Source organism: Lottia gigantea (genome assembly GCF_000327385.1).
Source record: "Lottia gigantea unplaced genomic scaffold LOTGIsca_209, whole genome shotgun sequence".
Lineage (NCBI taxonomy): Eukaryota > Metazoa > Mollusca > Gastropoda > Lottiidae > Lottia > Lottia gigantea.
In genome coordinates this window covers 105,632-234,062 of record NW_008708456.1, presented here as the reverse complement: position 1 = coordinate 234,062, position 128,431 = coordinate 105,632, and the positions used below count along the sequence as shown (strand labels likewise).

The window sequence follows — 128,431 nt, the reverse complement described above, 5'->3', positions numbered from 1 at the left end:
CTGTATGGTTTTTCCTTTGGTTTGGTGTCTTGTACCGAGTGCTGGCGGTCTACCGAGCAGGAAAAGGCCCAACACTTGGGCAAAATAAACCCATTTGGCAAAGCTAGGTCTTGGCATTTTCGCTCTATGTGGCCTGTGGGAAACTTCCAATTCTTTCTGTAATGGTTTTTCCTTTGGTTTGGTGTCTTGTACCGAGTGCTGGCGGTCTACCGAGCAGGAAAAGGCCCAACACTTGGGCAAAATAAACCCATTTGGCAAAGCTAGGTCTTGGCATTTTCGCTCTATGTGGCCTGTGGGAAACTTCCAATTCTTTCTGTAATGGTTTTTCCTTTGGTTTGGTGTCTTGTACCGAGTGCTGGCGGTCTACCGAGCAGGAAAAGGCCCAACACTTGGGCAAAATAAACCCATTTGGCAAAGCTAGGTCTTGGCATTTTCGCTCTATGTGGCCTGTGGGAAACTTCCAATTCTTTCTGTAATGGTTTTTCCTTTGGTTTGGTGTCTTGTACCGAGTGCTGGCGGTCTACCGAGCAGGAAAAGGCCCAACACTTGGGCAAAATAAACCCATTTGGCAAAGCTAGGTCTTGGCATTTTCGCTCTATGTGGCCTGTGGGAAACTTCCAATTCTTTCTGTAATGGTTTTTCCTTTGGTTTGGTGTCTTGTACCGAGTGCTGGCGGTCTACCGAGCAGGAAAAGGCCCAACACTTGGGCAAAATATGCAAATGATTGTATACGAATGTAGTCTGTGCTATTTTAAGAAATCCTGTTTCTCTTTACTTTTGGGGTTTCGAAATGCCTATTTTGACTGATTTTTTGTCTAGATTTGGGAATTTGATCCTTTAAATTGTCTTTTCTATCAGATTTTGTGAGCTGATGAGAGATTTACATGCGGAAGGATACTTCTAAAAATAGTCGTTATGTGTGCTGTGGCATACAGATGATGATAAAATGTGGTGGTCTATAGTTTGAGTTTGACGTAATAAAGATTTTTACGGTCATGATTTACTGATATTTTTGCAGACACTAAGTATTGGCCAGCCTCGCATGGGAAATATTGGAAAGATTGCAACGAGATTTCTGGGAAAAGTTTTAGAAGGTTAGATTTCGCGATTTAAGATCGAAACAGATGTCAGTTGAATTAGCGGGTTGAGTTTATAGCAGACTTTATCGAAACACCATCATCATCATCATAAAAAAAAATTGTTTTAAAAAAACGGGTGGCATGTAAAGAGGTTTTCTAAATTATGCTTATTGGGGACGCTGATAGCATCAATTTGCACCATTTTCAATCAGACGTCTGTGGTTCCTGTAATTCCCCTAAAACTAAGTGTTTATGACGTCATGTTACTTGATCACGTTAGCATAAACTTATCCATCTCATAGTCATAGGCTACACGTAGGCCTAGTTGTGTCATGAATATGAAATAGGTAGGTGGACTGTTATGGTCAATGGAATTGCTCTTTTCCGTGATTTTTGTGGCGTTTCGGTTAACATGCATGAGTCTTTGTCGGGGTGGTAGTGTGGAAGAGCAACGAGTGAATATGTGGTGGAAGCTGGCGTCTATAGCTCACTGAGATGTGGATGATTGGGCACTGCAGTGGGTGGTATCGGTAGGAGGAGCATGGTGCGATATGTATTAATATGTTCCTTGTCGTGCTTCCTTGTCCTCGCTGATGTGGCTGTTTTGTCTTTTGTCTTTTGTTGATGTTTGTTGTCGCTGGTCTTGGCGAGTTGTGGATATATGTCTGCTTTTGCTTTATGTATGCATGTTTTTCTGTTTTCTTACGCTGGCGTTTTGTGCTGGATGAGATTCTTGTGTGTGGTTTGGGGCGTTGCGGGCGTTGTTATGGTGTTCCTTTTTTAATTGATGTTCATTCAGAGTTTTGTGTAGGCCTAGGCTATGCATTATTTAAGTCTACTTTTATTTTTCCACGTGGAGTTGTTTACATTAGAGCCAGTCACGTCACATGATATTATTACTTCCGAGTCAAGGTCGACTACCATTGATTATTTTCAACCGATTTTCACCGTTTTATCAACGAATAGTGATCTACCTTGCTGCATAAAATTATCATTCAATTTGTTTTGTCAAAGTTGATCAAGGGCACTTGAGGAATCAGAATTGTTGAGTGTTTTTCTGGGGATCGACTAGGGTCAGAGGTCATTCAGTGATCAGCCGATGTGACACGCATAGAAATTGTGTGTTTTCACGTTGTGGCGTGAGTGAGCCGAAACTCCTTACTTCATTTAGTTCGAGATCGCAGTGTGAGTGTTTGTCTACTATTTCAACATTTTATCAAGTTTGTCATTTAATGTAAGTATTTTATTTAGATATACCGTATGTGACCTAAGTAGTCTATCAAGGTACCATAATGTCTTTTGATCATTGACTTTCCCTCCCTCTCAGTCTCAGGCTCCTGTCTGCCTTTGTCGCCAAATAAATTATCATTGAATAGATTTCATTTATTTAAAGTAGCACCTTCTATATCAGTTCGACCAATCATACCTTAGTTTTTTGTAATAGTGTTCACACTCGCAGCTCAATGTCGAAATCTGAGCCTTCAAATCGATATGTATCCATAATTATTTACGTTTGAAAGTTAAAAATTCAAGTCAAATTTTAGTGAAGGTATGCCATATTTAGAAACACATAGGCCTATATATAGGAATACACAACGTGAAAATTCAAGTGTGAGGTAAGCTTATATTTGAAGAGATCATAGGATTTTCGTGTGTTTTAGTACTTCTTAAGACTATTAAAGCACAATAAAGAACAAGTCCAAAATCAATCCCCGCAAATGCTGACTGTTCTCCTTAACTTTAAGACATTGTTGTTCAATTTTTTTCTACATCAATGATCTATGAAGATCAATCAATTTGTTTTACAATAAATTAAATCACAGAGATCTATATAGGAGGATTTGAGCTGACATCGCATCTAGGAGTTTCCCCCCTCTAAAAATAGGCTGGCCGTCAAGCGTCAATGACTAGTGTAGGCTAAGTTGCTGTAACCGTGACAGAAAAAAAAATAATCTGATGTTGCATCAAATTACAGGATGATATGATTTATTAAAATTAAAAGCTTATATATGGTGTGAGATCTATTTATTAAGATTTTTTCCTCAAACCTGGAGTGTGCCTTTTTGGAAAGAGCATTCTCGTCGATTTCGACATAAGTAAGTAGGCCTAGGCTAGGCTAGGCTTAGATTTTGCAGAAGATTAATTAGATAACAAAAATTGTTAATATTAAGCTTATATTTCATCTGGTACCAATCCCCAAATTTGAATCCTGAAAGTAACCTAAACACAGATCTAGATCATTTTCAGCATATTTTTGTCCAATTTTTCACGTAAGGAAAACAAATTATTCTTAAGCTTGACTGCAATTTCAAAGGGAGTCGACTGGAATATCCAGACATCTATTGTCATTGATGTGCTATGGTCACTTACGTCATGTTGATCGATCATCATCTAGTATATCATGCAGATTGAGTAAACATGCCAGATTTTAGTAAAATCATGGCCTATATATCTGAGAATTGGCAGAACGGCGTTAAAAGAAATAGACTAATAATATCGTTGAATTGTGATTTTGTGTGCCTCAAATGTTGTGAAAAAATTGAATATGTCACAGTCACAGTCATAATATTTGACACTAACCTAAATTTAAGAAAAATTGATACAAAGAAAAAATCATAATTTGACCAGATTCATAGAACTCATCCTTTCCACATCTTCCTACTTCCTATTTAAAGCCAAATCACAAGCCAATGGCCGTTTGATGAAAATGGAATAGCCGAATGAGAATGTTGAAAATGTTGACTTCAAACTGACAATTCTAGGAAACACACGACCATAAAAAGTATTTAAAAATATATCAATAAAAAGCTGGTTCAAGTCTGCATTTAACTATGTACAATATGTATTTGGGAGTAAATTTTATACATTTGGAAGGGACAAATAAAGAAGTGGAGATGGCGGGTTAGCGAGTTTAGACAAGGTCGCATTTCAATTGATTCCATTGCTTTCAAGTGATTTTATTCCGATTAAAAATCTTTGTCAGACTGCAACCAACTTGTTTCATTACCCCTTAAAGACCACTATGCTTTTCACATAAGCTAATACATTTTCAGACATGATTTAAGCTTATAGCCGATAGCAAAATATGTATGGCCAGCAAGGGCGCTTGTGCGAAAATGGGTCAAAAAGGGAATTCCCAAATCCTTAATGCCAAGCTTAATGCCACACTCACTGACAGTTGATTAGTTATTAGCTTAAGAATGTTGAGTACCGGTATTGAATTTTAAGATCAATCACTTTTTGTCTTACAATAAATTGTAGAGATTTAACAAGTAACAAGTTACTATTAAATAAAAGGCATTGGCACAAGGGTCAAGTTTAAAGTTTTGTGTACAACTATTGTGATGTTCATATTTAGTAAACTAAGTAAAAGAAAGTAATTTTTAATGGTAGACCTATAAAAATTAATGATTCAAGTATACAGTATATTGTTTCACGCTCCGAAAATTCAAAACACAAAGATAAGTAAACACTTTATAAGCATAAGCATAGCATAAGTAACAATAATATATATGCAGAAATAACATAAAATGTTGACAGGATAACCAAGAATATTTCGGACATTGGTGGAATCGGAACGATTTTTGGTCGTCTCTTACAATATGAATGATATACAAGATACTTACAATAAAACGTACCCTCCAAACAAACCATTAATCAATTAATGAACTCCCAAATTCGAAATGTTAATGATATTCAGTATCTCTACATTGAAAAATATAAAGTTAATGATCTTGAATTGTACCATGAGTTCGAGACAAAGCATGCCAACATAAAAATATTATAAAAGTGACTTTAGCGAAAAAAATAAGTATGGCCGCCATTACTAAATAAGAACTAAAAGTACTTAAACATTTATGACAATAACTTTAGGCACAATGCTCCGATTTTAAAAATAAAAGTAGCCACATACACAGAATTACAAAGGCTATCATGTGCACATAGAAAATAATCATAAAATAAATTCTGCCTGTTTATGTTAATGACTTGAAATACTTTTTATTCTTCTTATCTATCCAAACAATTTTACAGTATAAAGGTACGGTAAAATGACTTTTATCAAATATCTTTTTTGAAATAATCAGGAAAAAAGTGTTAAGTCACAACCCATAAAATAATTCTTAAGAATTTCAAATCTCGCAGCCTCCATTATTACCGTTCTGGAAAATAGCAACTAGCAAATTTTGAGCTTGTTGATATTAGATATCTATGATTATGAACTCAATTTTGATTGGACCAATTGAACCAATCAGTGTAAACTACACATATTTCCGACCAGAAGACCCAGTAAAAAATAAAAGTAGTGATCAAATTTGTTATTTTCATTTCTCATTATTGAGATTTTGTGAATTTTGCTATAATGATAATGATCCATAACGTACGTAGGTAATTTTATATTTCTGATCGAAATTTGGCGCTATTTGTGAACAAAACCTTCTGCGCATGTCCGTGGTCTCGGAAATCCTTTCCCAGCTTTCCCAGACGCTAAGAAACCATTCACATGAAAAAACTGGCCTTGTATCAATTACAATAGGAAACTTCAAATTTGATGATAAAGGGTTTAGATATAGTTTCACACATAATAAGAGTTATTCTCCACGTTGTAAAATAAACTGGTCTAGCCCTTTAACATTCTGTAGTGGAAAGACGCATTCATTTGATAACATTCAGTAGTAAAAAGTCAATTTTTCTAATTGCTGTAAAACTGATATTAAACACTACACAATACAAATGAAGAACAAGCACAATAACTTTTGTTTAAAAGGTCAACAAAGAAATAAAAGAAATATGATCCTTAAAAGTTTGTAAAAGCAGTATATATCAGAAATAAAAAATATAAGTATGAATGGGCATCCTAGGTCAATGACCTTTGACCTTGCAAAGTCATTTATAACCTGTGTTCAAAAATGAAAATTTTGAAAATAATAAAAGCGATCCTTTTATGGCGTATGGGTAAATGTAACCCACAACATCACAAAGTTCTAAAATATCGGTATGTGAGACCTTTGTCTTCATAGAATTAATGTAGAATTTTTAAAATCTAGAACTCTAATTCACTACCTTTTAATCCTGTTTCAGTCCACCCCCCACCTGTAGTTTTAATGGGCCAACCAGTTTAAAAGTATATATCTAAGCTGTCATCTCTGTCCAGTGGATGTTGTCATTTTGGCTTTAATGGATCAGCAATTTATTGGGGGCTAAATGGAAGCTAGCTTTAAGCCGGCTATCACTTTACTCAGTGGAAACGCAAAATGTCAGCTTTATAACGTTCGGCAATACTGGTCTTTCCGATCTATTGTATTTCTTACTTGTCTAAACGGTAGTCTTGTGCACCACCATCTGTACTTTGAAAAACTAAGGAATCCATTAGAGGCTTATGTTGCTACAATTGAAATTTAGATTTTCAATCAAACATACATGTTTTCCATTTATTTTAGTAAGCTTATGTAAGTATTTGTCTATTGTAAGTAGGAAAAAATGAAGGGATTAAACTCCTCATTAACATTGGATCATTAATTTTTATGAGATGGTAACATTTTGTAGGGATGTTGAAATGAATAGACAGCTGGTACCAGCTGGTAGGAATCTAGGATTATTTTCAGTCAATCAACCATGTTATTGGGTGATATATTTAAATCATGGATCATCTAGATAGTTAGGTTAGTTAGCGATTGATTCTCTTAGTTGACAGTTAGAAACCGTGGCAATATCAGCCTGATATATTTTGAGTATTTTGACCCAACGCTGTTGGTAAGTTGCTTACTTATATCAGAGAACAATGGAAGTATTGGACACTCTTTAGTTGTAGAATGATCTTAAATTGCAAAATAAATTATCACTTAAAATCACAATGTATTTTATTGGTAATGGTACATCGAAGTCTTTCAAATCTCTTTAAGTCTTATAAAACTTTATATAACAAAATAAGCATTAAAGTGTTAATTCAGAATTTTTTTTAAATATAATTATGTGTTTAAGAGGAATTCTAAGATACATATTTAGAGGAAAGTAATTGTGGATAGTGATCTGTATTGAACCTGTTTGTATTAGTCTGTCAAACTGTATGATTTAAAGGGATTGTAAAGTGATTTTCTTCATTTTCATGTATATCATGGATATCACTGATATCATTGATTTGCATCATTCCAATTTTCAATCAGATGTTTGTGATTCTAGCTATTAGCTGCTAGCTAGTTATTAAACTTGTGCCAGTGCCTTCTTTTGAATAGTGACTTGTGGGTTGTCAATAGTAACTGTTTTCTTTTCATCATAAAACAAAAAAGACCTTATTTGCTATAACATATTTTTCTGATTAAAAATTGGAATGGTGCGAATTGATGCTATCAGTGTCCTTGATACACATGAAATATTAAGAAAAACTCTTTACAATCCGTTTATGGTTATTTAATTTTAATATGCAATCTTATCAATTTCAAAAGGCAATATTATAGGTTTGAACTATGACATGTTTTATTTGATAAATATTTGTTTTAAACTGTGCAGTAAATAGTAAACCTATACATGACTAGTGTCAAATAATATATTATGTACCGGTACTAGAGATTAGGATGGTTGAATGATTACATGTTACTATTCATGATGCACTCGCCCATGGTTAAAGAAGTGTCTGCAAGTCAACATTTCATTTGATTAGCTAAAAATTAGATTTACCTCGAAGATCTGCAAATTGAATCAAAATGTATGTTTTTCATGATAATTTTATGCCAAGGCTTTAATACACAGCTCAACTCTCTGTAACCTTAACAAACTTACGTCATTGGACTCTACAAACTGGAATATATATACATTTATAAAATTGCTACCGAATTTTTATGAAATGTGATGAATCAAAATTTTATCTTGATTCTAAATCCAAAACTGAAATTTGGTGTGATAAATTGCTAAACAAATTTTTCAATCCAGATTGAACCCTGATGTTTAAGGTTGGTGTTTTAAAATGAAGCTCATTTCTTCCTGCCATTCGATGGGTTATCTTAACTTAGAGATGTCATGTATTGTACACTCTGTCATCTATTCTGATTTACTGATGAGATTTGATATTTTATATAAGACAATAGATATATTATACAACTAGTTACCTTATATAACATATTACACATGTTGTGAACCTCATATCAGGTACTGATCAACCAAATAGGTTGCTTATATATTCATTTAGTGCTACTTAAACATTTGTCCTCTAGTTTAAATCTAAACTTCACAGGTGACACTGGCTAGATGCAGAAAGTAATTTTGATCATGGGACTGGATTTTTTTTACCTTTATTTTCTTCAGCTAATTTTTTAATGTGAGTGAATAGGATTAGGCTCAAACCAGGTCACATATTCTGGAAACGCTCTTAGCACTAGGATGTTCTAGGTTGTTACCTTCTAAAACTGATTCCAGGACATCCTAGCTCTAAGATCGTTTCGAGAATATGTTGCCAGTATTAAGCTTATAATACATTATCTTAATATCTTGAAACTAGTATCTATGTGAAGAAAGTCTTATTTAGTTTGATATATATATATATATATATATATAAGATATAATCTCTATATAAAAGAGTTTATGTTATAGATGATAAAGTTATATAAGATATAGTTTGTGAAATTAAGCATGAAATAAAACCTGGTATGATTTATATTCTGTGTAAAATAAGATGAATATTCAACACTTCCTTGTCTATGTACAGTACACCTCATATTTCATTACACATTATATAATTTTTACATATTTATTGCTTGCATATTATTTTACTGAAAGTTTAAAGGGACAGTTGCGCTATTTTGAAAGGTTGATTTTAGTCTTGAATATATGTAAATAGCCTTTAGTAGCACCAGAAATGTATGAAAATCGCATAACTATGGAATGTTAAAAGGGAAAAAAATCCAACATAATAGAATCACATACCAAGAAGTTGAAATTTTATACCAAGAAACTCAAATTATATACCAAAATCTTTAATCATATACGGTACCAAGAAATTGGCATTCCAAATATAATCCCTTTAAAATTACTTTAAACTAGGAATTTCACTTAATATTTCTAGTCGTCAAGTCGTCATTTTAACATTCAAACTCAGATAATTCTGGACACACATGGATTCGAAGGCTCAAATTTCGATGGTGAGCTGTGAACACTATTACTTATTGGCTTAGTTATAAAATTCCCGTTTGAGAATAAAATTTGATTGGTCAAAACAAATGGCGCATCTGTCAGGTAGAGTACTGGTACAAGGTTTTCTAAATATCAGGTCGCAAAGAGTATGTTTTTTAAAGTACACATAACTTAGAACTAGCTATTCAGAAAAAGTATCAGTCAGTGAAATTTTGATAAATTTCTCAGGGTTTTCGAAAGGGATAAAATCTTTTGATGCTTGTACAACAATTTTACTCATGATTTGTCCTCTGATTTGCAATTCAAAAAGTGATAAATACAACAAATGTTTTAATCAAAAAGAAAGCAACTTTGAAACTTTCAATTAGCTTTTACGAATTTTTGAAAAAATGATGAATTTCTTTTGTAAATTTCAGCTTTAGATTGATCATCCATATACCACACACTTGCTAAAACAAGATGTCTGCCAAGGCTATATCAGAAGCTAAAGGAAAGGAGTTATTAAATAAATTCCTTGAAGATACAGCCATTAAGAACAGATTTGCTGAAGTTCGAGAAACCACCAACTTTAATCAGCTAAGTGAAGATCATGCATGGCTCAATGCTGAGGTATTATAAGTCAAATTTCTTTTTGTTTAACAGAAGTCACAAAAACTACAGAGACCCAAAATTACAAATGGAAATTGAATTAGGGCAGGAGGAAAGGAAGAAATACATGCTATAAATGTCATTGAAACATGTTTGTGAAAGCAAGGAATCCCTCTGATGAAGTGGTATTGTTTCGATGTGCCATATATTTATCCTCAAAATAGAATACTTTTGTTTACATGTTGAATTTTGCTGGAAATGTGCATGATGGGTAATATGTGAGGTTCTATAGCACAGTCAGTTAGAGCGTTGCTTCTGAACTGTTTCTGATGACCTTAAATAAGTCATCTTCACTCATAGTCGACCCATGGGTCGATAAGTAAATGGGTATGGATAATCCTGGAAAGATCAATGCCAAGAGGTTTGGCCAAGGACTAGCTGGTAGAAAGGATATTTCTATTGATAACTTGATGTTTTATTATAGAAACTGGTCGTTAAGCCTGATCAGCTAATTAAAAGAAGAGGTAAACTAGGATTAATTAAGGCTGGAGCAGATTTAAATGGTGTGAAAGAATGGTTGGATAATAAACTAGGAAAAGAATTTATGGTAAGACTTGCAAAACTAGTTTCTAAGTTTGTCCTCAGCCTGTTGGTTTGTAAACTTCATATGGATAAAATTATTTTAACTTGTAAATCTACTAATAAAGAATAATGTTTCTTTTGACTATCAACTCCTGTTCAGTGATTTTGCTTAATTTGCTCTTTTATAATCTAACCTTCAAAAGTTATCACTGTCCCCAGTTTGATTGTTGATCTAAAACATGGATGGATGTAACTAAGACAGGATTATGTTGCTCAAGTTTCAATATTTCATTCTATTTTAAGCTCATTCATTCATTTGATCTAACAATTGTTCTTTTATTCAATGCATCATTCATTCATTTGTCTTTCAAGTTCATTCATTTGTCTTTCAAGTTCATTCATTTGTCTTTCAAGTTCATTCATTTGTTTGCTTTCATCATGATTTTTAATTATTTATTCTTTCTTTATCGATTCCGAATTAATGTCTTCAGTGGGAAATTGAAAAACAGTAGGCTAATGCTGCTCTATGGACAGAGTTTCCCTCATTGTATGTCATTGCTCGTTTTGATTAGTGTAATGAAGACTAAGCCTACTCATTCATTAAATTTTTCTTAAAATTTCAGATTGGAAGTTCAAGAGGCAAACTGAAGAATTTTATAATTGAACCATTCATTGCTCATGAACAAAATGAAGAATTTTATGTTTGTATTCACTCTCACCGCCATGCTGATACTATCTTATTTCATCATGAGGGTGGTATAGATATTGGTGATGTAGATGCCAAGGTATACAAATTTTATTTGTAGTCACAAGTCTATTCTCCTGAAGATCAACAAATTTTTTTTTATATGAAGGTTTTTTTAACTAAAAATAGACTACTCTCTTGCTTTATTTTGACATTTTTTAGTTACATTTCTATACAAGTTTAGTTTGGAAAGGCTGACCTGTGGATCTCTATGGGATCTTGCAACTCCTTGGAGTCAAAAAGGATACTAAGTCTAGTTTTGTTGTTTCAAATTGTGTTATTTTTGCTTTACATAGTGTTTCTAGACCTTATTATACTGTGTAAAATACTAGGATGTAAAACTCCATTTCCTTTGTAGTTCACTGTATTATGTTTGTAGGCTGTTAATTTGGAGGTACCAGTAGGTAGTGAAATCAATGCCAATGATGTAACAAGTAAATTATTATCTAAAGTACCAACAGCCAAACAAACGTAAGATTCTTTGGCTTTTAATTTGATTTCCTGTAAACATATTGATGGATATATAGCATAAAGCTTTTCTAGAACTCAACCTTTATCTTGGCTGAAATTCTTTACTTGTCAGTGATACATGTATGAGAGAGACCAACATGCATAGGGCTGACTTTCTTTTTAATGTCCAATAAGGTGTAGAAGAGTAGAATGTAAGCTCAATTTCATTTCCAGTTTAATTCTGTATTATTTTCTAACTAACAGACAAGTCTGCCATGGTTTTATTAAGCTTATAACTTATAAATGAATAGCATGTTATTTGTAATTTTTATATTTATAGTAATTTGTAACGTAATTCGTATATTTTATATGTTTTATTTCAGAAATTTATGTCGATTTATATTAAAACTATACAGTGTTTATAAAGAAATACACTTTACTTATTTAGAGATTAATCCACTTGGTAAGTCAGAATATTGTATATCTGAGTTACTGCTCTTGTAGAACTTGTGTTGGACAGCAGTTCATACAAATACTCATAGCATAGTAAAATTAGGTTTATGGGTGAAACGTTATTGACCATTGCAGTTTGTTTAAAACAATATTTTTCGAAGATCCTACATTTTGTTAGTAAGTTTGTATTTAAAAAAAAAAGGCTTTGATATTAAACAAATGAAAGCTGGTTCTTTTAGTGATGGTGGGAGAGAAGATCTATGTATTGGATTTAGCAGCTAAGATTGATCAGACTGCAGAGTTTCTGTGTAAATCAAAATGGGGTGTCATGGAATTTCCTCCTCCTTTTGGACGTGATGCTCTACCAGAGGTTAGTTCTCTTGAAATGTGATTACAAACAGATATAGGATAAATAGATGATAAAGGGTTATCCCCTCCCTCCATTCATCTATTAACCTCCTTTATCTGTTTGTAATCATTGTTTTAATAATTGTTTTGTTCACTGTTATTGGATTAGTTTCATTGTTGTGCTGTTTTAACCTACTGAACTACTTTATGGCTTCCCCATCTTTACTAAAGGAAAAAATAGATCACACAATAACGTGCAAACAGTAGGTAAATATTTGATACATTTCGGGACTAATCCCTTTATCAAGCTATCTCTGCAAAAAACAACAACTTTACTATACATTCCCTTGTTCACGCCCTCCCTCTTTATTTCATCTGATGACGAGACATGTAAATTGTGTTGAAAGTGTGTTATACCATAATATATTCCCTTGTGTTTTCTGTTGCAGAATAGAATTGATAAAACTTTACTATATTTTACAGGAAGCCTACATTGCTGATCTGGATGCTAAAAGTGGAGCTTCGTTAAAACTAACAATATTAAATAAAGAAGGAAGAATCTGGACCATGGTGGCTGGAGGTGGTGCTTCTGTTATTTATGCGTAAGTTATTAGTAAGATTTGTATATATTGAGCTTATAACACAACATTTCTAACATTAGTAACCACAAGTGAGAACACACTAGCCTTCTGGGATAGGTGCCAATCTTCTTCAAATTTATAAAGTTCAACAAGTAAGTTTATCAAGAGAAATGATCTGAATGCATCCAACCATATTAATTTTTATTTCAGGGACACGATCTGTGATCTAGGTGGCGCTAAAGAACTCAGTAACTATGGAGAATATTCTGGAGCTCCTAGTGAACAACAAACCTACGAATACGCTAAAACTTTATTAAGTTTGATGACCCAGAAAAAGCACCCTGAAGGTAAGTAATGTGAAAATTAAAACAGAGCCCATGATGTATTCACATCTTATCTTTGCTCTACCTGTATAATATATGGATCTACTAAAACTGGACCAGATTATGAATTTAAAAACCATTCAAACCAGATGCTTTTTGATATAGTAATGCTATCAGCTGGTCATTCCAATAACCAGGTAAAAGAAAATCTTGTTCTAATAAAAGTCTATAAATGTTCTGTAATATCTAAAAGAAAGAATAAAATTGATAAATATTTGTAGAATTATTGAAAGAAAAGATATTATTTTCTTATTTTAGGGAAGATTTTGATAATTGGTGGTGGAATTGCCAACTTTACCAATGTGGCTACAACATTCAAGGTAATGTTCAAGAACATATTCAATTGAAAGTCACAACCTCTAATCAAACGCAACCAACTACAGACTGATCAACAATTCTATCTATAACCATTCTAATTTTGTGCAACTGATGTAACAACATTAAATTGTCTTCTTGAAGAAAACTATCAAAATATAAAAATTTAAAATATGACATTTTGTTCAGGAGTAAATATTTTTATTTAACAGGGTATTGTGCGAGCTTTAAGAGAATATCAACAGAAACTAATAGAGTTTAATGTCAAGATTTATGTCCGTCGAGCTGGACCTAACTACCAGGAAGGTCTTAGAATCATGAGAGATTTAGGTAGGTACTAGCACTATACTAATATATAGATTTAGGAGCATGCTCTTATTGTAACAATTCTGAAAATCTGTATTGAATAAGACCAGTTTGGTTGGAATTGTTTCCATCACTACATGTCTTCATCATTCTAATAAAATATGACCATTTTGCATGATGATCAATAAGATGAATATTTTCAAACCTTGTTTTTATTCTAGGTGATACTCTTGGTGTTGAAATTCATGTTTTTGGACCAGAAACTCACATGACATCTATTGTCAGCATGGCATTGGGAAAGAAAAATATCCCACATGATCCACGACCCAAGAAAACTACAGCTAACTTCCTGTTAGGGGGAGCTGTAAGTTTAATTTTTTTTGGTTTTTATTTTAGTCACTTTTCTTATGAGTCTAAAAAGTATGAATTTGTTCATGTCTAAAATTGACACTCTATGATAGCCGCAATTTGTAAAAACAAAGCAAAATGGCGTAATTAAGGTAGATCACGTCTATCATTCTATTGTCACATAATATACTGAAACCCAAAACAACTATGTTAATTTTATAAGCTAAGCAGTGACTCTCATATTTGTATAGATATTAAATGTGATTATTTCATGCTAGTCTCCTTTATTACCTTAAAGCTAGAAATTTATAAGTTATATTTCCATTTGCTTTCAGCTGATGCAGGTAGAGTCTGAAGTCTTTATCATAGCCTATTTCTTATCTTTTCATTTCCTTTACTTTCTAGTGTATTTAATTTAACCCTTTGCCCTCATGGTCACTAGTGGTAAAATGATTGAAATTTAGATACTGCTTTATGGCTTTCTTAGTATTATATTAGATTTTAAACTGTATGTCATTAGTATTTCCTGCTTTATGCATGTTTACATTGTTTCATTTCATGTTTCTTTCAAGATGTAATTCTTTCAAGCTCTTGTAAAGTGATAATCTTAACCATCAAAACTGTACAGGCTTCACAATAACAGATATATTAGTCTGATATAACAATATATTTTCACTGTTTAAATACTGATCAATACATCAAATTGAAGATTGATATAAGAATATAGAAATATAAAAACCTGAAAATAGTGGAGAGTTTCACACTGTGCATTCTTGACATACTATTTGTCTATTAGTAAACTTTATTTATTGCATTTGATATAGAAATCTCAAATAGACTTGAAATTCATTAAGCTCTGCACTCTCTTATAGCTTGGTGTTTACTCTGTGGTAGTTTCTCTTACTTTCTTATCTTTTTCTTATATTCTGCTCTAATTTCATAGTTTATTTACACAAATAAATTAATATTGCATTTTACTGAGCCTCTATACATGCCTTCAGTCATTGTCAAATCAAATTTCTAATATTCATAATATTCTGGTGTATATCTAGGGCTTTAACTACTATTATCTGCTTGTGTTAAAAGGCTTTGTATTTGCTGCTTACATGATATTGATTGTTTCGAATTTTGTTCTTATTTTGAGTTTCATTGCCCTTTCCTAAAGTTGTGTTTTTCTGTGTTTTCGAAATAATTTGTGTTAAGATACAGTTATTGGTAGAATTGATATGGTTTATGTATTTTTCCCGAAATTATAACATCATATTTCCATTTAGTTTGCTAATGCTATAAAATCTTTATGATAAATAATTTGAATTATCATTTGCCATTTTTAGCAAACACCCGATGCCAGACGAAGCTCCACAGATGTAAATGATAAACAAGATAGTGGGAAATCCCCTATATCTAATCTTGGTGTACAACAAACACAAGGATCTGGTAAAGATAAAACTGCACAGTTATTCTCGAAGAAAACTAAAGCTATTGTATGGGGTATGCAGGCTAGAGCTGTACAGAGTATGATGGATTTCGACTATGTCTGTTCTCGTAAAGAACCTTCAGTTGTAGCCATGATTTACCCTTTTACGTAAGTATACTTGGATCTTTATTTTCTGTAGTTTAGAAAATGCTCTTGTTAATCTATAGGTTGAAGGCAAAAAATGAAAATATGTAAACAGTAGCTAAGTCATCCCTATTATTATGGTATAATGAAACTTAAAAAATTAGAATTAGTTTGTATGAATGTATTATAGAGACCATCTTTCGAGACTGTAAATAGGTTTAGTTTACACTGCAGACATTAGTTTTAAAATATATGATCAACAATTTTAATAGTGCAAAAATATTGGCCTAGTTATTTAAAGAAATATTTGTGATTTTGATTTGATTTTTACAGTGGAGACCATAAACAGAAGTTTTACTGGGGACATAAAGAGGTTTTGATACCAGTATATAAGAATATGAGTGATGCTATGACTAAACATCCTGATGCTGATGTCTTAGTTAGTTTCGCCTCACTCAGATCAGCTTATGATAGTACTCTAGAAACCATGGCCTACCCTCAGGTAAGTCTGGTTAAAAACATCTTCAATTTAACTCCTAATCACATGATATATACCTGAATGGCCTGTGAAGCATTTGTTACCTTGTGAAGTCACATAAAGTTAACATCCTACGCTTCTTTCTATAATTTTACCTATAAAATATGTAAATACTTATTGAATATTTGTTATAGTATTTTTATTAATTGTTTATTTAGATAAGAACTATAGCTATTATTGCTGAAGGAATCCCAGAAAACCAGACACGACTCCTGATTAAAACAGCTGATGAAAAGGGTGTTTCTATTATTGGTCCTGCTACCGTATGTTTATATTTTACACCTACTCTTTTATTAGTCTCAAATTTATGCTTCATGGTTAAACTCCATTATATTGGTTAAAAATTAATTGCTGAGAATCAAAACTGGTATTATACAGATTAGTTGAGCTTAATAGATCAACTTTAAGTGGAAAGATTCAGTTCTTGTTTGAACTCTTGAGAAATTTTCTTGAAACCATGACAGTTTTTTTCAATGTTGATATTAGGGTTATGTATGTTTATAATTATGTGGTATATTTATATATGGTATATTTACGTACAGGTTGGTGGGGTAAAACCAGGATGTTTTAAGATTGGTAATACAGGTGGTATGTTAGATAATATACTAGCATCTAAACTCTACCGCCCTGGCAGGTATGTTCAATCATATTATACGTCTATCTTCTACGTTATGTAGAAAATCCTCTTTTGTTACAGCTTAGAATTATTAGCATTAAAGTTTTTTATTTTTTATATATTAGTATATGTGTTTTGACATGAAATAAATTCAGTTAATTGATGGATCTCATACTACACGATGTATCATTGGCTAATAATCCTTGATGATGTATCTGTGGTTGTTTTTTCAGTGTAGCCTATGTATCTAGATCAGGTGGTATGTCGAATGAATTAAATAACATTATTTCTCTCAATACCAATGGTGTCAATGAGGGTGTAGCTATTGGTGGTGATAGGTAAGACCAATATTCAATTTTGATACTAAATTATCAGTTTGATTAGGGGGCATAGTTGCTAGTTCTTACCAATTATTTTCAACAACTGAACATGACTATCAAATGTCTACTGTGAGTCGGTAACCATTGGGAATATAAACACTACCCGATCTAGAATAAAACAAGTCTTAATATGTTTTCTACGGAGCCCCTTAACATATTTGTTTATTATTTCGTTTAAACGAAATAATTAGTTTCGTTTAAATGAAATAATTAATTTCGTTTAAACAAAATAACATCATTTATTTCGTTTAAATGAAATAATATTTTGTTTAAACGAAATAAAAAGATGGGTTAATTATTTCGTTTAAACGAAATAGAGGAAAAAATTAATTCGTTTAAACGAAATAGAGGAAAAAATTAATTCGTTTAAACGAAATAGAGGAAAAAATTAATTCGTTTAAACGAAATAGAGGAAAAAATTAATTCGTTTAAACGAAATAGAGGAAAAAATTAATTCGTTTAAACTAAATAATAATAAAAAGTGTTGAAAATTGCGATTAAGGGGCTCCATAGTTTTCTGTAAGATTCTTTTTGCTTAGTTTCGATATTTATTATTTGGTTTCATTTCCAACCCAGTGATAATCATTTGAGAAAAACTTAACCTATAGTTTCTTATAATAAGTCTCTATATTTTAGATATCCTGGAACCACTTTTATGGACCATATTTTACGTTACCAAGATAACCCAGATGTTAAAATGATTATTTTGTTGGGAGAAGTAAGTTTTTGTACTACTATTTATGAATTATATATATTTCACTATCCATTGTAAATATACTTTAGGTCAACAGAAAGAAGAGAATGTGTGGCATTATCTTATGAACTTCGTGTTGATTTTATCCTACATACAAGTTTAACCTCATGGAATATATTTATGAGAGCTATTAATTACTTACTTGTGTTAGAAGTTATAGTAGTGAGTTATGTGTTAATTTTATTTCAAATGATTTCAGGTAGGAGGAACAGAAGAGTATCAGTTAGTATCAGCTTTAAAAGAAGGTCGTGTCACTAAACCAGTTATAGCTTGGTGTATTGGTACTTGTGCTAAAATGTTTACATCAGAGGTAGGCTTCTAGAATAATTATCTTCAGAGCTGTTTTATTAATTTTAGATTCAAGTGATGACTAGATCCTATTAGATTAGATTAGATCCTATGCTTTAACAAATGATTGGATAATTAGTTAGATGATTTTGATGTAGTTAATGCATGTTATAGACATGATGTACTATTGCCCTTATATTCTATTGCTCTATACCTTCTTTGTACAATTTGACATATGCTTTTGTTTTTCTTAAATACAGGTCCAATTTGGCCATGCTGGTGCCTGTGCTAATGCAGAGGCTGAAACTGCAACCTGTAAGAATGCAGCTCTGGCAGAGGCTGGTGCTCATGTTCCAAAGAGTTTTGATGAGTTGGGTACATTGATCAAGTAAGTGCTATGATTACAAGAAATTTAGAGCAAAAAGCTCCTGAATGAAGTGTTTTTTGATTATAGTCATCTGTGCAAGAATACATCTAGAAAGCATGGGGAAAGTGTTATAATAAGCTTGACATTATCATTGATATCGTCCTGACACTGACATCCTTCTGGTGTTATTTGTTCCTTAATGAAAGAGCTTTTGTTTAACATTTATAGTTCCAAAGAATAATATACTATTTGTTTGATGTATAGTCCTACTTGTTAATTTGTTTATGTTTTAATTGTAGAGAAGTATATGATAAACTAGTAGAAGAAGGAGTAATTGTAGTACAAAATGAAGTTCCACCACCAACTGTTCCCATGGATTATACCTGGGCTTGTGTAAGTAAATAATATTAATGGTGTATTAACAATAATTGCCCTCAGTGCCTATTTCATCTGTGTTTCTAGCATTTTCGAAGAAGAATCGATGTAATATGTTTTATAACCTCTCTTGAAATTGAATTTATTAAATTCAATTTCTTTGAATTTATTTTGACAATAAAAGACCATACCTTTTGTGTAATTTCTAGGAACTGGGATTGATTCGTAAACCAGCATCCTTTATGACGAGTATTTGTGATGAGAGAGGACAAGAATTACTGTATGCTGGTATCCCTATCACTGATATATTTAAAGAAGACATGGGAATTGGTGGAGTTCTCAGTTTGTTGTGGTTTCAAAGAAGGTAATATTGTCAATTGGTTTCTTAAGAACTAAGGAATATATTAGTTAATTGAAGATCATTATTGGTGTACCTGTATTGTGTTGGTCTTGGCTCTTAGCGGTCATTTTCAGAAAAATTTGTTTCAGGGCTGTAAATTACTTTAAGACAGAGGAAGCATTAGTCTCCTCCAACATTTTCTCAAATTTCTCAAAATTAAGGATTTTGCACTGTGTAATTTTTTTTGTATATTATAGATTACCTAGATATGCCACTAAGTTTATTGAGATGTGTCTAATGGTAACAGCTGATCATGGACCAGCTGTTTCAGGAGCTCACAATACTATTGTCTGTGCTCGAGCTGGAAAAGATCTGATTTCTAGTTTAACTTCTGGTCTCCTCACTATTGTAAGTATTCAGCATTTATTTCTAAAAAATTTAACACAGATTTTCCACCTTGTTTGTAAGAAATGTTGTAATATGTTTTTTTGAAAAATGAATGATAAACCTAAATAGTTAATGAGTTTTATATGTTATGCCAAATTTAAACTTATATGATTTGATGTTGCATTTTAAGCATCTTTGAAACATGCAGCTATGATAGCAACAAAAAAATAATTAGCTGCTATGAAACTTAACACGATTGGTTTTCATTTTAGGGAGATAGATTTGGTGGTGCTTTAGATGCAGCAGCCAAACAGTTCAGTGATGCATATGATAGAGGAATGATTCCCATGGATTTTGTCAATGATATGCGCAAGAAGGGACAGCTTATAATGGGTATTGGACACAGAGTTAAGTCGGTAAGTAAAGTTAGCTTGACTACTGAATATAATAGGTGTTCTACTATCTTAAACTATTGAGTAGTAGTCATACTACTGTTTCATTTATAATAGAAAATCATGGGACAGTCGGGATGAATTTGAAAGGAGTAGAGTCAATCACTGGAAAATTTTACAGTAAAAAGACTGGATGGATAGAAATCCTCATGTTTGCTTTTTGTCCAGTCAGACTGTAAAAAATAATAATTATAGCAAAGTTCCTGGAGTTAACCGTGCCAGAGTCTGCCAATATTTTTTGGTTTTCCTGATGATTGCAATAATTGATTTTAAAATGGAAGATCACCTACATATATTCCACAATATTTCTGCTATATTGTCACAGATTGTCACATCATAAACACTTACTGCCTCCTCTCTATACATTTACAGAGTAAAACTTTCCGTAAGTTTGATTTATCCTAGTTATACCACAGCTAAGAACTGCCTACTCATTTAAACGAGGGGAATTTTGATATGTTATAAATATTGTTAGTAACACTATTTATATTTTACAGTTAAATAATCCAGACATGAGAGTTGTCATATTAAAAGATTATGTGAAGAAACATTTCCCTGCTTCACCATTGTTAGATTATGCTCTAGAAGTTGAAAGAATTACAACATCTAAGGTAATTGTGAAACAAAGCATTTGGTTTTGTCAACTTCATGTACTTCAGAAATGAGGCATTCAGTTTCAGTTTATACATTATATGTGTATGTATTGCAATTGTAGGCATGTACAGATTAATAGTTTTGATATTAAAGTAAATTAAAATCCACACAATTCAAGTAATTTAATCTTTTTTTTCAGAAACCCAATCTTATCTTGAATGTTGATGGTTTTATAGGGGTGTCATTTGTTGATTTGTTAAGAAATTGTGGTTGTTTCACAAGGTATAGTCTGTTTTACACTAAAAGCATTGCTTGTTTTACCTGAGAACCAATAAAATTTCTTGTGATCTTCTGTCTAACAAGACTGACTAAATTTCTATTCATATATGTAAGCATGAAAGACACATTTTTTATAGAAATGGTAAGCAAGTCTCAATCAGATTTTATCATAATATTTGTATATTTTTGTAGGGAAGAAGCTGCGGAATATGTAGAAATTGGAGCTCTCAATGCTCTGTTTGTCCTAGGAAGAAGTATGGGATTTATTGGTAAGATATTTTATATTAACAAAACATTATTTGTAGCGGATGGTTGTGAAACTAGGACTTGCCATGAAGTCTGAAAATTATGATTGTCATTTCTGACACACTTTTAGAAATTATATTGCTTAATATTAATACAATATGCTATTTAAGCAGTATATATCTAAGCTGTAAAGATTTTCAGTCTGAGATGTCACATGCTTAAGTAAGAGCTTAATGGGGTTACAGTAACAAACCACTGAAAGCAACTTTGGTTCTCATGTATTTCTTCTTACATCAAAAATCTGTTATATGGTATCAAATTGACTATTACAATGTAGTTTTTTTGGGAAACCTGTATAAAAACTTGTATTAAATTCAATTTTACATCTATTTTCAGGTCACTATCTAGATCAGAAGAGATTAAAACAAGGACTGTATCGACATCCTTGGGACGACATTTCATACATCATGCCTGAAACACAAAATACACAATAAACTACAGTAATCTCATTCTAAATCGCAGCAAGATCAAAATAAATAGGCATTTCAATATTACTTATTGCTCAGTGTTAATTTCGATCTTATTCTTTATGTTGTAAAACATCAAAATAGAATTTTTAGCAATACCTTTACTATGTTCATTTATCATAAGCTAAAGAAGACATTTACAAGTTGCTTTCAGTCCGGTCTATAGTCAAAATGGTCTGTGGGTTATCATATTATTAATTCATAAATAATTGAAAAAAAAAGCAGAATAATACAAATTTGTTTTGTTACAGTATTTATTTAATATTTATTCCACATATTTTTTGCCTGTTAACTTACAAATTAATGACAATGTAAAGACAAGCGCATATAGAAAACTACTTTTGTTCATTTTAAAAAAATCCTCAAATTGAATCGATCATAAACAGTTATTAAATAAATTCTTGGGACATTGTCAGCTTGTTCCTTGATTAAACCAAGAAGAATTGTTCAGAAATAAGTCAGAGGAACAATTGTCAGAAAGTCTGAATAGTTTTTGAAAGGAGATTGTGTTGGCCTTATACTCAAACATATCATTAATGTTGTTCTTTTATCATTACTATTGCTGTTGTGTTGTATTGAGATTATACCTAAATTAAGCTATTTACATGTATATTTTACTAGTGCTAAGAAAAGTACAGTGAAATCCATTCTTACTTTGTGTAATGACATTAAAAGGTTGTAGGACAGCCAAATACATTTGAATCTAGAATTGTTAAGGAAAATGATCTGGATTAGGCAACTTGAGGTAAGAAAGAGTTTCAATGTACATGCTACTATTTCTCTATGGAGTGTATTGTAAATTTGTATTAGCTTATTGTAGGTCATGTTTTCAGATTTATTAAGAAAAACTTTACCAAATCTTGTAATTGATTAAATTAAATTATTAGTTATGAATTTCATTATCATCAGTTTCACTTTTTCTTACCATTTGACTTTTTGTATGGACTGTATTTTAAACTATAAACGACATTCCATTGATTTGACCCTGGTGAAATTAAGAACAAGCTTGAAACCGGTTTATACTATTAGTTATGTTATATTTTTCTTTATATTTTGTTAAGTTTATATCATTTATATTCATCTCTCAGTAACTTTATTGGATTATTTCAGTTGTGTTTCATTTTAAAATCCAAGCAAATTCTTAAACCTAAATCTTATTTTAAGGTGCAGTTCATCAAGCTTACTTTAATCTTTCAAAACGTTACAAACGTTCTATGTATTAAAACGTCCTCAGTTTGTGGGACAAGGTTTGGAGCTCAGCATTTCAAAATGACCATAAATTATTTATTTGTTATATTTATTTGTTTGTCTATTTTTTTCATTAATACCACCCCTTTTTCAGACAATAAGATTTGTTTTAAACCATGAATACTTTAAACAATAATAACAGTACTGATTCATTTCTCTACATCATTGGTAAAATCAAAATATTATAAAACTACTTATAAATCATTGATAGCTTGATTGGTGAGTTCTGGGTGTTCAGGATTTATGGAATCTACAGAACGTTCAATCAAACACCATGTGCGCCCAAAATATAGTAAGTGCAGAAAGAATTCAAAATGGCGGAAAGGGAAATAGATGAGAAAATTTTTAATGTGACATATCCTCTTTCATACCGGTCGATTGGAATAGACAGAACCTGTTCAAAACTCTCCAATTATGGGCGATTTTGGCTTGAACCAGCAATAATTTTCATGCTTGTAACTTTATTTATCAGTATTATTAACTTTGTTAGAAATTTATAGTCCGACTAGCATTGATGCATATCAGGATGGCCTCTAAACTTATCTAAACATTATGTGTTTATTTCCAAAACATTGGTGTCATGTGACAAATGCACATCTGACATGTATAAATATTATGTCTGACTCGAAGAGAAATTATATTTATTGTTAAATTTGCTTCCATGTTGTGTGGGCTTAGTAATATAGATTGCAGTGGTGCAATATTGTGTAATGTTAACCAAATAAATCTCACCATAGACCATATCTGTCTAGATTAAACAACCTACAGGACTGCAAATGAAATATGTCAACTGAAAGATTGGTCTACATACTAGAGTAAAGTAGGTCAAATGTTTTTATGTACATTCTGGAAGAAAATCACGCTTTACTACTAGCAAGACTTGAAATTGAACCTCAAAAATAGGAAAATAATTTGAGAAACAAACTTAAACCTATATTATGAAATTGACTTTTACATGGTCAGCTCTGATGTTAATTTCATAGATCTACATGTTTATCTTAGACTGATTAGCTGGTGTTCTATAAAGATAATTGTTTATAGTTTGTTAGGTTTATAATTTATTCTAGAATATATTGTACACTAAAACATTGGGAAATAAATCAATTATTCACATGGATTATTTCTGTGTATATATAGCCTAAATCAAAACCACTGACTGCTTAAAAGAGTCAATTTAGTGGACATTCCTGTAATTACAGTAGCAGTGTCAGTATTTAATCCACTTTTAAAACGTCCATTTATGGTTTATTCAAATCAAGGTGTATCACATAGACATCAAAATTTAAAGTACTGAAGAATGACTACTGAACAGCCACAGTTAGACATCTTAGAGGCATTATAAATTGTCTTCCTTTTTTAACCATTACACAAGAGATCAAATTCATATTTTAAGGTTTGAAATAAAAAATCACCAAACAAAAGTGTTGATCTCAATGTGTTCATAATCCAGAAACAGCAATGTCACCTGATAATGATCATCATTTCTTCTGTAATTCTTTCTTCTTTCCTTTGAAAGAAAAATATTAGGAAGTTCAAAATACCAACAACATAGTCAGAAATATTGTTCAGATAGTGTTCCATGATTAACTTTGAATATAGGACCTACATATAAATAACAAAAGAATAAAAGATCCAAAGGGTTAAAATAAAACGTTTCAAAGACCAAATCTTTACAATTCTTGTCTTAAGCTGGTAGGCCTAGGCTACTGTATAAGCTTACTCAAACCTTTATAATCTCATTACCTGCAACTTTGGGCAGTTCTGTATCTATATTTGACAGGAAAAATATACTGCTGTTAGGCTGTTGATAATAAACTTTCTAAAAAGTAAAAATTGAGTTTACCTGACAGATTGTTAATTTAATAATAATAATTTCTACTAAAATATCTTTACTGATTTATACTAATAGATCACACATTGAATACTGATCAAAACAAAAATTTAATTTACACTTACAGCTCCTTTCTTTAGGTTTTTTAATTCAGATTCTAAAATCTCCAATTCTTTCATCTGTTAATGAAGAGAAAATTGAAGTTTAGATATTAAAATAGAAACGTGAGTAGGGGTCCACTTAAACAATACAAGTTTGATGCCGATATTCACATTCTTGTAAAAAGAGTCGTAAGATTAGATTACAGTACAATTAATCCGAAAAATATTCCCTTATTAACGGCTATGATAGCTATTGTGACAAGTGAAAGTTGTCAGATGCTGGAATAGACTACTAATAACAATAGAGGCGGATGTTTCCGAGTAGGCTAACAGTTATAAAATAAACAACAAATGGCACGATTTCTTTCAAAGGGTAGAGTAATAAAGTGTTAAAATTATGATTGATTGTATAGAAACCTTCATGACAATGACATTGTGGTTTGTGTCCATTTTGTGTGATTTCACAGATAAAAACACAGAATCAGGGACTATTATTTCTTTGCTCGGCATTTACTCGCGACCAACCTTTCAAAGGGTTATCTGCCCATTATTTCCGAACTTCATTGTCAAAAGCGTATCCTCACCTCTGGAAAGAATAATAAACCTATTCACTCACTTAAAAGCTTACCTTTGTTTGAAATTTATCAATCTGTTTTCTTCTAAAAACAAATCATACAATTTAGACCTGAAAGTTCTCCACATTTTAACTGTTTTATTTCATCAATGACGACAACAAAGCAAGTACAACAGTGTAGGCGCCTAAACAAGTTTTGAAAATCAAAACAAAAACAGACAAATTTATGAATGTATGATTTTGTAAGTTTTTAGTATTTATTTCATCATTGTTTTTGCTTGAAATTATTCCACTCGTAAAAAAATAGACTTACTTTTTTGACCAGGTGAGCTTAGAATGAACTTTTCAATCATTTCACTACAAGATTTTAAAACAATCATACGATCAAATTTGAAACGCATTCTGCCGCCGTTGCCGAGTTAGTTATTCATGAAATATTGGTCAAATAAACACACTTTCCTGCCAGAAACATCCCCTGTGTGTATAACTATAAGTTTATTTCAGTTTCGTTTAAATGAGATAAAGAATGGAGGGGTGTGTGAGAACACTTCTCATGGCTGCAAACCAATATCTGACTACTGATAGTAACAGCAACTTAGTTCATTTACAGAGTCAGCTGGAGGTAAGCTTATTTACTCTGAATTTTTATTCTTCTTATTAAAATGTTCAGTGGAGCAACAAAGTGAATCAGATGCTTTAAGAAGAGAAATATAACATTCATTTTTAAAACTAAATGTTATGCTCACAAGAAATTTAATGGAATACCATTTTCAAAGCTCAAGTGGAGTCAGTCAGTATCGGTACAGAACATGTTAGTTTAGTAACTGTCATTGTATGGTGCGAGATAATCTTAGGTTTTATAGAATTTTAATAGGTTTGAATATTTCTTTTCAGACTTTACAGAACAACCTAACAAATCCAGCATCATTGAAGTTTTTTAATTCAAAAAATATTTTAGCTATAGAATGTTTAACATGTTTGGTACAGTTTATCTCTGATCCACAAGTTAAGATACCTGTAGCTCATCACTGTTTTATGGTCTTCAATAATTTAGGTTTGTAGTCACTATTTTTATACAGAATCATTGGAATAAATGGAAAATTATTATAATGCATATAATAGTTATAAGAACACATAATTTCAACTTCTTCTCAACCATGTATATCTAGGTTTGACAGGATAAGCTTATAAGAAAAGCACCAATTATGTTTATTAGAAAAAATTTTCAATACAGTATTTCTGATATAGTAGATTCTTCTCATGCCAATCATTCATTCACCTATTTAAGGTAGAGTACAGTAGTGGATCAATCTCATTTATTATTTAGTTCATGTGCACTTGTGTGAAACGTTTTTCTTGTAAATTTAAGTGAAAGACAGCGAAATACGTGAAGTTTTACAGAAGAATTTCCATCTTGGTGGAATATTGTCCAGTGTTTTACGTAATTTATTAGACAGACAATCTGATGATATTATTGTTGAGGTATGTAATATTGTTGAAATATTAATTTTTAGGTCCCCAGTTAAAGCAATATATTCATTTTATTGATCTGTAGCACTTCAAAATTAAAATCTGATCTTTGGAGGGTTTGCAATTTTCATGCTATTGAACATGTTAAAAATATTTTGGCAATGTATAGTAATTGTTAATCATAATGTTTACTATGTATTTCAGTGTTTAGAATTGTTATTAAGATTAACATATGGTCAAACAGTCAACTATCATGATAATAACACACAGTTATTATTGTCCTACCTCATTACTAACATGTAAGTTTCAATACCTTTTTCTGGTGTTTTCATTATGTAGTTGAAGGAGCTACCAGACTGTGTGCTGATCCCTTGACAGTTTAAAATCGATGAAGTGTAGAGTCTTGTGGCTGCCCTTAAAAGTCATTTCTCAATGCACACTATTTGGCAATTAGTCCAAAGAAGTGTAGAGAAGTAGAATATGTGCAATTCTCTATCATTTCTCTTTCATTTATTATAGTAACATAGCTCCGACAATTCCTGTCACATGGATAAAATATATAATGACAAACCCTGCCACAAGCAGAGTAAGTTTGCCTTGACTTGTTTAATACTAGAGACATCTGCTTCATAACTTTAGCAATAATACCATTTATGGCATATATTTATCGTGTTAATGTCATTTTGAAATGTTGATATTTTTATCTTTAATTTTCGTTCAACAGATGTGAAAATTCAAGTGAATTAACTCAGCCATGTTTAGGATTATTGGCTAATATCTGTAGAAATAATATAACAGTACAGAAACACATCAGAGATTCCGTAAGTTGAAATTCTGAACCAGAACCAATACTTTGAAGTAACATAATTAACAAATGACTATTTGCTTTATTATTTTTACATTTGGACATCATAACTGTTTAATTTTTTGACAATTCCATTTGTTTTTTTTTTTGCTAAAAAACTCAAAGTGACGCAGATAAAAATTTCTGGTAAATAAACTGTTAATGATATGTATTTCAGGCCCACAAGAAACTGTACAGAACATTAATCTCTTCACTGAGTGATAAAAATAAAACTATTATAATATTCTCTATATCTATTATTTTTAATGTGTTTCAACATGAAGATTTGGGGGAAAAGGTAAGCTATATTATATAAAGATAGCAGTCATTTCAGATGTCAGTAATGTTGAGGATCTATGCCTTAGTTTTAAAAATCTGATCTCATAAGTTGATCACAAACCTACTTTGACTGCATTTAGATTGTATTGCAACTGGTTGAAGTAGTTTTGATGTTTTGTATGAATTGAACTTTTTCAGATGCTCAGTGGTAAGAACCTGATCAATATTCTTCAGTTATTGTTTAATATATTATTAAATGGTGATTCTGGTTTAACTCAGAGATATACAGTAGATGTCTTCAGAGATATTATTAAAAATCAGAAAACACTACGCACTTTAATCAAGCAAGTATATATTCAATACAAGTAGTCATTACCTCTTAGTTTGATATATATACTATATGTTATAATGTCACATGTGTCTATTATATAATTCAAGTTAGCTGCATAATTTAGGTTGCTCACTACATACCCAAGTTTCTTACTTGGAAATACAACTTCCCAACATAATACTCTGAAGTTTCCTATATTGTTTCCAATTTTTCTGAGGTGTTGAATACAGCATGAGTTTTGAAGATTTGTGTTCTGAGGAAAGATGGTAAAAACCACCAGTCATTATATTCTTATCACCCAGTCTTTCTGACAGTACATCTCTTGCTGAATATGATTGAGTTTGAGCCTATATGTATATTGTTTTACTTCAGTTATCAAGATCTACCAACCTGCTTGGAGAAAACATTAAGTCGTATCAAAAGTAGTGTGCCAGAGTCTGTCTCTAAGGTGAATACACATTTGAATTTGATATATTTATATGTTATAAAGATGTGAAATAGGATGGAACACTTCTTTTCATTACATCATTATTTATTGTGTTTTGAAACACAAAACCTAATTCAATACTCTTTATTAGAAGTGAACTGGAATGGAGTCAATTTTGTGTGGAAAGCCTCACTACATCACTGAATTGTGTATGATAACAATCTAGAGGGTTGTACAGTGTTTTTTAAAGAAACACCAGACATTGGTTAAAATTGGTTAAAATCAAGATGGGAACCCTGTTGCTATCTGCTTACAGAAACACAGGACATCACCCAACTGTATGTTACAACCTGTTGTTCTTTTATCAGTCCAGTAATTTTGTTTTTAAAAGAGTATTTATATTGTAGATATTTGAACTGATAATTGATCTATGTACAGTGAGTCCAATCAGAAGTATTATCTGTAAGATAATGTTAAAATCACCACCAGTGACTGACTCAGGCCAGCTAGATCAATTATTACAACTTCCTATCAACCAGACCACATCCCCTTTACACGCTACTATTCACTGGGCAGCCCAGTCAGTTAACAATACTAGTAGTCACTTCACATCACTACTCGCTTTAGATTTCTTAAAGGAAATATTTGAGGTAAGTGCATGACTTGGATTTTAGTTTAGTCAGTATGTAGAATGGGATATTATTACTGTAATACTTATGTCAGTAACAATCATTTAAAACTCACCATTATACTACAAGAATCAAACTTTGGTAATATTTTTTTTTTGATCTAGATTATAAAACATATAATATTATGAATGGTATGGTATTTATTGTATATTTCCAGGAGGTTTTGTATACAGATGATAAAACAGGTCACAGTCAACATACTGAAATTACTGTATTTTTATTGTTAAACCTACTACAATATAATACAAAGTTTAACCCTACTGGAACTGAAATAAAAAAACACCTAGAAAAAACAGTTAAAGTGTTACAATTTCTCACAGGTTTGTAATATAGTTGTACAAATAATTCAGGTTTAAGGCCACAAATGCTTTAAAGACTGGCAGCAAAGAACTTTTCCAAATCTAATCATATGACCTGATAATGTTGTCACGACAGCGACAATAGCTCGTAGAATAAAATACTTTAGTCACTCTTCTTTTACTATTCACAAGATCTGTTAAGTTTAAATGTAATACTACATAAATATCTTAAAATAATTATATAGTGCACAGGATTGCTCTTTGTCAGTGAAAAAATGTATAGTTTTTCTTTGGCAAATGTGTTGTGTTCGTTTCAGTGTTAATGTGAGCCTCTGCCAATCCGATGAACTATTGTAGCATACTTTGGTTTTTTTTTAATTTGTTTTGTTTGTTACATTTCAGTTTTCAGTACTGAGGATGAAATAAAAAAATCTATAGCCAGTCAAATTGATATTCAGCTATTTCCAACCATCTTGGATTTTCAATTGAACCATAATAAAGATATTTATATGAATCAAATGGCAGATAAAACACAATATCATGATTGGAGGTTAGTTTATTTCATGATAAATATCATTAAAAATTTACCAAACAACCTCTAGAAATATCGATATATGATGTAAGCAGATAGTGGTTCATGAAAGATATTTGTGTAGTTTTGAGAATAAACCTAAGTAATATAGTGGATCTGCGTTCATCAGGTTGCCAATAATCCGGAAACCCAGATATCTTAAAGGTTTTGAATGGGAACGGAATATTTATTATGTTTAAGTACCCTGTTCAGCATGGCTGTGATTGGGAGCCAATCATCAAATTTTATAGTTATTTGTATTCACTATCACTGTGAGTTCTTCAAAACACGAACATGACCAATGCACTTTATCTTTAGGTAGTTTAAGTAATTATCAATGTAGTGCATATTTGGTGTTCACTGATTTTTTTCAACTTGTTGTTTTACCCAAATAACGTGGCCTTGCTTGTGTTTATGCTTTGAATCAAACCTGTAAGAGTCAAAATAACTTTGATTGAATGTATACTAATGATGCTTGATGTTTTAAAGGAGTAAGCATATGACAGTGTGACAGAATAATCATTATTATTACAGTGATGTGGGGAAGTTTACAGTATTATTGTGTTTAAATCTGATGTCTAAATTCAGGCGAGTTGTTCCTAACTTAGATCAGTGCTTCATCACATATTTACAGGTAGGAACCATATATTTTGTCTGTGTTCTCTATCTTTGTTTCTCTGAATTTCCACAGAAATCTTGTAGTATCTTTACTGGAAGGTCTTATTTCATTCATCAAATAGTAGCAGAAACACAAAGTAAAATTCCTGTTAATGCTAGAAGCACATTATGTATTGGATGTTTATTTTGTAAAGTTGAGCTCCTATTCATATTAATGACACAAACCTATCATGCTATTAGCATAATATTTGATTTTTATTAATGAGAGTTGTCTTATTGTATTTCAGGACAGTAAACTTGTACCAATATTGGCGTCATATTTAACATCTGGTAATAAAGATCATGTACAAATGGCGCTACAGCTGATATCAACGGCAGCTCAACTAGATATTTATTTAGATGTTGTGTAAGTCTAGGCTATATAGAGGAAATTCTTTTAAAAATTTAAAAACTCCCTAAGTATATAATTTGGGCTAAAGCCAACCCTGATATTGTAGTAAGTTGGTTCTTCTAAAGATATAAACTAAAAAATTTTGTTAATTTTCTTGAAAGTGCCTGAAATAGGAAAAAAATGTTTCTATATTTTCTAATAATTGAATAGTATTAAAAACCTGAAAGCTATGACATTTGATAATATGCAACAATTGTTTGACTTGTTTTACTGAATGACCATCAAGTTTCTCTTTCATTGCTATTCATTTATTTATACTTTCACTTTCAGTTTATGTGATTCAATAGCTTCTATAAATAATAATAAAACTGTGTTGGCATCACCAAGAGAATATTTTGTGGACCATCTTGCTGGTTCATCCCAGACAACATCAGTTTTATTACAAACCAGATCAGTAGATAAAGAGAACGTACATCCTATAAATAATGGTGTTAAACCAACTCCACAGGAAGAAACATCCATCCAGAAATTGGTCAGTAAAATGGAATCCAGTTTCGAGGTAAAAAGATAAAACTTAATGGATATCTAAAAATCTTGTATCTTATGGCTGTATATTGAAATCATTGTTTTTTTTTTCTCAAAGAATGAAGTAGACAAGTAATAGGTGATAAATACATATATGTAAATCTGATAACTGTCTGTATATTGCATACTGGATAAACTGTCTGTACTGGATAAACATGATCCAGTATATTTTCGGCAGAATGAATAGTAATTAACTTACTTTGTGTTAATAATACCACAGCTACCTAGAAATAAAGAGATGTTGGTATTGATGTTTTGAATCAAACCATGATAAGCACAAATGATTTTGCTTGACTATACTTCAAATGTTTGTTTTTAATTTTTTCAGATGAAAGACCACAAAGTGTCAAATATTATTCAACTTTATGAACATCAACTACAATCACTAAAGGTAAAATCAATGTTTTCTATGTTTTGAGGTCCACGGTCAATTGAATTTCATTTCTAAACAATATGTATAATATATTTGATGAAGCCTATATATCATCAACTTATACTGGGAATGAAACTTTTCTGTTTAAGGAGCTATAGTTTTTTATGGTTAATCATCACTTGAGAACATGTAATGAAATGTTGTGTTTAAATAATAAATTGAGAAGTTTATATCCATAAAAGTTTTTTTGAATTAATGCCCTGTTTAATATAGGCCCTGGTAAAATTATCCTCATTGCATACTGCATAGAGTTTGCCTGTCATCATTAGCTTTTTCATTTCATATAATAACAGGTTAATGAAGAACATCTGGAGAATCTGTTAAAAACTAAAAGTTTAGAGTTAGTTCAATCAGATAGATTAATATCACAGTACAGAATTAGTGGAGCTAGATTTGAGGCTGATGTAAGTTTACTTTAATTATTATATTCTAATTCACCTCCAAACTTTTAATATTTTAGTTGCGAAAACATTTTCATCAAGTTTTTAGATATATAGACACTTTACATTACTGGTATATATTGAATAGATGTGGCAATGCTTTAAAATGCCATTTTGAATAAGTAAATAAGTAATTAGGGTACAGATTATTGTAATTAATATTAGTTGCTTAATTACAATATTTCTCTTAGCCAGAATACTGTTACTAGAGTTTCACCTTTAATATAAATGATGGGGGAAATATTGGTTTAGACTAGTGTATATCATTGCTATCACGTGACTATATTTCAGTCTCAGAATCTACGCAGTGTGTTACACGAGTCTGAAAAAAAGAGTGAATCTTTGTTAGACAAACTCAATGAAATGAGAATAAAAAATAATCAACTGGAAGAACAAGTTGATCTAGAAAATCAAAAGTAAGATTTTATTTTGGCATCTTTCATGTATTTACTCATGCTGGAATACTTTATTCAATTTCTTTAAAATTAACCCTAAAATCATATGTTTGCTAATCAAGTAAATAAAAAATCAAACTATTCCTGTCATGGAAAATAATTGCCTCCCTTGTCCAAACTATTATAGCTTTTATTGTCACCTACAATGCTATAGTCAAATACGAAATGATTGTTTTCAAATACATAGAAGATAGGCTGGTATGTAAATATTTAGCGACAGCAATGAGAATCAGTGTTGTTACAGACAGTCACAGTACAGAACTCAAAAGGTTATTCATGGCTATAAATAGATGACTTAGCAAGACTTAATCCCCTTTATTTTAAAGGATACACTAGTGTCTAGATACATGTAGTTGTGAAACCATAAAGAGACTGGTAGAAAAATATTTTTGCTTAGATTTTTAATATATATATTTAATTGCGACTTTTCAGAGTAGCACATGTACTAGAGGAGTATGAAGATTTGAAAACAAATTATAGTGAACTAGTAGATAGGTAAGACATAAGTAGCATAAGCAATAAATGAAGACCTATTTCTACATACCACAACTCATGAATTACCTGTACAGTGTATGGCAGTCTCTAGGATCCATTTTGTATTTTGATTGTCATGATGTTTCAAGTGTATTATTTCTGTTAGGGCGATATCAGAATAACATTCCCATAAAAAGAACAGGCCAAGGCAAGAAGTTAGAGATATATTTCTAAGTGCTGTTAAATTCAATTGAGTTCTTTAAAATAAAGAAATAAGGAGTGAGTATCTGGCGGTACTGATTCATCACAGTCATCTGAAAGGAATTCTAGTATTCTGTGTTTAATCATTATAAAATATATATTTGTGTTATATATTGTGGTATGTATTACAGTGGAGAAAAGATGAGAAGAAATTTAAATACACTCAAACAAGAAATGGAATCTAAAGAAGAGATGTATGACATGTTGCAGAAATATCATGCTGATCTCAAACAACAAAATGACAAGTAAGGATTCTCTTTTACTTTTTATTATAAATGAATTTTTGATTTTTGATTTTGAATTAAATTAGAAATATTTCTATATCTAAAATGTAATTCATATAATGATATTGAATGCATCATCCAACAGTGTATTGATGTTTCTGTTCCTTAATAAAAACATGTTCAAGCAAGACAATTCTGTCAATCAAAAATCTTGTCCAAAGAATGGCAAAATGGGAAGTAAAGTTTTAAAGTAGTGGATTCCTCCAAAGAGTCTTTCTTTCTTTAATTGAGTATTAACTTGAATGTTTTCTGCCACTACTTTCAGAACTTGTGATCAGTTATATACTCTAGAAAAAGAATGGAAACTACAAGAAAAAATATTGAAAGAAAAAGAAGCTAAACTCCAAGGTAATCTAAACATTTCAATTCAGTATGAATGATTATCTTAACATTTTTTATGTGACAATGGTAGTCTGAAAGATTCCTTGAAAGTTTGAAAATTAAAAAAAAAGGTTAATGCTGCAGCTGACCTGGCAAAAGTTTGCTTCTAAAACAATGCTTGGTGATAATTTTTTTCATTAGCCTAAAAGTTGTACAAAATAAGCACCAAAACTACATATCTGGAATTTGTTATGATTTTATTTTACAGAAATGACTGAATTGTACAGTAAATTAGAAACGAGGTTTGACACAACATCTAAAGAAAAGGAAGAACAGGAGAAAGTCATTGACAAGTTGCAATGTGAACTCTGCAAATTATCTAATGCTAAAAAAGAAATACAATTGAAGGTGAGCATAACCAAAATTTGATGTATTAGTTAGATATCCCAAAACCTTCCATCCATTAAAATTTCCTTTTGATTTGAATATAGTGTTAGTTTACTTAACATTTGTAACCAAGACTGGAAATAGCATTGAACATTGGTCATTGTACGGCGACTTAAGCCTTTTTAGCTGAACTCAGTGTACTGCCTCCTAATTTGAGGTTTATACTATTTCCATTGAGTAGATAGATGACAATCTCTCATAAAACAATAAATTCAGTTTGTTCTCTTCTCCTAAATGTCATTTTAAGATGATTCTTCTGTATTTCAGGTGAGCTCCCTAGAAAAGGTGTGTCAGGACCATGAGGCCACTATTCAAGAAAAAGATCAAATTATAGAGGAACAAGACGAACAAATTTCTAAACATGCTCAAATAGCAGCCTTAATACAGAGTTCATGTGCTCCAACCACTCGTGGAAAGAAAAAATAACATTTGAACTATGCCAAATTATGAAAAGTGCTCTTTATATAAATGTGCTATGTGTTTAAATACAAAATTTCAATTAAAAGTCTCAGACTTGATCAACAAGTGTATAATATATTCATCAGTTGGACTTACCAGGTACCATGACTAAACAATAGAATCTCTAAGACGATTTATCCATTAAACTTAATAATTATTGAAACATGCTTCTAAGCATATACTTGTTTAATGGATTATTACTTAGTTTTATGTATTTATTGGATTATAGAGGTATTCTGTCATATATTTTTGACACCATGTAAGTCCGCTGATAAACAAAAGAATTTTGTTTATTTGGATGATATTTTTAGCATACCAATCCTTAAAATGTCTTTGAATTGTTTTCATGAATTGATTGATTTATTGTATTTTCTTTTTTCAATGAATGAATACATTTTTTTTTTATAATATTATAGTTGACTGCAGACATTCTAGTGACATAAACCAGTAAATGAGATGACTTCACAATGTCAACAAAATTCTGTAAATTTGTGTTTAATGGGAGAATAGATTACCTTGCAGCTTTATTTTGATTTTGACTTTCAATGACATTCTTCATAAGGTTGACTGAAAATAAAAGCCATGAATTCAGAATGTTATTATCAGAGAATTGCATTTACATGTAAATAAATATGTATGTATATTTTATTGTATAAAGTGATGTATTGAAAATTGTATTATACTGTTTGTATTAAATTGTCTATGATTATTATGAATGTGATTTTTTCATGCCCACTTTTCTGAACAACAGAGTCGCACTCTATGACTATGGTAGCCACCTTGGTATCCTGTTCATATATAGTCATGAGTGTTCAGTGATAAACTTAGCTTACTTTTATCTGATGCAGTTGATGCCTTGAATATGATTATTTGCAGATAAACAATTTGAGAAGGGCTCTGAGTACTCCCCCCTCTCTCCATTTCTATGGTAATGATTTGCTGTTTGTGATACACCCAAAAAGCAGGTTAAAGCACTGCAAAATCAGCAAAAATTAAAATGTTGTATTTTTATAGTGGACTGGCAAAGGGAGAGGGAAAATTATTGTATCAAATGCTTAAAAATATATTTGACATAATTATCTAAAAACCTGTTCAAGCAAAACAATTCCAGTAACTAAAAATCTAGTCCAAAGCAAGAAAAAATGGGGAGCAATAGTTGTATCGTAGTGGACTCAAACATTGAAATACCATCAGATCTTACTTAAAGGCTCAACTAATAAGTGTATTGAAACAAAACTTTTATTAGTTTTATTAGGTACCTCTTGATACATAATAATAAAGATTTTAATGAAACAAGATATTATCTATGCCTTAAAATTAGAAGGCATATACAGAAGACTACTAAGCCACTAGACTAGTAGTTTATATTTTGGTCAATAGCCTGCTAACTTGTAAATTGATTTTGATATACTAGTGATGAAATATGTTAAACTCAGCAATGACTATGAATTGGATCAAATAAAGAGTGTTTAAGATAAGTGTGTTAACGCAATACATTGTGACAGAGTCAGTTACTCAAGCGTTTGAAGTGATAAAGTAACAGTGTGACGCCAGTCTGCCATCTAGCGGTAGTTCATCCATTGGTAATGGCGGGTATACACGAAGGTCCCGAGTTTGGCATCGGGGACTTTGTCCTCCTCAGAGATGTGACATTGGATGGATTTATGGAAAATCTGAAGTTAAGGTAATTATATTTCAGTCCAATGAAAATCTGTGGTGTTTTCGTTTTGTAACTTTCCATATTGACGAGATGAAATATTGAAGCGAAGCCGGCTTCTATCTCACTGCAAGTGGTTATATCTATAAATAACCAACTGTCATTTTTCATTGAAAATAACTCGAGAATTAATCCAAGCCATCAATTACAGTCCACAGATGTCTACCTGATCGATTTAGCCATTACCAAGGTATTCGTTATCAGGTCAAACTTCATAGAAAATTGAAAACTTGATTTATAGATTGTAATAAAGTTTATATACGATACAAGGACCTTCTATAGTATAACAGTAAATTTAACTGATATACTCCATAAGTCCTATATAAAGTTAAACTCTGTATTAAGGCATTATGTTACACATTGTTCAAATATTTTACTATCAAAACATGTAATGTGAAGAAATTTTATGCAGAGGTAAAAAAATGATAGGTGGGGGCATGATAACTTCCTTTGAACACCAGACAAGTTAATAAGCCTTAAAGATCAAAATAAGTAATTTTAAATATATATTTCAAGTATAATATCATTGCTGATTACAATGTGCAAGGAATATTACGCGAATTTAATGTAGAAATCCCTCTGCCTCTTGGTTTGGAAATTTTTGTTTAATTCTCAGAAACCATAAGACAAAAAATTTTATGTTAAGCTCTCCTTCTAAGCCAAAAATTCCCCAGTTTTTTCCAATGTCACAGTTTGACTATTTTGTATAAGTACTATTAGGTTATGGAGATAAATTGAGGTCTTTGGGGAAACTGGGAAATCAAATCATCAAATTAACACTAGCCATTAATCTAATTGGTTCTATCAAGTACTTATTACATCACATATTGCTGAGTTTATCTCTCTCAGTTTGTTGATAGCTATAAAATCACAATTCCTATGAGAAATAGAAGTGGTATGTTTTTCTGATATAATGTATCTATTGAGATACGACCAATCTGTTGTATTTACCTATCTCCTGGGAATTTTAACTCTCTCTCTCTAAATACAGTAGATTAGGTTAAAAAATAATCTCATGTAACAGTTTTAGAGAGTTAACAATGTGGCTATTGATAACTTGTCTCTTAGTCTTGACCTCTGATAACTATATTGAACAGTTAGTAGGCCTAGTGAGCTAGTAAAAATGAATCATTTTTTATAAGTACGATAGTTTTATCTAGCGAAATATTTTGGTCATAGTTTTTTTTCATTTGATACACCAAGGTGGAAATGATTAAAAGCTTACACTGGGCTAACTTACTTGCTTCTTACTAAGCTCCTTTCATGAATTTTTTGAATGGATTTAGAACAAAAGATAGTATTTTTGAAGCTTTGGAAGAGCTTCAGAAGCAATGAAAGCGAAATATCTTGCGATAATCAGGACAATGCCAATATTTTTTTGGCTTTTGGTTTCCTTTAATATATATAATAAGGATAAAAGTATGTAGAGATGAATAAAAACATATTTGTTAATATGCAGCTAGGCCTTATTTAACCAGTTGCAATAACAATTTGGAAATCCTGATATCTCCAACGCCTTTCACTGTACTTTTACTCTATGTAAAATATTGTATATATATATAAAGATATAATATTTTACTTTTTGTTGAATGTAGATAAGAAAATTAAAGAAACATGTAAATAGTTATTATGATGTCATTTGAAAACAAGATATGGTATGATCATATACTAGCCACACCTAACATATGATCATCTATTAACTATAATTAAAATTGTATATTTCGTTTCATTTATCTCCCAATATAAATACTATGGGTTCATACCAATCATTAAATTTTGAAACGTAAAGCCATGGTTGAAATTAGACAGTCATAATATGAGGGCACTATTGAGAAAATTGTGCATCTTATTGGTTGATTAATAAAATCAATTTTGAATTTAGTTTTTTTAACCAATAAGATTGTTAGAATTTTTAATTTTGAATTGTACAAGTTTATTAAGTGTGTTTGAAATAAGCCAAAGGCAATTTTAAAGTTCAAGTGTGTAATTTGAAATATCAAAACAAGAACAATTTTTACTGCTTTTTTCTTAAATTGACTTAACTGAAATAAAGAATGACAGTTTTAAATTCCTTTCAAACATTACTGGCAAATGAAATAATGTTCTTGAACCTAAGTAATGTTTTTGTGTATCTCCTCTTCACATTGACTTTGCTTTTGCTGTCCTCAAGACATTTAAGTAAAATTTAGATAATGAGTAAAGGAGTTGAAGAATAGAGAAAGGGATTCTTATTCTTGTTGTTTTATTTACTGAACTCAAAAGATGTCTATTCTAAAGAATTAGATGAAATCTTTGGTTATATCCAACCATTGGCCTTCCCTGAGAAAGTTTTAACTGACATGATAGATAATTTTCCTGCCAACTCATCTCAATATCCTGTTTAACTCAAGTGTTGAGTGTTTCATTAGATCACTGTGAATCAGTCATTTCTTAAGTCTAAATATATTCGTTATGGTTAGCTCTCATCTTATAAGTTATTAGTACACAGATATTAGCTTCTCCACATTGCCAAGTTACTGTTATAATGAGAAATTAGTTTAAATTCTTCAAATATATTTTGTGTATTACAGACTTTCTGTGATGTTTGAAATTTTTCTTTTGGCTTTTTCAATATTTTAGAGTGCTATGAGTAGCAGGAAATAATTTCTTTAATTTGTACAGCAGTTATTAATTGGACCATAGCCATTAGTTGTTAGGTCCCTTCAATAGATAAGAAAACAACTAAACTTAACCCAGCAATACTGTTTGTTATTTATGTCACTCTGAGATGTGACCTAGTTATTTATATATTTAGGTCAAGTGATAGTGGATAGGTATGATTTATGGTCAGTTTGAGAAATATGGCTTTAAGGGGCTTTGGATGTAAGGGATTTACCCTAGAAAGATAACTCATATTTTTGGCCCCCTCCTCAGGCATTTTCTAGATATGCTCTTGACTATCATGTCGCAATAAGTAACAGTTCAATATAATATATACCTTCTTACACCCCAGCTATTCCCAGTTGAATTTTGTTTAGAGAAACAATGTGATAAAATTTGTGAAAGACTGGTAACCTTGTATTAAAGGTCATCATTCCTCATCCTTCTGCTTGACTAAATTTATAAAGAGTAAATTACAGATAATCCAATAAAGATCATTGCCAAAAAGAGACGAGGTGCTCAAAATCAAATAACAAAGGAACTTTTTGGTAAATTAGTGTAAAAGTAAAAGGCACTTATAGTGTAAGGAAGTATTATATATTGAAAGTGGTGGTAACTCATATCAGTATATATTTTTATGTATAAGAGCCATATGTAACCACAAGGAAAAACCAACAGGGAAGATTTGATGACATTCTGTAAATATTGAATTGTTATTGAAATAAAACTCATATTGAAATAATAATGTCTCTGTTCTCCAGACACCCTTTGTCAACAGTTTTCTGTTGTGGAAAGACCACTTCTGTGTCTATTGACTTTTGAATATTTTAATTATTTAAAAAACAAATCTTCCTTTTCCAATTGTTGGTTTGTTTGAAAGAAAAGATAGGAAATATCTTCAAATCTGACAGTATTGCTTCATCTTCCTCCTTCTGTTAAACATAATTTCCTAGTTTTCAACAATCAGAAAGTAAAAGGATACAGTATTCAATAATTCTGTCATGGAAAAATTCACTCATTGCACACTATTTGTGTATTGTGGTTACCTGTCAGCGAACTCTGTTTCATTTCATTTCAAGCCTTTTATGCTGAAATTTAAACAAAGCACTAAAATGCAGAGAATTCAAAGAGATAAATCTAATTTCCTTGTTGCATTTTTTCATAAAAGATAAGTCTTGATATACAGATATAGAAATGGTAAATAAATCATGTCTGCTGAGTGAAAAATTAGTAGAAAACTACATTTGATGCACCAAAAATAGGTGTGCTGAGTTGATGAAGCCAAGCAGTGAATGTTTAGTGAGGATGTGTGCAAGAGTTCTAAAAAACCAGTTCAAATTGGTTGAAAGAAACTTCAAGATAATACATGTAGATTTAAGATAAATCTTGTTGTTTACATTGTGTGTTGAGATGAGGGCCAATTTAGGATTAAAATTGTCTTTGCCAAATCAAATTAAAACCAGATATATTTTAATTTCTTCAGACCTGACATTTAAAATATTACCCAAAAACTACCAAAAACACAGGACCTGGATTAGACCCAGTTTAAAACAACTACAATACAGATATAAATATAAGATGGTAGTCTTTAAAGTCAACATAGACAATAAAAAGCTAATCTCTTGTAACTTGGTGTTCACACTGTCTATCTAATCCTAGTTAAATACTATTGGTCATGTCCTTCTTGTCTTGACCATTTTAATAATTTTCAATCATCTTGACCACTCTAATAGTCAATGTCGGGGCTTAAAATCTTGAGGTATTATATAGTGATGTCCTTTAGCAATTTGGGTATTGTAAATTTGCCAATTCTTTGCAGCTCTTTCACAGTCAATTCCCAACAGTCTAAGAATCTTTACCAAATATAGACTGTATCACAGTGACATCTGTATGTGTTTTGTGATAGTGGCGTCATAAAACACTTAGTTTTCAAGGAATTGCAAGAACTACAGACGTCTGACTGATAATTGAAATTGTGGAAAATGTCCCCAATACAAATAAACAGTTTAGAAAACCTTTAAAATACCTTTAAAGTAAGTTTTATGATACTATAAGAGTTAGAGTTAATATACTTTGAGAGAATTATTGATTATCTGATATGGAAATAAAATAACTATTTACTGGAATATGTTACCTGGATTAACTATGGTATATCAGTTCATTGTGTTTCAACTCATTGTTGTGTTTAACTTGTCAGATTTACTGGAATTATTATTGTGTATGAGACTGTTACCTCAAACCTTGACTTTATTGACATTTTTTACTTTATGTATGATGTTAGTGGGGAAATTAATTACAGGACTTAATTTGTCATGCTTTTGTTTGTTATTTGCAAAATGACCCCTTTTGCTATTCAACATTTCCTTCGATTAGCCAAAATGAAATTTATCACAATCATCTACAAAATTTATATATGATACACATTCTTGCATTGCTTGTGCACCAACCAAAGTTTTCCAATAGATTGGAGCAAAATCAATGTATATGTATTATTTACTGCCAGGTTAACAATTATAAACATATTTCATTAATAATCTCAATGTTACATGATTATTATTATGAAAGTGTAAACATATCGTTTTAAAACCGTTTTTCTTATACAGGATATGTAATGGCTCAGTGAGTTGAGTCTCTTACACACAAACTTGAAGATTGATCTTGGCATAGAGGCAAACAGTACCTACAGGTTTTAAGGGTGCAAATTGAAAGTGCTAGCTTTGGGAAGGAGGTTAAAGATACCATGATGGTCTGAAAGCAATGCAGACTAGGGTGATCTATAATCCAGTCGCCCCAAAAAGTCCTACTAGTTGCTCAAACCTCTGGAAAATTAGCTCAAGTATAAAACGATCTGCTGACTACAGGTTGGTTTATCCAAAGCATGACATTAGTACATGTACTTATATTACTAGTGGAATGGTTACAATTGTCAAGATTGTTGACTTTACTGACTTGACACCATTGTTTTTATTTACCTTGTTTTACAGGTCATGAGTAGACAGATAGCTTTCTGTCCTCTCTTACAACATTTTAACCTTTTACTGTCTGCAGTAGTTTTCCTCAACAACAAATTATTTCCATCTGTTCAGACATCTCTTCGTGTCTGCACAAGACTCTGATAGCTAATTTTAACAGGTTTTGGCTGGCCAATCTGAGACAATTTTTATACGCCCACATGAAATGGGGGGCATATATTGCCGTCACCCATATCCGTCCGTCCGTCCACAATTGCTCGTAAACACTCTACAAGGCACAATTCTTGACGGATTTTGATGAAACTTGGTGAGAGTGATTGTAGTCACCCAAGGATAAACCCTATCGAAAATCAGAAAAATTTAAACATATTTAGTATGAGTTATTGCCCTTGTTCTTGAAAACGCGTTCAATTTTAGCTTGTAAACACTCTAGAAGGCGCAATTCTTGATGGATTTTGACAAAACTTGGCATGAGTGTTGGTTATCACCCATGGATAAACCGTAGTGAAAAACAGAAAAATTGAAAAATATTTAGTATGAGTTATTTCCCTTGTTCTTGAAAACTCGTTTAATTTGTAGTTCGTAAAAACTCTAGAAGGTATGATTCTTGCCAGATTTTGACAAAACTTGGTTTTATTATTCAGTTCCGCGCAGAAGATTGAATATTTGTCTTCTAGAGTTTTCACGAGCTAAAAATTGAACACGTTTTCAAGAACAAGGGCAATAACTCATACTCAATATTATTCAGTATCACCCTAAAGAGTTCAAAAGAAGTGTATGAATATTTCATACTGGTGATTGTTACTGTACTGCTAAATATTTTTATTCAAAATCAAAGCTGCCATTGGGCGTATATTACCTTGCCTGGCAAGCTATCTTATAAAAGAGGTTTTTTGAAAGCATATTTACTTGGTTTGAAATTCAAAAATTCTTAAATCGAAGAGTAAGTGTACTCAAAAAGAATTATTCCATTGTATTTTGCAGATTTCAGAAAGGAAAGATATATACATACATTGGTGAAGTTGTAGTATCAGTTAATCCCTATAGACCAATAGATATATATAATACCAGCTATGTGGAACAGTACAGGGGGCGCGAGATTTATGAACGCCCACCCCATATATTTGCCCTGGCAGACAGTGCCTATAAAAACATGAAAAGGAATTCCAAGGACACCTGTATAGTGATATCAGGTTAGTATTGTTTGTTTAATAGATATCCAGTATGTTTCTGGTACATTCAATTTTTGTCCAATTAGAAAGCAGATAAGATTTCTATTTGGGCACTATTTCAATCATATTCCCAAATTGTTTGTACAAACTATGTTTTTCAAGCTGGTCAAGCTGGTCTCCATCTATAATCTTTAGAAATTCTTCAATATACCGTTTTAAAGTTAAAGACAATGTGTTGTAATTTATGGCAGCCAATTATAAACAATATTTAAAGTTAGCTGATGTTACAAGTCATTGTTTTACCATGAAAATGAAAAAATTCTGATCATGTGAAATATCTGCAATTTCAGTCATCTTCAGCCAAATATCTTGATCACAAAGAGAAATCATAATTCAGTAGATAATGTTCAAAAGTTAAATAATACCCTGAGAATCTCCTTATGAAAGCCCTTATTTGTCATAAAAGCAAAAATATAATCCCTAAACACATTGATATAACCAACATGAGAGTTGGACTAGACCAAGATATCACCAAGACAACATTACTTGAGTTTCAGATCTCTATTTAGAGAGGTTTCTTATACCTTGTTTGAAACCATTAAATAAAGAAAAAAACTATACTACAATTGGTGCTATATGGATTTATTGATGAACTTAATTTGGTCAAATTTTCATTTTTCCAGCCGACAGTTTACACTACTTGTTTAGTTTTATCAGATCCTAATCCGCCTTAGGTCTTGTTCAAATCACTGATGTTATGTGCAACAAACAAATGTTACCAATACTTGACACAGTGGTCGTGTACCATTTTATTTGTAGCCATATTGTAGATTCTATCTTCTTGAATAATAAGTTATTTAGTATGATGAAAAAAGGTTCTGAAAAATTGACCAGATTATTTTGTTATTTTTGTAAGCATTATTGCAGCATAATGGTTTTCAGTTTAAAAAATGAAATGGAGCTTATATCAGAAATGTAAATGTTCAGAATGATTTTAATCATTACAAAAAATAATCGCTATGAGCACTTTATCGTGACAAACCTTGCAATCAAGGCTTCACCAGGTTTTGTTACTTGTCACGTGATCAGTAGCTTTCATTTCCACTCAATGATAACAAGATCCACATTCATTCCTTCTATGGATGTGCAGTATGCCCAAACCTGTATGATAATATTTTGGGTGGTTATGCTCTATATGATCTGTTGTATCTAAGACTACATAATGATAGGTAAAAAAACCCATGATAAAGAATTTGTTAACAAGGAAGATAAAATGTATGTTTATAATTTACAATAGGGTTTATTTATCTGGTTATAACAACATAACATATGTTCATTGAAATATATCATGTATATATTTTACACTTCAAAGCCCCGTCTTTATTTTCTTCATTTGTGTTACACAACAGATTTCCAAATAATTTTCCATCTAAATGCCATTTCTGATGTCTTCTGAGGATCTTGACTCTATGAATGCTTCTAAAGATTTTCTGATGATAAATCCAATTGCTTTGAAGGTGAAATGCACTGGGAGATTTTTCCTTTTGACTGTCATGTCCAATTTAATACACTAATTCCTGAAATGCCAATCAAGATCCATTCTTTACATTTATACTACAATACTCTCTAGGTATAATCTAAATATTCCATAATATGTTTTATTTTAAAATTTGAAATATGTGCTTAGCCATACAAGATGTGATTAACTTGAAAGGACACAGTTCACTTTGATGGTGTGTATAATATTAATTAGTTAATTTAAGACAGATAGAGTTAGACATTTAAAGGTAATATAGAAAGGATTTAAAATTCTTAAAAATTTGACATTTTACCAGCAGATAACACTGTAAAGAAAAGTTAGCTAAAAAAGATGTACAAATAAAGAAAAAATTAGTATGGTGCATTCTATCCGCTGTAAGAATAAGGTTAAAGATTTGTGAGAAAACGTTCACTTTCCCTTTATCATTCTGTTTCAAAATCAAGGTGGAGAGTTTACCCAACAAAGTAATTTTCATCTTGATGCCATTTTTCTTACCTACATGTTGTAGAAATAAATAAGACCTCCTCTGTCAAATGCCTAGGAATATATAGTTGCTGTATCTGTGACACTGATAAATAACATTAACAAGAGTTGGAAAGATTCAGGTCAAGAATTAACAATAGAGGAAAACAACAAGTAGATATATATACTGAAAGACAAGAGAAATATTCCTTTGAAAAACAGATAAGACACTGGTAGTTAAGTTCTGTAACTAGATAGTAAATATATGTCCAAATTATCTAAAAAGATGCATTTTTATTCCAAGAGTATAACAACCCTGTGTTCAGATGTCAGCTTTCAAAAATACATTTCTTATTGCAATTTTGATTATTGATATGACTAGAATCTTTCAGTAGAAAACTATAAAGAGCTACACGATTGTTTTTTTACTGAATGGTAAGCTTAATTGGATTCTTAAGATTCTGGTCTTCTTTATCAAGCATTGACCTTAGGAAAGAAATGCTGAGTGTCAAATGGTATGTCATAAATCTTAAAGCATTTAATGTTATGTAAAGAAAGCTATGTATGGTCTATTTGTTAGTTGTTAAGCAGCTGCCAATGTTGAATGGTTAAACATATTCCAAAGTCATTGTATTAAATTGCCATTTCTGGTTAATATTGTATATTGTAACCAGTATGATTCAAGTTTCCTTGTTTGACTTATGTTTCCGCTCAAACTTAATTCATTGAATGACTAGTTGTGATTTGTCATCTATTTATTGATGTATTATCATTTCCTCAAGAATAGGGTGTTTTTGATAATCTATAAATCTTTGAAAATAGTGTTAACCTTTTCACACTTTTATTAGGCTCATTACCAAGCTAAACCTCATTTCTCATGTAGAATATATGATCTTAAAAATAGCCTTAAAGGGTCGTCATTTTAACATTCAAACGCGGAGAATCCTTGACACACATGGATTTGAAGGCTCGAATTTCAACAGTGAGTAGTAAACACTATTACTAATTGGCTTAGCTCAGAAAGGATCATTTCTGAGACTAAAGTATGATTGGTAAAAAAGTAAGATTAAGTACCAGTAGTGTTTAAAATATTAAAATTGAATCTCATGTTTAATCATCCTATCATTGGCTATATAAGTTATTGTGAAAGAAATTTGTCTTGGTGTTAAAGTTATTATTCTGTTCATGAAATATGACCAACAAGGTTTTAAGGGGTTAATTTTTATAATGCAGCGAGCTCATTGGCTCGTATTAGATCTGAAATGATGATATAAAGTCTTGATTTTCCAGAAGTAAAGAATGTGTTTATGACTTATGACCTAGTCTACCTGGAGGTATTAATGTTACCTGATACATAGTTAACCTTTGCGCACCATTAAACTCTTGTTATTATGCTGTTTGTCAAGTATTTTGGAGATGTCTTCAAAAAACTTGTTCAGAATCTACCTATATATTACCTATAGCCAGTGTGAAAAATTAGAGAATCATATTAATTTAAAAAGATATATATATTTCTTTTCATAATGTAAATAATTAGAAAATGAAAACTTTACATAGAATCTGTATACTAATATTAAGTAACTTGTAATTTTGTGCTGATAATAATATAATATATTGCCTTAATTGATGGTAAAATTGTATTTTCAGTGAAAGTTGTAAGTTTGTATGTTATGACTAACTCTACAAATATTTCAATTATCTTCAGTCTGTGTTGAAGTATTTATACAATAAATCTTAGGCTAAAACAAAATATTTCATAGCTTGGCATATATATCTTGTTTATCTAGGTTTATAAGGACGCCAGAACGTAGCCAGTAGAATGTAGCCAGAGTTGACTAGCCTAAGGTATTATGTTAATACTGTAAACTTGTTACAAATATTTACTTTACCAGTTGATAGAGCTCAATATCAGAGTCATTTTATTATTAAAATCTGGTTTCTGATTGCAGGCTTAAAAATTCATGCGAGTCGCGTCAAGACTCTCATAAAGTCCATTTTGATTCGCACAAAAACGAAGTTACTTTTTTTCATTATCCGCTAACCATTTTCACTTGGCGAAGGACAGAGGTTTTGTCCGGATCGTCAAGCTCTAATGGTCCGGCCTTCATTAAGAGTCAATACTATTTATAGTCTGGATGACCAAGCCACTGATCTGTGGTAGTAACAGTTTCAATGTTATTGTTAACTTATAAACGAGGTTCCAAGGGTAATAGTAATTGATCCTACAGCGAGCCGATGATATATTTCTTCATAGTTTTCATAATCTATTATATTATTAATATATAATGGCATAGATTTATATTCATATACTGTAAAATAGATAAAAAAAACACTGATAAATAGCGTAATTATTTTTGATGACCACACGCCATAAAATCCATTCGAACACCGCGCACGAAGTTCCATCATGGCTTCGCGGCAACCATCAAGCAGCGTTAAAAAAAATACGTTTCGAAACAAACGGTGCTAAATGTGTGGCAGCAAGAATTAAGGGACACCTTTGATTTCACCTTTGATGGTCATGTACAGTCATTTGCAGGGATTTGCTAACAGAACATGGCATTTTATCTATATTTTGTGTAAAGCATTCGGAGGAAACTCGCAGATTGCATTTGCGAGAGTCCATCTGGATTCTTCTGGATTTGGACGAATTTTTAGGCCTGGATTCTCTTGCAATTCAGCGAAAATTTTTTTTGATGTTCAGATTGAAGTCCCTTTGAGGCCTTTCTCATATACAGCTCTGACCAATGACATACCTGTCACTTAATATGTTGATAATTGCCTTGAAGTGACAAAAGTCTAAAATTCCCAATGCATTTTGTTCTAGCATGGAACATGTCTTTAATGTTGCACAGAAATGATACAGAAATTGAGCCTTATAAGCTGATTAAAGAAAAATTTAAACAACTTTATCTCTAAGAAGTGATAGGGAAAGAAACAGTGTTGTTGAAATAAGAAAATACATAGAAACAATTGTATTTATAAACCTGTCCTCAGTTGAAAGTAAACTGAAAGTGAAATATTGATTATGTTTTCTTATTTTACATACACCTTGATAACATGTATTTCACAATGAATAAATACATACTTATCTTTTTCCATTTTCACTGACTTATTACAATATATCTTATATCATTTAAATATATACAGTAATGATATGATTTGTGCAATGCAATTTTTTACATTGAATTGACTTTGGAGACTTTTCTTTTTTCCAAGAACTTTGACAAATTTGGTTTAGTTGGCAAATATTCTGATCACAAAATAATAATAGAATTTTGATTTTTTTCTGACAATGAGAAACCCTTGTATCTGAGTAATGAAATGAATAACTCCTCTTTTTTTATGATCATATTAAGATATCCGAAAGATATGAAGGTGTTTCTATTTGAATAAATTTCTTCTTCAAAAAAAATAAAGGGTATACTATGAATATCTTATTTTGAAATCTTCATGTTAAAGCTTGATGTTATTTTGAATTGATACTATACTAGTCACTTTCAAATTGATATATATATATTCCTAGGCTATTTCAGTCCCTGTTAATAAACAGTAAATGAGAATTTTTAGATTTTCCAAGCTTTGTGCTACTTGTCATTCTCCCTTCTACATTAGTCTACCAATATAAATTCAGGGAAAGAAGGCAATGACCTACCTACCACTTACAATGATAGATACAAACAACCAGTAAACTATGAACCATCAAGTGTGCCTTCTCCATTAACCTCCACACACCAAATCAAATGTGAAGTGAATTTGACATGAGTTCTATATTATGTTTAGGATAAAAAGGTTTATTTTTTTGTTCAAATGTATTTGACATCTGTCTAATATAATATGTTTCACTAGTAAAATGTATTATAAGTTGACTCAGTGTAATATCTTCCTGTATGATAACATTTAATGAATGCTCTTTTCAAGCAATCAAACTTATCTGTACAATTTGAAGATGAGGATGAGGATTTTGAGACCCCATTTCAAATTAGAATGAGGATTTTTAGACCCCATTTCAAATAAGAATGGGGATTTTGAGACCCCATTTCAAATAAGAATGAGGATTTTGAGACCCCACTTCAAATAAGAATGGGGATTTTGAGACCCCATTTCAACTAAGAATGAGGATTTTGAGACCTCATTTCAAATAAGAATGAGGATTTTGAGACCCCATTTCAAATAGGAATGGGGATTTTGAGACCCCATTTCGAATAAGAATGAGGATTTTTAGACCTCATTTCAAATAAGAATGAAGATTTTGAGACCTCATTTCAAATAAGAATGAGGATTTTGAGACCCCATTTCAAATTAGAATGAGGATTTTGAGACCCCATTTCAAATAAGAATGAGGATTTTGTGACCTCATTTCAAATAAGAATGAGGATTTTGAGACCCCATTTCAAATAAGAATGAGGATTTTGAGACCCCATTTCAAATAAGAATAAGGATTTTGAGACCTCATTTCAAATAAGAATGGGGATTTTGAGACCCCATTTCAAATAAGAATGAGGATTTTGAGACCCATTTCAAATAAGAAAGAGGATTTTGAGACCTCATTTCAAATAAGAATGGGGATTTTGAGACCTCATTTCCAATAAGAATGAGGATTTTGAGACCCCATTTCAAATAAGAATGAGGATTTTGAGACCCCATTTCAAATAAGAATGAGGATTTTGAGACACCATTTCGAATTAGAAAGAGCATTTTTTGAGACCTCATTTCAAAATGATAGGAATTTGAGACCCCATTTCGAATTAGAATGAAGATTTTGAGACCTCATTTTGAAATGAGGGTGAGGATTTTGAGACCCCATTTCGAAATGAGATTAGAATGAGGATTTTGAGCTACCATATGACTTTGGATCTTAAATACATTTTGGGGTGTTAATTTTGGCCTTGAATACATGTTAATGGTCTTTGGATGTTCAGAAAAACTAAATCACATAATCTATTTAACTTATGATAATCAGTGCAGGTTATTTGGTAACAACTGCCTTTTAATTAAACTAATTATAAATCTCATGTCCATTGCAGGTGAGAGCGGGGCTGGTAAAACAGAAGCATCTAAGATTATTATGAGATATATAGCTGCTGTTACTAATATTAGTGGACAGAAAGAGGTGGAAAGGTTTGTCAAACATCTTCTATAAACTTTTCATATCTTCTCAGTGCTAAATATAACTATTGTAGGATGTATCACCAGCAATGCCAGGTATGCACCCCTGATGCAAATATTAGACTGACTAAAGATATAATCTCAACTCGGCAACTCTTTTACAGCATCATCTTTGAAAAAAAACAGTTATAATCATTAACTAACTCACTGTTAAAGATGACAGAACAGGCAACAAGTGGATGAAAGTGGTTTATTATGATTGTTATAAATAAAAAAAAAAGGAAAAGTGGATTTGGTCACTAATATTATGAAAGAAACCAATACACTTTTCATATATTTGTGTTTGAGTTACTTGATTATATAATTTTCTATTGCAGAGTGAAAGACATTCTGATCAAATCCAACGTTATATTGGAAACATTTGGTAATGCTAAAACTAACAGGAATGATAACTCCAGTAGGTTTGGAAAGTATATGGATATTAATTTTGATTTTAAAGGAGATCCGATTGGTGGCCACATCAATAACTATTTATTAGAAAAGGTAAAGGTTGTTCATTTGTTTTATGCCTTGTTGATTTTTTATAAATATGTTTTGATGAAATATTAAATCAAGCTATGCTTTGTCCTAATTTGTAAGGATTATTGATACCATTTTGGGTAATGGAAGCCATGTCCAGGATGTCACTCACAAAAACTTGGTGGATCAAAACTTGATGATAAAATTGATTTTGAATTTGATATGTTATAGAGTCGAGTTGTTTACCAACAAGAAGGAGAAAGAACATTCCATTCCTTTTATCAGGTACTGGATTTATTTTTTAATTTCTTTATCACCACACCAGACTTCATATGACCCATTAAGAATATCATTGTTTACTTTACCATTCTCCTTCAAATATTCAATACAGAGTAATAGAGTGTGAAGATCTTTTTCAAGAATTAATTTTAATGGGATTCAAAAGTGATTTTCTGGAATTTTTATGTGTTCAAGGAAGACTTATAGCTTAGACTTCCATCATTCCATTTGTCAGTGGTAATTCAAGAAAAACTTGATCTGATTATGACAAATCCAGCACAACTTCTACTAGACTTGCCAGATGTCATTATCAGATTTTTCTGGAATTACAGGAACAATAGGAATGCAATAGTGAAATAAAAGCTATAAGTTTCCTAATATTCCTTGGATTTATTTTTTTTATGCAGATCTTTAAGTCTTCTGAATGTCTCTATGATATTAGTTTGTTATGTAGTATATTGTTATATTTTATAGTTATTGAGTGGAGGATCTGAGAAGCAGTTGTCAGACTTAAAATTATCTCGAGATTGTAGTAAATATTATTTCATATCACAAGGTGGTAGCTCACAGGTAAAATCTCCCTTTAATGGCGTCTTGATATTTTTTGCTCAGATATGATTGTAGATGCAAATAGGAAGAATATGACTAACTGGGTATGGTTTATGGCTTGGTTATGCATTCCATATCATTTTGAAGTAGTATAAGTAGTTATGAACATGATAATTGATCTATTTGTATCTGTGACCAACCGTTGTCCACCTATTTTCCTAGATAGCATAGTCTGTAAACTGTCCATAATTTGTATTGCTGGCATGATATATATATCCGTGAATTGATACATTGCTTTAGGACATGCAAGATGTAGTAGAAATTTCACACTAATTTTGTCATGACATTTTATGGATGTTATATTTCAGGTGCCTACGATAAATGATAAACGTGAATTTAAAGCAGTTAATGATGCTATGAAGGGTGCTGGATTTTCAGCAGAACATATCAGCTCTTTATGGAAAATAGTGGCAGCTGTCATTCACTTAGTATGTTTTGAAATCCCAAATAGAAATATCAAAATATTTCGGTTCCTTTCGAAACATCTGTAGTCTTTATTTTCCATTTGAAAAAATTTCCTGAAAATTTCTTAACAATCATCTGAATGCGAAATGTTGCTCTGAACTAAAGAATTGTACAAATAGAATCAATGTCAGAACATTAATGGCCAGAAAATGAAGCAACAATTTTAATCCTGCATGAAATGAACTATTTTATATGCTTTATTCCAGGGTGATATAAAGTTTGAAGCTGATCCTGACCAACATGAACAAGTATTGATATCTAACCAGAATAACCTGAATGATATAGCCAGATTGTTCTCGGTGGATGTTGACGCCTTACAGAAAGCCTTATGTTTCCGAACAATCGCTGCTGGTGGTCAGGTGGTGGAGAAAGGGTTAAAACAAACAGAAGCACATTACGCCAGAGATGCTTTTGCCAAAGTAAGAATTTGAACAGACCAAAAGACACTATTGTTATCCATGGAAGTCAGAATTATACAGCTCAATTACAGCTTCAGATTGGAATCATATCTTATGGTTCTGCAATAAAAAAGATTTACCATGGAATTCTATAATGTTATCACTGAACTGTTTAAAATTTGCTTACAATAGTCGGGAAATTGCTCAGATATACAGAAATCACTGACATACTCTCAAGTTTGATGTTGTGTATGCATTGAAAGAATCTGTATCAGATTGTATGTGTCTCTATTCATAAGCTCTATCCCAACCCTACTTAATGTAAAGTATTTGACTTGTATACTCTTTTTTGCAGGCTACATATGATAGAATGTTTTCATGGATTGTGGGTAGAATAAATGAGTTAATAGATCCGAAGATAAGTGGATTGAAATATGTGGGTAAAAATACTGTGATAGGGGTTTTAGATATTTATGGGTTTGAAATTTTTGATAATAATAGGTAAGTCTTCATCACTTAGTTTCTCTTTGCATTAAATGATTTTCAAGTGTTGCAAGATCATTGTATAAATTTTTAAATTTGAAGATACATGCATTTGTCATAATTGAATGGTTTAGGAGAGCTGTACTGTAAAACTCAGTTAATGCCTACTTGATTGATTTGTCGGCCTTTTTACTTATAATACTAATATTACTGGTGTTCATATTGATGTAAGCCCCCATTCTTATTGTTTTAACACAATAGATAAAAAGAATGATTTTAGAAAAAAGAATATTATTATTCTCTTCCTTTCAGTTTTGAGCAGTTTTGTATCAATTATTGTAATGAGAAGCTACAGCAGCTATTTATAGAATTGGTATTAAAGCAGGAACAGGAAGAATATATGAAGGAAGGAATAGAATGGCAGCATGTAAGTTTTCTTCTCTTATTATATTTTCAAGCAATATATCATATGAAATAGATAAAGAATGGTTGAAGATAATTGTGTGTTAAGGACCTGTTTCACAATATTTAACTAGGATTCATTCAACATTTTAAGAAATAAGGTAATGCAATGTGCTAATAACATATAAAGCTATATTTAAAATTGATTTGAATGATTGACCAATCAAATGACTGGAGCAGGTCCAAGGAGAATGATACTAACAGATTGAATATTTGAACTGTCAAACATATTGTAAACAATGTTACTGTAGTGTGGTTTGTCAAGGCCCTCTGTAGTAGAAACTTTCTACTGGAAAATGATTTGATGATTTATTTCAAGGTTGATTATTTTAATAATAAAGTGATCTGGTTGAGTTACAACATACGGGAATATTAGCTATATTAGATGTTGATGTTTATTTTAAGGTTGATTATTTTAATAATAAAGTAATCTGTGATCTGGTTGATGGAATATTAGCTATATTAGATGTTGATGTTTATTTTTAGGTTGATTATTTTAATAATAAAGTAATCTGTGATCTGGTTGATGGAATATTAGCTATATTAGATGTTGATGTTTATTTTAGGTTGATTATTTTAATAATAAAGTAATCTGTGATCTGGTTGATGGAATATTAGCTATATTAGATGTTGATGTTTATTTTAGGTTGATTATTTTAATAATAAAGTAATCTGTGATCTGGTTGATGGAATATTAGCTATATTAGATGTTGATGTTTATTTTAAGGTTGATTATCTTAATAATAAAGTGATCTGTGATCTGGTTGAGTTACAACATAAGGGAATATTAGCTATATTAGATGTTGATGTTTATTTTAGGTTGATTATTTTAATAATAAAGTGATCTGTGATCTGGTTGAGTTACAACATAAGGGAATATTAGCTATATTAGATGTTGATGTTTATTTTTAGGTTGATTATTTTAATAATAAAGTAATCTGTGATCTGGTTGATGGAATATTAGCTATATTAGATGTTGATGTTTATTTTAGGTTGATTATTTTAATAATAAAGTGATCTGTGATCTGGTTGAGTTACAACATAAGGGAATATTAGCTATATTAGATGTTGATGTTTATTTTTAGGTTGATTATTTTAATAATAAAGTAATCTGTGATCTGGTTGATGGAATATTAGCTATATTAGATGTTGATGTTTATTTTAGGTTGATTATTTTAATAATAAAGTAATCTGTGATCTGGTTGATGGAATATTAGCTATATTAGATGTTGATGTTTATTTTAGGTTGATTATTTTAATAATAAAGTGATCTGTGATCTGGTTGATGGAATATTAGCTATATTAGATGTTGATGTTTATTTTAGGTTGATTATTTTAATAATAAAGTAATCTGTGATATGGTTGATGGAATATTAGCTATATTAGATGTTGATGTTTATTTTAAGGTTGATTATTTTAATAATAAAGTGATCTGTGATCTGGTTGAGTTACAACATAAGGGAATATTAGCTATATTAGATGTTGATGTTTATTTTAGGTTGATTATTTTAATAATAAAGTAATCTGTGATCTGGTTGATGGAATATTAGCTATATTAGATGTTGATGTTTATTTTTAGGTTGATTATTTTAATAATAAAGTGATCTGTGATCTGGTTGAGTTACAACATAAGGGAATATTAGCTATATTAGATGTTGATGTTTATTTTTAGGTTGATTATTTTAATAATAAAGTGATCTGTGATCTGGTTGAGTTACAACATAAGGGAATATTAGCTATATTAGATGAAGCTTGTTTAAATGTTGGTAAAGTTACAGATGTGGTATGTATAACTTTTGTGAATATTTTTTTATTTCAAAGAGGAATAATAGTGGCTAAAACTTTTGTTTCCATCCTTTTCATAATGTTAGAGTGTTTTTTTTAACATCATGAGCTCAGAAATATCGTTGCAAAGCCTTTTGGCCAATAAAATATTACATTTTTTTCAGATGTTTTTACAGGCCATGGCAACCAAATTAAATAAACATGATAGATTTACCTGTAGATCGGTAAGAATTGAATCTAGGTTGCCCTTTTATACGCTCACATGAATATGTCCGTTGGTCCGTCTGTCAACATTTCTTGTGAGCGCTATAGTGACTACAGTTTTTATCTGATTTTGATCAAACTTGGTGTGATGCTTTAGATTGATAAGATCTCGATCAAGTGCGAATTTGACATATTTTCGATGAATGGTTTTTGAGATATTGCCCTTGACTTAGAACGCCCTGAAATTTGTTAAAATTTGTTTGTGAGCAGGATTGAAGCTACAGTTTTCATCCGATTCTGATGAAACTTGGTGTGATCATTGGAATTGATAAGATCTCGGACAAGTTCTAACTTGACGCATTTTCGATGAACGGTTTTTGAGTTATTGCCCTTGACTTTGTTAAAACGCGTCGAAATTTGTTAAAAATAGTTCGTGAGCAGGATTGAAGCTACAGTTTTCAACCGATTCTGATGAAACTTGGTGTGATCATTGGAATTGATAAGATCTCGGACAAGTTCTAACTTGACGCATTTTCGATGAACGGTTTTTGAGTTATTGCCCTTGCCTTTGTTAAAATGCGTCGAAATGTGTTAAAAATAGTTTGTGAGCAGGATTGATGCTACAGTTTTCAACCGATTCTGATGAAACTTGTTGTGATCATTGGAATTGATAAGATCTCGGACAAGTTCTAACTTGATGCAATTTTGATGAACAGTTTTCGAGTTAATGCTATTAACTTACGAAAAACGCGTAAAAATTTGTTTGTGAGCACAATAGAAGCTACAGTTTTCAACCGATTTTGATGAAAATTGGTGTGATCTTTGGAATTGATAAGATCTCAGACAAGTTCTAACAAGAGATATTTTTGATGAACATTTTTTGAGTTATTGCCCTTGACTTTGTAAACACGCATCAAAAGTTGTTTTTTGCCCTTGATTAGAGCTGTGTGATTTAATTGTTTGTTGTATTTGGGTTATTGATATTGATTTTTCAAAAATTTTGTGGAAATATTCAGCATAAATAATTTCTTCAATTTGAGAAAATTCATACTTTAGTCACTAAAGACTGTTTTATCATTTCTGACAGCTGCCAGTGGGTGTATGTTACCTTGCATTGCAAGCTATCTTTGTATTCAAATAGCACATAAGATTTGACTTATCTTGGTAAAGTTAGATGGAGAAAGAGCTGAAGGTCAGCAAGATTCACAGGTTTTATTCTATTGTCAGATGGGTTGGTCTTCTCTTGCTGTGCATACTTCTTATATATTTTATATTTAACTTTGTAGTTGAATGCTGCTGATAAAACATTACAACATGATCGAGATTTCCGTATTCGTCACTATGCTGGTGATGTATCATACAGTGTGATTGGCTTTATAGATAAAAATAAAGATACACTCTTTCAAGATTTTAAACGACTTCTATACAACAGGTTAGATAAAGATTGTTGTCTTCTTGATCAACAAGTAGTCAAAGATTTTGTCTTCCAGCTGGTCCTAGACCAAGCTTTTTAGAATGATCTTTCCCAGATAGCCAAGTTGTGTTCACCAGAATAATGCATATTACTCAGAGAATAGAATCAAAACCAAGCAAATAATGTCAAGCTACAATGTTGTAACCATCAGAGAAACATGCAGAGATTACATGGTGCAGATCTCTTGCTCTTACTTAAAGATTGTGAGGCTTTATTATTTAGTCATTATACTTTTCAGTAAAGATGAATTAATAAAATCAATGTGGCCAGAAGGTAAACAGTCTGTCACAGAGGTAAATATCTTCAGAATGATATCTTGTATTAATAATTTGTTGAAAAGGTTTTTTCGGGATCATTTAATTGTTTGAGTAGGTAGCAGGCCTACTTGTTTCTGTCCATTTTGAGTTCATTTGCCTTTCTCATTCACTTTTGATTCTGGATAATCCCATTTACTGGCTTGAAGATTTTATATCCAAAACATGTGTTAATAGGAGGGTATTGTTGGGTTTGACTTTAGCTTCAAACATCTATAATATTCTTAGATAAGGGCATATAATTGTTAATATCCCCCTGAGAATTGAAACAGAGAAAGATCCTGTCCTAACAATTTCCAATAAGCTCTTATTCTTATTTTTCAGACGACTAGACGTCCTGTAACAGCAGGTACTAACTTTAAAAACTCTATCATAGCCTTAGTGGAAAATCTAGCTTCTAAGGTAAATATATATAATTGATCTCAACCACATAGCAAAATAATTGAGCATTTTGTGTATAAATTTGCATACTCTTCCCCCAGGATCTTCCTAAATAGTATTATGATTTTTTGTCTATTTTGACAGGAACCACATTATGTAAGATGTATCAAACCAAATGAATTGAAATCTCCATCTGTTTTTGATGATGAAAGAGTGGGCCATCAAGTACGATATTTAGGATTAATAGAAAATGTTAGAGTAAGACGAGCTGGTTTTGCATTCAGAATGCATTACGATAGATTTCTACGCAGGTAATCATATTTTAGTTTTACTAATAGCTTTTCAAATAGCAGGTGCCCCTTTGATTGTAGATATTTCTGATGAATTCTAGACCATTAATAATGTCCACTAATGTGTCCGTTGTGTGTATGTGAGAGATATTGAGAATACATCCCATCCAAAGCTCAGTCCTTCATATAGGAAGATTATTGTCATTGTGCAGAAAGCACTTCCTATTTTCATGGATACCAAGCTTTATTATTCATGTCCAATTTGAACAATCCAGTGTGGCTGATAAGACTTATTTCTTGTCTGGACTCGTTGAATTAGTCATCTTATTGATTATGACTGATGACCTAGGTATGTGTCATTTTTCTCTTGTGGTTTATAATGTTGTTGTATTGTTTTTAAGATGTTTTTTTTAATTTGATATAGATATAAGTGTATCTGTAAGAAAACGTGGCCTACATTTCATGGAACTGACTATGATGGTACAATATGTATTATTAAAGAAAAAGGTTTCTCAGATGATGTCAAATATGGTCGATCTAAAATATTCATCCGCTCGCCACAAACTTTATTTGCGTTGGAGGAGGCCAGAGATTCTGTGATACCATCAATAGTTGCCTACTTACAAAAAGTAAGTCTTCTTTTAACTTCATGTCCATCAAGTCCTTTTTTTTTTCAAATATGAATATGAAATCATTATCTGATATTCAATACTAAATCTGAATACAAATTAGTCATGACACTTGCCGTACTCATCTGTAAAACTATAAGAATTTTAACCCAATTCCCAGACTGCTGTCTTGATAAGGATATTTATATCCAAACCACTTTTTATACGCCCACATGAAATGGGGGGCATATACTGCCCATGTCCGTCCTGCCGTCGGTCCGTCCGTCCGTCCACAATTGCTCGTAAACATTCTACAAGGCACAATTCTTGACTGATTTTGACGAAACTTGGTATGGTTGTTTGTAATCACCCATGGATGAACCCTATTGAAAATCAGACGAATCGAAAAATATTTACTATGAGTTATTGCCCTTGTTCTTGAAAACGTGTTCAATTTTAGCTTGTAAACACTCTAGAAGGCACAATTCTGGATGGATTTTGACAAAACTTGGTGTGAGTGTTTGTAATCACCCAAGGATAAACCCTATTGAAAATCAGAAGAATCAAAAAATATTTACTATGAGTTATTGCCCTTGTTATTGAAAACGCGTTCAATTTTTAGTTCGTAAACACTCTAGCAGGCACAATTCTTGGCGGATTTTGACGAAAATTGGCATGAGTGTTGGTTATCACCCATGGATAAACCGTAATGAAAAACAGAAAAATTGAAAAATATTTAGTATGAGTTATTGCCCTTGTTCTTGAAAACGCGTTCAAATTTTTGCTTGTAAACACTCTAGAAGGGACAATTCTTGACGGATACTGTTTGTTTGATATAGAATAATCTTTATTTACAGAATTGGCGTGGTGGACTCGGAAGAATGAAGGCTAGAAAGGTCAGAGCTATTTACAAGATTATGGCCAGATATAGAAAATATAAGATGAGATCCTACATTTTAAAATGTGTTTCAATATTCAAGTGAGTAAGATTTAGATTGTAATCCATTCTAAACCATTGTGAAAACACAGTAAATATTTTTATTAATTAGTAGATTTTAGTTTGTGTTGAAGCCAATTTTCTGGCATCAGAATTTGAGGGAGATTGGATCCCACAGTACCTAGCCGTAATTAGCTCTATAAAGATTTATTCCCTTGGATAGAAATCTTTTCTGGTTCTCCTGTATTGTAAAAATGTTTGTTAAGATACAACCTATCCCTAGTATAAACATTTTTATTCTGGTTAAATTTCTTTAGTGAATAAAACCTAATGATACCATAATATTTTACATATTTCTCTTATATGTAATCATTAATACTATATATTTACTCCTTTATATTAGAAATGTTCGTACTATGCCTGGTTATGGTAAGAATATCACTTGGCCTAGACCACCAAATGTATTAGAAGGCTTAGTGGCCTTATTACTTAAAGTACATAGAAGGTAAGAATCCCAATAATTACAAGAAATTCATAAATCTTGAAAGATATCAAAAATAATTTATTGTGCTATCCAGAGACATAAAGTTGAGTTTAACAAACAACAATTGCCAATTGAAAGGCAGTGCTAAAACAAAGAATAGTTACAATTGATGCTGTGTGTATTACATGTCATTACATTATATGAGATAAAATATATTTTATTATCCCCAGTATTCAATTTAAAGCTGCGTGTAGGGTAGGAAAAGTATTTTTTATCTAAATTTCTACCAAAGTCAGGTCATTATTACAGATGGAGAGCAAATATGATTTTACGTAACGTTCCTATGTCGGAACGCCCAGTCTTAAGATTAAAAGTAACGGCTGGTGATGTGTTGAAAGGAAAGAGAAGTGACTGGGGAGTGAAGAGAAAATGGGAAGGGAATTATCTAGCATCTGTGAGTATATTTATTTCTGAAAGTCAAAGTATTAGAAGGTTAATTTATCCAATAGTTTACTTTTCAGCTTTGAATCATGTCACATTTGGATTTCTTTAAAGGAAATAACAAAATTTGTCATAAAAATAGATTTGTACTGTGTGAATTCACAGTTTCAGGTTATAAAATTGCACTGAAATATATATATGACATCATCATACAATAACTAATAACAAAATTAACTGAAGATAGTTTTAACAGTTTGGCATATTAGCACATTTATTTATTGTGGGACTTTTGTTACAGTTTGTTATCGAAATGTCAATTCTTTTTTTGTTTTTTGTTTGTTTTTTTGTTTTTTTTTTTTTCGAATTCTGGTCAGAGCGCCCAGCCAAAACTAAACATGCCACATGAATACTGTTAACATTTCTCCCGTTAATGCTGCGAGACTAAATCTGATGAATGTATTTTTATACGCCCACATGAATATGTGGTCGTATATTGTCGTCGCCCCTGTCCGTCGGTCCGTCCGTCAACATTTCTTGTGAGCACTATAGAGACTACAGTTTTTATCTGATTTTGATAAAACTTGGTGTGATGCTTTAGATTGATAAGATCTCGGTCAAGTTCGAATTTGACATATTTTCGATGAACGGTTTTTGAGATATTGCCCTTAACTTAGAACGCCTTGAAATTTGTTAAAAATTGTTCGTGAGCAGGATTGAAGCTACAGTTTTCAACCGATTCTGATGAAAATTGGTGTGATCATTGGAATTCATAAGATCTCGAACAAGTTCTAACTTGACGCATTTTCGATGAACGGTTTTGGAGTTATTGCCCTTGACTTAGAACACCTTGAAATTTGTTAAAAATAGTTCATGAGCAGGATTGAAGCTACAGTTTTCAACCGATTCTGATGAAACTTGGTGTGATCTTTGGAATTCATAAGATCTCGGACAAGTTCTAACTTGACGCATTTTCGATGAACGGTTTTTGAGTTATTGCCCTTGACTTTGTTAAAACACGTTGAAATTTGTTAAAAATAGTTCGTGAGCAGGATTTAAGCTACAGTTTTCAACCGATTCTGATGAAACTTGGTGTGATCATTGGAAATGATAAGATCTCGGACAAGTTTTAATTTGACGCATTTTCGATGAATGGTTTTTGAGTTATTGTCCTTGACTTTGTAAAAACGCGTCAATATTTGTTAAAAATAGTTTTTGAGCAGGATTGAAGCTACAGTTTTCAACCGATTCTGATGAAACTTGTTGTGATCATTGGAATTGATAAGATCTCGGACAAGTGCTAACTTGACGCATTTTCGATGAAATGTTTTTGAGTTAATGCCATTAATTACGAAAAACGCGTCAAAATTTGTTTGTGAGCACAATAGAAGCTACAGTTTTCAACCGATTCTGATGAAACTTGGTGTGATCATTGGAATTGATAAGATCTCGGACAAGTGCTAACAAGAGATATTTTTGATGAACATTTTTTGAGTTATTGCCCTTGACTTTCTAAACATGCGTCAAAAGTTGTTTTTTGCCCTTGATTAGAGCTGTGTGATTTAATTGTTTGTTGTATTTGGGTTATTGATATTGATTTTGAAAAATTTTGTGGAAATATTCAGCATAAATAATTTCTTCAATTTGAGAAAATTCGTACTTTAGTCACTAAAGACTGTTTTATTATTTCTGACAGCTGCCAGTGGGCGTATGTTATCTTGCAACGCAAGCTATCTTCATGTTTTTTTTCCAACCAGAAATGACGTAGGAGAAAAACCATTTTTTACGTTTTTTGCTAATTTACGGCTCCAATTTTGATTGGATTTTGATTGATCTTTTTTTGTTAATAAGTTCGCGCTAACGGCTGTAAGATAGCAATTAAAAAGTCCTAAAATTTAAACTTTTGTCGCTGACTTTTTTAGTTTCAATTTTTGAGGTTTTTCACTTTTTTAACTTCTACAATTTTATTTCGATCGATATGAAAACTTACAGATGGTTAGGCATTTTGATTGCCATCTAAAATCAATTTTCAAAGTTTCGATATCACTTCCGGTTTTGATGTTATTCGCAAAGAAATTTCAACTTCCGGAATTTTGCAGATATTTGAAAAATTCTTTTTGTAATTAGTTACAGTAGTCCCCATAAAGATGTTGGAATGAATAAATTTGACCCAGAAGTATAAGGTCAGACGCAGTCTTGATACGCCTAATTTTTATAAAACTCAAAATGGGGCCTTAGGGGTAAAGCCGTTGGGTGTGATTTTAGTGTCTATAGAATCTGCAATCAATTGCTAAGAAAAAATTTTAGAAGCCGATTTTTACATTTTTCATTAATGTGTGCGATTTCTTCTTCCTGAGGATATATCACACTTGATATATTGATCAATATTGCGCTTTTTAAAGTTTTAATACACTGACGTCTATAGTAACTGTGCGTAATTTAGTTTTTGCCGTATAAACTCAAACTTTTAACTTATAACAATGAATATCTCATGATCTAATAATTGTACATGCTTGAAATTTTTAACATCATTTAACATTGTACGCATGATAGCAGACAGAGCAAAATTGTCCGACACCTCTTTCCGGTTTTACAGGCTTCAAAAAACAGCAATTTTTTTGCAACTTTTTTGTTTTTGCATCGATTGATCTGAAATTTTAAATGCAAAGAGACACTAGATCCATAGGCTTCGCGAGGTTCTGATGCAGTGCGTAACATTTCTGATTTTACGCTTAAAACTGCACCGCAAAGTATCGTAACAGTAACATAATTTCCTATCATAATTAACTGGATATAGATCGCCCAAACGCAAAGCATATTCAACAGATCACTTCAACTCACATTGCATTCAACAACAGTTGAAGGGAGCAAACTACCTTTATCGTTTAGACCACAAAAAAAACTTACAAGCGGAAAACCGACTTTTTCAAGATAAAATGCATCAATTTCAAATGGCGATAAAATCGGAAGTAAACACCGTACAATAAAGGTTAATATACCATTGGAAAGATCGCGACGAGAGCTATCAAAATTGTTCTGGTCACATGATTACCAAAGGTCAAGGTCACGATATACGACCCTTTAAAGTATTCATATTTTTCAACCAGAAATAAATAAAAAGCAATATCAAAATTCAAAAATCGGTTCTCAAATATTATTTAGCAATTGATATTAGATACCATAGATATCAAATTTACACAAATTGGATTACACCCTGAGGCCCCATTTCGATTTATTGAAAATTACGCACAGTTACTATAGAAGAAAGTACAAAATTTTCAAATATTAAAAAGCGCAATTTTGATTGAAATATCTAGTGTTATATATCATTACAAAGGGCAGATGAACACTAGTAAGATTCAATAAGAATTTTTGGTGTATGTAAATTAGGTCACGTGTCAGAGCTCTTTGAAGATAAAAATCGTAATTTTCAATCCGCTATAAAACTGGAAGTAAACATTGCATGGCACAAATCAGTACATCTCTGGATAGATATCATCAAGAGCAACAAATTTTGTTCAGGCCACAAGGTAACCAAAGGTCAAGGTCACGAAATAGGAGCCTTTGAAATTTTGGACATTACCGAAAAATTTTAACCGGAAATAAAAGAAAAGCAAAATCGAAATTCAAAAATCTGCTTCCAAATTTCTTTTCGCAATCGATTGTGATATCCAGATATACCAAAATTATGAAAAGCGCTCTATACCCTGAGGCCCATTTTAAATTGTACAGAAGTTTGACATATCAATATGGCGGCTTCTCTGTTACATCCGGGTTGGATTTTTTGATCTGAAATTTTTTGTATGGCCATTTGTAACATATTGCAAAAAGAATTTTTGAAATATCTTCAAAATTCCGGAAGTTGAATTTTATATTTTAGAAGCGAATAGCGTCAAAACCGGAAGTGATATCCAAATTTTGAAAATTAGTTTATGTTCGCAATGAAAGTGTCTATCACTCTGTAAGTTTTCAAATTGATCAAAATAGAATTGTAGAAGTCAGAAAAAAGGTTAAAAAACTCAAAAATTGGAACTCAAAAAGTCAGCGACAAAAGTCAAAATTGTCGATTTTTTCAATTGCTATCTTGTAGTCATTAGCGCGAAGTAATAAACAGTACAGTTTAAGCAAATTCAGACGAGTATTAAAGCTGATTAATGGAAAAAATTGAAAAAGAGCCATTGTCCACGGCTCATTTCGGGTTGGTCAAAATGGTGCCAATTTACATTTAACAAATAATTGTCCACTATTTTGACCAAAAAACAACAACAGACAGTCTGTGGCATGTTGCCTTCTTAGAAAACAAGCGAAGGTAAAATTCGAAAAAAAAAAATGAAAAATAGTCATTTGCAAAACAAAACAAAACTGCAATTACTAAAGTAAATAATATGGTACAGTCAAATATTTAACTTTACTTCCGGGTTTAAACGGGGAATCAATTGAAAGTACAATCTACTTCCGGTCGAATAACTTCCGGTGTAATTGAAATAGGTCAACGGAATTTATGCTGATCGTAAGAAAATGCTATTACAAAAAAATGAAGAAATAAAAATCCAGACAGGAAGTGATACTTCGGCGGCCATATTGAAAAAACATATTGAAAGTAAAATTCAAAATGGGGCCTCAGGGTAAATGTTGATATGCTCAAATTTGATGTATGTATTCCGCAATCGATTGCGCAAAAAACATTGGGAGCCGTATTTTGAATTTCGCTTTAGCTCTTTTGCAACTTCTGGTTGAATTTTTTTCCAACTTGAAACACCCACACCATGTGACCTTGACCTTTGATGACCTTAACCTTTATAGGGTCAAAGGTCATTGACCTTGGCTATCATTTGATACTTTAACATTTGACCTCCGACCTGTACTTCCAGTTTTGTAGCTGTCCAAAAAAAAACAAATTCACAACTTTGGACTGCTCTAGCACGTGACCTAATTAACCCAGAGAGTTAATTTTTTCGGTTTCTTAATGTCCTTCTCATGCACTTTACATAGATATAGAACAATCTATTTTTTAAAGCAAAATTGAAATTCAAGTTTTTTTTACAATATTTGTGTCTCTTTTAGCTTGGTGTATTTATATCTTAAAATCTATTTGATGTAGAACCTTCATATTTGAAATACAACTAGACACTTTGAATATAAATTCACTTATGACAAAAAACTAATGTTTACATTTAGAGGAGGGGTCATAACTCACATAGGATATGTTTGTTCAAAAAGGGGCTTTGCACACAATTACTTCATCCTTTTTGCCAGTTTGTGTTAACTGCTCAGTTGTTTCAGCTTTATAGTTCCAAAAAAGGAACGGGTTTTAACATTTGGATATTTGCATTTTTCGATTTTGACCTTTGTTGACTTTTGTTGACCTATATATTTTGACCTGTATGATGTAGAAGCTTGAAATTTGGAACACAACATCGCATTTTAAATATCAGTTAACCTATGCAAAAGAAATTGAGGTGGGCGTGGCACATCCGGGTTAAATTACTCATTATTGACATTTTTGGCAAGGGACATAACTCGCAAAGTATACTTTTTTTCACAATGGAACTTAGCATACTATTACCTCATGTTTTGAGCCACTTTGTCTTAGAAGTTCGGTTGTTTCCGCTTCATAGTTCAAAAAAGGGAACTGGTTTTGGAAATTCAAAATTTTAAATTTTTGACCTTGACCTTTGTAGGATCAAACGTCATTGGCATTGGCTATCTATTTATACTTTTATATTTGCTGTCCTATGTCCACTTCCGGTTTTATAGCCGTGTGCAATTTGAAACTTTGATGACTTATATCTCTTGATCTTGAACTTTATAGACCTTCTCCTTTACGAGATCAAAGGTCATTGACCTTGGCTATCTGCTGATACTTTCATTTGTGAGGTCTGACATCTACTTCCGGTATTAGAATCTTCTAAAAAATTAAAATTTCTCAACTTTAGACTTGTTCTTGCACTTGACCTAATTATCGTCGATGGTTGATTTTTTCAGGGTCTTCAGCAAATTGCTACATTTGCAAAATCCCACTCTGTGCCATGTGTGGCTCTAGTTGTTATTGTTTTCTTAGCAATTATATTCTATGAAATATCAATATATCCTGGTATAGGATAACGACCGAGTTTTTTCAGTGCTGCACATGCTATTTATACCACCAAGTTATATAGTCATCATATTAAACAATATTTTTTCTTTAAGCTGCCCCAAAAGACCAAAACCCCAAAAAGTAAAAGAGACCTGCATCTAGTTAAAAAGTTTACTGAATTTTAATTCCCACCAAGCGAAATAAGAAATTTGCCGCAGTAGGTTAAAACTATTAGGTTTATAAATAGGGTTAATGGTAAAGAATATCATGGCCAGAGCAAACTGTTACTAAACAGAATTAAATGACCAGCAAACTGTTACTAAACAGAGTTAAATGACCAGCAAATTGTTACTAAACAGAGTTAAATGACAGGCAAACTGTTATTAAACAGTTACATGACAGGAAAACTAAGAAGTTCAAGTAAAATTTCTGTGTAAATTTGCCTCACCCTGTTTATTGAACAGGAAATAACTATGGTGGTAGACATTTAAATAATCGGGTACTTTTACAAAAAGAAATGAATAAAGACCAGACAATGCTGGTCGAAACATCGCTTAAATAAAGTTAGTAATTGTAATCCATAAGAATTGTTTTTTTATATCCAACATTTACCAAATGCCATTTAAAGATTAGAAAAACTGTTAATGAGAAACAATATTGTATAATCTTTAAGTGACATTTACAAGCAGATAGAACATAAGATAAGTAAGAACACTACTATGGACTTACTACTTCTTTCTTACATTACAGACAATTTTTAGCTCCTTTTAGCACTTAGTATATTTGAAACAAGGTAAAAACCCTAAAACACACCATTTGATGTTTCACTATGTCGGTAAACAAATTTAATTAGGAGTGACTTTAATAAAAATTCTATTAGAGACAATTTTAGCTCCTTTTAGCACTTGATATATTTAAAGAAGAAATTAGGTCAATACCCTAAAACAAACTATTTGTTGGCTGATGCTTGGAAATATAACTTTTTCTATTATCCCACTTTCAGTGATTTTTTATCTCTTATCCTTTTTTTCTTCTGAATCGTAGAACTGAATCATATGACACCGAAACTTTTTTGTGAAGTTAAGGAACAGTGTCCGGTGTTGGTTCATCGATACAAAATGGTAAAAGAGAATCATGCCATCACTGTGTTTTGACAGGGACAGCAATGGGCAAACGATTCGCCCCTTCGTACGCAAACCTTTTCATGGCAGAGTGGGAACGTGAGGTGTTGCCCCTCTGTCCATTTGACCCACTTTTTTACGGACGCTTTTTGGATGACATTTTTATGGTTTGGACTTATTCTATCGAACAGTGTTGGGAATTCTTTGAAATTCTCAACAACCACCATCCTTCTATCAAACTAACCGCAAACGTGAGTGACAAAAGCATAGACTTTCTCGATACCACAGTCTTTAAGGGAGATTCCATAGCAGAAACAAATAAACTGGATATTAAAGTGTATTTCAAAGAAACTGATACTCATCAACTTTTGCACAAGAGCTCCTTTCACCCAAAACATACCTTTTCTGGTATAATTAAGTCACAAGTTTTACGATTTCATCGAATTTGTACAAGATTTTCTGATTTCAACCACGCCTGTACGATTGTTTTCTCAAAACTGAAAGAGCGTGGGTACTCTAAACGATTTTTACGAAACATAAAAAATTCCACCTTAGCACAGATAGCAGCTAAAAACAGACTTTATGCCGAAGTACCTCCAAGTTTAAGAAGTGCTCCATGTTTGTCCAGTAGATGCAAAACATGTCCCTTTATATCAGAAACTCATTATTTTGTAAGCAACTCTACGAATAAAAGGTACCCGATCCAGGAACATCTAACATGTGAACATTCGAATGTAATATATTTAATTTCATGCAAGAAATGCCCCAAACAATATGTAGGAGAAACTAAGAATAATTTACGAACTCGCTTTAATGCTCATAGGTCAGACATCAAATTAAAGAAAGACAAGCCTGTTTCTAATCATTTCAACCTCGACGACCATTCAATAGACGATCTCGCCCTAATCCCAATTGAGGTTATAGAAATTGACTTGCCCGAAGATGAAACTACCAAATTCCGTCAATCTAGGGAAGCCCATTGGATTGAGACATTGAATACAGCAAGACCTATAGGACTAAATATTCATCATAATGTAGGCATAGCACCCTTTGTTGTCCTGTTTAATACAACCAGCAATCGAGCAAGCAAGATAGTTCATGCCCACTATAAGAGCCTTCAAGAGAAATTCCCCCATGTCTATAAGCAGGAAATGATAGTTGCATATTCAAAAAATAAGAACTTAAATGATAATATTGTTCATAGTAAACTAAAAACAATCAGCACATAACAGATACTATACTTCTCGCCCATCGGGCGAGTTATTGTGGGATTCAGCAAAGTCCCAGTTTGTTATCGAAATGTCCATTCTTTTTTTTTTTTTTTTTTTTTTTTTCGAAATTTACACACCTTCCTGAGCCTAGACTGCAGTAGTTGCAGCAACCATTCAACTTCTCTAGACCTTCTGTAGTGGCAACGTGTTCCTTAAATATATATTGGAACATTTTTGCAAAACCGGAAGTGCCACAGTTCAACATGTGCAAAAAGTCGAAAATCGGCTCTAGAAGGCGTATTTTTGCATCGATTTTCTTCGGGTTTTAATTTTTACAATTTACCTGTAATTTCTGACTTGATAGCACTTGAAAAATTACGAAATTGGAAAATTCGTCGCTCACTTTTTTCGATCAAATTTTTCAATTTTTTTGCAACTTTTTTGCTTTTGCATCTATTGATCTGAAATTTAATATGCAAAGGGACATCACTAAAGCAAATAATATGTAGTTGTCAAATATTTAACTTTACTTCCGGTTTTAAACGGGGAATCAAATGAAAGTGCAATCCACTTCCGGTCAAATAACTTCCGGTGTAATTGAAATAGGTCAACTAATACAAATGCTAATACAAAAAAACAAAGAAAATAAAATCCAGACCGGAAGTGATACTTTGGCCCCCATATTGAAAAAACACACTTTTGTAAAACTCAAAATGGGGCCTCAGGGTAAATGTTGATATGCTCAAATTTGATGTGAATGTATTCCGCAATCGATTGCGCAAAAAACATTGGGAGCCGAATTTTGAATTTCGCTTTTGCTTTTTTGCAACTTCCGGTTGAAATTTGTTCATGCTTTAAACGATCACACCATGTGACCTTGACCTTTGATGACCTTGACCTTCATAGGGTCAAAGGTCATTGACCTTGGCTATCATTTGATACTTTGACCTTTGACCTCCGACCTTACTTCCGGTTTTATAGCTATCTGTAAAAAGCCAAATTCGCAACTTGTTTACATTTTGGGGCTGGGGCATAACTCGCATAGGATACGTTTGTTAAAAAAGGGCCTTTGCACACAATTACCTCATCCTTTTGGCCAGTTTGTGTTAACAGCTCAGTTGTTTCAGCTTTATAGTTCCAAAAAAGGAACGGGTTTTAACATTTGGATATTTTCATTTTTCGATTTTGACCTTTGTTGACCTATATCTTTTGACCTGAATAATGTAGAAGCTTGAAATTTAAAACACAACATAACATTTGGAATATCAATTACCCCATGCAAAAATAATTAAGGTGGGCGTGGCACATTTGGGTTATATCATTCATTATTGATATTTTTGGCCAGGAGCATAACTCGCAAAGTATACGTTTGTTCGAAATGGAACTTTGCATACAATTACCTTATATTGTGAGCCACTTTGTCTTAGAATTTCGGTTGTTTCCGCTTCTTAGTTCAAAAAAAGGAACAGGTTTTGGAAATTGAAAATTTTCAATTTTTGACCTTGACCTTTGTTGACCTTGACCTTTGTAGGATCAAACGTCATTGGCATTGGCTATCTATTTGTACTTTCATATTTGCTGTCCTATGTCAACTTCCGGTTTTAAAGTCGTGTGCAATTAGGAATTTTGATGACGTATATCTCTTGATCTTGACCTTTTTATACTTTCTCTTTTACAAGATCAATGGTCATTGACCTTGGCTATCTGCTGATACTTTCATTTGTGAGGTCTGACGTCTACTTCCGGTATTAGAATCTTCTAAAAAATGAAAATTTCTCAACTTTAGACTGTTTTTGCGCTTGATCTAATTATCGTGGAAGGATGATGTTTTCGGGGTCTTTTGCAATTTGCTACATTTGCAAAGTCCCACTCTGTGCCACAAGTGGCTCTAGTTTTTTCTAATTTCAGATCAGAATAAGAACAGAAGAAAACCCAATATCAAGACCCTTAATCCTAATTTCTAAATAAAGTGTCTGCTCCACCCTAGGCCTGTACATTTGGGAGAATCAAACCCTCTCTTCCCCGAAATCTAGTCAGAGCACTACAAAATTTACCTAGAACAATGTTGAGCATTATAATTGTTAGAATTATCGCTAAAAATAGTCATTTCTAATCATATTAGAGTTATGTTATTTTTGTTTCAGACAAAAGACAATTCTGCCACAGCAGACTTTGTATCTCAAGCTGCGACCTTGAAAGGTCAAGATGGCTACAGTAAAATTTTATTTTCATCTTTCGTGAAAAAGGTACTATTTATTATTTTGCAAGTCAATAGGATTCTATTATTCAGGTATTGGTTGTATTTAATTGTGTTTTAGTTGCCAATATCTGTGACTGCAGAAGGTCTGGAATTTATGTTGGATAATTTGTAGTAAAACACATTGCTGACTTGATCTGGTTTTACATTCATATTGTCTGATAAGAGCCCAGCACAATCCCTTCTCCAAGTGAACATAAATTTCAAAGTTTTTGTTTACTCTGTGATTGTCAGAATGTTTATATAAAGTCTCCTATTTTACGCCTTTACAGATTAAAGTCACAATACCGGTATATCAATATATATGAAACAATGACTATAGAAAGATTCTTTAAGAATACATATAAAATAATCATTTTTTTAATCTATAAGAGTGCTTTAAAACTGACATTGAGGGATGAGTCTGCACTGCCATTTTACGCAAACCAAACAGTAATCATTTTATATCCTTCAAACTTGAATTGTCAACAGAAAGTTCTTAGCAAACTGTGAATTGTACAGTATCTTATTTTTAATTATCAACCGAACTTTATAATTATTCTGTTTACATCTTGAACTTGTTTGTTAGTTAATCTACGATCTAATCATTTTGTTTATGTCGTAAATTTCATTAGTGTTTTCCATTTTATTTATAATTTACATTATTTAATGTTAATCCACTTATATTTAATTATGGAATGCTCATTTTTAGGGCTTGTTTATGCTTATCAACAGTCTATTGATTCAGCAGGTGTTCACTGTGGTTATTATTGAAAATAAATTCTTGAGAATGGTGTTTCAGAATATTTTGAGATATTGGCAGCATGGATGGAAATATTGTATAATATTAGTTTACTGAATTACTTATTACCATATGCCACATCTATCTTTTGTAAAGTGTTCATGAACTACTATAAATGGAGACAAGTAGGACTTAAAACTCCATTCATTTCATTTCATTTATAATTGGAGACAGAATTCCCTAATTGGCACACATGTGGTTTCTCAAACATGTAATCTCTAATAGTAAGATACTTTGATTCAGCATTCTCAATGAAGGCCTTTAAGGCATCAAACCCCTTTTTGAATTATAAATGAATAATAATATTTTATGATTATTTATTTCTTGACAATTTATTTATATGTTGTTTAGGTCAACAAACACAACAAGATGGCTGATCGTGGTATTATAATCACCAATAAATCTATTTATAAACTGGACAGTAAGAAACGATTTAAACCAATGACCAAAGGTACACCCATATCAGAGGTAAGGTCAAGATAAATTCATTCTTATCCAAGTCTGTTACAGTCTATTTTGATTTGAAGTAGAATAAGTAATCGCTATATAAACCAGACTTATATTGTGTTCATAACTATCGGTATCTATCATACCTCAAAGTGGATTGTTTGTGTTATGAATTGTACACTGAATATTATATAGTACAAAAACTATTTGTACGCGTATTTTGTTCAAATCTTTTTAATTAATTTTTTACCGCTATACATGGTTTTTATTCTTTGAAAATTTAAACCTTCTATAACAATTTGAGTACTCCGACCTATTCAACCAAAAACTCGTATAAAAGTGCGGTATAGGAGGTTTTTTGTTTTCATCAAAACAGGAAAAGGAACATTGAACCTTGTATAATATAATATTTAACGAGGTTTTAAATCTAATGGTTTATATACGTGTTATTTAATTAGTGGGTTTTGGGTTATTTACAATCAATCCAAGAATACGAGGTTTTGATCACAAGATCTGCGTTTTTACAAACTTCGGACAGTACCAAAAAGTCAAAATGACCAAATATGGCATATAGGAGGTTTCAGGCGGTCATCCATGATATACTTTGATATAAAATACTTATCTTAATCTAAGTTTATGGTTTATATTTATATGAATTGGAATATCAGCATTGATCAAATATAAAAGTGGGCATAAATTTTTATTTTAGAAATTAGCTTGAATTTGGCCTATAATTGACAGAGAATTAAAATGTGTTTTTATTAAAAAAGACGACAAAAGTGTAAAAAGATTTTATGTTGAGTAGTGTACCATAAGATTATATTCCGTTATGAAGTGTCACTTGGAAATTATAAAAAATTTATAAAATATCTCATAAGAATTAGTTTAAGTTTTATATTTCATGTGATAAAGATCATGTATAAAAAATATTTTTAGAAACAAATACATGACTTCAGTAAAATTGAATAAGTTCATGACATTTGAAGTGATGGAAGTTAAATTGATCTCAATCTCCGCACACAATAAATAAACATGCAGCCCACATGGCTTTTGGTTTTTGACCTAAGTTTAATATATAACCTGGAATTAAACTGATTCATTTTACCTCCCAGATGTGCAAAGAATAAAATTCCCACTTGCATAACTGCAGATTTTTATTGATATTAATTTGAAAGGTGTTGAATTGGATCACTTTATTCAGGAATGCTATTGTTATAAATATAAAAAATCCTGATGTATGACTTTAACTATATGAATTAAAAATCATCAAATCACACAACTCCTTTTTACAAGTCTGTTTGCTTATCTTAATTAATGTGTATGATTGTAAGGAGAAAAATCATGACAAACAGATTATTATCATTATTAATGTTAGTTCTTAGCTTTCTGTTGTTAGACTAGGCCAATGCTTTTGTATCATAAATTTTCATTGATAAACTACCTGACCCATGTTTTTTAAGAATTCTTAATTGAAGTGGTGTTTTACAGATTTAATTCCATACTTATACAACAAATTTGGTAAAAACTATTTAGAGAAATGGGGGACTTCACAAATTTAATATCAGTATATGTCCCATATTTAGTTTACTTTAGTTGAAAATTGAGTCATATAGCCCCTGATATCCAAAAGGCATTAGAATTTAATTATGATAAATATTGCAGAATGATACAGATAAAATTGAGTTTTAAAAGCTAGTAAAGCAAATATTTAGAAAGCAATTATGCCTTAAAGAAATGAAGAATAATAATTAATGATAATTAGTTTCTTATAATAATTGTCACAAACAACCGACATTATAATACACAGAAATATTACTATTTGTTTCCAGCCAAAAGACACTTGGAAAAATATCTAAGTATATAAAAATATAATTATTTTCAGCTAAAACAAATTTCGATTGAAAATTGTTGTTTAATATTTGTTGTGGTTATATATTTTAGATAACTGGATTAAGTATAACCCCTGAGTCTGACCAGTTGGTAGTAATACACCTGTCTGGAGGTAACGATTTAGTTATATGTTTAATCAGCCAGTCTGGAGAGGAACGTGTTGGAGAACTAGTTGGTATACTCTGTTCTCATTGGCATAAGTAAGTTCTTGCATAACTATTTAATGGAGAATTATGATAACTTCTGTGAGTTCTATTATTTATATTAATTTCATTCCCATCTTTAACTGAGTTGAATTGTCACTAGATGACTTTAGGGCTCAGTGTTTTGTTCATACATTCAACATCTGTCAATACTGTGCACCAAAATGCTGGGGAATAATGCTCTTTGCAACTCTGTCAAATAAAGTTTAAATTAACAATACTTGACTTGTGACTTCTTTCCAAAATTCATTATAAATTGTTGGGTTTTTTTTGGTTTCAGAACAATGAAGAAAGATTTAAAGGTCAATATAAGTAAACAGTTTAATGTTATGTTAGGTGGAAAATCGAGGACAGTTACTGTCAAAACTACTGTAGCCAATGGTGGGCCTAGTTTTAAAAAGGATGGACAGGGGTTGGCTCTCTTCTGGCCAGTGCAATAACCAAATATACACACATAGATTGGTGGAGTAAATATGAAAATTTATGGGAAAGAATAGATTTAGATGCTTGGAAGTAGAAGAGCAATTGCTGTATATTATTCTGTGATTATCAGACATATCTAATTGGAGCTCACACATTTGGCTTCTTTTTTGAGATCTGCTTAAAATTGATACATATTTCAAATGATTTATATTTGCACATTATGCTGCTTGTTAGAAAATTTGGGATTAAATTTCTATTAAGTTCATTTATCTTATAAACAGAAGGTTTGAAAGGTAACATTTGATTTGGTGAACATAACAAAACTACATAGAAAAGATGATATCATGTGTAATCTTATATGCTGAAATAACTTATTTTTACTCTGGACATTGACATACTAAAATTTTCATTCTTTAAAGAAGCTGAGCATTAGTCAAATTTTTGGGATCTGTTGTCAACAAAAAATTCGGTGGTTTAATCCAAAAAAATTTATCTTTCAATAAATGTTATGCAATGATTGAGACATGTTTTCAAGAGTGTTTACCTAGCTCTATAAATCATTTATAACTAATGAGCGTCTATCTAATTAACTTAGAAATCTCATTGATCTATACTATCATAACAGCAGCATAATCTATCACAACACTTAGTTATGTATATTCAAAATCATCTTCACAATGTCAAACTATTACAAACTGTGTAATACCTTTACTGTAATAGGCCCTTTTGCAGAATCCTCTGCTGCATACCCTGATACAAAAATAGCGCCTAATGAAGTCAAGGTCAAGACACAGTTTGTAATAGTTTGACATTGTGAAGATGGTTAAAAAATTATCTTAAAGTGATACTACGTCTTAGAATTAACATAAAATTTAAGAATTTTAAACTTGGCGAATAAAAGCCAGTAGATATACCTGGTGTCATAGATAACATAACAGGATCCTTATATAATCCAATAAATCCAAAAAAATTAGTAATTATCCATAAATATGCAATTAACTATTGAAAAACGTTCAATATCAAGATTAAGCATTTTTCAATAATTACTTAGTTTGATGAATTTTTCAATTTTCCAGATTTTACAGGGATTCTGTTGTAACTTTATGACACCAGGTAAGTTCACTGATGAATATATATCATTTTGACCATTTCGAGAACTTAAATTTTATGTTCATTCCAAGACGTAGTATCACTTTGAAGTTATGACACCATGCCTCTGGATAGTCGCAATATTTTTAAGTTGTATAATGTAGGTATTGAAAACAATATTCTGGCATGCCATTTTTCAAAATTTGGAAATATTTCTTTAAATAACTATATATATAAACATTATTCTTGACAATATGGTATATTTATGATTCTGGTGTTTATTTTGATCAGCATTTTGACTGTTTTATTTATAAAGTTGTTTATTTCTATAAAGTTATTTTGATTAGAGGTAAAGATTGATATTTGATATATAGGTCTGGTTCTATTTTGATGTTAGTAAACATGAACTGTTTATAACTGTAGACAATTTCTTAGTCTGTAAATGATATTTAAGCACACAATCAGATTTTATTTTATTTTTGTTATTTTGGAATATTTTGACTAAAGTAGAAAATAAGGCACCTAATATAGAAAATTATTTATGTAAACTATTTGAAAGAGATATTTACAAAATTCTTAGCCAAAAAGTGCTAGAATTGGCATTGATTTTTATAGTGATACTAGTGGGCACTGTAATTGCTAAATCCATTCTTATAATGAGATGATATGTTCAAAGGTATTAGTATGCCAAGTTTTGTTAAGAGACTTTGATAAAAAAAATTATGTAGGCCTACTGTTTGAAAATGTATGAGAAGTTATTGCAGTGATTCTCAAATGTGGATAAGTATTGTTTGTCGTAGAATATACCTTCAAAATACAATACAAATAAGAATTTTTTTTATATTTTCAACTACATCAGCCAAAAGACATCAGTTGACAGACTGTTTATTGATGATAAGTAGTTTTTTTTTGCTTAATTAGTTGTTAATTATCAGCGATATTATTAAGTGCTGTGTTCAATGTGTTTGTATTTGTATATATAGATGTAAATATTATGTTTAATAGTAATTTACAATTATACCTAGCCAAATTCTATATTTTATAGTGCTTGTAGGCTGGTTTTCAATTTCCAAAGTATGAAAACGTATATTATTCTAAGAACCATTGAATTTACATACATGGAAAGTGTCTGTCTCAAACTATCTATGAAGTTTGCAATTCAATCTTGACTAAATTGTGATCTACATGCTACTACAAACAGAACTTGTGATCACTCTGACAGGCGTTTCCAAATTTTGCTCTAGTAGCAACACAAACATTGGACTTTTTACTATGTAGCAGTAGAAACCAGTCAAAGCAACTATGAAAAATATGGAATTGGGCTGGAAATTTCATTAACTCAAGATATATATTATTATATTGAAATGAAATGATGTTTCAGACATTTGGTTAGAAATATTCTATTGAATATGTAACATTTTTCATTGTAGATTAACTGACATATTGATTGCATTGCAAGAGATCTCAATATTACTCAAAATCTTTGTGAAACCAAATCTGGATCTGATCTGCATAATATGATCCATTTAATTTATTTCATTTCCATCATGTTATCACCAATTTGAAATTATTTGTCTAATTTACAACATGTTTATAGTCTATAGATCCAGTCAAGACATCATTTCATAGATCTGTAAAATAATTTAAACCTGACTTAAGGGTAATGCTAGGAACTTTCTGTTGAATCTCTAAAACAATCTCTAATATTTAATGTTGTGTTATTATAAAAGTACGAGTTTAATTGTTTGTTGGCCTTTCAATCACAAGATCCGTCAAATTCTTTATATATACCCGACCCAATTTTATAATCCTATTTCATTGTTTACACACTTTCCAATTTAAACTAAGTGTTTTAAGACAGTTCTCTCTTTGTAGGTGAACAATCCAATGGTTGGCCAATTCTACTTGGCAATTATAGGAAAAGCTAAGATTATATGGTAAAAATTGTCAAAATCTTCATATTCAGTCTAATATATATTTTGCCTTTCTTCTTTACATTGAACATCAAGATGATGTGGTCCTTAGTAAACATACAGCCTTCATTTGAAAACCTTATACCTGCCTTACTATATCAATTTAAAATATGTTATGGACTTTTGATATTTGTATATTGTTTATGATATATAACTTTTAATATTGATCCTGGTTGAGAAAGTGCATTATGATTTGTCTAATTAGTGCAGTAAGTCTGCATAATTTCTTCATTGAGAAGCTGACATCAGAACTTGGTGCATTTTTTTTAATAAGCTTCAAATTTATTGAATATTGTTGAGATGGGTTATATATTGGTAATTTTATGTGTCATTTGCATGACTAGTGGATTATCTATGTAGAAATTGAAAGAAAAGTAATTCCACGTAATTAGACACGCTTTTTAAGACTTCATAATTATTCGTAGCTTTGAATTGTTTGATCTTGTTAATTGAAAACATAACCATATAATTTAAATATGTATTATATACTAAATAAGTTGTTCATATTTTGAAAATTGATGTCCATAGAAAGTTTTATATTTCATAGACTAGCAATGAATCCTATTAACTATAGCAATATGTAATCCCTCCATCATATGATGCCTTTTTTGTCCCAATTAATGTTCTCTCTTAAATCTGTCCCTTTTCTTAATCAGGACTATTTTTCATCTTTGTTATTTTTGAATAGATTAATCTATATTTTTTGCCATGCTTTGTATGCTTTTAAAGGCCCGGTTGATATTTCTACATATGTTGTTGATAAATCTACATGTTTTGTTCATATTTCAACCGGCTTTGCTGATATTTCTGCATGTTTTGTTGGTATTCCAACTGGCATTATTGATATTTCAACTGACTTTGTTGATATTTCTACATGCTTTGCTGATGTTTCACTTGGCTTTGTTAATATATCTACATGCATTGATGATGTTCAACTTTCTTTGTTTATTATTAAGATATTTCAACTGGCTTTGTTGAAATTTCTACATGTTTTGTTGATATTTTAACTGGCTTTGTTGATATTTCTACTTGCTTTGTTAATATTTTGAGATCTTGATTTGTTATTAAATTCTATCAATATTATAAATTATTTATTAATCTTTGACAATGTCATTGTTGGGTAGGAAATAAGTTCTTACGAGCAAAACAATTCCGTTAAACAAAATTCTCGTCCAGAGCAACACAAAGCGGATGAAATAATCAATTTCCCGTGACTAATTTACCTACAATATATTGCGCCAAGTGTCCTAGCTGAACATCCGAATTAAAATGATTAAATTGAATATAAATTTACAAATCTAATCCCCGTTTTTCAGTTGTTCTTTCTTTCTCTTACTAGCTCTCATTTAAGCTGTTTATAGACTAGGTACCTTTACCGCTTTCTGGACTCAATAAGGACACAACATTGATTATTAGATTAATCCTTTCGAAGAAAGACCAGATAAGGACATTTCAGAATTTCTAGAAATATGTTTAATGCGTAATGACTTTACTTTCAATGGAAAAACATGCCTTCAAATTTCTGAAACAACTATGAGAAAAGGATTTGTCCCAAGGTATGCATTATGCAAATATCTTCATGGTCGAATGGGAAAGCGAAATTGCCCCTTTTTGACGGTAGATTTCTTGACATTTTTATCATTTGGACCGAATCACTAGAAAACTTTTGTGGTAATATTTTTAGATACTAAACAATCACCATCCTTCAGTTAAATTAACGGCAAACATTAGCGACAATAATATGGATACCTCTGATACTACGGTGTTCAAGGGAGACGATTTGGACTTATACGCACCAATTTTCATCCGAAGCATATATACTCTGCAATTTTCAAATCACAAATCCTACGGTTCAGAGGGAATGTACTCAACAGATCGATGTTGATTCTGCTCGCAACCTGGTTTTCCATAACTGACCAACTTTCATGCGGTGATCAGGATCTCATTTACCTTATTTACTCCTTTTAACGGCAGTACATGGCAAATATATACCAATTTCCAATCACTTTAACCAACCCGACTATTCCATTGAAGACTTGTTGATTATAACATTTGAAAAGATAAAAACTATGCCCAATAGTTATTGGATGGACCAATTTCAAACTGTATACCCCAATGACCTAAATATTCAACACGACAACCAGATGATACCCTTCGTTTAAAAATCTCAGTAATATCCTGGTCCATGGTAGACTTAACCCTCAATAGTCTTAAAATATCTGACTTCTCTGATTTTGAATTTCCTACAGAGACTATTCATATTAATGCTTATTATTTTATTATAGGTACATGAAAATTTGTTTCACACAACAGGATTAATCTTTAGATGATTATTGATATATCAGAAGAATGTTGATTCTTCTATTTTCAGCTATTTCAGTTAAAGAAATGATACCACCACAGATAGTATTACAGAGACATCCATATAACGTATCTAATTATCTTAACCTTTAATTTGCACCTTGTTTTATAAATCTTTACTTTACTTTACTTGAGACTATGTTCTCATCACCATCTGACACAAATATATTTAGCCTTTATATTTTTCACTGGCTGACAAACTTGGGTCCCTTGAATAAAAGCAAAGCCCAAAGAGCTAGCAGTGTTTATAATTCTTGTTTTTGAGATTTTAAAAACAAAATATGTTATTGTCTAAGTTTAAAATTAAAATATCACAGATGCAGTTATATAAGAAGGTTATTATTATATTTCTCGTTATAACCGGGCGTTAATTATGACGTCCTAATGCCATCATTCATATTTGTTAACAACATATGTGACTCCTCTAATGAAACATTAAGCTTAATTGCCGTTAAAGATGGTAACAACGCAATCTATGTAGGCAAGACTCTCTTGGATTTCAAGCTCAATTGCTGTGTGCTGGGACTTTCGAAAATAACCATCAAAGTTCAGACAATTTGGTTAACGAGCTTCTTGGGAACCACCTTTGACATGTCTCTCACGTCCGTCCAGAATCATTCCTGGTCACTTCATAAGGTACAGACGAATTTTCACGAAACTTGGAAATATATATTAATGAACAAACCTTATTGAAGAAATATCAAATCAAAGATCTTCTGAATCAACATAATGACCCCCCCCCCCCCCCCTTCCAACCATTGTCGCATCATTTTTGGTTACAAGATTCAAGGCAAGGAAAAACAAAAGTTCTTCCAAATAGAACGGTTTATTAAAAGTGAAAACATGACAAAGGCAAAGTAAGCATACAAAAGACCGATTGTTGTGTGGCAGTATAAAATCAAATAATAGTAATTAGAATGGATAGCTCGTAACATTGAGGTTACAGTAGGATATAAAGTAACATTGATAGTAAGAAAAGACAGGGCATGCTTGTAATGGCGCTGGAACCATCCTTGGCCTCATCACGATCGACTGCAAAATAAAAGTTCAAAGTAAAAATATGGATTAAAAAAAAAATTCAACATGGCTAGACCAAATGGACAGAAAAAGCGACGATCGCAAGCAACATATCCACCTTTGGTACCATCTTAATTTATATTAATTCACAAAGAGAAAATAGACTGTTATGCAGATATAACATCCAAATCTGCTTCTTACTAGGCTAATATAGATCAGAGACACCATGCAATGAGTAATGAATAAAATGACAAACCATGTTTCCAACTATTAAGGCAACTATAAATGTAGGCTAGTAATGTAAGAGTCTCGATTATCCGCATATTTGTATACGGAATGCCTCAAGACACCACGTGGTCCATTCTTTTAGCATTTGGACTTATAGTTTCGAGAATAAGCTACTGATTAAGTGGATGTTTTAGCCTTGCAGATGATTTGTGAACCACATGTGTTGAAAATGAGGAATATTTAATGTTTTGCTGACATTGCCAATTCTACAGTGAGAGAGTTGCAGTTAGGTTCTTGTATCACCTTCTCGTAGTTTCACTGATCACATAATTGGTTATCATGTAAATTATTTGTCACGTTACTTACCCACAGAACAATATTGTTTTCTTATCAGATCTGATCCTACACAATGGTGACACCAAAATAAATGTTCAGGATCCCATTTCTTTTTGATTTCTAACAAACGGGAATACTTCTCCATTCCCCAATATTCTTCCTTCCAATCTGGGATATCTTCAGTTGGTTCATTGAAGTACACACCATCACCAAACTTTTTTAGTTCATTTCCAAACTGTAGTCCATACTTTTCAGCCTCAGCGTCATCTTTTGCATTCCCATATGCTACATAACAGGACATGGAATGTGTGGCTGCCCTGAATCCCGGACCCACAGCCGTTTCACTGGACGGAATGTCGGTCATGGCACCTGTCAGTAAAATATTGTTCAATTATTGATAAAATTGTTACCAATTTGCATTTCAAATATAAGTGTGAGAATACGTGAATCTGGGGAACGCTAAAGGATTATTCCTTCCTAAGAAAGGGTTATTCACTCATCAGTCTCTCCCTCATACCCACACCCCTCATTTTAATTATCCACCTACCTCCAATAAGGACGTCTGTACATCCTTGAGTAATTTGCAGTGGTACCCTCTTGGCGTGATCAACCAATAAATCCACCACACCATCGAAATTAGAATCATTTTGCAGGAGTACATTATACATGTACAATCTATATCCACCCTTGTCAGGCGTAGTTTTACCCTCATAATCCCAGAAGCTGGTATAATTTTTGAAATCTTGGTGGATCGTTGTACCATTTAAGTGGTCAAGTAAATCTTCCATTTGGTTCTGCAGCTCTTGCGTCCATCCACCAAAGTGTAACAGTACACACGACAGAGTTCCGAAATATGTCATAGTGTCATCTAAAGGCACATTATTTAAGAGAATATATCCACCCCACTTGTTGTCTAATGTTTTAACATATTCAGTAAATTTCTTCATAATTGGCGCTCCAGGGCTGTGAAGTATTGGTTCTTCATAATAGTACATTGGGTAGGTGGCTGAAACTCTCACCATTCCATTATTTGGGGGAAGATGAAGTTTGAATGTGAAACTCAATACAACACCCCAAGTTCCTCCGCCGCCTCCTCGAAGTGCCCAGAATAAATCAGCGTCGTTACTGTTTATGACAGTTCCATTGGTATGTTTAATTGTGGTACCGGAAGTGGAAGTAGTGACTGTACTGCCATCAGCAGTAATCAATTTCACCTCTAACAGACTGTCTACAGCTAGTCCAAGACTTCGGCCTATTGGACTGTGACCACCGCCTTGTGTATAACCCCCCATACCCACACTTCCATCAGCCCCACCAACTACAACACGATCGTGTTTATCAACCTGAAACATACCCTACATGTACACACTTGGTAATTTTACAAAAAGGTAAATTTTCAGCTGGACATTCCTTTGTCACAGTTCATATGATTAATATCGTGTATTTGATGTATTCATTCAGTTACTTGATAAAGGGTTCATAGTGTATCAGCGATAGCCACCACTCATTCTCTATTTAGTATTTATTCCATATGATTATATAATATACCAGACTAATTAAAATTAGACCAAATTTTCGTTTTGTTTTTAGTATAGCAACTTCAGAGTAGGGTCTAATGACCGTCAAAAAAACCTTTTGACCTAATCTGATGATATCTACTTTAACCAATCAAATTCCTTCAATCTCTCACAAAACACCAACGCTGGAGATGGCTTAAATTTGATTGGTTAAAGCAGGTTAGGTTAGGTTATTTTGACGAATGTTAAAGAGTCAGGTCGTTAGACTATGTTCAAAATAAAGACTAATTAAATAACGAAACGAAAGTTGGGTCTAATTTTAATTAGAATGACAATATCTGTATATAATACAGGAAAATGCGTTAACGGTTCTGTTAAAATCACAGGGAATGCTATGATTTGTCACAAGGTAGTAAGAATCGAAAGAAATATAAAATGCCATTACCTCTTCATAAACGCGAGCCCACATATTGCCTGTTTCTACCGTAACCTCTCCGTGGATACTTCTAACTGAATTCAATTTCACGTCAATTCTATTCAATTCAGATAAATTCAGCAATATTCCTCCTTCTACGGTCGATCTACCAACATATGAATGTCCTGTAGATTGAATAGCCAGCTTCACATTGTGTTTACTTGCAAAGAGAACGGTTTTTTGGATATCACTTGCGTCTGATGCGTATACAATCAGTCCAGGGAGCTTAGTCACTCTTCTGTTCTGCATCAACGACGCATTTTTGTATGCAGTATCTTCAGGGTCTAGTGTTGATCCAGATAGAGAGTCTCTGAATTCTTTCAGGGCGGTTGGCGATACAATATCACAGTCAGGCGAACTCTGCGTACTGGAGAAAATAGCCACTAAAACCAATATCATCAAATTCAGAAGAACCTCGGACTTCATCCTGAAAATACAAATCATTTATCAGTGACGGAGCCAGGTTTACGTCCAAGGTTGCCCGAATTTCTAACCAAGTTATGATATTTTTGCCCGAAAAACACGCCTTTTGGGATGAAAGGGGGGGGGGGGACGCCTTTGCATGACATTATACGAAGACTGATGCAGAATAAGCATCGGTTCGCACCGACACCCGCATTTATCCTTTTATAACATCTTAAATTATCCAGGGCAGATAACATAAACACCGACTCGACAAATTTCACAATGTCAGGTCATGTGAAATTCCTCTTTTCGGTAAGATTTTTTTTCAATCAGCAATATTTAAATATTTTGAAATAAAATATTTCACTTAGATGTTATGTTAATAAAATGCTGGGAACAGAGAAAGCGTGGAAAATAGGAGATTAATCACAAATATATGGGAAATTGTTCAGAACTAATATCATGCTGTCGACATGCACGTCGGATATTTCACTATTAGGAATTACATTAGATATTATGATAGTAGAAAAGCATCTACTCATTCAAGTGTCACATCTGGTAATTCTCATTTCTCATCTCAGTTATTATTAAACAGTTTCAAGTTCTTTTCATAGTTTGAGTGTAATTCCTCACTACTACAATATCAGAACTAAATGTGCAATTAGGAGATTTAGTTAACAGTCTTTTATACCATTTCTCTTGTCATGATGCATTCAGAGCTTCGTCGTCACAATGTAACAAATTTATTTTTTTATGTTTTCGAGTCTTTAATCTACTTAAAAATTAAATAATGATTATAAAAGCGTTTATGTCGTTATTGAAATGTACTGGACATGTTTAATGTCAAATAAAATACTTTCCAACTAACTAGAAGCAAGTGGTACAGAATGTCAAATTTGTCTTTATTTGATTAGATCTAATTAAGTTGAATTTAATTCGTAATATCTGCACTGTTAAAAAGAATTCAGCTTCTGTTTTGATATTTCTAACCTTGTTAACATACAATACTGTATCGTCAGAAATAGATAAATTTGAATTTTCAAAATAATTCGAATCATTATTATTTGTCCCTTACCTGAGTTGAGTAGTTCGACGAGTTTTTGTACTTTCTGTGACGGTATAAAGTAGGTCGCCCGATATATATTAGGTACAGTCAAGTGGGTTAAAAATAGGCCTATATTGTCAATAGAGATGGGCATATTTGGTTTCGCAAGACCTAACAAAATTAGCGTGGGGAGTATTCAAGTGATATGTGGAGCAAAAGAGTCTGAAATCATAAAACTTAAGTATCAAATGGCTAGCATTTGTCACAGAACCCAGTAAGGGACTTAAAAAAACAGCCGAAATGGAAAATGTCAGCTAAGGAACAAAGGGGGCCACCGATTTTTTTCAAGATCAAAAGAGATCAGAATTGACGTTATACAACTGTATTGGCAAAAACACACACCGTTTTCTAGATGGACGCTACATAAAATAGACAATATATATGGCCAGTAGATCTAATTTAATTAATTGATTACCCAACTAAGCTCTTATCATCAAAAATACAAACAGGACAATATTGTTTTCTGGGCAGATCTGATCCTACACAATGGTGACACCAAAATAATTGTTCAGGATCCCATTTCTTTTTGATAGTCAATAAACGAGCGTAATTATCCTTTCCCCATGTTGCCTCCTTCCAATCTGATATATCTTCAGTCGGTTCATTAAAATACACCGCCTTTCCATATTTTTGCAATTCATCTCCGAAACGTAACCCGAATTTTTCACCATCGGCATCATATTTAGGATCGCCCCAGCCCAAAAAACAACTTAAACTATGAGTAGCTGTTCTGAATCCAACACTGATGGACGTTTCTTTCTCAGATCCTTGTCTCGTGGCTCCTGAAATAGAGGAATCCAACCTCAAACAAGTTTTAAGGATTCAAACAGAAAACAAAATGAAACAACATTAGCTCAGCATAGTTATGCCACATGGTTAAAATGGCGGTGATGAAAGAAAAAGGGTGAATGCAATAAGCAAAAAACAAGAATACAAATTGATAGGTAAATATTAATAAAGGCTTAATGAATAAGCTTCTTTCAACAATGTATAGAATTTTCATAAAAACGGCAAAATATACCTGCAAACTGCAGAATGGGCACAAGTTTTGTACACTAAAATTGTTTCAATTCGACTTACCACCGATGAATGTGTTAGTGCACCCCTGAAGCAGTGGATATGGTTTCGTTACTGCATGTTGAACTAATGTGTCCACCAAACTGTCGTAGTCAGTATCGTTTTGTAGCAGAGAATTATAAAGATATATTCTAGCTCCACCACGATCAGCTGGGACGTTTTTCTGATATTCCCAAAAACTGGTATATTTCTTCAGAGCAGTATATACTGGCTTAGTGGTAAGAGTAGCCATAAAGGCGTCCATTTTATTCTGGACAGCCTGTGTCCAACCACCGAAATAAACTAAATCTAAAGTCAGTGTACCAAAGTGTGTATTGTCTAACGGCATTGTGCTATACAAGGCATATCCTCCCCATTTTTCGTCCACTGTTTTCAAAAATTCGAAATATTTCTTTAAAACGGCGGCTCCTGGTGCAATGAAACCTGAGTTGAGTTCGTACATATTAAAGACAGATATTGCCGTCATCATTCCATTATTTGGGGGAAGATGAAGTTTGAATGTGAAACTCAAGACAACACCCCAAGTTCCTCCGCCGCCTCCTCGAAGTGCCCAGAATAAATCAGCGTCGTTACTATTTATGACAGTTCCATTGGTATGTTTAATTGTGGTACCGGAAGTGGAAGTAGTGACTGTACCACCATCAGCAATGATCAATTTCACCTCTAAGAGATTATCTACAGCCAGTCCAAGACTTCGGCAGATTGGACTATGGCCTCCTCCTTGTGTATAACCTCCCATACCCACACTCGGATCGGAACCTCCTACAACCACTCTTCCATACTTGTCCACCTATCAATGAAAGTATAATTTTAAAAATAATGCTAACTTCTACAAGATAAAAAAAATGCTAACTAATTACTTTAAAAATGAATTAACAAAAATCAATTAGTTATATCAATTAGTGAATATAAGTCATAGGGAAAGTGATTCTGCTATAGTTAATCTTATAGCGAATTGAATATGGTTTTATAATATTTGCTCGAAAAAGACTGAGATGAGAAGGAAGGGGTGTGAAGGAACACAATATGTATATTTTCGGGAAAGGGGTTTTCAACCTAGAGATTTTGGTAATGTGGCACTTTGTAGTCGAGCATGAAATTTTTTACAATTATGATTTACTTCTCACCGGCATGAAAAGATTTGTAAGAAAACCTAAAAGAAAATCACAAAATAGTAAGGATTTATAGTGGAATTTGATTATACCATCGATCAAGAATCCCGCAATGGGTAATAGAAAGAAAAAGGTTGAAAACCTCTGGGTTAGGCAATGGTTAGATTATCTTCTGTATCAATATGCTCACTGACTTTATATCTATACCTCTTCATAGACTCCGCCCCACATATTTCCAGTTTCCACCATAACCTCGCCATGAGGACTTCTCGTCGAATTCAACTCTACTTTGATTTGTTTCAATTTAGAGAGAATCAGCAATATTCCCCCTTCTACGGTTGATCTACCAACATATGAATGTCCTGTAGATTGAACTGCTAGCTTTAAACTGTGTTTTTTGGAAAAGACAACGGTCTTTTGAACATCACTTGCGTCTAATGCGTATACGATTAATCCAGGGTGTTCCGTCACTCGTCTATTCTGCATCAACGATGCATTCGCGTATCCAACATCGGCAGGACTAAGTGTGGGCCCGGTCAGAGACTTTTTGAAATCATTGAGTTGTGTTAGTGGTATTAATGGACACGGATGATGACAAATTATTGCGACACCACCATCAAGATACAGCAAGTGAAAAATGACTAGAATCACCACCACTTTCATTCTGAAACGAGACAAAAAAAAGGTAATTGTCATTACAATGATATTTTGTTAGTGTCTTGACAATTACTATTTACGAAATATTGACACATGAATTTAAAAATAGTTTTGAACAACTGCCTTCTCCTTTTAATACATGTCTAACTACGTAGATTGTTTTATATACTTTACAAATTACACAATATTAGAAGATAAAAAGTTCAAATCACTAAGTGACACAGATGACAATAATCCGTTCGTTCTTGATTCTTATCAGTCTTGAGACGAGTTTTTTCTTATCTTTTTTATTATTAATTACTTTCTGTTGCTAGAATTCTATATGATTGACTGTATTAAAATTGTTATTTTCGCCCGCCTGTAGTGTTCATTAGTATTTATATAAATGTTAATCATGGGTATTTATTTACTATAACGTAGCCTGGTTTCGTAATATTACTCAAGACTCCACGGCTATTTCAGCAACTGGTCAAATAAGATTCAATTTAATTTGTTCCCATTAATTCGTATACTAAGTGTTAGTACTTGTTCATAGAAAGATTTGTTTACCTTTGCCTCGCCTATTAAAGTACAATGTCCTATCGTCATTTATATAAATATAGGACATGAACAAAGTCACATGGTCTGTAACTTAAAATAGACAGCCCTTTGAACCTGAATTAAGGTAATCAGACCACAAATACATACATACACGTAGAATCTTAGATGACAATTTGTGGCGCCTCTTGTTATTCCTTTTCTTGTATTTCCACCTTGGTGAACCTTATATCATAATCTAAATACATAAAATCTTTCTAAATTAAACAGTTAAAGAAAATTACAAGCAATAGAAACTAACAAAACAAGAAAAACTCCTTCAAGATTCTACAACTGGCTTGTCAGAAATCACCCCTGCCCTAACCAAGAAAGATTTTAGAAAGTTGACAACAATTGATAAATCTTAACACTAAAGTAGATAATATATTCATATAGTTCTATTATTTTGAAATATGCCTGAAGTTGATTATTTTTAGTATAAGCATGTCATAAATGTGTTCCGGAATTGATACAGCTGTACAACCACGCCATAGCTTTATCTACATTCACGGACATCCATTTAAGCAGAAGAAATAAGAGTGAAAAATTCATATTTTGTAATTCAAGGGACACAACTCTTCAGATAGGTTTTATAAGATTATATATGTAGCTAATTTTTTTTCTTGCTTTAATTTGTTCTATAACATCTGTGCAAAAATTATGCAAATAAACCTAAAAGTAAACCAGTGGTAGTGTTTTTACTTTCTTACTGTCTTTCCTATAATAAGCTATATATGCACTGTATAAGCTTGTATACGTACAATTCTGAATTGGTCAGAACTTTTTTATTTATGAAGATAATTCAATTCTGTAAAAAGATTAAGGAACGTTGACCAAAACCAAGCCTGAACAATATAAATTACACAGAATAAGGGTCAAATTTATTACGTCACATTTACTTCGCACATAATTCAGCCTGTTTCTACTTCAAAAACCACAGTACTTCTTAAATTAATGAAAATTGCAGAAATAGAAATAACATGGAACCAAATGTTTTCAAGAATGAATCTTAAAAGACCATATATCCATTAGGTAGTGTGTTAAAGTTACAATCATTACATAACTCATTAAGGTTTATGATCCCTAAACCCCAGAAACCAAAATCAGTCCACATAGTAAATAGAAATAAATGATTTCTCTGTCTATTCAATCTGTCTTCAATATATCATTCTGCTGATATTTTCACCTCCCTCAAGTCTCAAAATAATATATATTTAGCAAAAAATGAGAAATTCACTCATTTCCATTCAAAACTCTCAATATGAAAGGCGACAGAAAACGAAAAAGTTCACATTTTTTACCTGGTTATGTAAAGAAAGTTAGTGAGGTGACACAAACTGACTACGACTATGATCTTCAATCTACCTCTGCAGTGTATGAAGACCAAGAATTGAGCTATGTGAATATTGAACTAGACTCTCCAGGTAGTTACAGGGTTTTACGACCAAGGCCTGAAAAAAAAGAAAGCAGTTTTGATCAAAATTAAATCTCAGGCAACAGGATAATCAATGTGGAAAAAAATGGTAGAAATGTGGAATATAGCCATTCAGACTTATGCAGACGAAGAGGCCGAGGTGTGTGCAGTACCACAATTTAAGATCAACACAGAAGAAAAATGGGGAATTGGATGGAAATATTCACTGAAATGCCTTAATTGTGGATACATCTCTCCTGTGGTAAAATTATACAAGGAAATCACGACTGGCAAAAGAGGTAGGAAAGCGGCTGCAATAAACATCAACTTACAAGATGGATTGCTAGACATGCCTTTAGGCAATTCAAGGACTAGGCTTCTACTGGCAGATTTAGACATTCCCCCACCAGCTGAAAGTGATATGTCCAAGTTATCCAATTATGTGAGTTCAAAGACAACTGACTTGAACAATGAAAGCATGAGAACTAAGGTGGAAGAGGTGAAAAATGTCAACAGGCGAAGAGGTGCTTCCAACCCTAATGTGATAAATGTGGCTTTGGATGGTACAATTGTCTGACCATAGGACACAGCAAGAAACCCGGACAAGGAGCATCCCAATCATTCGGCATTGCTTGTGAGACAAACACAGATAAAAAATATATCATAAGTGCTGTGTTGCAAAATAAACTTTGTTGGACTGGAGCGTGGGGCTAAGAAACACAGGCATTACTGTCAACTGTCCAGGACACGAGGGATGCACAGCAAATCTGACAAGACATGCACCTTCATCTGAGAGAGAAATGGGGAGAATAATTGGTGAAGATTTATCTATTCAAGGGGTGCTCATCAAGTTTGCCACAACAGACGGAGATTCAACGTCAGCTACCGGAATTGAAGAGGCAATGAGAACTTTACATCCTATGTGGAAAGTTGAAAGACTAGCTGACCCAGCCCATCTTAGTTCATCTCAGTTTCGCCAATGTTTTAAGGCTAATTTTAGCGACGGAATGTTCAGAGGCAAAACAAAAGTTGAAAAAACAAATCAAAAGAAAACTTTGAGCCAGGACATAAAATCTAGGTGTAGCCTTGTGATCAAAGAGATGTACTCTACTTACTGCGGAGATGTGGACAAACTGAAAAAACAGCTGCCGAAAATACTACAAGCAACTGTTATGTGCTACGATGGAGACTGTTCCAAGTGCCGTTCCAACTCCGTGGTCTGTAGTGGCGGTCACAGCAACAACTGGTGGAATCGATCCATGTTTCTGGCTTCAAACAACTTAACGAGCCTGGAAATGAATGACAATGATAAGTTTCTGTTAAATGAACTTTTGAAAATAAGATTAAGTGAGGAAGACATTGACAAAACCCGTTATAAGACAGACACTCAAAAATATGAGTCAATAAATCGATCAATAAACATTTCGCTTCCAAAGAGTGTCAAATATGAAAGAAATGCTATGGGGCGGCTATCATCGACTAATCTTCGATCAAATATTGGGATAAAGGAGGCAACACAGACAAAAGCAGAGTTTTTAGGAGCAAAATTGTCCCCTAAGAGTTTACAAGCACTTAGCAGTATTCAGAAAAAATCAGTGTTCCATAGAGATTATGAAACAAGACCAGAAGTTAAGAGAAGAAAGCTTCTCGCTCGAGGAAGAAATATCCATGAATTTGCAAAATATAAAAAATTAAATTCAACTGACAGTGGGTACAGAAAAGGACAATTAGACAATATTTTACCTAGTGCTTTGCAGCAGTTGGATGGTGATCATTCTAATTCATATTCGCAATGATATTTAAATGTATAATTTGCCTTGAAATGAAAAAAATAGAAAAATCAGTCTTTTTCAGAATAATGTGTTCTCTTTTATACTACAACTCCAAAAACTGGCAACAGAAGTGTCAAAGCCAACACTAAACTGCCCCCCTCCCCTCACCCGTTTTGGTATTACAAAATATTCATAAACATGAAAGCCAATCTACGCACATTCATGGGCTTTCTTCTATGACTGATGGGACATTGAAAGATATTACCCCATACTTCCTATTTGATGACAAAAATTAAGCCCCCTGCCATATCCTGCAGGAGGAATTTATAGCCAAACAGATGAATTTTGCAGCCTGGCACTAGTGCATGTGTTAAAGGCATCCATTTTGTGTGAAAACATGTGAAGAAAAACAAATAATTACAATTTTGATTCATTGCTGCAAAGTTGACAGGTCGAAATTTGGCTGAAATGGCGTTTATCAATAAAAGTGGCCAAAAATTCAAATTTTGGACAAAAAAATATGCAAATGTAGCCATAAAAAGTAATTTAGTCTTTATTCTACCTATTCTGAAAATTTCATACAAAATCATTCCCAACTTTTTGAAAAATATTAATTTTAAAAAATAAATGACCTTACCAGACAGGACTCACTCTACTAATTCATTTGCCATCTCTTCCCATGTTAAAACACGAAATTCAACCTTCTATAACTTTTTCCAGAAATCTCGTTTAAGCTTTCCAATATGTCGAATGAAAGCCTGACCAATGCTCAATGTCTCCTAAAAAATTCATTATATGATGACCTTGAAAATTTTGAGCTACTACTATACTCATCCGCTAGAGTTTGGCACCCACAAAACGACTATTTTTAGAATTAGCCTTCCGCCTTTAAGTCTCTCATCATCTCACCAAATCTGAAAGATGATGCAATTTCACACATCAAATTCCAAATCTAGACCAAATTTTACCCAAAAATAGGCATGCAAAAACCCCAAAACGGAGATAGAAAGAAGATTTCTAAAAATAGCCTGGACTACATTTGCATAAAATGTTTTAGTGGAGTGAGTCCAGAAATCAGGCCAGAGGAAAGTTCAAGGGAAATAACTCATCACGAAATTAATATTTTTTTGTGAAATTCCTTAACCGTGTTGATCGAGTTGTATTATAATATATGAATAATAATTAGTCTATCCCTTGTCGAGTTAAATACATAATTTCACTGTTATGAAGATATCGATAAGCCTGCCACAATGCTTAGAGAATCACTTTCGCCAATTATCAACTCCTAAAGAGTACTGAGAGAGTCTTAAGATTATCTTGGAGAAGTGCCAACCACTGATTTTATTGTATGTCAATTTTACGGTAAATTTCTTTGAGGGAATTGTATTAATTTCAAACGTAAAATCACGGAATATATTATATTTCTCAGGGCCCGCAGACATTCTTAGACAAATAACATGCATATGAAATATGTGTTTTTTTTAAATATGTGAAATGAGAGGACAAATAATTTAAACTCTGAAGTCGCTGTGGGAGTGATTAATTACGTAGTCATTGAAGAAAAGTGAAGGAATCATAAAAAGACCGATGGATACTCACACAGAGTGCTGTGCAGTTTAAACATACCCCAATAGTGGGAAACCCAAACAGAGTATCATAAAGGTAAGGGCCGAAGGTTTGTTGGTGTGAGGAGGGGGTGGGGGGCTTGGCTAGCGCTTGTCTGTCCGAGCAACCTTCTCCTACCCGGTTCAGTACGCCTATGTAATCCTGGCAAATTATACATGTACCTCATACTCCTTTAATAACGTCGTCTTTTTTTTAAATTGTTAACTGAATATCGACATTCTGAAAATATAACGAGAATAGGATAAATTCCATTTTTGTTTACCGCACGACTCCATTGTATAGTATTCCATTTTGTCAGTTTTGAGAAAAATGACCAATCTTGATGGGTAAATGTAGTTCACAAAGAGGAAAACAGATATTGAAGTTAGCATAATAATGCACTAATAGTGATAGTAAATGCACACTGACATTGTAGTGTTAGCATTCTTCTGGCTTTCGGCCCAAAATCATAAAAAAGCAAAACAATTTCTTGTCTTATATATGATTACCGTCTTACTGACCTTGTAACACTTTCTACTGTGTTGTATTGCAGGAATATGAAACTAAACATCCATTTGCAGATTCATTAAAGATACATTGAAAGCTGGTAATTGAAAAGGAAAAGTAAAAAGTTGCTCTCATGGCCAATTTTCCCCAATATGAATGAAGAGTTTGGATTTCTGTAATTACCCATAAAAGAGTAGAAACAATTATAGAAAAAGATAAATAATAATCAACTATAATTCATTGAATGCCATAACCTTTTATACAGTGTAAATCGTTTAACTTTTTAACAAAACATAAAAGTATATATTGTTCAATATCATCTAATTCATTCAATTATGTAAAATGTTGCGTCAATATAGAATATTTAGTTCAAACAATATGCACAGTATGATATACCTCCTGTCTATGTAGAATGATGTAATATTATCTTTTCTTGGTGATCATCATCAGGAATGTCTATAGTATATAAAAATTGAACAAGAAACTTGTAGAGAGTTAAACATGGTACTTCACGTAATGTATCATTATATTATCTGGCTTTATTTGAAGTTCCGTACAATATATTCAAGAAAGGAAGTGAAAATGACTATTTAGTTTGCCGAAATAATCAGGATAACATAACATTTTTTCAACATTCATATTAAAGCAGTGTTAGCAATAATCAATTAGTTATTGACGGATAAATTTTAATTTGGATCTTAAGTTCCACTCATATTCGAATGCAACTGTTTCAACACTCGCGCTAGAATTACAACAAACACTGTAACAGGTTGAATTACGAAAACCTAAAAGAGATATCAAGTGGTTTCGTCTCAAAATCATGGTGCAATTTGGTAATGTCAAAATAACTGTTATTTACATTTCTAAAACTATCATGGAAGACGATTCGCCGAATTTTGGAACGGAGAGCACTTATAGAGAAATATCAACCAATGGTAACGCCTTTGTTGGTACAGATATTAATAGCTTGGTTCTTCAAACGATAATAGGAGAAAGTTTTGAAAACAGTGCCAGAAACAAACAGCCTGAAGAATGTATATCAAATGATTCAAATAGAAACACAGTGGGTGTTTACAATGACGAGCGTGATGCCAATGTACCAAGTCGCACAGTAAACTCACATTCGATGGAGTCTACAGAAATGGATAGTAAAGGGGTTGAAAAGGGGCATGACGAGACCAGTTCTAATAATTGCGCAACAGAATCCAATGTTTTAAATCCAGACACATCTTCAACCACCAGCGTTGATGAAAATGCTACAAACGTTACTAGAAGATCACAGTCCTGTGAACATAATAAAGTGCTTCAAAATAACCGACCCATAGATACCGTTGTTGATGATGTTACACAGAAGATAACGGCTGAAATACCATTCGAAAGTGCTGAAAAGACAGAATCGATCGAACCCACAGAAAAGGTCGAGAGCAAATGCGGGAAAACAGCCAAAGATTCAACTGAGGATAATCTCAATTCTGACAGAAAAGAAATCCTGAAGTTGAAAAAAGATTTGGAAAGTGTTCGTGCCGAACTTCTCCAAGAATTAAGTTCGGTAGATGATGAGAGATTGGTGATGCAAGAATCCATTTTGATGGTACAGAATAAGATTTACCAACAACGGCGAGTTTTGTTGAAATGTCTAAATGATCTGACATCTGGAAAGTATCAGCAAACCAACAAACATTCAGAGCACCAAGAAGGGGAAATCAACCAAACGTTTGGAATCCTCGAAGATAGAAAAGCAGATTTGGAAAATTTAATGGGTAAATTACCACGAATGGCTGAAAAGTCTCACAACTATAACGTGCCTGATATAATAGAGGCTGGGCAAAAAATTCTAGACGAGTGTAAAAGAAAGCTTACTCCCCTGAAGCTGTCGTATTTAGAGTTCAACGAAGGGGAGGTGAATTTCGAAGGACTTAGTTCTATGATGGGATCTCTAAAAACTGTTGGTTATAGTTCAGAGGATCAGAATGCTATCTCGGCTAGGCTTATAAACGGGGTTGTACCAGGGCTGCATTCTCGAGCTCGAGTACGTGAAGTCTCTGTGGAATCTACATGTACGCAGATAAGTAGCGGTGACTTGTCGGATCAGTTTACGGTTTCGACTCAAACTGATTTCGATGGCGATAAAGGATGTGTTGGTCCAGCGGAAGGAAAGCTGATTTTACGAGTGAATGTGGAGGATATTGAAAGCAATATTGACCGATGTTGTGAGAGTACGCCGTTAGATCTGCTGGGACTATCATGGAGAGTTATGGCCAACAAACACTGGAGAGATCAGCTCCAAATTAGGCTTTATTACAAAAATATCGAACATATAGAAAAATGTGTGGAGTACGTGGAATATGGTTATACTTTTAAACTTGTGAATCATATTAATGATACGTGGTCAATTGTGAAAAAAGAAAGTCATAAGATCGGACGTGATTCGTGGTGGGATAGTGTTATAGGATGGGGACGATTAGAGGATCCTAAGTGTGGTTATGTGTTAAATAAATGGTTCACAATAGAATCTACTGTTTCTGTTATTGATGTGAAGTTTTTCTAATTTTGTTTCTAGCTAGGTGATGGTGAATCCATAGACAATCTGGAGGAGGAATATTACGTGAACAAACTTTATTTTCAGAATGCAAATCTACGACAACGGACCACCACCTTAGATTTGTAACAAAATTTATAGTGGTGCTTGCATGGAACAGTACATCAGTGAGGTACATTTTTGTTTGTAACACAGAAATATTGAAATATTCTATAAGTAGACAAAATTATGGTTAACCACATTCTGAGATGTAAAGTAAAGTAACAGTTTTTATTTTTGTTCATGTGCCAAAGAAAATTTCTCTTTACGACAAATACAACCTTCATTATATAAAGTGAAGGTTACATCTCCTTGATTTCACGTTGTCTTTATTTCGAATGTTAGATCGACTTACTTATCTAATGAGAAATAGAACGAAAAATAGCATAAAGTGACAGAAATATGTGATAATAGGGGGATTTGTTCTGAACTTAGCATTAACTGAAAGAAAATATTGGACGTGATAACTTTATTAAGATATTTCAGATGGTTGTATAATTGATTTTCTCTTCGTGGATTGAATTAAATTTTTTATATTGACATCAATGCTTTTCTCTGTATAAATATAGGCATATAACTAGTTAAAGTTCAAGTCGTAAAAGCAAAAAAATCTAAATGAGTCTTATTACATATCCCGGATCTTTCACGAGGAAATGAATGGCATTTATCGATTAATAACTCTGTTCTTGGGACTCCACTTGAAAGTTAAAGTAAGGGTGCGGAAATATGTATCTTTCATTACAAACGATGCTGACCTATCCATCCGACGTGAGTACAAAAGAAGACAACCCTGGTTACCAAACCTGTCCGAGCTTTAATGTCAGGTAGCGAATTATATTCCAATTTTGTTTTATAGCCAAAATAAGTCCGAAATTTGCTGGAAAATTGCATTTCTGCATGGAAAGTGGAAATGTTCCTGATACATATACAAAGACTTGAAAACCGCTCTAAAATCCCTACAACTTTTGGTTTTAGAAAAGAACCACCCGCACCACCATTTCGACATTAAACAGATTCCATACAATGAAATTGCTTTACTGTCTGAAACTGACTTGCAGCAGAATAACTGTGATAATATTAAACATGATTTAAAAGGTCGAGAGTAACTCGAGGGTTAGCGAGAGATTTATAATAACAAAAAGTTTTCTTAATTAGCATTGAGAAAACTAGGACACCATTTCCCTTATAAATAAATACATGTAAAGAAATTCTTTCCGGGCATATATAACATTCTAAAATGTACAGACCAAACAGAACATGACCAAAAATTTATACTTGAATGCAACGATACGATTCACTGAAATGTTAAAACCATCAAGTTAATCATTATAATGTTCTTAAGATACACAATTCTTACATGTATCGCGGCCTAATAGTTCCAATTAGTGAACCAACAGAACACTAAGAAATGGAAGGAACGTTTTCAAATAATTCCAGTGCGAACTGTATATACAAATTTATAACATACATATTCGTTATAAAATATCAAAGAACGTTATAACATATTACAATTATTGACAAATCTTATAAACTTAACGAAATTTATCGATGCCTTCAGTAGAATGATGCAGATTGAAGCATTTTTAAAACTGTAATAGATCGCCGTCGTTTATTAAAAGTGACAGATTCCCAATGAAACATCGATCATCGAGGAACTAGTTCATAAAGCCAAGAATTAACTTTACATGTGAAATATGGATTCTTAACAACTAGGTAAGGAGAAAATTCCATGTCCCAATGTCTAGTTGACATGTGGACTTTTGTAAATATCCACTATCACCATTGTTTCACAGTGGGGAATACATTTCTGGGAAAAGCGAGCCATGCTGAAGGACAGGCATAGAGATCGATAGATGCTATCTAAACGTCAACTTTCATCTCATTTTTTTGTCTTATGAGTAACATAAAAAAATTACCATGGCAATCTTGATCGGAAACACTTGTAGTCATATTCGCCACAGTGCTAGATCAATCCCAGAGTTTTCATCGTTCAAGGCTGGGCAATTTTTGAACTGAACTTAAGGGTTAAGGGTCCTCTGTGTTTGTAGCTTCTTAAGTGACTGGATGTCTGTGGATGCTATTGTAACCCTAAGCATAATAAACAGATAATTATGCTTCAAGCAGCAATTATGTCATTACCCCTGTGTTAAAGGTTATTTCATTCTCATCACACCAATCACCCAGCAGTAAATATTAGTGAGATACTTTACTTTAATACGATTCAACCCAAACATCTCAATTGTTTTAGAATATTATTGATAAAATCTCTTTTTTGTTAATTGGAGTAAATGAACTGTTATTGTGAACCTAAGGTTTTAATTATGGTTTAAATTTGGCTTTAAGCATCCCTAGAGATGTCATTGTAAGCTGATCACCAGAATGTATTTTGTCTATATCTTTCTACCTATATTAAAAATATCATATAATCTTTTCTCACAACATTTCTTGAAATTGTTTCCATAGTAACTAAAGACATTAGATAGAGTTTGTTGACTTACACTGCGTTAATATACTAGGTGATCGACATGGTGTTATGTCATAATATTGTAAGTTGATTTATTCATAGAAAGTAGCCTCGTGTCAGCCGGATGTGTTGGCTCTGCAGACAGGCTCATTAAAGTGTGGAGGATAATTGTACACGATCCATACGGAAAGCTACCCGAAATTCGTAGGGGTAACACCTGAAATATCAGTGATGTGCCACAATCTAATTGAAATGAAATTAAAGTTTCGTATCTTTTTAATTTTTAATCACAAGCTTTCAAAATACTACCTTTGGGATAGGCTTTTGGCAGAAAACATCTTAGATTACAATGTAGATATTAATAATACCAGAAAACAAAAAAGATAGGAAATTGTAATCTAATTAAATTGTGATTTGACCAAATCATATCAGATTTCTGGTAGTATGGAAAGAGGTGTAGCCCATGTTTGATACTGAGGCAATCGAGTATTGATGTTGTTATACTGCTTCCGTATGTTTTTATTTTAATCATTGGACTTTAAGGAAATATCACTCTCTTTGCCTTGTTGGACTCCATCAAAGGGAATAAGGGAATCTCAGAATGAACTTACATAAATTCAAACTTACTGCAACAATTCAAATGCAATGCAAGAAGAATTCAATCCCTAGTTGTAAGTAGCAAAAAATAATAAAACAAATATTTAATCATGTTTTATTGTGGTTGATTCAAGTTTGGTCTGCCATTATTACAACGAGGTCTTATTTCTTAGCAGTATATTTATCGCTGTTGGGATTCAGCTGATTGCTATGATTGTCTAAATCTGCTTTATCTCCTGGAAATAAAGGATCAAAATTGTGTTAATTTCTAATGGAAAACGGGTATATCAAAACCAATATACAAATCACATGGAAAAATCTGATATTATCTATCAAAAAATGGCATGTGCCTACCAAAACTATTATTCAAATCACCAGATGAAAACTGGAATATACCTATCAAAACTATTATTCAAATCACCAGATAAAAACTGGCATGTGCCTATCAAAACTATTATTCAAATCACAAGATAAAAACTGGCATGTGCCTATCAAAACTATTATTCAAATCACAAGATAAAAACTGGCATGTGCCTATCAAAACTATTATTCAAATCACAAGATAAAAACTGGCATGTGCCTATCAAAACTATTATTAAATCACAAGGAAAAACTGATATATACCATTATTTAAAGCACTAGGAGATAACTGATATATAGCTTTCAAAACCATTATTCAAGTCACAGGGGAAAATTATATATATCTATCAAAATTCGTATACAAATCATGAGAAGAAAACTGATAAGTTGAACCCCTCTTAGCGGCACCCCATAGGACTAGCAAATACATCGGTTTGGAGATGCTGCACTGTCACTGATATATATATATATATCATTAAGTATACATTACTTATTGGTTTAATGAATTAAGAAATATCACTTATATCGAGTGGCCGAGAAAAAACGTTCACACTTATATATATATATATCATAACAATTATTCAAATCAAAAAAAAAAAATTCAGAACAATACTGACATATATCTAACAAAAATTTTATACATTACACGAAGAAAACTGATTTATTTCGGTCAAAACCATTATACGAATCACAGAAAATTGACGTATACCTATCAAAGCTAAATCATAAAGAGAAAGCCGATATGTACCTATCCAATGCATTTTACAATCAAAAGGAGAAAAACTGGTATATACTATCAATGATATTATTCAAATAGTGCCAAAGGTTGAGTTTGTTATATTTAGTTTGCGAAAGTTATTTTTGTGTAATTGTGTATTTATTAAAGATATTAAATGAAATTACCTGTGCCAGAATAACCTGATGTGTGACCCTGGTATTTATCATTGTTCGGATTACACTGGTCCGACTTGTTGTCATTGGACCCTTGATTTCCTCTTCCGCTCATTACTACAACATCACAATAATAGGTTACCAATGTACTCGAATTCGCAACGATCAATCGCAAGAGTAGCTAAAAATTTGGTTTTCAAAAAGCATCTTGCATAGCAGGGGATTTTAACCTTTTTCTTTCTGGAGCCTTAGTCGAATACGTTACCCCCTTTCCCCTCTAAATCCCTGCATTCTTTTTGAAGTCGTAGAGCATAGCCTGACCGAATAGAAAAATTTAAGTTATAATTTAATGCTAGACTACAAAGTGCCTATATACCATAACCGCCAGGTTGAAAACACTCCTAACTTAATCGAGCAACATTCATCAGCATGAATAGGCGATTCGCCTTCACCTAGCAAGCACAATGGTTACAAAAGATTTAACCTATTAATATTAATGCTTTTGGTTAATTTCAATGTTAAAAATTCTCACCTGATTATTTCGTTTTTGGCTGCAAGGCTGATGTACTGTTCAAGTTTATCAAACAAATGACACTGCGTGGATTTTGTTTTCCTTTTATAGATGTCATTCTTAGAAATAAACGCCCATATCGTGATATGTTAAATAAGATTTCGTATTTCTACTTTCGATTTTAAATGTGGCGAATCGTATTGAATAAAATTCCGAGAATTTCTTATCATATAAACATTAGTGGCAAGGGTAACTATTTATGGTACCCTACTTTTTTTAAAAAGGCCCACATCCATGTAGTCTGTCATTGCTTATTATTTCTATTGAAGTGACGATTGAATTTGAAACCTAAAGAGGACAGAGGCGGAGTCAAAGGGGTGGCAGACCACCCCCCTCGCAGCCCCAAGAGCATGTTTTTCGGGCAAAAATCTCATAACTAGGTTAGAAATTCGGACAACCTCAGGTATTTCGCCCTCCCTCTGACGTAAACCTAGCTCCGCCACTGGTTAGTGAAATAGAGTTCAGGTAGAATAGTTAGTTGTTCTCCTTGAATATCACGAGAAGAATCATTTCTAAGAAATCACAACACATATTATTCAAAATAATATTCAAATTTCAACCTGTGCGGGTTGAGTCATGTTTGGGCGAAATAAGATATTTTTCCTGGTAGCACTTAAATACATATAGTAAAATCTTGCTTCAGCAAAACTCTACTCAAGCAAATTTATTGAATCGAATTCTCATTGCGATTTTATATGGAGTCAAACTGATCCAGTTTGATAAAGAAGTATATGCCATCAGAAGAAATACTAATGTGTTAGTCTTTGCTACTTGAAACAGTACTGAGCTATTGGTAATTTTAGCTGCATGGCTATCAAAAGACAATGACAACTATATGGGCAATTTTGATGGTTTGCACTCAGTGAGGTTTTGGCTTGGACTAATACTTTCAGTAAAGTTAAAGTAAGTGATTATAATTTCAGCCTTTTTCAAAGGCTATGCAACCATTACTAGTTCTATGGTGGAAGATCTCAACATCAGAATGGAGGTCAACGATGTATTTGAATAATGTAAATAGACGTTATAAAATATTTCTATTTTCCATCTCGGAACATTTTTAATATGTCACTTAAAAATTTCATCTGTCTCAAATTCCTTTACACTTCAGTACTCCTTATAATTCTTTGAACCTTTAACATATAGTTCTATGATGCATAAACGATTTAAGTTCAAAGCACTTAAACGATACAAATTGAGAGCATAGTTGCATATTTTTTATGTGAAACAGTTTCTTCTAATAGATAAAATGTTGATTTTTAGGTTTTAGCACAAAATGAAAAAGTACAATAGCGTTATATGAGCGTGATTGTATGTAGTGTACTAAATGAAGAAAGGAGACACTTTTTAAGATTGACTAAAGTATTTTATTCTCCGAGCTTTTCGTCGTCGTCGAGACGATTTCTTTGGATCAGTATTTTACCAGATGAACAAGTTTCGACGACGACGAAAGCTCGTAGAATAAAAAACTTTAGTCACTCTTAAAAGGTAAAGTGTTTTCTTACTTGTTTTATTATTTTATAAACGTGGTTTCCAATTATAATTGTAAACATGTTCACTTTAATCCATGAAAATGAAAATAAAACACAATGATCTGGTATAGTTTGTAAGTTACTAAGAATTAAGTTTCTAAGAAAGAAAATTATAGTTACGCTATGTCAACCTTTTTGCAATCAATCAATAATGGTTTGTATCATTGTGAGAATTAACCATGAATACACTAGATCTTTTTTCAATATTTACACGCAGACAAGGCGAGTGAGAGGGATATGTGCGATACCACTATATATCTAATTATCTTACATGCTATTCATTAATGATTCCTTCTTGCAGCTTCACGAAGCTATAACCTTCACGAAAACCTTCATTCAATATTCTTAAAATTGACATTTTACTTAAAGATGGGTTTCCTTATTTTTTAGTGTCAAATTAAGCAAACTATTTGATAAATTGGTGATTCTGGTGAATTATCATGTATTCTTAATCATATCCTTATCTTCTTATTGCTGCATATAATTAACAGTTTTAACCAATCATAAATGTCCTTGTATGTACAGTCTGGATAAAGAAAAGAAGACTTTTTGACCTTTCTTGATCGATCATGCCGCTTTTTTATAGGTTGAAATTTTTTTTCGCGTATATTTGTGAATACTATACAACAAAATCTAGAGAAATGTGCCCTTAAACGTATCTGAAAGTTTTAGCTAAAAAATCAAGATAAAACTTTTAAACGCCAAAAAGATTTAAACGCATACGTAAGGTTTTGTAAGTTTTTTTTATGCTTTTTGGAAGTTGTTAGAAAACCAGTATACGAATTGGAGTAAAATAACGCTTAATAGTAGAGAAATATGTCTCCTACATATTCTAAATGTTTCATCTAATAATATGGAGCCATTATAAAGCCACACACTAAAACTAGACCAAACTGCTTAATTAACCCTTTTAAAACAAACCCAGTTTGATAAAGAAGATACATAGATATAAATAACATACTTGCGTTGTTCATAATGAAAAATTTTTACGAAAAAAGCGGAATGCGCCTTTAAAGACGATCAGCTGGCGCATCGATAACTATGAATGAAAACCTTGCATCTTACTCACTCTTTTATATAGTTATGAGTTCCATGCGAGGGGTTAACAAGCTCATAGAGGTTGTGGCTTTGTTCAAGAGGCAATAAAACGTTGTCTGTAAAATAGACTTTATCAATACATTTTGTATTCATTTTTCCGAGTGAGAATACTTTGAAGGTGCTCGTTTCAGTTAATTAACTCAAAATATGCACCCTCGTTGTTTTAAACCCCAATGACCATCAATAAGTCATCTTTCCTTAATAACCACGATCCTATCTAATAAAATTATATACTATGAGGAAAGGAGTTTGTCAACTCTTCGTAAAAAAGGCTATGGGAACTCTCTGATCTGGACAACCATTATTAATGAATAAATGGTACTGTGACAAGATACATATTCTGGTGATTGTAATCAGGTCTGTAATTAATCGTTAGCTAATATAGATGGACTGGACTGAAATTGAGTGTTATAACCAAGGTTAAACGGTCTACTCTTCGACCCTGATGTCCAGCGATTTATAAGTAAAGTAAAACCATAATTCATTCAATGATGTAAATGCAGACTTGTTCATAACGATCTCTAAACATATTCATTAAACAGAGACTATGAGAAAAGAAGGCAGACTGCATCCATCAAATGAAAGTTTTACATCTTGGTTTCGGAAGATCCTGTGTAGTTGCTCGTTAAAAGCAGAGCCTTTTAACCTGTGTAAACTAGTGTTTTTAATCGACTTAGTATTCGAGCGCAACCACTCGAGGTTGTCTCGGTACAGGTATCCAGCACACCTTACTTCACATCGTACCTAGTGTGAAGGGCATTCGAAAGAGAGACTGTATGCTGCACGCTTACAAATGCATTGATGTAGTATTGTACGATTGTTTGTCATCGAATCAAACATCGTTTTTAGAATAAGCCTTCGTTCTGTCGACATCGTATGCAACAGTACCATATTCGAAACCACCAATCTCGTGATCTCGTGATTAAACATATTTAGACTAGTTTCAATTTACTTAGTCTGACATCTCATTTGGAAAAGAAAGAAATATCCATTAATTCAGGATTCGCGTATCACCAGACTTAATTAAAGTATTACAGATGACCAGCTTGTTTCCAGGATAACGAAAAACATAGTACCTAATTACATAATAACGAATAATTCTGCTGGTTAAAATCAAAACAAAAACCGATTAGTCAAATCAAATCATCAGTATTATAATCAATCAGAACAAATTGAAATAGAAAATACATTTCAGGTACATGTAATGTGGGTCAAAAGCTGAACGGGATCATCTGATAGGGTACAGAATGACAAGTTTTCTTTGTACACAAGCAGTTAAGAAACTTTTCTAGCAATGCAAACGCTGCATTAAATGAATAAATAAACCATACACTAACGACCCATTCCGCAATAGCTATTTCCAATAGCTAAAACATATTTGCAACACACTGGCCAATCATAGAGACAGTATTTCATAATGAAAAGTTGTATCAAGCTTAATTCTACCTTGCGCAAAAATTGCTCGCCAATAATCTTACATCGGATTTGATTTTGTTGAATCTTAAGGACCAACGTATGAAATCCCAGAGAGTTGAATACATGTATATTAGAGAATCTATTTCTACAAGTAATTAGTCTTAGTAAGACAGGCAAAATCAAGAAGCAGGAAATAAAATGTCTATTGTAGGCCTACATTAGGGAAAAGTGAAAGAGATTCACGGACCACTGCGATATCAATAGGGCGTCAAACTGTTCAGAAATTTAAACCCCGACTGTTCTTTCACAACTAAATTGTAGATATAACGAGCAGGCGTTTAACACCCCCTCCCTTTCATGCTCTATGCGGTAATTTAAGAAAAGATATGTTGATAGTCATATTAAAAATATAAACCAGATTCTGCCTGATTAGACCAATATCGATCGCCTCTTCAGCTTCACACTTGATAACCATTGGTCGATTCCCGTTGTCATGGCAATGATGTCATTTCGTATATTATGATAATAGCTCGTGGAACCAAAAGGACGGAATCCATTGGAACTGTCAACCTGTTTTCTCGAATGGTATTCCTGTTCTAAAAACATCAGGAATTTTGAAAATCTGTGCTCGGTGACACCAGTGAAAGTTCCAGTTATCGTTGAGGATAATATTGGAATTAAGAACGATTTTCGTCCAGGAAACAGTGAGATTTTCTGTTACCGTCTTCTTTTAGAAGGAAAGAAAAATCGATATTGAGTGAGTCTAGAGATTATTGTTTCTGTGTTGACTAAAAATTGAGTTCATCACGTCGACTTACTAACTAAAATTAAAATGAAGACGGAGAATTTCTAAGATTTAGACTGTTCATTTGATTGTGATACGATTTCTTGAGAGTAACACCGGTCGTCTGGATTTTTATAGCAATATGGGCACTGTTCTCTCTTTTTCTCCCCGACCCCGAAAACCTCTGTATGAAGACATAAACCTCAATAATTTCAACTATGAGGTCCTCAACAACGTCAAGAATCAGGCCAAGGAAAAGAACTTTAAAAGGCACTCTATATTTCTCAGTGCTTTAAGCTGGAAGAAATTCACGGTCAATCCCAAAAAGAAGGATAAGACTCATTTGAAAGGATCGAATTCGGCTTTTCTCTCCAGTAAATTTGATAATAATTACAATTCAGAAAATATTAACAAAAATATACAAAAGTCCATTTCTTGCTATAACTTAAAATCCACCAGCGTTGAAGAACCCAAAAGCCAAATAATAAATACAATCAAAACAGCGAAGAAATCAGAAAAATGTGCCAGTCCCAAACGAACAGTGATTCAAGCGTCCACTTCGGAACTACTTAAATGTCTAGGGGAGTACTTAAAACGGAAATGTAAAAAGATCCGCCATTTGGAGGGCAGTGATGTTATTCTGTGGATGAGAACAGTAGATAGGTCGTTGTTACTACAAGGTTGGCAAGACATAGCTTTCATTAACCCTGCTAACGTGGTATTTGTGTACCTGCTTATTCGAGATATGGTCAGCGGGGATATCGTAAATGAGACTGAATTACAAGCCACAGTTTTAACCTGTCTGTACTTGTCGTATTCCTACATGGGCAACGAAATCAGTTACCCTCTAAAACCATTTCTAGTAGAAGAGGATAAAGATCGATTCTGGGATCGTACCATTGTGATTGTGAATAAACTGAGCCCATCTATGCTCCGAATCAACCGTGATCCAAGCTTCTTTACCGAAGTATTTTCAGAACTCAAGTCGTATTCTCCGTGTGTATAAAAGAATAACCTAAAGTCCCAATTAATTGCGTATTTGTATATTGCTTCTGTACATAAAACCCATGAAGGTCAGAGGTCAAGCAAAATGAACAGAGAACTGAAGCAACCACCCTCAGCTTGACGTGTGTGCTGTGCAGATGATGTTGCTACATATTTTGCGGTAGATTAATAAAGATAACAATTAACACCCGTACAATGTTTATAGGTTACTTTATATTGATTGTCCAGCTGAAGACAGTGAAAATCCTTCACTTATTTAGAAACGGAACCTTTGGACATAGTCATAAGTTCCACCAATGAGGTAACTGATAAGTCCCCCCCCCCCCCCCTTTACTCTGAAAGGAACTAGGTCAAGTGTGTTGATAGCATTGCACATAATGAATAACAGTGTATGATATTTTCTCGTATCTTAAAAGAATTTGTTGTTGTAGTTATTTGTGTGACTGCCTAGAGCTAGGTGTGTATGAGGAAGCTGTCTGTCATTATGCTGAAGTATTATTTTATCATTGATAACATTTTCCTAGAATTTCAAATTTGACTGCAATTCAACGAAACTTTGAACCTGATTCTATGAAGTTATAGCTATATTAATTTAAGTGATTGATTTTGTAAATGTGCTATAAACATTAGCCTATTTATGACCGGGCGTGAAAGCCATGTGCCATTTTATCTGCATTGTTATTAATAGCTGTTATAACCTTCTGTCAGCATTTAAATGTGAAGGAATTCAATGAATCATCTCGAAGATCCAGTCTGTCGGTATACCTTTATGACAACAGAGTGGTTGATGAACAAGCCTACTAATAGGGACGCCATGTTGATTACCAATGAAACGTGAAGTTGAATTATTCATAATGCCCAGATAAAGGCTAATACATCGCTCTTTTATTCCAGGTCATGGTCGCTCTTGTGCTGGTTTTATTAATCATATTGATTCATTATTTCAAATTGTACCTTGATCCCATTTAAGCCTGTATAATCGTACAAGAATTGTAATATCGTTTGAATATGCATATGAAAGATAACGGTAAATCGATGTTCCATCGAAGAAATACGAAAAAGAGAACAAAAAATTCAAATTACCAGGTTATTCATGTAAGTTTTTCTACAATCTTAATCTTGTGGTGGTTATTGAACCTGATATCAAATCAAATATGATGAACAACAGAATTATTTAGTTCCTACTCTTTTTTCGTTTTCACCTTAGAATTATTTTTTTATATCAAATTTCTGGGTAATATATTTTGTATTGAGTATTGAGTCAGGTAACTCGTGACTAACGTGTTAATTTGAAAAGATAACTCTATTAATGACATCATAAACATTAATACATTTGTTATGACAAGCACGAACATTTCTTTCTTTATGATTTATATGTTGATTTCTGATTGTAGACTCGTGGCTTAGTTCCATGTCCCAGTCTATACATTGGAGCATTATTGAGATCATTTCTGAAATTTCTTGCTCACAATGCAAATTACGTGAATATTTATATTGTAGAGGCAATGTCAAGGTTTATATTTACGTGCAGGATCATACGAGTGGGACTGGGCAAAAAAATCGTTAACGGAATGTATCGATCTAACAAGTATTTTAGGAAAACAGACAGACACGGGGCTAAATAACGCTAAAAGGCTCGTCACGGCTATATAACAATGTATCAATATCAGAAACTAAAGGATAGAAAGCTATATTTCAACTGTTATCAGACAAATAAATTTCACTAACTGGAGTATTGATTTTCCCGCCATTTCTATGAGCAGAAGTCAATCGATATTGTAGTTAGTATGAGCAGACGAGATGTGTAAATTATTCCACCAGAGACCTAGAGGTCGAAATAACTCAGGAGTGTTGGATTTCTGCTTAGTTACAGATTACAGATAAATAACCATAGGAACATGACTTCCTGTAATTGCTAACAAAATATCGCATTCGATTACTTTATAATGTGGAAATTTATTTAACGACTGATATATAAAAATAGATGTTAACATTCTCTTAAAATTAAATCCAATTAAATCGTTCATTCGAAACATGTCGGTAGCATGCGATGATTATTATATGAAATATGATGATGATAAGCAGAATAGAGTACAATCATTAGACATCACTTTTAGCATTTTCCCCTCTATCCCCTCAAAATCTGATAAGTTATTCATATGCATTGTTTTACAATTTGTCTGAGAGAATGAGTGATTGACATGTGATAGACTTGTCAACTTATTGTCAAAATATGTGATAATATTGAGTTTTGTTTAAATATTGTTTGTAAATACTGTATGCTTTACTTTGCAGTTCTCGTGTATGCGCTTCCATCAGAACGTATAATGGCATCTTGAACCAACACCAAGTATCAATAATATTTTATATTACAAAACAAACTAATTAGGTATAGGTTATCAACATTCATTTTTCTGTTTGTGTCAAAAAGGAAAGTCATTGTTCGTTATACATGATTCTAACTGTTTGGGAACTTTCGATTTCTTTCGACAGAGAAAACACAAATTTGACCAGCTTATCTTTTGTGATGTGATAGTTTAAATGAAGGTGGTCAAATTGTTTTCTCTGCATTTCGTGGTTGCTTGAGTGTAGCCTGTTGTTGCAATAGGACGTTGGTTCATGTTTTTGTTTTACCAATGGGGTTCTAATACTTTTTTGAATTTTAATATCTTGAGTATATAAAATATATCATTGATACAAGATAAGTATGATCAATGGATGTAGACAGGTATTGATTCATTTCGGGCAATCAATCGTCAACATTCTAGACATAAAACTCTATTTCCGGTTATATTTTCAATATAAATGATAAGCAATATAACTGAATACCAAACATGTAATTAAGGTTTTTTAAGGGGATCATACAGCTGCATCGGCAAAGAACGTTCCCACCGATAATAAATGGATATTAAAAATCCTAACGAAATCTAAAGTAGCGTATCGGTTTTATGTGTATTCAAATCAAAATATGATTTTCGAAAATTGTACTTAATGATCCAATGGTCACACTTAATTGCATTATTTCGTTTTAGAATATATTGTCATGGAAACGATTATGAGATGAAACGAAATAATACCCATAAAACTTACAATGTTTACATTTTGATATTACTTCTTGTTTTTCTTTATTTGTTAAATAGTAATTAATATTTGCTAACGAACTATTTATGATCAATTTAATTTGTAAGGATATTAATATATTTTAAAATGTACAAAACTATTTATTCAAGAATGTAAATAATATTAATATTTTATTTTAATTTATTATATAAAATTATAACCTTCATTTTATTCAACGCTGTTTGTTTAAAGTGTAAATAAATTGGAATATGCACCAGCTCAAAATAGAAAGAATTCGAGAGAAAAAAAAACATTTCTCCCTTTAAGAACTTACTCATTAATATTTGTAAATTACGTTAAAAGCATTCTTGGTTTTTCATTAACGTCAATGGACGGAATAATTCATGTTTTAAAAACTTCCTTTGTTTTTAATCTTTATTTAAAAAAAAATAAGGCGTTTTTCATTTTTTTGAAACCACAACGTTCAGCTTTATTCTGATTTAGATTATTGTACAAGAGTTCAAACGGGTGCATATTCCCCACTTTTTTTTATGTTAAGGCCGCAAAGATGTTATTGTCTTTATGTATTTATGGTTATTCCGCCTCGTGTTTGTACAATTTGTTATCATGATCAGCAGAAATAAATCAATGTTTTTTTCAATTAGTTTTGTGTCTTTAGATCTTTTCTTCAATAATTAAACCCATTACCATCAATAATTAATTCATATTTGAACAACGTTACCCATTCTAGATATCTGACTATTACGAAATTGATCAGAAGGTTATGGCTCGATGCCCATGTTTCACTATAGCTCAAAATATATCTGTCAAATATATTAGTCAAATTCTTAATATATACATTTTCACACGTGCTTATCTTCTCGCAAGACCTAGTCAAGTCGTTTTGTGATCATAAAATACTGGCAAAATTTGTTTTATCCTGAATCTTAATCCGTTTTGTGCTTGCTTTAAGTCCCTACTGAAATCTTATCCAGATCCCCGAGTTGAGCAAAGCACAATTGCTGGGTTTGGTCTAGATATTCCGGCTATTGTCTTGGCATCTTTTGGGGATGACTACACAGGAATTAGACCGATCAAGTAGTTTTCTATGGTCTTCTTACGTCCTGACATTACTGCTGTTGCGGAAATGGGTCATGATCTTTGGAACAGTGGCTCATACGTTCCGTTCCACTTTCATTTTCAACCCAATTGATGCATTTTTTCTTGGTCAAGAGCAGCAGTGGGTTCTTTGAAATCGTCTGTGGTATCAGTTATATAAATATCCTTGTAAAGATTCATCGAATTACATAGAAGGTAGCCATAACAAATTGAACTGTTTTTCTTTCTGCTCTGGATCTGGTCAACTGAGGCGAACAATCAATGCCAACCAAGTGAATAAACGTGAAAGAAGGCATGAAATCCAGAACTTTATTAAGTATGAGCATAACAGCTAATTTTAATTATATCAGATACAGGCTAAGAGCTATATTTACACATCCATCGATTTTTTAATAATATTAATACGGAACATTGTACATGATAGAACACGGTGAGCTTTTCACGTGGCATATCGAGCTAACCAAGGTAGAGGAAAGGTCTCCAAGCAGAAGAATATAAAAACAGAGAATTTGAAGTCAGAAGGAAACTAATTTACTACACAGTTCTTACAGACCCGACATTATACCAACGACAAAATTCATATGTGGGTAAAAACATAACTGTGGGTAAAATTTGGTGAGAATGGAGCAGAATCGGGTACAAGGCAGTTGGCGAAACCCGATATACAAAAAGTAGACAAAGTCGCGTTTGGTGGATTTTCTCTGAGTGTAGTAGCGACACATGGGCACATGAATGTCTGATTTATTCTAATTCAGAAGAAGATCTGCAAAGAACATATTTGATAGAGTCAATCATAGCTCAATAGACATACCGCAAGTCTCACATGCACGAGTTTCTGTAATTAACTGTCCGGCAGTAAAATTTCTCAGCTCTCCAGATCTATCTATTATGACGGGTCTGGCAGTAAGTCAAAAGAGTTCGTGCAAGAATAGGACAATTTTGCTATAAGAAAGATGAAAGGTATAGAGGTATGGTGTATATTGAGCCCCGTTGTAAACAACAAATATTTACGAACTATTAGAAAAAACAGTGTAGATTTGAACTAAGCTGCCAGTGGGCATTTGATCCAGTAGATACATATATGTAATTGGCACATTTTATTAATATTTTCAGGTTTAATTTACGACGCTTTTGGTTATGAAATTTTACATACAGACCTAATACTAAAAGGGCTTTACACCGAGATTCTTTGAAAAAGGTACAAAGAACGTTGCATTTCGTGATTTAAATGAAAATATATACCATGCGAACTGATAGATTTGCTCAAAAACCAACTCAAGTCATGATTTGATGACCAGTTACCTCCCCTGAACTACGGTTTTGTTGATGAAATCATCAACATGTTCGTATTTTAAAATAAGAGCAACATTTCCCACGAAGGGGCTTACTTCAATATGAATTCGGTTTGAAACACAATGTATTTTCATGAATACATTTACAACAACATAATATAAATTTTTCAATCGGTTAACAGAGCTTGTGATAATCAGATCTTGGGACAGAGACCGAAATTTATAGTTTTTAAAAATATATTCAGAAAAATAAATTTTTTTTATTTTGGTTAGCCAATCGACATGTAGACAGGAAAATTTTCCATTTCCATCACCACAGATAGATGGGGAACAATGCACAGTGTCCTTAGTCTGGTATATTCAGAAAAGTAAACAGAATAGTGGGGCGTAATCATTTATCTTCAGCCCAGTCAAAAATAGATCAGATGGATACGTGATTGCCCAATTGACCAAACGTTGGTCATTGTAGGGTTTCGTTCAGTTCGTGCAACTCCAATAAAGTTGCTAACATTTATTGTTAGCAGTGATAGCATCCAAATCATTGGGAGTTTCACTAATTCTAGTCAATGGGCGGCTATTCAAAATACTTTCCACCCCACAAAATAATGTAGAAAGATTTTCATCATCAAGTCTTAATTTACGCTCCTTTAACAAAGAATTAAACACTTTTCTTACTGTCCTAATAATTCGCTCCCATACGCCTCCAAAGTTCGAAGCTGCAGGAGGATTAAACTCCCATTTAATCCCCTTTTGAGCAAGTTCATCATTAATCTTCTTTTGATTTAGTTCGTTAAGACATGTCTTCAATTCATTGACTGCACCAACTATGTTGGACCCATTATCCGATCTTATAGTCTTCGGTAACCCTCTTCTGGATATAAATCGTCTGATACAGTTAATGCAGGAGTCTGTGTCCATAGAAGTTACAATTTCCAAGTGTACGGCTCTACTATTGAAGCATGTAAAAATAGCACCATATCTTTTTAAGGAAGATCTTTTAAAGCGTACTTCATAAGATCTAAAAAAGTCAAGTCCAGTGTGAGCAAATGGCGATTCACTAGGAGTAATCCTGTTGAGTGGAAGATCGGCCAATTGTTGTTGATTTGTTTTCGCTAAATTTCTTCTACAGATGACACACTTGGCAATAAGTGATTTTATAATTCTAAACGCACCAATTATCCAATATCGTTTTCTCAATTCAGACAGGACGGCATTTTTTCCCAAATGACCAATTACAGAGTGAGTGTGTCTTATAATAATTTCTGAGAGTCTGGATTCTTTAGGTAGGATAAGTTGGTGTTTAGCATCTAATGACAAATCGGACATCTTTAATCGTCCACCAACTTTTAGAGCTCCTTCGTCATCAATAAAAGGATCCAGATTAGCCAAACCGTTTCCAAGTTTCTTCTTATTTAGATTCGTGTTCGAACAAGCTTCAAAAATTCTTTCAAATACTTTTGTTATTCATGAAGAATTAAATACTTCTCAGATCTTCTAAAATCTTCATCACATTGCATAAAGTTTGGTTTTTCTCTAGTTAAGTTTTGCTTTAATCTAATCCTTTCCCGTAAAAGGTATTTTAATCGTAAGATCCAAGAAATGGATATTTTCAGCTTATTATAATCAGAGTAGTATGAGAGAAACCTATCAATGGTATCAAATGGTTCTTCAACTACGGTTGCGTTCACCTTCTTTACTTCAGGATCATTTGAAGAAATGGTTCCAGGAACAAAGTTGTCGGGCCAAAACTCTTCAGTTTGAAGAAGAAAATCAGGATCATTAAACCACCTTTTCTTCTCTACTAAGGCATTGATCGAAAGACCTCGAGAGGCATCATCTGCAGGGTTGTCTTCTGTGTCTACTTTTCTCCAATGATCTAATGTTGTAGCTTCACTAATTAAAGATACTCTATTAGACACAAATTTCTGAAATCTTGTTGATTCATTAGTATCCCAGTACAGTCGTTGAATCTGTCCAATAAAATATATCTTCTATACTAATTTTCAATTCATTGGTTATTTTCTTGGTTAATTTAACAGCAACTGTAGCAGCTGTTAATTCTAGTCTTGGTATTGTAATACGTTTGATAGGAGTAACTCTGGATTTTCCATTCAATAAATTGCAATTTATCGTCCCATGTTTGTTGACAAATCTTAAGTAGCTGCACACACCATATCCTGTTAAACTTGCATCAGAAAATGTATGAAGTTGTGTAGAGACAACATCTTCTATTCTATCAGGTTTGACAAATCTTGGAAGATGCAGGTTTTCTAAAATAGGTAGTTGTTTCAGAAATTTGTACCATTTTCGTTTCTGAACATCGTCAATTGGTTGATCCCATGAAATTCCCTTTTGACATAATTCTTGAAGTAAAGTTTTTGGGTAAAGCATTGCTGGAGCTGCTAGTCCCAAAGGGTCAAATATCGAACTGGTAATAGATAGAAGTCCTCTTCTTGTATAAGGTTGATCCTGTATGTTAATCTTGAAAGTCAGAGTATCAGAGCATACATTCCAGCTGACTCCAAGAGCTCTCTCAATTATGGATTCATCTTGTCCCAGTGATGTAGTGATCAGATTAGCTCGTTCAGATTCAGGTATGGTTTGCAATACAGATGTTGAGTTGGATATCCATTTATGCAATCTAAATCCACCAAGTTTGCAAATTTCCATCAAATCATTCACAAATGGCTTCCTTTTCAACGTAGACAATCATCTACATAGAAATTATCCAAGATGGTCTCTGTTACACTGTCGCTAAATCTATCTGCAAAATCCCTTGCAATCTTCTGTAATGCATAGTTTGCAACGCTCGGAGAGGATACGGCACCAAAGAGGTGGGAAGTCATCCTGTACTGTTTTACATCTTCTTCTAGGTTACCATCAGGCCACCAAAGGAATCTGAGGCTGTCTCTATCTTCTAAGGGAACCATAACTTGGTGAACATAGATTTAATGTCAGAAATTAATCCAATTATACCAATTCTAAACTTCATTAGGACTCCAACTAAATTATTTTTAAGATCTTGTCCAGAAAGTAGGACATCATTTATTGATACCCCATTGCATCTGGCCGAACAATCGAATACGGTTCTAATTTTCTGTTTCTGTTTGTGATATACTCTGTGGTGCGGAATAAACCATTTTCTACTTTTCTTGACGTCAATTTCAGAGCAAGGCACCTGTTCAGCATCTCCATCATTAAGAACAGAGTTCATAAATTCTGTATATTCAGTCTTGAATTTGGTATTCTTGGTCATTTTCTTCTCGAGATAATGTAGTCTTTTTGTTACCATAAACTCATTATCAGCGAGTTCTATATCTTTATCTTTGAACGGCAAGGCAATTTCATATTTACCATCAAGAAGTCGGACAGGGTTATCTACCTTCTCGAAAAATTGTTTATCTTGCTGGGAAAGTTCACTTTTGTCGTCAATGGTTCGCTCAGGAAAATCTGCTGATGTAGAAGTTTATCTAATTCGTTAAGTTTTTCAAATTCTAAAATCTGTTGAACATCTACACGATTAACTACATTTCTTTTTCTGGAAGCAGTAGTTGATTCTCGTAGAACATTCCAGAGTATCCATCCAATAGCTGTTCTTGTGGCATGGGGGGTTCCTCTAGGACCTGTAGCAGTTCCATATGGTGTATATGCTTCTGGAATGTTGTTGCCTATCATAAGGTCAATATTGCAATCCAAATCTATTTCAGGTATATCTAACTTATTCAAGTGAGGCCATTTCATTATATCTTCTTTAGTAGGTATATGACCAATTTCAACAGGTATTCTCTCCTTAGAATAACATCTAGGTATGGTGATGGAGTTATCTAAGTCATAACTATAAACTTCTAAATTATCAATTCGATACGAAGAAATTGTTTTGCTATCAGTCATTGTATCAAGTGTTAATTTGGTGTACTTGCCTTGAATACCCAATTTCTGCAATAATTTCTGTTTACAAAATGTTACACTACTACCAGGGTCGAGAAATGCAAATGTATTTATGGTCTGTAGTCCATTTTGTTTCTTGACTTTTACTGGTACAATGGCCATGGTACAATCATACTTGTAATTCTCACCAGCCCTTGTGAGAGCATGTGCCTTGACAGAAAGGTGTTCTGTGTCATCAGTTCTATGTAGTTGCTTGTATTCGGCAGAATCTATATGAAGGAGAGTAGGATGTTTGTATTCACATTTGGTACATTGATGTTTCTTTTTGCAATCAGACTTCATGTGTCCAAAACAGTATCCAGCTTTTCTCAATATTTCAAGTTTTTCATAATGTGGCTATCTTGTGGTGTAATTTCTGGTTGAGGGTCAACACCTTTCATCAAATTTTCTAAAAATAATTGAAATTCTACTATTAATTTGTCTTTAGAGTTGGACCAATTTTCTAGATACTCTTGAAGTTCATCATTAGATAAAAGTTCACAAAACTGTTCATGTTCATATTTAAGTATGCTTCAATGTGCAAGGCTTGTAATTCAGCTATCTTTTCTTTATCAGTAGATGATCGAATTTGATTCATGTAAGTTTTAACATCATGAAATGCAGTATTTCTGTTGATTTCAATTAGCCTCAACATTTCAGTTTGTTGACGCGTTCTTTTAGGTGGTGTCTGAAGTGACATATCTTTCTTATCTGATGGCATCTTTAAATATCTTTAAGGAACGCCAACAGTCCAAAATCGTTAATAATGTAGGGTTTCGTTCAGTTCGTGCAACTCCAATAAAGTTGCTAACATTTATTCATCTGCAAAACCTATGGCAGGCGTCCATTCGACTTCACTGTCCGTTTGTAGTTGTAGTGCTTCAATAAATAAGATTTTTAGTTGACATTGTGTTTCTTTTCATTTAGTTATATCAACATCGATAACAGTACAAAATGGCATATGTGAAGTAGATTAACGATTTTGTTTCTATCCACGGCTTTTGCATACAAAAAATAAAAGCTTGCTTCGTTAAAAATATTCACATACTAGTAGACTCTTGTTTCCAGTCATACTAATTTAGTCTCGTTCAAGTCTCATGATTGCAACACGTGTTATTCGTGTCACTCGATATGTGTTCCGTGCATGTTCGTGGGCCTACAGTCATTGAACATCTAGTAACATAATATGCACTTGCAGCCAAGACATGTAATTAACATCCTAACACGAATGGTATAATTATAGGTAGCAATATTGTCTACATGACTAACACGAGTGGTAGAATTATAGGTAGCAATACTGTCTACACGACTAACACGAGTGGTAGAATTATAGGTAGCAATACTGTCTACACGACTAACACGAGTGGTAGAATTATAGGTAGCAATACTGTCTACACGACTAACACGAGTGGTAGAATTATAGGTAGCAATACTGTCTAAACGACTAACACGAGTGGTAAAATTATAGGTAGCAATACTGTCTACACGACTAACACGAGTGGTAGAATTATAGGTAGCAATACTGTCTACACGACTAACACGAGTGGTAGAATTATAGGTAGCAATACTGTCTACACGACTAACACGAGTGGTAGAATTATAGGTAGCAATATTGTCTACACGACTAACACGAGTGGTAGAATTATAGGTAGCAATACTGTCTACACGACTAACACAAGTGGTAGAATTATAGGTAGCAATACTGTCTACACGACTAACACGAGTGGTAGAATTATAGGTAGCAATACTGTCTACACGACTAACACGAGTGGTAGAATTATAGGTAGCAATACTGTCTACACGACTAATACGAGTGGTAGAATTATAGGTAGCAATACTGTCTACACGACTAACACGAGTGGTAGAATTATAGGTAGCAATACTGTCTAAACGACTAACACGAGTAGTAGAATTATAGGTAGCAATACTGTCTACACGACTAACACGAGTGGTAGAATTATAGGTAGCAATACTGTCTACACGACTAACACGAGTGGTAGAATTATAGGTAGCAATACTGTCTACACGACTAACACGAGTGGTAGAATTATAGGTAGCAATAGTGTCTACACGACTAACACGAGTGGTAGAATTATAGGTAGCAATACTGTCTACACGACTAACACGAGTGGTAGAATTATAGGTAGCAATATTGTCTACACGACTAACATGAGTGGTAGAATTATAGGTAGCAATACTGTCTACACGACTAACACGAGTGGTAGAATTATAGGTAGCAATACTGTCTACACGACTAACACGAGTGGTAGAATTATAGGTAGCAATACTGTCTACACGACTAACATGAGTGGTAGAATTATAGGTAGCAATACTGTCTACACGACTAACACGAGTGGTAGAAGTACAGGTAGCAATATTGTTACACGACTAACGCGAGTGGTAGAAATATAGGTAGCAATGGTGTCTACACCACTAACACGAGTGGTAGAAGTATAGGTAGCAATGGTGTCTACACCACTAACACGAGTGGTATAAGTAGCAATATTGTCTACACCACTAAAACGAGTGGTAGAAGTATAGGTAGCAATGGTGTCTACACCACTAACACGAGTGGTATAAGTAGCAATATTGTCTACACGACTAACACGAGTGGTATAAGTAGCAATATTGTCTACACGACTAACATTTGTAGTAGAAGTATAGGTAGCAATATTGTCTACAAGAGTCGGAATACGCGCACTGTTACTACACACAAAATTCTTTATTTCATTTCAAAATTTTATTGTTCTTCTCTGTAATCGTAAAGTTGTATTTGCAATAATAAAAGTTTCAGACAAAGGTGTGCTCAATACTTCAAATAATAATACTTAAAATAAATGATACCAAAATATAATAAAACATTGAGGTTAATATATGCAACATAAATATAAACTTTGACCAGTTTGACCTTTTTTAGAAATTCTACAAAACTATCATTGGCAATTTATCTTTTCCCAGAATTAATTAGCGATTAAAATTAAATCTTAAACTAAGATTAGACATAAGTCGATACATTTCTCTTCAGAACATTGTCTAAGAAACAAACTGGGTAGTCTAGGACAAATAATTAAGATTGGTTAAAACATAAAATGATATAAATAGGCAAGAAGGAATGTTAAAATAAGGGATTGTTAAACATTGCTCATTTCTGACAGGACAATATTAAAATATCCTTGAGAAACCTGAACTAATAAGTATTTAATACAAATAATATCAACTTACAGTAACTTAAAGGGACATTCTGTTTTTGTTTAGTTGTCAAAAACGTCGTAAATTATACCTGAAAATATTTCTAAAGTATGCTATTTATCTATGTATATTCTTGATCAAAATAAATTTGTTTTAAAAGGGTTAATTGACAACGGAGAGGAGACATATTACCCTACAATAAGGCCTTTATTTTACTCAAATCTGCACAGTAGTTTTCTTTCTAACAGCTTCGAAAAGAATAACGAACTTTCAAAGTTTATGTAATGCTTTTAAACAGTTTTTGGCGCTAAAAAATTAACGGCTGATTTTTTTAAATGAATACTTTCTAATACGTAAAAGGACACAATTCTCTTGATGTTGGTGTACAGTTTTCACAATTTTAGGCAAAAAAAAAGCGGAATGTCCCTTTAAATCGATTTACTCTCAGCGAGTAGGGTGAAGCTATATTAATTAAACAAAATCTTGTAAAGCTTTTATATTCACATTTATCATTCCTAAAAGGATCTATACAAATTAAACATGTAAATTCCGTAAAATTCAAACATAAAAAATATAAATTTCACAATGCAACTTTTAGTGGCTACTCGGGCTAACTTCATAATATTTCCTTCCCTTGAATGAATTTTTATTTATTCTGGAGTTTTTACTTGACTTTGTTTCGCTGATTATTTTGTTGGACTTTTCAACATTAGCTTGTTAAATACATGTATTTCCAAAATAAAGTTTGATGCAACCCGCACAGGTATTTATTGATAAGTCAACACACACTGTATAAAAATAAGGATCTTGCTCATGGTTAATTGATGTACACATAGAGAAAAGCAAACATAAAGCATAAAAAGCAATATCATTCCATTTCGATCTGATATAAAAAATGTTTCCCAGTCATTTTTACAGACATAGGTAATTGAATTTGGGGATTTTTAGTCTATCAGAACAAGGAACTCTCGGACACAGTAATAGGAGACAGCGAGGCAATATCCTACTTTCAATATTTACACATTAAATACGATAGATTTCTTAAAATTTTGAGCTTAAATAAAAATAAATACAATCCTACTTTCAACAAGTTAAAAGATTCAAATGCACCAAAACATTCAAGTAGATAATTCTTGAAAAACAGTTAAGCAAACCGGCTTAAAATATAATAATTAGACTTAAAATTTACTTTGAATATTTTAACTTGTTGAAAGTAGGATTGTATTTATTTTGAAATTCCAGAAAGCTTAAAATTTTAAGGTTATATATAATGTATATACATTAGACATTTAAATCACAACCGAATTGCATATTAAAATAATCACTTATATATTTACACTTATAATAATTTACACAGCACTTGAATCATGTTGCTACTCAGCAATGACCAACGGTTTCTAATCCTTATCATCAACAAGATTGGTTCTTGGGCACATGCTTCCATGCAGCAATAACACTTAAAAGGTTCATATCACATAAATTTAGGGTTCAGTACAATCTGTTTGAAATGTAGATCATATGTTTCGTCTGATATTTTTTTATGTATAAGATAGCTTGCCAGGCAAGGTAATATACGCCCACTGGCAGCTTTGATTTTGAACATAAATATTTAGTAGTACAGTAACAATCACCAGTATGAAATATTCAACCTTTAGTCATACACTTCTTTTAAACTCTTTAGGGCGATACTGAATAATATTGAGTATGAGTTATTGCCCTTGTTCTTGAAAACGTGTTTTTAGCTTGTGAACACTCTAGAAGGCAAATATTCAATCTTCAGCGAGGTAATGAATAATAAAACCAAGTTTTGTAAAAATTTGGCAAGAATCATGCCTTCTAGATTTTTTATGAGCTACAAATTGAACGAGTTTTCAAGATCAAGATCAATAACTCATACTAAATATTTTTCGATTTTTCTGATTTTCAATAGGCTTTATCCTTGGGTGATAACAAACACTCAAGCCCAATTTCGTTAAAATCTGTCAAGAATTGTGCCTTCTAGAGTGTTTACAAGCTAAAAATTGAACGCTTTTTCAAGAATAAGGGCAATAAGTCATACTCAATATTTCTCGATTCTTCTGATTTTCAATAGGGTTCATCCTTGGGTGATAACCAACACTCAAGCCAAATTTCGTTAAAATCCGTCAAGAATTGTCCCTTCTAGAGTGTTTACAAGCTAAAATTTGAACACGTTTTCAAGAACAAGGGCAATAACTCATACTAAATATTTTTCAATTTTTCTGTTTTTCAATACGGTATATCCATTGGTGATAACCAACACTCATGCCAAGTTTCGTCAAAATCCGTCAAGAATTGTGTTTTCTAGAGTGTTTACGAACTAAAAATTGAACGCGTTTTCGAGAACAAGGGCAATTTCTAATACTAAATATTTTTCAATTTTTCTGATTTTCGATACGGTTTATCCTTGGGCGATTACGAACACTCATACCATGTTCCATCAAAATCCGTCATGAATTGCACCTTCTAGAGTGTTTACGAGCGTTTCAAGAACAAGGGCTTGAGGCCTCCTCATAGTGAATATTTTTCGATTCGTCTGATTTTCAATAGGGTTCATCCTTGGGTGATTACAAACAACCATACCAGTTTTCGTCGAAATCAGTCAAGAATTGTGCCTTGTAGAGTGTTTACGAGCAATTGTGGACGGATGGACGGACCGACGGAAATGGGTGACGGCAATATACGCCCCCCATTTCATGTGGCGAAAAAAATATACTTCAAGCAATTTATTATGAACACTGCCTTTTTTTGGACATTAAGTCAAAGTTGATACAATAAGACTTTCAACTACACTATTTTGCTTAATATAGTAACTTATTTAATTATTATGCAAACGTGTACACGAGGCATATCAACACATATAGCATGGGTTAGTGTTTACAACATTAACCATCTAATACTGAAAGCAAGCTTTGTTCCCGAATCGGAATAGCAAATTAGTTAATAGTACAAATTACCTCCCTTGAACCATAGTTAAATTAATATCTGTAGGTATCTTGTTACTCTTTGTCACCAAGAGCAGGTGACATTCTATACACATTTTCAAGTTTTATGTCAGTGTGCTCTGTTTGTTACCGACAATAACATATGAATTTAATCACAATAGAAGTTTGGTTTTCTTATCAGTTATAAAATGTGGCTTAATTCTTTCCAGTTAAGGTTCTTTCTGCTTTGTCCACGAGGTTAGCCTCATGTATCTTTTATTATATTAAAACACGTTTCGCGGTTTTACTATAGTAAATATGATGAAAGCACTAAGTAATTCATACACTAAAAGCCAACAATCAGGGTGGAAAACAGATGACACTAACATTTTCACATCCCAGTGTAGGCCTACAATAGTCACTTCACACACTAAGCATTAATGTGAAGTAAAATCAACGCCATTGATATACAACCTGTCCAACAGGGTGCATAACAAGATACATTTTTTGGAAAATAAATAAGCCAGTTCTATTTTTTGTGTTCTGTGCTCACCATCATAATATTCACTTTTTTATAAACATATTTTCACCAGAAACTCACTAACTAATACTAGTGTCATTAAAACTATAGAGTATGTGTTTTCTCTGTTTCTATTTATCAAATGATCAGCTGTGCCATCTACAAGAAAATAATTATATAATATTATTCAAGCTAACAAATAGAACATGATCAACTAGTAGCATATTTACAGCCGTCAATAACAATTACAGATTCTATCAGATGCTTTTATATAATGACCCACTGGCCATTTCATGCCCATTGTCATCTGAAATTATTCGGATTCACAATCAATTCTGTGAGGACAGGGGCAAGAACATTATACCACATACACTATACGAGTTGCAGAAATAAAGAAAAAATTTCACTTATTACCTGTACATGTGACTTTAGATTTAGATGACAGACAGGACACGTTTCCATTTAGAAATTCTGCTAACACCCACAGACCACTGGTAATTTTTGTATCATCACAAGGTTTTGAACTATAACTAAAATTATCTGAATAAACCTATAATAAAGCATAGACAAACTGTTTGAATCGTTGAGGGAGAAAGGGGAAAGTCATCGGATATATTTGTTAAGCTAACCCATCTTGCTAAGAATAGTTCCTTATTCATCTTTAAAATTTCATTTTTCAGTAGTTTTTACTTAAAATGAACACAAATAATCTTTCAATAAATAACTAAAATCAAGAATAAATCCAGATTTGCTCTGTAACTGTTTCCTTTTCTAAAACTTACTTTAAATTCATAAATTATACCAAATAAACAATATTAGCTATATGATTTCTATACTGTGCTATATTTTCTATAATTTACTTTTAAAAACTGTTTTATTTTTGCACTACTTACTTACTTTTAAATGCTGTGCCATATTTGTTCTATGTTTAAATACCGCTCTATATAATAGTTCAATGTTCTACAACTTACTTTTAAATACTGTTCTATATACAACTTACTATTAAATACTGTACTATATAATTGTTCTGTGTTCTACAACTTTCTTTTAGATACTGGTCTATATAATTGTTCTAAACCTAACTTTTAAATACTGTTCTATATACTTGTTCTTTGTTCTACAACTTACTTTTAGAAACTGTTCTATATAATTGTTCTATGTTCTACAACTTACTTTTAGTTGCTGTTCTACATACCACTTACTTAAAAATACTGTTTTATAATCGTTATATGTTCTACAACTTACTTAAAAATACTGTTTTATAATCTTTATATGTTCTACAACTTACTTAAAAATACTGTTTTATAATCGTTATTATGTTCTACAACTTACTTAAAAATACTGTTTTATAATCTTTATATGTTCTACAACTTACTTAAAAATACTGTTTTATAATCTTTATATGTTCTACAACTTACTTAAAAATACTGTTTTATAATCGTTATATGTTCTACAACTTACTTAAAAATACTGTTTTATAATCTTTATATGTTCTATAAGTTACTTTTAAATACTCTTCTATTTACAACTTACTTTTAGATACTTTTTATAATTGTTCTGTGTTCTACAACTTACTTTTAAATCCTGTTCTATATACCACTTACTTTAAAATACTGTTTTATAATTGTTCTATGTTCTACAACTTACTTAAAAATACTCTTCTATTTACAACTTACTTTTAGATACTTTTTATAATTGTTCTATGTTCTACAACTTACTTTTAAATCCTGTTCTATATACCACTTACTTTAAAATACTGTTTTATAATTGTTCTATGTTCTACAACTTACTTAAAAATACTCTTCTATTTACAACTTACTTTTAGATACTTTTTATAATTGTTCTATGTTCTACAACTTACTTTTAAATACTGTTCTATATACCACTTACTTTAAAATACTGTTTCATAATTGTTCTATGTTCTACAACTTACTTTTAAATACTCTTCTATTTACGACCTACTTTTAGATACTGTTCTAGTTATTGTTGTATAACTTACTTTTAAAAACTGTTCTATTACTGTTTTATTTTCTAAAGGAGGTATATCCTGTAATTTAACCGAATCTATATCTGAACAAAATCTCCAAACTGAAAATATAATAAACTGACTATAATATGTTCATAACTAATAGTCAATGTTTAGATATAAACGCCAGCATTTTCCATATTTGAACTTTAAACTTTGCAAAAAAAAGTAATCTAGAGAGGTATTACATGAGCAACAATCCTTTGGCCTTTGGCCATTTACTCCCGTTTGTCAAAAGAGTTGGATTTTGCATTGAGAAATAGCACACACTTTTTAGAAGCAAAGGCCTAATCTAAGAACTACATACCTTTATATGGGACAGCTAAATGTTTTTTGATTTTTCTTTCCGTGGAATTAGCTAGGACCACGGCTTGCTCATAAATTCCGGTATCATACGACTCCAATTCTTCAACGTGTAAGGTCATATTATGTTGACCTTGATTACGGACTTCTACTTTATCATGGAATGGTTTGTTTATTTCTGTTTCACCGTTGAGCCAGTATCCTATCACGTCCAGCTACAAAATATGCATTATATCGATTAATATCAATTATAGCAGTGTGGAGAATACACCTGCATATCCGCATATTTCTTCAGGCCTTTGTTATAAAAGGATCCGCAATTGGTACAGGTATTGTCATATTTGTTTTGAGGAATCCAAGGACAATACAACGTAATGATCAACAAATTAAATGAATTCATCAACACTGGAAATAATGAAATTGAATTCAACCGACGAGACGAATCATATAATTATAAGAATACTTATTCTACTTGTTCTGAAGAGAAATCAGAAGATAGCTTTCCAGGCAAGGTAACATACGCCCACTACCAGCTGTCAGAAATAATAACAAAATCTTAATAATGAGTTTTCAATAAATCTTAAAATCGTCAATCAGTCAAGGCAAAATCCTGAAACAGTTCATCAAATTATCATCAAATTAAAACAATGTCTCATCACTTTGCACACAAGGGCAGTAACTCTGTAACTGTTCACCCAATTATTACCAATTTCTAACTTAACCGAGATCTCATCAATAAATACATGTATACCAACTTTCATCAAGAATGGATAAGTCAAAGGCAATAACTCTGAAACCGTTCATCCGATTATTACCAATTTCCAACTTGACTGAGATCTCATCAATATATACATGCATACCAAGTTTCATCAACATCAGATAAAATCTATCGTGCCTACAAGCCAAATTAGACGTGTTTCTTTCAAGGGCATTAACTCTGAAACCGTTCATCCGATTATTACCAATTTTGAACTTGACCGAGATCTCTTTAATATATACATACATACCAAGTTTCATCAAGATCATATAGAAACTGTAGCCTGCATCTCGCCTACAAGAAATGTGAACGGGCGGACCGACGGACAATAAAAAGTATCAATATATCAAATTGAACCATTAGCAGCTTATAAAAGTAGTCCGGTAAAGTACATTCAATTAATAGAGAGGCCCCTTACCTGAGACGCGTGTGGTTTTTTATAGTACCAAATAACAGAGTCGTATTTGGCGTTACCAATTCCTGGTAGTATGAAATCAAAATTAGACCCATTGTATATCACAGTGTTATATTTGTAAACTGATTCACATTTCATACACTCAAACAAATAATCTGAAATTAGAACAGAATCATCAAATTAATATTCATGAGGATCAGAAAATAGGAATACACAGTACTGGCACTACTTTTTTCCGATATTTTTCTTTAAATGAAGATGCATCTAATTGTATTTCTTTTACCAAAAAAACCATCAACGATCCCTCGGCAAATAATGGTAGCTCATGTTATATGATCACTTTGGTTTGCAACTCAGATAGGAGTATGAGAAGTTT

At 32.4% G+C, this 128,431-nt stretch overlaps 9 protein-coding genes across 9 annotated transcripts in view; 6 read left to right on the top strand and 3 right to left on the bottom strand.

Annotated features, from left to right (window-relative positions):
- Positions 1 to 9,659: 9,659 nt before the first annotated feature.
- On the top strand, positions 9,660 to 22,215 carry LOTGIDRAFT_201946 (hypothetical protein; the record flags this gene model as incomplete). Its single annotated transcript, XM_009054024.1, has 28 exons — positions 9,660 to 9,809; positions 10,273 to 10,395; positions 10,994 to 11,155; positions 11,495 to 11,586; positions 11,949 to 12,028; positions 12,258 to 12,388; positions 12,850 to 12,968; positions 13,158 to 13,294; positions 13,589 to 13,650; positions 13,858 to 13,975; positions 14,173 to 14,315; positions 14,635 to 14,643; positions 15,634 to 15,884; positions 16,194 to 16,362; positions 16,557 to 16,661; positions 16,941 to 17,032; positions 17,248 to 17,352; positions 18,031 to 18,112; positions 18,348 to 18,458; positions 18,697 to 18,824; positions 19,103 to 19,196; positions 19,388 to 19,542; positions 19,776 to 19,926; positions 20,178 to 20,321; positions 20,855 to 20,968; positions 21,151 to 21,233; positions 21,423 to 21,499; positions 21,873 to 22,215. 28 exons carry the CDS (start codon positions 9,660 to 9,662, stop codon positions 21,968 to 21,970), a joined length of 3,285 nt encoding a protein of 1,094 aa, XP_009052272.1. The 3' UTR covers positions 21,971 to 22,215.
- A 4,095-nt stretch (positions 22,216 to 26,310) lies between these two features.
- Positions 26,311 to 36,543, top strand: LOTGIDRAFT_239225 (hypothetical protein; the record flags this gene model as incomplete). The annotated part of the gene is made up of 21 exons (XM_009054023.1): positions 26,311 to 26,379; positions 26,652 to 26,811; positions 27,127 to 27,239; positions 27,432 to 27,526; positions 27,952 to 28,048; positions 28,250 to 28,369; positions 28,549 to 28,698; positions 29,516 to 29,758; positions 29,955 to 30,117; positions 30,499 to 30,646; positions 31,202 to 31,301; positions 31,573 to 31,691; positions 32,007 to 32,235; positions 32,590 to 32,652; positions 32,988 to 33,098; positions 33,426 to 33,550; positions 34,022 to 34,084; positions 34,456 to 34,569; positions 34,874 to 34,956; positions 35,198 to 35,337; positions 35,644 to 36,543. 21 exons carry the CDS (start codon positions 26,311 to 26,313, stop codon positions 35,800 to 35,802), a joined length of 2,664 nt encoding a protein of 887 aa, XP_009052271.1. The 3' UTR covers positions 35,803 to 36,543.
- An 878-nt stretch (positions 36,544 to 37,421) lies between these two features.
- Positions 37,422 to 76,003, top strand: LOTGIDRAFT_143556 (hypothetical protein; the record flags this gene model as incomplete). Its single annotated transcript, XM_009054022.1, has 24 exons — positions 37,422 to 37,519; positions 44,149 to 44,357; positions 51,366 to 51,459; positions 51,825 to 51,990; positions 52,198 to 52,251; positions 52,720 to 52,815; positions 53,163 to 53,282; positions 53,526 to 53,738; positions 54,073 to 54,218; positions 54,513 to 54,627; positions 56,335 to 56,445; positions 56,612 to 56,671; positions 57,938 to 58,083; positions 58,364 to 58,418; positions 58,764 to 58,841; positions 58,965 to 59,131; positions 59,535 to 59,739; positions 60,576 to 60,697; positions 61,059 to 61,160; positions 61,449 to 61,593; positions 72,130 to 72,231; positions 73,375 to 73,491; positions 75,412 to 75,560; positions 75,844 to 76,003. The coding sequence occupies 24 exons, from the start codon at positions 37,422 to 37,424 to the stop codon at positions 76,001 to 76,003; spliced, it is 3,030 nt and encodes a 1,009-aa protein (XP_009052270.1).
- A 7,017-nt stretch (positions 76,004 to 83,020) lies between these two features.
- Positions 83,021 to 85,408, bottom strand: LOTGIDRAFT_174677 (hypothetical protein; the record flags this gene model as incomplete). The annotated part of the gene is made up of 3 exons (XM_009054021.1): positions 83,021 to 83,359; positions 83,538 to 84,333; positions 84,953 to 85,408. Coding segments are annotated over 3 exons (1,591 nt in total), but the record flags the coding sequence as incomplete, so codon positions are not given.
- Positions 85,409 to 86,876: 1,468 nt separating this feature from the next.
- Positions 86,877 to 89,916, bottom strand: LOTGIDRAFT_239224 (hypothetical protein). Its single transcript, XM_009054020.1, has 4 exons — positions 89,888 to 89,916; positions 88,889 to 89,345; positions 87,573 to 88,359; positions 86,877 to 87,274 (listed from the first exon to the last, which is right to left on the bottom strand). The coding sequence occupies exons 2-4, from the start codon at positions 89,342 to 89,344 to the stop codon at positions 86,904 to 86,906; spliced, it is 1,614 nt and encodes a 537-aa protein (XP_009052268.1). The 5' UTR covers position 89,345; positions 89,888 to 89,916; the 3' UTR covers positions 86,877 to 86,903.
- Positions 89,917 to 91,434: 1,518 nt separating this feature from the next.
- On the top strand, positions 91,435 to 93,124 carry LOTGIDRAFT_174675 (hypothetical protein; the record flags this gene model as incomplete). The annotated part of the gene is made up of 2 exons (XM_009054019.1): positions 91,435 to 91,891; positions 92,166 to 93,124. The coding sequence occupies 2 exons, from the start codon at positions 91,435 to 91,437 to the stop codon at positions 93,122 to 93,124; spliced, it is 1,416 nt and encodes a 471-aa protein (XP_009052267.1).
- Positions 93,125 to 96,032: 2,908 nt separating this feature from the next.
- On the top strand, positions 96,033 to 97,760 carry LOTGIDRAFT_174674 (hypothetical protein; the record flags this gene model as incomplete). Its single annotated transcript, XM_009054018.1, has 1 exon — positions 96,033 to 97,760. One exon carries the CDS (start codon positions 96,033 to 96,035, stop codon positions 97,758 to 97,760), a length of 1,728 nt encoding a protein of 575 aa, XP_009052266.1.
- A 9,882-nt stretch (positions 97,761 to 107,642) lies between these two features.
- LOTGIDRAFT_143561 (hypothetical protein) lies at positions 107,643 to 108,506 on the top strand (the record flags this gene model as incomplete). The annotated part of the gene is made up of 1 exon (XM_009054017.1): positions 107,643 to 108,506. The coding sequence occupies one exon, from the start codon at positions 107,643 to 107,645 to the stop codon at positions 108,504 to 108,506; it is 864 nt and encodes a 287-aa protein (XP_009052265.1).
- A 16,100-nt stretch (positions 108,507 to 124,606) lies between these two features.
- Positions 124,607 to 128,431, bottom strand: part of LOTGIDRAFT_174672 (hypothetical protein) — a gene marked incomplete at both ends in the record, with an annotated part of 7,030 nt that continues 3,205 nt past the window's right edge. Inside the window, 5 exons of the mRNA XM_009054016.1 lie at positions 124,607 to 124,713; positions 124,969 to 125,104; positions 126,554 to 126,642; positions 126,888 to 127,098; positions 128,059 to 128,210. Coding sequence (XP_009052264.1) covers positions 124,607 to 124,713; positions 124,969 to 125,104; positions 126,554 to 126,642; positions 126,888 to 127,098; positions 128,059 to 128,210 — 695 coding nt within the window. The remainder of the gene's footprint in view (positions 124,714 to 124,968; positions 125,105 to 126,553; positions 126,643 to 126,887; positions 127,099 to 128,058; positions 128,211 to 128,431) is intronic.

Coding starts and splice junctions, on each gene's coding strand:
- LOTGIDRAFT_239224 (XM_009054020.1), bottom strand. CDS start 89,344: ATGAAAGTGGTGGTGATTCTAGTCATTTTTCACTTGCTGTATCTTGAT. Junction 88,360..88,888: donor GGGGCGGAGTCTATGAAGAG/GTATAGATATAA, acceptor TTTCATTGATAG/GTGGACAAGTATGGAAGAGT. Junction 87,275..87,572: donor CACTAACACATTCATCGGTG/GTAAGTCGAATT, acceptor CCTCTATTTCAG/GAGCCACGAGACAAGGATCT.